The sequence below is a fragment of the Ursus americanus genome, chromosome X (assembly GCF_024610735.1).
Source record: "Ursus americanus isolate L20-20 chromosome X, mUrsAme1.1.p, whole genome shotgun sequence".
Lineage (NCBI taxonomy): Eukaryota > Metazoa > Chordata > Mammalia > Carnivora > Ursidae > Ursus > Ursus americanus.
Genome location: NC_142164.1, coordinates 3,248,682 through 3,392,860, shown reverse-complemented (window position 1 = coordinate 3,392,860; position 144,179 = coordinate 3,248,682). Strand labels below are relative to the sequence as shown.

The window sequence follows — 144,179 nt, the reverse complement described above, 5'->3', positions numbered from 1 at the left end:
TATAAATATATTTTCCTTATTTTCTAAATAATATTTTATTTTCTCTAGCTTACTTCATTGTAACACTAGAATATGTAATACATAGAACACACAAAATATGTATGAATCAGCAGTTTATCAATAAGACTTCTGGTCAACAGGAGGCTATTTGTAGTTAAATTTTGAGGAAGTCAAAAGTTACACACGGATTTTTGACTGCATGGGGTGTCAATGCCCCTAACTCCCATGTTGATCAAAGGTCAACTGTACGTGACATTTTGGAAAAGGCAAAACTATGGAAATAATAAAAGTCATTGGTTGCCAGGAATTGGAAAGGGAGCAATGAATAGATGGGGAGCATGGAGAATTTTTAGGGCAGTGAAAACACTTTGTATGATACAAAAATAGTGATTATACATTTGTCCAAACCTATGGAATGTATAACACAAAGAGTGAACCCTAATGTGAACTGTGGACTTTAGAAGATTATTATGTGTTAATGTAAATTTATCAACTATAAGAAATGTCTTACTGTGGTGGGGAATGTTGATAATGGGGAAGGGTATTCATGTATGAAGGCATGGGGTATATGGGAAATCTCTGTACCCTCCTTTGTTTGCTGTGAACTTTCAACTGCACTAAAAAAATCTTTAAAAATACATGAAATGATACAGCCAAAAATCACATATGTAAATTAAAAAGGAATATTTAAAATATTCAAATAATCAAAAAAAGCTAAAGGAAGAACAAGGAATAAAAACACAGAAGCAACAAACAAAACTGATACAATAGAAGACCTAAATCCAATCATATCAGTAAGTGTATTAAATATAAAAGGTATACACACGTCAATTAAAAGAGCAAAATTGCTAGGGTGCCTGGATGGCTCAGTCAGTTAAGCATCCAATTTTTTGATTTCAGCTCAGGTCATGATCTTGGGGTCCTAGGATCCAGCTCCACATCAGATCCCCACTGAGTGGTGAGTCTGCTTGTCACCCTCTCCCTCTGCCCCTCCCCTCCTTGCTCTCTCTCTCTCAAAATAAATCAATCTTTAAAAAAAGAGAAAAATTGCTAAATTGTATAACAAAAATAAGACCCAACTATATGCATTCTACAACAAGCCCGTTTATTTTTTTCCTGTTCTTTTGTGTGTTATGTCGTTAAACTTTAACTGGATTTTATTTATTTTTTAAATTGAAGCATAGTTGATATACAAAGTTACATTAGCTTTAGGTATACAACATAGTGATCCTATAACAAGCCCACTTTAAATATAATTTACAAGTGTAAGAATTGATGAAGATAAAACAAGTAGACATGAATGAAATTAAGCAAGCATGTGTATATTATCAAGAAGGAGACTTCAGAACAAGGCAATTGCCTGGGTTAAAAGGGACATTGCATAGTGATTAAATAGTATATTTGCTCAAAATATATAACAATCCTAAATGTGTATGTACCTTATAACAGAGTTCCAAAATATATTAAGCAAAAACAGAAGTTAAAGGAAACAAAAATCCACAAATATTCTTGGTGAATCCAACACTCCTCTCCCAGTAATATGTAAAACAAGTAGAGAATCAGAAAGTGTATGTCAGAGCTGAACAACCTATCAGTCAACTTGACCAAATTGACATTTCTAGAGCAGTTTACCCCAAAGAGTAGATTATAAATTCTTCTCATGTACATATGGACTATTTTCTAGAATGTGTAACATCATAGGCCATACAATAAACTTTAACAGATTTAAAAAAACTGAAATGATACAAAGTGTGCTGTGACTATATCAGAATTAAACTACAAATAATTAAGAGAAATATACCTGGGGAGTTCTTTAACATTTGGAAATTAATAACACTTCTACACAATCCATGGGTCAAAGATTATAATTCAAAAGAAAGTAGAAAATATCATTAATTGAGTAAAAATGAAAACAGCATAACCAAAATTTGTGGGATGTAGCTAATGCAGTGCTTTGGGGGAAATTTATAATATTTAATGTTTACATTAGAAAAGAAGAAAAAATCTCAAATTAGTGATATAAGCTCCTGTGTTATAAAGCTACAAGCATAATAGAAGACTGAATTGAGGGGCACCTGGATGGCTCAGTTGTTTAAGTGTCTGCTTTTGGTTCAGGTCAGGATCCCAGGGTCCTGGGATTGAGCCCATGTCAGGCTCTCTGCTCAGTGAGGAGCCTGCTTCTTCCTCTCCTTCTGCCTGCCACTCCACCTGCTTGTGTGCTCTCTCTCTCTCTCACTCTCTGTCAAATAAAAAATAACATATTTTTAAAAAGAAAAGTAAATTCAAAGCAAGAAGAATGCAAAAGTAAGGAAGTAATAAAAATATAAGCAGAAATCAAGGAAATTGAAAACAGAAAATAGGCTAAATCAATGGAACCAAAAGCTTGTTCTTTTTTTTAAGTCTTTATTTAAATTCCAGTTAGTTAACATACGGTGTAATATTAGTTTCAAGTGTAGAATATAGTGATTCAGCAATTCCATACATCACCCGGTGCTCATCACAATTGCACTCCTTAATTCTATCACCTATTTAACCAAGACAAATACCATATGATTTCACTTATTTGTGGAATTTAAGAAAGCTTGTTCATTATAAAAATCAATAAAATTGATAATCCTCTAGCCAGATGGACCAAGCAAAGGAGAGATAAGACACAAATTACCAAAATCTGAAGTGAAAGAAAGGATATCAGTATGGATACTATAGACATTAAAAGGATGATTAATTAATAACATGGACAACTCTATGCCCATGAATTTGACATCTTAGATAAAATGGACAAATTACCTAACAAAAAGTCACGTAAGAAACAGATAACTTGAAAAGTTGTATTTCTATTAAAGAAATTTAATTCGTAGTTAAAAACTTACCGCAAAAGAAAACTTCAAGTCCAGACGGTTTTATTGGTGAATTTTCCTAAATATCTAAAGGAGAAATAATATTCTATTACAAAAACTCTCCAGAAGATAGAAGAGGTGGAAATACTTCCAAATTCATTTTTTGAGGCCAGCATTAACATGATTACCAAAAACCAAAGACATTACAATAAAGGAAAACTACAGAGCAGTATCCCTCATAAACATAAATGTAAAAGTTCTCACCACATTAGCAAATTGAATCCAACAATATATAAAAAGGCTAATGCATCATGACCAAGCGGGGTTTATCCAGGAAATGCTAGGCTGGTTCAACATGCAAAAATCAATCAATATAACATACTAAAAAAGAAAACCACATATCATATCAACTGATGCAGAAAAAGCATTTGACAAAATTCAATATCCATTTATGATTAAAAAAAACCACTCTGCAAACCAGAAATAAAAGATAAACCTGATAAACTTGGTAACCTGATTAATGGTATCTATGAAAATTCTTAAGCTAACATAAATACCTAGTGGTGGAAAATTGAATGCTTTCTCTGTAGGTCAACAACAAGACAAAGATGTCTGCTTTAACCAATCCTATTCAATATCATCCTTGAAATTCTCGCAAGTACAATAGGGGAGGAACAAAGAACTAAAACACACCCATTGGAAAGGAAGAAATAGAACTATATTAGCAGACAGCATCACTGTCTAAGTAGAAAAACCTAATGAAATCTCAAATAGCTCTTAAAACTAGTGAGTTTAGCAAAGTCACACTGTAGAAGTCAATATACAAAAGTTAATTGTATTTCTATATACCAGCAATGAATATTTGGAAATTGAAAATTTTAACAGTTTTACCGAGGTATAATAGATGTACAAAAATCCTGCACATGTTTAATGCATACAATTTGATGCATGGGGACATGTGCATTCACCCATGATTCCATCACTACAGTCAAACTAATAGATACCCCTAACACATCCCAAAGTTTCCTTGTGTCCCTTTGTTTTGGTTTCTGTTTTTGTTTTATTTTGTGATAAGAACATTTAACATGGAATCTACCCTCTTAACAAATTTTTAAGTGTGCAATATTGTTAACTATAGGCACTATATTGTACAGCAAATCTCTGGAATTATTCATCTTACGTAATTGAAACTTGATACCCATTGAACAACTTCCCAGTTGCCCTTCTTCCAACTCCTGGCAACCACCATTCTACTCTCTGCTTCTATGAATTTGACTATTTTAGACACTTCATGTAAGTGGAATCATGCAGTATCTGTCCTACTATGAGTGGCTTATTTTACCTAGCATAATGTAGAAAAGAAGTATTTACAGTAGCCCCCAAAATGGAATATTTATATTTAAATCTAACAAATTATGTGCAGGACCTGCATACTGAAAACTACAAAATACTGGTGAAAAAAATTAAATTAGATGTAAATAAATGGAAAGATATACCGTGTTCATGAATTAGAAGACCCAGTATCATTAAGATGTCAATTCTCTACTAATAGGTCTATGGACATAATCCCCATCAAAATCACAGCAGTTTTTTTGTAGATATCAACAAACTTATTCTAAAATTTATATGGAAAACCGTATGAAATAGAATAGAAAATTTTTTTTTGGAAAAGAACAAAGCTGGAGGACTCACCTTACCTGATTTTAAGACTTAAAAAAAGCTAAAGTAAACAAATCAGTGTGATATTGATGGAGGGATAGACATACTGGTCAATGGGATAAAAGTGAGAACCTCAAGTAGGCCCACACAAATATGGCCAATTGAATTTTGACAAAACTGCTATGGCAATTCAATGAAGAAAGAAGAGCCTTTTCAATTAATGCTGCATGAACAATTTCACATCCATATGCAAAAACAAAATTGAACCTTGACTTTACATATACCTCTAATCTTATACATTAATTAGCTCAGAGTGGATTATAGATGTAAATGGAAAATTTTAAAATATAAAACTTTTAGATGAAAACAGGAAAAATCCGTGTGACCTTGGTTAGAGAAATAGGTTTTAGATTCAATACCAAAAGCATGATCTATAAAAAGAAAGCATAATAAATAGGGCTTCGTATAAATTAAAAAAGTTTCCTCTGTAAAAGACATCATTAAAAGGATAAAAATGCAAGCCATAGACTGGGAGAAAATATTTGCTAATCACATATCTGACAAAAGGACTTGTGTCTAGAAATCTCAAAACCCAAAAATAAGATCAAATAATCCAATTAGAAGAAATCAGAGAGGGAGAAAACCATGAAAGACCCCTGACTCCAGGAAGCAAACAGAGGGTTCTGAAAGGGAGGTGGGTGGGGGGATGGGGTAACTGAGTGATGGGCATTAAGGAGGGCACATGATCTGATGAGCACTGGGTGTTACACTCAATTAATGAATCATTGAACACTATATCAAAAACTAATGATGTACTATATGTTGGCTAATCAAATTTAAATAAAAAAAGAAAAATGGAAAGAAGATTTGAACAGATACTTCACCAAAGAAGATATGTGGATATATCAAAGAAGATACATGGAAGCTTGGTATTTATATAAACAAACATGCACGTGAAACTATGCTCAGCATCGTTAGTTGGTTTGGAAAGGCAATTTAAAACTACAATGAGAACCACTACACGTCTATTAGAATGACTAACATTCAAAAATATATAAAAAAGAAAAAACTGACAAACCAAGCGCTGGTGAGATTGTAAAGCTACTAGAAGCCTCATACAATGCTGGTGGGAATGCAAAACGGTACTGCCACTTTGGAAGACAGTTTGGAAGGGTTTTGTGTGTTTTTTTTAAGTTAAACATACACTTCTCATATAACCTAGCTATCTTACTCCTAGGTATTTACTCAAGTGAAATGAAAACACATGTTCACACAAAAACTTGTGTGTGTATGTTTATGGCAGCTTTATTCATAATGTCAAACAAAAAGTGGAAACAACCCAAACATCCCTCAACTGGGGAATGGATGAATAAAGTGTGACACACCCATCCAACGGAGTACTACTCAGTAATGAAAAGAACAAACCACTGACACACACAGGATGGATGAATCTCAAATGCATTATGCGGAGTGGAAGAAACCTATCTGAAAAGGTTACATACTGCATGATTTCATTCTTATGACATCTTGGAAATGTTATGTGTGTGGGCAGGATGTTTAACTATAAAGGAGTAGCATGTGAACCCTTTTTGGGGGGTTAGTTATAGAATTGTTCTGTGTGTTGCTTATGGTAGTAGTTGTGTGACTCTGTGGTAGTTGTGAAAACTCATCAAACTGTATACCAAAACAGTGATTCTTTCCTGAATATAAATAAAAATAAACTTAAATTTTAAAAACTATATACACGGTGGGGAAAGCCCTCTGGTGGTTTCTGGATAAAAGTTTGTGAGAGAGCAATGGCAGATGTGAATAGACAAGTTAAGGGGTTACCTCAGTTTTGCACACAAAAGACAATGGTGGAAGGGGCCAGGGAAGGAAGAGGATTTGGATCAGAGTGGACAGATATGAGAACCATGAGGAGATAGACTGAACAGTGAATGGTGTGGCGGAGGGAGTGGGATGAGTCTAGAATCACTCCTAGGTTTCTAGTTTGTTCATGAGATTCAGTAATGCCATTTATAAAATAGAGAATAGAAGAAGAGGGCCAAGAGTTGGAAGAAAGACAGTATGTTCATTTGGGGACATGGGACATTGTGGAACAAGTTCTGACTGTATATGGGCTGTCAATGTAGAAATGGCCAGCAATGACTTGAATATTCAGGTTTGGAGCTCAGGGGGAAATTTCTGGGCTAGAGATCAAGATTTGGGAGCCCATGAACTTGGAATTGTTTCGTCAACATATGAAACATGTTCCTGATCTTATTTGGCCCCTCTGTTGCATTCAGCAGTTGACCTCTCCTTCCTTTTGAAGCTTTTTGGTGCCTTAACTGCTGTGACAATACACCATCATGATTCTCCTTGCATTTCTGTGTCTTTTTTCCCAGTCCCTTTTGTGGACTCCTCTTGCTCCATCCGATGAATATTTCTTGAGAACCCTACTATGTGCAGGTTGTCATACCAGGTGTTGAAGTCTCTCCCTTGAAGGAGTGTATAGTCTTGTGAACTCTTCGGTGGCCTGCACTTTAACTAATAACATCTCCAGGTTTCTGCGTAGTGTTCTTCCTGGGCACTGTATTTTGGCCTCTAGGTGGCCCCAGAGCATCTAAGATGAATGGGAAAGGGCCTGAATAATGAATCTGTAAGCACTCGCAGGGTCTTCAGTAGTCTAGGCCTTAGTCAAATGCATTCAAAGCAGGCTCAAAAGGAAGTTGTTCTTGGGCTTTATGATCTGGTCTGTGTTCACTCTCCAGGCTCATCTTTCTCTTATTTCCCCTTCATTCATTCCCCTCTGGCCATATGAATCTTCTCTCTCTTCCTCTAATACACCAAGCTCAGTCCTGTCTCAGGGCCTTCATTCATGCTGTTCCATTTGTGTTTTGCCCCCTCACCTGTGCTACCCGGCCATCCTCAACCAACTCTTTGGGTGACTCCTCCTCCATTCTTTAGGTTTCAATTTGTTAAATATGCTTGCATCAGAGAAGCCTTCTCTGACCTTCGCAAACTGAATGAGGTCCCCTTTTTATTCTATTTCATAACATCCCATACTCTTCTTTCATAACACCTATTACAATTTGTGATTTTCCTTTCAAGAGATCTCTCCTCCACTAGACTATAAATTCTACGAAGTCAGAAACTGTGTTTGGTTTCGTTCTCTTTTGTATTCCCAATGCCTGGAACATAATAGAGGCTCATTATATATTTATTGAATGAATAAATAAGTAAATGGCTACCTGGAAGTTCAGGGGAAAAAATGTCATTCCTGGAGGTAGATAAGCCAAGAGCAACCATTTGGATTTACTCCTACATCACCCATAGACCATAGGTACTCAGGGCTCTTGCAGTTCCATTTCAGCCAGAAGACAGATCACAGAGGTCAGAAACCCTAGATTCTTCTTCCAAATTTTCTACTTACTAGTTTTGTAGTCCTAAACAAGCCCTTTGCGCCCCCCGGACCTCAGTTTCCTCCTCTGGTAAATGGGACTAGTAATTCTTATCCTGCCTACCTCACAGTACTCATGGTGATCATCAAGTGAGACAAGATATCCTATGGCTCTTTATAAACAATGATGCACTGTGCATACATAAACGATGGCTGTCACAATGTCCCACCTCAATTGCACTGTCATTGCCACCCATGATTTCCTCAGGACTCCCCAACATCAATGCTCTGGGACTCTGCAGTGAGTTGGTTGCTTCCCACACAGCTAAAGGAGGTGCTCGTTAGAGAAAACACATGTGACAACCCAACCCAGTTTTCTGGAGTAGATTATACTGTTTTTCTTTCCTGAAAAGCTAGATCGTAGCATTTTTACAGAGAATGGGACAATATGAAGCCATGGCTCATTCTTTCAATGGAGGTATGCCTAGAATGGACCCAGGGATGGCCCAGATGGACTACCAGCTCATTCCTGATGTGCAGAAAGTTTGTAATAGTCAAATTCCAAGGATAGGTCATGTCACAAGGAAAGCGGGTATTCATTTGTTACATAGAACACGGACTCCAGGAACCAACCAATCCAGGAAAGGCTACATTCAATCATCTCACACTGTAAAGAGAGATTGGCAACTCATGTTTAAGGAGACAAAGGTAAGAGAACACCCAGCACTTTTAAATCAAAACTCCCTCACACAGACACAGACCGTTCCCTGGGCCTGAGGAATTTTTAGATGGAATAACAAACACTATTTGTAAAGCAGCACCTGTTTGGCTTGTGGTGGTCATTTAAATATTTGTTGAACAAGAAACAAATTTCTTTGCAGAATTATGAAGAATGAGACTTGAAAGAGGCAAAAGTTACTCTGATTTTTCCATAAACAGAAAGAGGCAAATTCCAGAAAGTGAAGACTGGGTGATTTTAAAGGCTGGTTGCACATCTATTCCCAAAGTGAGCTGATTTTTAAAAATGCTGTCAGACTGGAGAGACATTTTTAATGACATGTGCCATAGGACTATCCCTGACATTATTCTAGTCACTGTTTCTATCAATGCCATAGGAGAAGACATTTGAGCCAGCTGGTCATATTTGAAGGTTTTCTAACTGTCCTCATGGAAATAGGCCTGGACTGTTCTGAGGAGATGTCCACTTCTGCAAAAGGGTCTGGGTAGTCTCAAGAGTTGCCTTGAATGGGGAGAAGGAGCGTTCAAATAAGCAGAGCTGTGGGCAAGAGCACTGCCATTATGAGCAGGTGAGGTGATGCAGGACACTTGAGGATAAGAGAGCAGACCGGCTGGGCTGGAATAGACAGTCCATGTTGGGAAGAAGAATTGAGGGTGATAAGAATGGTAGGACAGAGTGCAGGGACCAGATCAGGAAAGCCCTGAAAGCCTGGCTAAGAAGTTTGAATTTTACAATTTCTGCAAATGTGCAACAATTTATTCACTTATTCATTCACTCATTCAGCATACATTTATAGACTACTTTTTGCTAGAACCTTCACCTTCTTCTCACTAGGCATGCAGATATGAGGAAGACAGGATCCCTGCTTTCAAGATGTTCACTGTCTTACAAGGCAGTCTGACTCATCAATAAACATCTGATTATAAGAATGCGCCAGAGAGGGGCGCCTGGGTGGCTCAGTCGTTAAGCGTCTGCCTTCGGCTCAGGGCGTGATCCCGGCGTTCTGGGATCGAGCCCCACATCAGGCTTCTCAGCTGGGAGCCTGCTTCTTCCTCTCCCACTCCCCCTGCTTGTGTTCCCTCTCTCACTGGCTGTCTCTATCTCTGTCAAATAAATAAATAAAAATCTTTAAAAAAACCCCAACTTTCTTTAATTAAAAAAAAAAAAAGAATGCGCCAGAGAGCAGGAGAGTTAGGAGAGTCACGGTGCAGTCGCTGGGGTAGGGGTGAGAGTGGGGGGAGAGTGCAGTCAGATGTGTTCTTTAGTTGAGCAGTTTCAAATTGCCCTCCCATGGACCAGTACTTGCTGTGTGAATGTGTACCACTGGACAATGTGAAGAGTTTTTCATAAGTAAAATGTATCCAAAATATTTTACCATAAGATTTTTAATTTTTCCTATTTTCTTGATAAGAAATACCCATCCTTTTTTGAAAGAGTGGTGATTAAGTAGGTGGTAACTGGACTTCCTTATTTGGCAAGAAGTTGCACTTCGCATCACTTCCTCCCCAGTTGGCTTGTTATGTCCAGTGGGCACTTTCTGGAGTGTGGTAGATGCCACCTTAGAAAGTACATGGGCAAGAAGAATGGAAGTGAAGGGCAAACAGCTTAGATAAAGATGGAAGGGAAGGAAACCAAATTAGAACAGGGAATCAGGTTGACAGGAACAAGCTTGGGGCTCTCCTGGCACTTGCCTCCATGACACATACAGCCAAAGAGGGTACACAGAGCTAGACAAGCCAGAGATGACTCAGCACAAAAAGGGGGGCTCGTTTAAAATGGAAGGGATTCATCTGGGTATCAAAAGGAATGTCAGGCTGGAGAAGCAATTTGCAGAATGGTGACATGAATACCTGTGTTCCCTCTTTCCAGTGAAACAACCATAAATGGTGAATGTTACTGAAAAACACAACTAATTAAAGTCTCTGGAAATTCAGAAAGTATTCAGCAAATGGGGGAACATTTATTTTTAAAAATCTACTAAATTGGAGTAGGAACAGTGACCCACTCCCTTATCCACCCCCAGGCTCAGCATGTTGGAAGCTCAACTCCTTCCAGCTGCAGCTCAGGACCACTCAGGACTAAGGGATCCCTATACTCCCAGCTACAGGCTAGGGCTGATTTCTCCCCAGGAGAAGCAGGCTGCTGGCATATCTCCTCTGCTCCAGCTCCATGTTACAGAGATTTGGAACTCAGAGAAGAGAGGGGAGGGGAGGGGAAAAACTATTCAAAGAAGCTGGCGTCTTGAAAAGATCAGTAAAATTAACAAACTTTTGGCTAGGTAGACCAAGAAAAATATGAGAAGACTCAAATTACTAAAATCAGGAATGAAAGAGGGAACATCACCACTGCTCTGACAGTAATAAAAAGGATTATAAAGGAATACTATGAACAATTGTATACCAACAAATTAGATAACCAAGATGAGACGGAAAAATTTCTGCAAGGACACAAAATACTGACACTGATTTAAGAAGAAATCTAAATAGACATTTAAAAAGTAAAGAGACTAAATTCAGCAACTCAAATAACCTCCCAATGAATAGACCAGACCCACATGGCTTCATGGCTGAATTCTACCAAATGTCTAAAGAATTAACAGCAATTTTTCTCAAACTTTCAAAAATAGAAGAGGAGGGAACATTTCCCAAAGAATTCTGTGAAGCCAGTGTTATACCCTGATACCAAAAGCAGACAAAGACATTACAAAAAAACTATAGACCAATATTCCTTATGAATATTGGTGCATAAAACCTCAACAAAGTGATAGCAAACTGAATCCACAACATATAAAAAGGATTATGTACCATGACCAAGTGGGATTTCACCCAGGAATGCAATGTTGGTACGTGTGTGTGTGGGGGGGGTATTTTCTATACTACTCTAATTTTTCTCCATAGAGTACTTCACAAACTTTATTATATATAATTAAATATCATGAAACACTGTGATTTAAAGGCCAATAAACCACAACCCACGTGGGACCAAATTCTGCCTCTAGTTGTCTGTTTTTGTAAATAGTTTTAGTGAGATAAATGGAACATAGTGTAGGGAAGGAAACATTTTCCCATCTTTCTTTCTAGGTTCTTTGGCTGATCTAATAATTAAATTGACATAAGAAAGATTATCAGGAGGAAAACAGATTTAATTTTGTACTCACAGGAGCTCATAAAAATATAAGACTCAAAGAAGTGACCAAAGCAGGCAGCTTTTATACCTTTTAGACAGAGAAACAATACATTTGTGAAGAATTGACAGGACAAAGAAGTTTGGGCTTGAGGTGGTAAATTAGTGAGGACGTAACAAGGTTTATTTATACAGGTTTCTCAGCCTTAAATTTCCTATCTCTGGTGATAAGGATGCCTTTCTTCCTCCTGGCACAGGGAACATACCTTTCACATGGGAGATTTATTTCCTGTTTTCTGGGAGACAAAGGATGGTCAGAGTGTCCGTTTTGCACTGGCTGTTTCTTAAGTAACCTTAATTCAAAAGAATCAATATGCCAAAGTGGTATATTTTGAGGTAGCGTATTCTGCTCCCACCCAATGGCTGCATTCATTATTTACATGTGGTTGAGAGAGAGACTATCAGTGGCCCACTAAAGCCTAAAATTTACTGTCTGGCTCTTTACAAAGAATGTTTGCTATCCGGATATGTTCCAGATCTGAAAATTAAATTTCTGAATTCAATAACCTGCCCAACATCACACCACTATGAATGTGATAGAGTTGAAATTTGGGTGCAAGCCACCTGATTCTGGGGCCCATGGTCAGAACACGTACATATCATGCTGCCTCATTGTCTAAGAGTGCTGCTGTTACCCCCTGCTCCCCACAGTGATCTCTAGATTTAGTGTTTCATTTCCAAAATATTAGCCATTTTATTTTTCATTTTTAATAATATTTTTTATATTATGTTAGTCACCATACAGTACATCCCTCATTTTTGATGTAACGTTCCATGATTCATTACTTGCATATAACACCCAGTGCACCATGCAATACGTGCCCTCCTTACTACCCATCACCAGCCTATCCCAGTCCCCCACCCCCCTCCCCTCTGAAGCCCTCAGTTGGTTTCCCAGAGTCCATAGTCTCTCATGCTTCATTCCCCCTTCTCTTTACCCCCCCTTCTTCTTCCCTTCGTTCTCCTACCGATCTTCCTACTTCTTATGTTCCATAAATGAGTGAAACCATATGATAATTGTCTTTCTCTGCTTGATTTATTTTGCTTAGCATTATCTCCTCCAGTCCCATCCATGTTGCAGCAAATGTTGAGAAATTGTTCTTTTTGATGGCTGAGTAATATTCCATTGTATATTGACAAGGCAAGAAACAACAAATGTTGGAGAGGATGTGGAGAAAGGGGATCCCTCTTACATTGTTGGTGGGAATGCAAGCTGGTACAGCCACTTTAGAAAACAGTGTGGAGGTCCCTTAAAAAGTTAAAAATTAAGCTACCTTATTTTCATTTTTTAAAAATATTAAGAGGCATCTATTTACCTCTGAATACTTCTTCTATATATTTCATAGATTTAGTATTAACTGTATTGGTTTTCATTGTTTCATAGTCTATAATTACTCATTTATTGTCTCTTTGATTTAATTTTCATTGGTGAGATCATCTTACTCCTTCAATTTTCAGGTGGATGCAATTATTTTTGAATTAAAATATAAGACATATCACATTTTATTTTCCACGAAGTATATAAACAGTTTTCCATGTATGCAGAGGAGTGAATACTTTTTGTATCATACCTGATTTTTTGAGTTAGAAATTTCTTGCTTCTACATAATGTATGATTTTTTAAAAACTTTTTAATAGTTCTTAAAATTTGAGTATAGTTGACACACAATGTTACATTAGTTTCAGGTGTAAAACATAGTGATTCAACTTCTCTATACATTGTAATACATGGTTTTTGAATGTGTTCAAGTATAACATGCTTAGAGAAAAGGGCACAAACTGTAAGGTACACCTCAAAAAAGGATCAGAAAGTGAACAATCATGTGTATCCATTCCAGATACCTTGTTGTATGAAATCTCTGGTTAATAGTAATAAAAGTATCTGACTTTCTGTATTAAAAAACAGTAGCACTAATGGGCTGACTTGGTCAAGGATTAAAAGAAAATCGTGGGCTTTTTTAATATTAAAAAAAAAAACACCTGCAATGAAAAGAATGGTAGACTGTGACTCAGGAGACTTAAAGCTTAGTCTCAGCTGTGCCGGTTCCCTGTCCCCTGTGTCTTTGCTCCTGAAGTCCCCTCCTATACAAGGAATTAAAGCAAGATGTTCACCAAATGCCTCCAAACTGACTGTTCGGAGTTCTAGAAGTACTTTCATATGTATTAGGTTATTGGTTAGCTGATACCAGAAAGTCCAGAATTAACAGATAAAAACAAAGCTCAATTATGAGTAACACGGCTCCTTTCAAAGTTATTCAAATTCTATTCTATTGAACAGGCCAGAGAAAAATTTAACTGGACAACGTAGTCATTTTGAAAAGTAAGTTTTTAGCCATCTTTAGCTAAACAATTTGGCAATGTGTATCAAGGGCCATAAGACTTTTCTTGATCTTAAGAATTAATTCCATTTCTTTGTACTCTAAGGAAGTACCCTTATGCACACAATTTCTTTGACATTATTCTAAAGCGATGGTCTTATGCACGAAGACAATTATCACATTGTAATAGGGAAAAGTAGAGATGACCTAAATATCCAATAGTATTTAAAACAATAGGGGTGTTTTCTTACTGAAATATAGTTGACACACAATGTTACATTAGTTTCAGGTGCACAACATATGATTGCACAAGTTTGTACAATATGAAGGGTATGTTTGAATAAATTACGGTATCTCCATAAAATATGTTATCATGCAGACATTAAAATCAGGTTGTATAATTTTATTTAATAGCATGAAGAAACCTATTATAATGTTAATTTCTAAAACCAGAGTGTAAAATTAAGTGCACAATATGGTCTTAATTATGTAAAAGAAAATATAAATGAATGAAGTGTACCGAGTCAGTATCATGATTGCTTCTGCCTGATGAGATTATGTGTTTTTAAGCTTGTTCTTCAAGCTTTTTATTTTTTTACAAAGACACACATTGCTTTTATAATCATAAAAAGAGACAAAGATGATGTATGTTCAATTGTTTCAAAATGATTAAAGTAAAGTACTTGACAAATAATAATGAAAAGGGCTATGTTTTCTTCCTGATGCATTATTTATAGGGAAAACAATTCCTATTAGTCCCTGTTTTCAACAAGCACAATGTATACTCTTCACAGTTGCCAATACAATGCGGGGGTAATGTTGGTAAAAAGCGCAAATGATAACCCCAGAGATCTGTCTGTTGATTAAGCGACCCTTTGAAATTACTACATGAAAAGGTCACTTACTTGCCAACAAAAATAACATTTTGTCCATGTCCTCTAATTTCACACAATGAGAGTGTAATTTAAATATATGTATTTTTGAAATTTTCAATTTAGTTTGAAGAGGTATTATGTAAATATTTTGAATATTCAATTTAAAGTTCAACATAATAGACTGGCACCTATTGAACAACCACGCTGTCCCACAAGAGGACAAAGGCAACTTTCACAAGTTCTAATTGGCAGGGACCTTTTTGCACAGAAAGGTCACCTTCATTTGAATACTGTTTGTATTTATGTGGTCCTAGCTGCCTTAATAACTCACGAATCAGCTGATGGATCATCTGTCCCTATTTGATAGCTACATCTCTCAGATGCAGATCAATCTATTTTGAAATGAACAAAGGGGCAAGGGTCTTTTTGAAGATGTTCCACAGGAGATGAGCATGGAAATGAAGGCTCAGAGGACCCTTCACGCAGCAAGGCGTTGCTGACTCATATAGCTGTGCGGATGAATGAGGGTACGTTCAGCCTTGCCTGTTCTCCTCCCAACTTGTTTTCGTGATCAAGGAGATACACTTCCAAAACGGTAGGTCGACCATGTCTGGGTAGCAATAATTAGCAGGGAAATTGTACATGCATTCTCCGTCCTGTACCTCATTCTCTAGAAGGTACCAACTAAACATCAAATTTGATCTGGCCCTGTTCTCAGCCCATCCATACACTTAGATGTTGTTTTAGCATCTCTCTGCTCTCAGCTACCCAGGCCTTAGCTCCCTGCATCATCACCTCCCTCTGTGTTCTATTCCAAACTTATCACCCGCTGTGTGCCATCTTTCTTTCTCAATTCCCAGAACCGGACAGACCCTGGCCTGTCTCTGGTTTGATTCTGCTTTCACTCTTCGGAAGCTGATGCTGATTTACCTATGACCCTGACCTCCAGGCCCTTCCCCTTCATCCTACACAGGGGTCCTGTGTAGAGGCTCCCGGCAGAGCTGGCTTCAAACATCTGCTGAAAATAGCCCTTCACATTTCACCACTGACCATAGCTAAGACTCATTCAAATAAACAAATAATTAGAGTTGAAAAGAGATATGTAATGTCCAACAACAAACCAACATGCGACATTATCCAGAAGGGCCATCTAAATTGGAGCTTATTTTACCACATCGGTAAGGAAGTATACAATCTGAAAACATTCAAAGGGAATCATTTTCCACTCTTTGCCTGACACCAAACACTGTCCAGTCCTCTAGTCCAACATTGCACATTAACCCATTGTCAAGTATTAGGTGTGAGCAAATAGTGAATTCATGTAGGAGCAGGCAAAACTCAGGGTCCTGTAAGGTGGAGCTGACTGAATTCCATGGAATGTAAAGCCATGAGTTTTTAGGAACTCAGTCCTGAAAGAAGACCTGAATACTTTTGTTAAGGCACTGTTTTTAAGGGCCCTATTGTTTGTATGCACTGGGCAGCTTATGGCTTTTGAGATGCTTGTTAATATTGAATGTTCTCTCTCTGTGTGTGTCTGTGTGTGTCTCTCTCTCACAGACTATTAGTGATTTTTTTTACTGGTGGGATCCAGAAGTGCTGAAACAACCTACGCAAGAGCTTCCAGCCTTCATCAGGTACCTGTGGGGCTGGGGAATCAGCTTTAGCAAGTTCATTAACTATTTTCAACTCGCTGCACAAATCCAAGAAACTAATTGCTCATTTGCCAGGCAGGGTGGGCCTTGTTCTCCAGTTCTTGGTGATCGAGATAACTGAAATTTGTTTGTATTTTTCAGCCAGAAGCTATTTCACTTAATGCTTTCAATATGGAAGCACTCTGGTTAAGGCACTGAGCAGAATTTAAAGGAATTGTTGAGTCTTCAAAATTAAACTATAAACAGAGGGCAATTTTAAGAATTTGTAAATCCTTCTTCCTGATCCTGAAGTCTTTCCCTGGGGCTGACGTTAGGCAGGGCTTGGTCATTTTCCTTCAAGGGAGAAACCCTAAATTAAGCTCCCCAGGAGATTACTTTGACTTGATTGGCCATGAGTTTTCTCCACACTCGGACATTACAAATTCTTAATTTTGACATTCTGAATTCACCATAAATCAAGCCAAGAAACACTGAAGTTTCATATTTTGTAGATTTCCAAGATGACATTTACTAATGTGTGTGCGTGCATGCACGCATTTGAGGGGGTGGGTAGGGAAGGGACATAGGTGAACAGAACTAAGGACGGCTCAGTCTTAAAAGTAAATTTGAAATCATTCATTTCCAAATGAGTGGCATCCTGTTTGCATGCCATCCCTATCTCTATCTTGGTACAAGTTCCTGGTAACTGTTTTTGCACCTTTATGTCTGTTGCTGGTAAATGTAGAAATAAGGAAAGTGACTGTCTTCTAACATATTCCTTACGCTCAATTTTTAAATGTTTCAGGACAACTCTCCCATTGTCTGCTAGGATTTTTGAGACCTGACTGAGTTTTTAAATGACGGATTATGGCTTTTCCAAAATTTTAAGGGGTTAATATGTGCATCAGTTGCTTACGGTTTATTTGCAGATTATACTGCAGGGTTATCAAGTAATCAATTCACATTTACTTTTTGTGTTCTTACAGAATGTTGTGTTCTCAACAGTAAAAAAGCATTGAAAGAGTAGGCCTGGTCCCCGTTTCTTGCAAAATTACCCTCTGGCTAGAGAAGTAAGTCTTAGAGAATGTTTATAGTCATAAATAGATAATCCAACACAAAAACATATATATGACAGTAGACTGATGTTAAAGGTAGTTAGAGAAGAGCAAAAATCAATGCTAGACGAAATGGATGGGATTGGTTAATTAAGGAGGTGATGAAAGTGGATTTAAGGATACAAAAAGAACACAGTTATATCAAGCATCCGGAAGATGAAGTTCCCTTCAATTTCAAAGTAGTTTCTTTTGACTAGAAACTAAAAAGCAGGAGGAGGGGGTTGTGGTGAAGACTGATGCATTTCATTTGATTAGTATGTAAATATCAGCATCCCCAATCTCAATGCCATTGTATGTAAAGTAGCAATTCTAATGTTAATAAGCTGTGTATTTCTCTGAGGAAAAAGCTCTGAAATGTTGCAGCTGAAATATTTCTGACGAGATGTTCCTGAAAAAAATATCTTGCTTTGTGTATAGTAGTCAATAATGTGCTTATAGAGTCAAACAGAGTTCAGAACTAAAGCCAGTAGCTGAATTTGTATAGTTTTGAATAAATCAGTGGAGAAGAAAGGGACTCAGCTTCATAAATACTCAGTAAATAATATGAGAGTGTGAATTTATGAAAAAGGTATAGTTTTCTTTTGTGTCAATAATGGATATAGATAATGTATACATATATATTGTTTTTAAATTTGGACTCTTATCTGGCAGGTAAGCTGTGCCCCAGATATACGGTTTGTCTAAAACATAGCAGGATTTAAAAGAATCATCTGTATGCTAGTCTTAAAAATCAAACATTGACAGGGGCGCCTGGGTAGTGCAGTCGTTAAGTGTCTGCCTTCGTTCGGCTCAGGGCGTGATCCCGGCGTTCTGAGCCCCACATCGGGCTCCTCTGCTGGGAGCCTGCTTCTTCCTCTCCCACCCCCCTGCTGTGTTCCCTCTCTCGCTGGCTGTCTCTCTGTCACATAAATAAATAAAATCTTAAAAAAAAAATCAAACATTGACAGATATATTTGGTTCAGTTTCATTCAAAATATTTGAAACTGCATAGTTGAATTAATGCTGATTAGGAAGTTTATTGACCAGAAACAATAGTCACCATAACGAAATTGCCTAAAACATGCCTTGTCTCAAACCAACATGTTAACTTTTGTTCCTCTTATGTCAAAGTAGAAGATTCATAATGAGAAACGACATAAACTTTTAAACTGGTTTTACTGGCTTTCTGAAAACACCCTGAGCATAATATTGAGTGAGGCAGTGTTTTTACTTTGCCTATTTATTAAAATTTTATATCTTGATCTATTTATTTTGCAATATTCACTTTACTATGCTTCATTCATTCCTAGAATCATTCATTTCGTGTGTAAACCTGTAATGAGTAGTTTTATGCCTAGATTTGTTTTCCCTTTGGGGATTATAATTAGGAGAGAGAGGACTGTCTAAGTCTGTGCTCACACTCACCACCATGTTGTTGTCCAAGGATTCCCTGACTTGCTAGCAGAATGAGGCACCCAGTGATTAGCTACAACACACAGAAACGGGATGTTTCATTTCCCCCAACATTGCTTACTTAGGACTTCAAAATCCTTGCTGGAGTTACAAGGTTTGTTTTTGTGTTTTTTTTTTTTTTTTTTTTTTTGTGCGTGTGTGTGTGTGTGTGTGTGTGTGTGTGTGTGTGTGTGTGTGTGTTTGAGCTCTGTTTCCTAACCTAATTTTTGTTTTGGTCTTTCCTCATTTGTGCCCTCAGGATATATAGAACCCTTGGGCATGCATTCATTTACTTCATAGTGCGTTTTTTGTTTTTTACTTTTTGTGAATGTTTTCACATCTTCTCCCATTGGATTATGTCAATCTCACAGAATCTGTTAACTGTGACAATAAACACAGTCCTAAACCCCATCTCGTCTACTCTCGATGGAACATTAATTTGTGTTCTAATTAGATTTTATTCCACATAGTATTCTTCTGCATGTTTTACAAAATCATATTATAACCTTTCACTTAGATGTACTCTTCTTTGAAATTTAGGACAATTTTTTAAATTAAAGAAGATGGAAACTATTTTGAATATAAAACAAGTCCAAAAGTTGCTAAACCTACAATTAGGTAATTGTGAGCACAATTAGCTACCAGCTGTTCGTTCTAAAGTAACAAGAGTTTGCCTGTGTCACTAATTATTTATACATAAAATTTTGCACTTTTGCATTTTGGCAGTTAATTAAATCATGCAGTTAAATTACACATGATAATTGGGCATGAAAGAACAAAATGGAAATAGAGAAAACTTAGTAAAAGTAGACCTCATGAAGAATATATTTTCTAGCCACATAGGAAGATGAATCTATTGAGTAGTCATCTGAAGGGCCTTTTTATTGAACTCACTTTGCAGTTTAGATGAAAGATTTGCTGAGAACTCTTTCCCCCTACAGTATATACCCTGGCTTCCCCCAGGAATTCCTGGAGGTCCCAGGACAGATTTGGGGCTCTCTGAATACTCATCTGTTTCTTTCTGGCTGCCAAAAACTCCCCCTTTCTGCTTCGAATTAGAGCCCTCTCTGGGAAGTGACCTGCCATCTCTTCTAGTACCCTCTTTCCTGATCTAGCTATAGGTGCCAGGCACAGTTCCAGGCACTGGAGCTACAGCAATGAACAAAACAAGGTCCCTGTCTTCATGGAACTGACATTCTCAAGGGAGGAGACAGAACAAATACATGAGTACATTCATGCAGTTTGAGATGGTGATTAAGTAGAGAGAATGGGATAGACTGAGAATTGAGGCCTACTTTAGTGTTTGTTGGGAAAGACCTCTTTGAGGAAGTGATATTTGATCAGAGAATCAAAAGAAGGGAGGTGGTGAGTCTTGCAGATTTGGGGGAGGAGATTTCTAAATGTAAAAAACAAAGGGTGAAACCCTCAGGAGGAAAACATGTTTGATTCAGTGACACACCTACATACACAAATACATACATACAAACATACATATACACAAGCAAAATTGCCTGGCCATTGTGTATACTTAATTTAACTGACTAGTGCTGTACTGTTCTCCAAATGGCTGGCCTTGTCTATGCTCCCACAGCAAAGCATGAGGATTCCTATAATACCTCAGTTCTGTCAATACTTGGTAATCTATAGCTTTCTAATATTTTCTAGGCCAACAGATGTAAGGCGATATCACACAGATGTTTTAATTTGCATTAATTAATGAGTTGAAGCATTTTATATACTTGCTTTTTGGGTTTTCTCTTTATAAATGTTTTGTTCCTTTATCCTTTTCCTATTTTTCTATTAGGCTTCCTATCGTTTTGGTGATGCTTTTAAAATATTAGTTTTTGTTGGCATTAGATATTGCATTTTTTTCTCCCATCTTACCATCTGTCTTTAATTTTATCCATGATGTCCTTCATTAAGCAGAAATCTTTAATTGGAATGTAATCAAATTTATTACTTTTCACCTCACATCTTTGGGTTCAGAAAAAACAAAGATCTTCTTATTTAAAGAATTCTTCCCTACTCCAAGATGAAAAAGTGTTTTTGCAATTTCCTTTTCAATGTTATTTTTTCCTTTCATAATTATTCTTCAAACCATTGGGAATCCACCTTCATACGGATTGTTAGATGGGAACCTAGTTTGATTTTTCCTCCATAATGAGACAATTCTCCCAAAAGCATCCACCAAATAATCTATCCTTTCCTGTAATCTGTGGCACCACTTTTATCATATCATATGATCCCATATATACCTGGGTCTCCGTCTGAACTGTATTTTGTTCCATATTCTGTTTAAATTTAATAGTATCTGTAGCCTGACTTGAGTCGACTCTGTGTGCATTCACCTTGTGTGCATTTTCCTCAGTGCGAGGAAAGTAATAACTCTCCACAAAGCAAAACAAAACAAAATAAAACAAAACAAAGCCAAACTTGCAAGACAAATCTGAGCAGGGGCTCACCTGCTGGATTTGGTATAGGCAGCACTTTTGTTGATAACTAGCTACACTGTGAAGGACATTGACTTCAGTGTTCATGAGCACCAAGGGCTCCTTGCAAGTTGAAGGCTCAGTTCAGTTTCCAACAGTCTTCTCACTTTTCTTCATTCTAAAGGGTTTGTGGCAATTCCTTGCCCCATGGGACAGCCAGGAACTTGTGCCATAAATTGCTATAAATCAACAGCTTTGATGGACTTGTAACAAATCCAGCAGGCAGCAGGTTTTCTCAGATAGCTTAATTAAAAGATGCTTATTCTTAATTTACCCTAGTATCCTGTTAGCTGTCCACAGAGATTTCTATTATCCAACATCAGTAGTGAGAACGAGATAGGACTTACTCAAAACACATGCCATGCGAATATGTAATTACCTTCAGGTTGTATGCAAATACAGTATCAGCATTTGTTCATATTTTAATTATTTCTTTGTATCCTCTAGTGAGCCACTATGACTAGTTATCAACTGAGTTTTATAGTAATTTTGTGTCATATTTAAAATAATCGTAAAGCTATATACATATTTTGCTCAAATATTTGATCTTGTCTTGAGCTGTGGCATATGATTCTCTGCAACCGTGGTACAACGAGCTGTTTGTGGCCAAGCAGGTCGGTGCATTACCTGTGCATGGTTTCTCATAATTATCAATTTCCTCTCCTTCCTCTCCCTTTCATTTGTGCCGTACATACCAGTTCTCACTCCTAGACTCTCATTTTCTCACTTCTAATTTTTAATTGATATATAAGTTACACATCCTAAAATTTACCCTTTAGAGGAGTACAGTTCAGTGGTTTTTCAGTGTATTCAGAAGACTGTGTGACCATCACCTTTATGTAAGTCCAGAACATCTCATCACCCCAAAAGAAACCCTGTCCCCTTTGGCAGGCACTCCTCCTCCCAGTTCCCCCCAGCTCCTGGAACCACTAATTTGCTTTCTGTCTCTATGTATTTGCCTATTCTGGACATTTCATATAAATGGAATCTTCTTTATTATGGTTAAACACATGTAACATAAAACTTTCTATCTTAACCATTTTATTTTTATTTATTTTTTTAAAGATTTTAGTTATTTGAGAGAGAGTGTTCATGCACATGCGCGTGCATGAGAGAGAGAGGGAGAGAGAGAGAGAGAGAGAGAGAGGGAGAGAGAGAGAGAGAAGGAGCAGGGGGAGAGGCAGGAGCAGACTTCCTGCTGAGCAGGGAGCCTGACCTGGGACTCAGTCCTGGGACTTCAGGATCATGACCTGAGCCGAAAGCAGTCCCTTAACTGACTGAGCCACCCAGGAGCCCTATCTTAACCATTTTAAAGTATACAGTTGAATAGTATTAAGTATACTCACATTGTTGTGCAACCAATCTCCAGAACTCTTTTCATCTTGCAAAACTGAAATTCTGTCCCCATAAATGACAACTCTCCATTTCCTCTTTCCTCGAACTCCTGGCAACCAGCCCACTATTCTATTCTACATTTTGTCTCTATGAATCTGACAACTCTGGGTACTCATATAGGTGAAATCCTACAGTGTATGTCTTTTTGTGAGCAGCTTATTTCACTTAGCATAATGTTTTCAAGCTTCACCCACACTGTATCATCAGTCAGTACTCCACTCATTTTTATGGCTGAATAATATGCCATTGTATGGATAGACCCTATTTTGTTTATCCAGTCATCAGTTTATCGACATTTGGGTTATTTCCACTTTTTGGCTATTATGAATAATGCTGTATGAGTTTTGGTGTGAACATAAATTTTCAATTCTCCTGGCATACACCTCGGGGTGAGATTGCTGGGTCCGATGGTAACTCTATATTTAACCTTTGATGAGTTGCCAGACTGGTTTCTAATGTGGCTGTACTACTTTGCATTCTCACCAGCAGTGTGTAAGGGTTCTGATTTCTTCACGTCCTCAAAACTCCTTCATACTATCTGTCATTTTGATAGCCCTCCTAGTGGGTTGCAGCAAGAATTTCCAACCCACTGCCCACCCTCATAATTTCTGATCTGAGCCGGGGCAGCAGGAACCAGGTGAGAGGGAACTATAGCTGTTCCTAGGGTGTACTGACAAGAAGGTCAGTGATTGGATGAGTGGAATGATTTTTTTAAAACAATATCTTTTTCTAATTTTTTTAACAAAAATTCATTCTGAACCCTGGTTTTGGGCCAGGTGACTAGACTGTTTGAATAAACGATGTATGGTGGGCTGGGTGGAGCCAGCCCACTCTGAGTTTGAATCCCAGTTCTGTCTCCCTGGACTAGTTATTTCACTTTCCTGGGTCTGTTTCTCTCTTCTGTAAAATGAGGTACAATCGCAATCAGATGAAATGTACGTAAAAGAATCTACACACTTTTGGTGCAGAATAGGTACATAGTAAATCTTCATTTATTTGTTCATTGCTTCTTACCAACCTTTTTTTTTTTTAAAAAATCAATTTTTACTAAAATTTCCTTTGATTTCAGCCCTCAGGTATTCCTTGAGATATGTTAGCTTTTCATGACAGATAACACAGAGAAAGTGGAGAATACTCAGGTGGCTTTTCTGGGGAGAAGAACATTTGGTTGATTTTTTTTAAGAGGGATATTAAAGCCCTACACACTTCAATGTGTTTGAAGCTTCACAGTCTTGAGACAAACTGCGTACCTTAAGCTGTTACGGTTGTCATGGTAAGTGGTGTTTGCTTTCCGTAGCAACTGAAGCTACAAATAATTATACAAATGCTGAAAAGAATGGCCAGAGAACAAAAACATATCTTGCTCATAGTCTTTAGGTGAAGATATTTTCTCCTATAAAAGCATCTTAAGGTTCTGTGCTGTGGGGGCCAAGGGCGTATTGATTATCGTGAATTGAAGCTACTTGAGAAGCAACTGGTGCAAAGACACTCAGGCCCTCCTCTGTCCCCCTGAAATCAGGAAACAAATCTCCTCTATGAAAAATACCCTTCCTATGCTAAGAAGTAAAAAGACATCCTTATCACCAGGCATAGGGACTTTCTATAGATGCAAAATACATGAGGGCATTATATAGTGGGAGCAGCCAGGCCTTCTCATCTAGGCACAACTGTTCTCTAGCCCTCAGATTCTGGACAATCCTTCCCAAAAGATTCAGTGGGCTTCAGTGTCCTTAATTAGAAAATGAGGGGCTTTGGGGCGCCTGGGTGGCATAGCAGTTAAGCGTCTGCCTTCGGCTCAGGGCGTGATCCCGGCATTCCGGGATCGAGCCCCACATCAGGCTCCTCCGCTATGAGCCTGCTTCTTCCTCTCCCGCTCCCCCTGCTTGTGTTCCCTCTCTCGCTGGCTGTCTCTGTCTCTGTCGAATAAATAAATAAAATCTTAAAAAAAAAAAAAGAAAATGAGGGGCTTGGGCCAAACCATCAACAAGGACCCACTTGGCTATGCCATCATCACTAAGGCAGAACCCCCAGCAAGTTCCATACTTCCACCCCACTCCCATCCTTGTAAGACACCCTCAGTGGTTCGCTCACAGTCTGTAGGTTGGAAAGCATAGGTAATTTGAATGTTCCAAACTTGCTCTTGCTAAGTTGAGAGTATAGGAAGAACACATGGGCATTTAGGCCCTCTGGGAACCTATTTTAACAATTGGTCTTTCTTTTTAGTAAATGATTTTCCTGTCCCTTCCGTAGTTTGTCACATTAAAATATTTAGTAAAAGCTATAGCAAAGTTCTAACTGTTGTGCGGTGAGAGGAAAAGAGCAGCCACTATGATTGGGAGGGTAGAGATGGTGAGAATGGGATGGGGTTTTCCTCAACAGCCAGAAGTGCTTGTGGCGCAGAGCAGACAGTATTTCCACCAGGGGAATGATGTGACATGAACTTTTTTAAAGGCCATGCTGGCTGTTGGGTGGAGACCAGTTTGGAGGGCATAAGAGTGAGAGTAGGAAGGACTCCAGTCAGGGGTGCAGGCCAGAGCTGATGGGGATGTGGACTAAAAGGGTGGATCGTTGCAGAATTCACTGATTGCTTTTCTTTTAAAAATTCAAGATAGAATAAAATAGCACTTCTTAAATTCCTTTCGTGTATTTATTATCGAATTTTCCCATAAGTAAAAAAGATCATGCTTCACTAAAGTACACCACTATTTATTAGTATTATACCAGGAAAAATGGGGGACTTTTAATGGAAACTCAACTCACACATTGATCCATGTATTCCAGATGTACTAGAAATATTACTACATTTTCACAAAATGGCATCTGACTAAACTGGAGATGAATAAGGGTGTGAGCGCTCTTATAAACTAGGAGTGACTTAAAGTTGATTTTGTGCAAGTGTGTTGTCTTTTCCCTCAAGAGATGTAAAAAATGGGGTACTTATTTCCTTTGGGGATGAAGCAAACAACTGGCAGTTTGATGCCCACACGGAGACAGAATGTTACGTCACTTGTTTTTTTGTTTTGTTTTGTTTTTGTCTTCCAGGGAATTCCTTTGGAGATTTCCATGGAATTTTGGGGCTTGCGTAGAGGCTGCTCATGGCTGTCCTTCCTTTGCAGGAGAGTGTTCAGTCTCTGATATTGGCAGGTCCCCTGTGAGAAAGACTGGAGGTAAAGTGGTACCTCCAAGCAAGACCAGAAGAATCTCGGGTGGATGTCCCCCAACACTTGCATGCTGTGTTCAGACGGGATGGACATCTGGAAGCCCTGCCTGCCTTTGGTGAGTATTTTATTGTGCTTCCTAATGGTAATTACAGCCCCACTGACCAGGGCCTCCTTCTTGCTGGGCTCTGTGCCAGGCACTTTGCATGCATCATCCCGTTGAATCCTCCCTACTCTGTGAGCCGGGTACTATTTATTATTGGGTCTGTTGGTGAGAGGATACTGTGGCTTCAGAGAAGTTAATTACATTCTCTAAAACTGGCCAGGATTTATACTTAAGCCCAAGCTCTTCCCGCTCTGCTCTGTTGCCGCTAATCTCTGCTTTTGGGGGCGAGTCATGGTTTGTTTCTGAGGAAGGTTGGTCGGTCATTATTAGGATTAATGCTTTTAATAATCCCTTTGTTTTGAATGTTGTCTTTGACAACTCAGTGGTAGTTGTATAAAGAAAGTTAATTAACGCTGATGATATGCTCTACAAATGACAAGCATTACATACCTACATGATATCTGTCCCTCCTTGCATGTAATCTGGCACTGAAACAATTGATTTGTTTTAGGATGAGAAGAAAGAGAGTTGGGGACAATGGCACCTGACTTTTCTTCTCTCATGCAACACTGTGCTTTAGGATTTAGGGAAGTGTTATGTAAATGCCTGCCTCACTACACAACTTTTTGCTTTATCATTTCCTGGTTATTTTGGATGTCATGCCATGCTGAAGCTTTTAAACTTAATAATTAGAGTTTGTGGTGCCTGAAGGCTGTACTACAGCTACAAATCCAAATGGTCTATTTAAAATGCACTTTGGGAAGCGTCATGCTGTTTTAAAATGAGTCCCTCCTGAAACTGAGCTCAGGAGCTTCTTTCTAAACTCCATAAGAGTTTAGGATTTTAACTTGTTTTTAATGGAAGCATTGTTGACACGCAATGTTATGTTAGTTTCAGGGGTACCAGGATTTTAAGTTTAATTTTAGAATGGGGAAAAGAATATATCCGAAGACCCCCCTCATGATGATGCACCCCCCAGCTTTATTGAGATATGATTGACAAATTAAAAAATACATATTTGAGGTGTACAACATGCTGTTTTGCTGTATTTTTCCATCATACATATACCTATATTTTGTGCAATGATTGAGTGGTACAGTTTTGAAATCAAAAAGTTGTGTTGTACATAGAAAGTTCTGGAGCCCTTTCTGTGGCATGTCCTTGTTTGAGGGACAAAGGGTGTCACTATTTTGAATAAAGTTTAGTATTAATGATGTTGTTAAATTAATATTTACTTTGTTCATCCCATACTGTATGCTGGGTCAGAATTAAAGGTGATTTTCAATCTTTCAACTCAGTGGAGGTCTTTTTAACTTGTCTTTTTAAACAAAATTGGCCAGCTTGAGAAAACAACATGTGGTGTTGAATCTATTCCTCGGTGAGGATTACTCAATTCTGGAATGAGTGGCTGAGGGAAGTGGTGGAATTGTCTTCTCTGAGAGTTTTTAGAAACAGACCTGAGAAGTCCAATCGTGTAGTGCATGCAGGGCAACCCTGCAAAGCTCTGGTGGGATGTCTCCGCAGGAAAAGGCTGGCGAGGTGGGCAGATTGGGAAGGCGAAAGAAAGCTGTCTCGCGGTTGCGATCATCATGCTTAATGAGATGACAAGTCAAGGGGAACAGCTTACAGTTGCTCTCCCTTTGTCCTCTGGGGCTCCAGGCACCACTGGGGCTGCGCCCGAAGAGCGGCATTGGCCCGGCAGGACTTGCTAATCAGCTTGCTACTCAAGCTGCTACTCAACCACGGATGAAATTTTGGTTTTCCTCAGGCTGCAAGGACCCTTTTGGATTAGGAGGAGATCTGAGCCTCTTTAGCTCCACTATGGAGTTCCGATTGGACCCAAAAGACCCCCATCTCCCGGCTCCACAGGCCTCAGCAGGTGCTGCTCTGCGGTGTCCTGTGCCGGAGCGGAACCTTGGGGCTCGGAAACCAGGAGCTGCGCGGAAGGGGCGTCCCGTACCCCAGTTCCGGAGGCGGTCTCCCGTGACCCCAACAGCTCAGGTCAAGGCGGAAGTGGCCCTTGCCCCCTGCTCGGTACCCTGGGAGCGCCGCTGGCTTGGGGGTTTCATTGTCTGAAGAATCGGATACAACGCTTCATTCACGGACCCTCAGGGCTCTCAGCGAGGCCTGGAGGCCAAGGAGGAGTTTCCAGGCCCTCAGCCCGCCCCGGCCCGCCCCTCGGCTCCCCTGGGCCCCGGACACCCCGCTCGCACCGGAGGCCTCCGAGAGGGCAGAGGGCAAGCACAGGCAGGTGAGGGCTCCTGCGAGGTAACAGGTCTTCGGTGGCGCGCTGCCATTTGCCACCACCGGGGGCTCGGAGACACGTCTTCTGGAGCACCCCGGGAGGGTGGCTTGGTTGGGAGGACCATGGGGTGTGCAGGTGGGAAGGCCGGCGTTTTGAGGCCTCCATAGGGATGGCATCGCAGGTGTGGCACTGCAGGAGGTACCCTTTTACTCTTGTTTGGAAATTTCTAGAAAGTTCCCAGCATCAACTTAAACCTCGGAAACAGATTTGCGAGGAAAGTGAGCGAGTAGCAAAGCCAGAGGCTCTCCCAGGCACGTTAGTACAGTTGAGGCAGGAGGGAAAGCAGCAGATTTACCTGGCTTTAGTAGGTAGGCGGAACAGCTGGTGCACTGGGCGACTGCAGACTTTCCAAGTTTGAAGGCCATGTTGCAAGCGTGAATTTTCAAAGGATCCACTTGAGGTTTCCTTTGGTTCTGTTTTCAAAAGATAAGGCGTTTACGTTAGAACTGGTATCTGACCCCATCTAGACTGAGAGCAGAGAGCGCTTAGCTACTCCAGAAAATCTTTTCTTTTAAAATGGAGTAATGCTAACATAAAAGCTGAAGCCCCTGTATGAATCTAAAAACCTGTAGTATATATAACTGAAGCCTAGATAAATATAAACAAATGCCCGTACAACGTTAAGTAGGACCCCCCTAAAGTAAACAAAGAAAACAAAAACAAATTAAGTGAACAACTCAGTTCGTGGAGAAGCTTTTATGGTTAATAGAACAACTTATGTTACAATGGTTTTATTGTGTTTAAATTGATTTTTTGAAACCGTTCTTTCTTTGAAAAATATAGCCAAATTGAGTGTGAGAGGGAAGGAACTCTGGCAATTTTGCATAATTTTTCTATCAATAAAAGGAAGAATAGCATGTTCTGCACTGGATTGGGTGTGGGGGCAGCTGCAAGCTTTTAACTCATATGAGCTAAAGAAATAGGGTTTTTATTTAATAATCAACCAGAGGAACTTGCTAGAGAAATTTGATGAATTATTTTAGCAGGGGTCCCAAATTTTACCTTGTTACCAACAAGCACTTACTACCTTCATTTTATAAAGTCAAACTTTGCGTGTAAGTAGTGGCGTAGTTTATAACTCTGAAAGTAAGACTACAGTGAAGCCATGTACTAGGAGTTTCAAAATGGAAATATCCGGAAGAAAAAAAGAACATGGCCATGAAATGTGGTCAGTTCTTAAATATTTTAAAACATGGAAGTCTAAATGCCATTGCCCTACAGGTGGCAGTGGTGGTGGCGGCAGTGGCGGTGGTGGCAGCAGTAGCAAGGTCAGTGCCTAGCAAGCTAGGGAAGCATAGTTAAAGCACCAAGCGATTCAGAGGTTGTGAGCAAAGCAGAAACTAGTATTTTTAGGATTTCAAGGAATTTTGCTCTTTCCCAGGTGGAAACAAAACCTGTAAATCTGGCAAGTCCAGGAGAAAACAAAAGAGAGAAAAAGGACAGGGCAAGGTTTATAGAGTTTCCCTGCTGTTCTTCTGGGGTGTGTTCATCAACAGATTACTAATTTCTCTGACCCCACACATGAAGAAGGAATTTGAAAGCAAGCATAATTTTTATTAGTGATTAAGGGAATTTTGCATTATTACTTTTTGACCTATTCCTTTAAACAAAAGAAGTGAGAGGATTAACTTCTCATATAGTGACTAACCCCTCGAAGAAGTGTGTTTTTTTCCTTTTCTAATTTTAAAATGGCAGATGAGGAGCCCCAGAGTTCTAATGGCTTGATACTGGGAAAACAGTGAGCAAGCGGGCCAGTGAATCATTCAGGGGCTCTGGCTTGGTCAACTGGGTTATTACATATGTAATGGGATTAAAATGAAGATAGCCCTTTATTTGTGTAGCTCAGCAGCTTGAGGTGTGGTTCCCTGCAACAGGGGACCTTGGGTGGTGGGTGAGGCCACTGGGGCTCATCATGTGATGACCCAGGGAGGAACACTTGGATTTTCTCATGTTGGCTGGTTATTTCACTACAGATGACTCTCTTTTGGGTCCTTGCCTTGTGAATGTTGTTATTTCTCTCAGGACAATACATTTTAAACAATTCTGAGAAAGGTTTTCATGTATGGTATATCTCCATAGAGAAATAAAATAGCACAGTAATAAATTTCTTCTTGTTCTTCTTAATGGAATGAACTCCCACTTTAATCCCCTTATTTTGAGCTTAGTCGCTTGACTCTGAATAGCAGGGCAGGAGAATCTCAGGCTGAAAGTCCATCCCAGACAATGACAGGCCCTCTTAGCAGGGTCCTTCTCTTACCCAGAGCTGAAGTTGTACAAGGGAGAAATGTTCACTTCTAGAGGAATCATAAATTCCTCTTGTTTTATAAAATTAAGCAATTCTGCAGTAAAATAGGTAGCCAGTTTATTTTCATCACTCCAGAAGGCATTCGCGGTGATCACATTCAGAAACAAATACTGCCAATGGAAGTGCTTGCTCTAAGAAGTAATATAGTCCAGTTGTGTCTCAAGTACATAGCTTTGTTTTGCTCATTTATCTCTGTGTTCTAAAAGAAAAGGGAACATAAAAGTGTGACTATGCCAAGGCATCAAAAGAGGATTTTTTACATTAAACTCCAAGGGATCTCTGGAAAGCATTAACTCATGACTTTGAAAGTACGTGGGCCAAAATGGCCAGGTTGGAGAAATGTTTGGGCTTAGTGATGAGAAGGCCTGGGTACTCCCCTGACCCCATCAGTAAGTCATTGCACAGAGAAATCTCTGCCTCCGAACATGGCTGAGCCTGGCCAGGCATTTGTGAGGAGGGGAGGGAACCTGGCCCTTTTTCTAACCACCAGGGGCAAGTATAGGGGCTGTGCTCCTCCCCCACTAAACCAGGACCATTGCGTGCAACTTTGTTTGCAAATCAATTCACAGGTACCCAGATTCTTTAGTGATTAGAATGAATTGGACAAAAAAAATCCTCCTACTCCTCTTAAATTAACTGAAAGCTGTGTAGTAATTTTGGTTGTGGGGAAAGCAGTTGGTTAGTGGTGGTAAAACAAAAAATTGTGATGAAAGTATAGCTTAATTCTTCTGGTTTTGGCCCCAATTCAAATGTCATTCAACACATTCACATTGTGACAGGCACTCTTGGAGCTGGGGACGGGCGAAAAGCTGGTGGAGTAAGATACAGGTACTGCTTTCAGCGAGCCCCACATGCTAGAGGGACATTATGTCACGAAGCGCTTGCGTTATGCTTGGATATGTCACAGCATCCTTGGTAGAGGAGAGGAGGGAGTGACTGATTTCCCCTGGGGGGGGACAGTTGGGCCTTGGCACATCTTCCTCAAGGAGGAAGATTTAGTTTGGGCTTTGAAGGGTGAGCTCCATATCCTTAGAAGGAGAAGCAGAGGGAAATGCATAGATGAACAGAATCAAAGAGGACTGAAGAATCATGGTGTTTTCCAAAGCAGGAGGTGACCAAGTGAGGTTCACTAGTCCTGAGGCCATCGGAGGAGGGTTGGGGAACCATGGTCAGGTGGGTGGGTCAGTTTGAGGAGTTGTCTTTCATTTCTTGGACAGTAGGGAGCCATGGCAGGGTTTTAACAAAGAGCGTGATTCCAGATACTGTGGGGACGACTCGATCGGGTGAGGCCAGAGGCATAGGCAGTAAAAGAATTCGCACAAGACAGAACAACGGAGATAGAAGTTTATTGAGTACGCTGCAAGGGAGCAGTGGACAGGACAGCAAAGGAGACACTGCCAGAAGGCAGTGATCGGGGGCTGTAGGAAACAGGGGAAACTGAGGAGGTATGGTAATGTATGGTATTTTCTTTTTTTGGTACCTGTGCCTGGTTGTACGTAGCCCACTGGTCAGCTAGGGCCTATGGCTATTTTGAGGTGGTCACCAAGTGGGCCTGTTTGCATTTAGCCCGGTGCTCACTGTGGGCCCTTTGACCTTACTCAGGTGTCCATTGCTCAAGCCTGTTCCCTAAAAGCGGCCTTTACAGATATCACATCTGATTCGGAGATAGACCATTGGAACTTGCTGTGATGGATTGGATTTGGGTGAGGGTTATGCAGAGGGAGCTGTTAAGAATGACTCTACAGTTTTCTGTCTTTTTAAAAAAGATTTTATTTATTTATTTGAGAGAGAGATAGAGAGCACAAGCAGACGGAGGGGCAGAGGGAAAGGGAGAAGCAGATTCCCCGCTGAGCAGGGAGCCTGATGCGGGGCTCGATCCCAGAACCCTGGGATCCTGACCTGAGCCAAATGCAGACGCTTCACTGACAGAGCCACCCATGTGCCCCTACAGTTTTCTGTCTTGTATGACTAGTTCTATTTACTGAGATGGGGAACACTGATCCTAGAACATCAGTCTCTTGAAAGACAGGCAAATAATTCTCAGGTTTTTAATAGAGCACATAAACTGCTTTTGAGGTAGGCCTCCCAGTTCATAGTCTGCAAAGAACTTTACCTTTTCGATTGTCCTTTATCAAGAGTGTAAGACCGCTGTAAGGCTTTTCACAAACACTACATAAACATTAAATTGAATTACAAATGCTATTTATGAGGAATAGAATATTATTCTTGTTATTTGTTACGTATTTATGGAGTATGTGTCCTGACTTGAGTCCAGCTAATGGCCCACTAGGGAAGGGTGCTTTGGAGGTTGATGAGTTTTTCTTCTGATTCTGTTTCTAATAATTAAGCACACTGTTTAAGTAACAGGTTGTTCTTTGATTATAGAGTGTTCATGACCACTAATAAATGTACCCCATATTTAAATATACAAGTTGCACCTCTGGGAGGGCCTGGAGCTAAGGGCAGTCAGCCTTTCATATGCTAATACCTGAGATCAAGGCACACTAGATATTACTCAATCAAGCTAATATTTAGCTTTGGAAATTAAAGCATAAATTCATGAATTTGATTAGTGTTCTTCTCTCTGCATTGATATTTAACCATAATATATGTATGCACACAATGTTCCAAGATTTTTCCTTTTATTTTTTGACGATGTATGCTGTACTTGCTGCAGTATTTGTTGAATTCATGAATGCTATTGTTTTTCAGAAGAAAGCCATCCAAGAGGTGTTGTACTCCCAGTGTGTCTTCATGCTGTTTGTCTCCTTGTTTAAGTGAATGAACTTTGACATTCAAGGTTAAAGTGAAGCTTATCGTTTGGGGCACTCACCAGATACATGGGTGTGAGCTTGTCATTTGGGGCACTCACCAGATACATGGGTGTGCAGTGCATCTTAGACTTTTCATGGAACTTGCCTTCCTTTATGGTATCTGATCTTCCTGAGAGGACCTTATGTGGTGGCAAGGTCCAGGCTTAGCACCATTTTACAGGTGCTCAGAGAGGCCAGACGACTTGCCTAAGGTCACATGGCTAGTGCAGAACTGGGACTAGGTCCCAAGCATTCTGACTTCAAGAATATTGTTGATTTCCACTAGTTTTGCAACCTCCCTAGTTAAGCCATTGGATTAATGATTTTTAAAGTGTGAATTTGTAAGTCAGCTGTTTCCTCATAGGAAGTAATAAGTATCTCCCTTAGTATAGGTGAAGAGTTGTGGAAGGTTCGCTCTCCTCCTTGGAGTGTGTCAAACCCCCTTTGAAACATTCATGAGTACTCTGCAGACAGGACTTCATAAGGGCTGTTTACTCTTAGCCTTTTCTAGCATGAGCTCCATTTGTTGATCTTCTCAGGAAACCTAGATGTGAGCTATGCTGTATGGTGTGGACCACACAGTGCTTGAAAATGAGAAAACCTCAAAGTAACAGGCAGGACTTTGGGATATTGAAAGGTCTGCACTAAATGATTGTACTTTGAGGTGAAATTCACAAACAAAGTCAATCAACATGAAAAATCTGGAAACTCTCAGTGAGAGCTGTTTCATCTTTCTTTACGTTCCACAAGAAACAAGTTGGAACCTTTGGTGTGAAGTTCCAACTTATGTAATCACAGAAAGCATTTGAAGTACATCGAGCAGAGACACTATTGTGGCTGTCTGCGAGGGCATTTGCAGAGCCTCACTTTACTGTGGTTGTGTCTTAACCATCAGCATTAAGAAAAGGAATTGGGTGGGAATGGGGGCAGGGAGTGGGGTGGGCAGGAGGGCATGTGGCTTGCACATAGCCAAGAGTCAGCAACAATTAGGGAGATTATTTAAGTGAGGAGGTCCGCAGTCTTTCATTCAGGAAATGGAAGGTTTCTTTGGCCCCTCTTCTAATATGAGAATCATGTGGCTAATAAATTGAGTAACTTTTTACCAAGGTGGTATATATATTTTTGATCATTCATGTGATATTGGCACATAATTCATGTATTGATCTTAAGTTATTTTTGTTGTGTACGGGTTTTCATTCACGGACACGGCCCCTTTTAAAAAATTATTCAACCTATTCTGGGAGACAACTTCCCTGCTTTTTTAGATAAAGCAGCCGAGGGTATATGGAGAGTGGAATAAGGTTGAGGAGAACTGGAGATTGGGCTGGGAAATTACCTTAAGGTCAGGGGGTTAAAATAAATTAGGAGAAGCCACCTAACTTCTGAAAGGCTTGTTCCCTAGTTGATAAATAGGGATCAGTTAGACTTGCCTTGGGAACAAACTGTATTTACAGAGTTCTCACAGCTACATAAAAAGATTGGAAAGAAATCATCTGAAATGGCAGTATTTGCCCCTGGGTGGTAAAATTATGTTTGTATTGTTTCTCTGTTCCATTTTGTAAATTTAAAGCTCTTAAAAATAAGAAAACTAAACTAAATTTCTTTTTGAAAAGGAAATGTCAAAAGAAACAAGAAGGCTGGCTCTTTTTCAGCATTCTAATGGGAAATGATTATAGTGTTCTACAAAGCTATCGAAGGGGCTACATAGTGACGGAAGGTTTTTTGATTTCTTTCGGAAGGATTGTAGGGAAGGGCTTTGCTGGGGCTTCCAGATCCCACTGCTCCTTTCTAATGTGAAGGTGGCCTTGGGACCTTTGTCTTGAGTGGTGAACACCCAGCAAGCAGCCAGGAGCACTAGCAGTGGGCACTCCCTTACAGAGCACCTTTTGGATCTGGGGCTAACAATTGTCCTGCCTCTTATTCGGTAAGCTGTCAGGTTTGTGGGCTGCCAGCTGCCTTAGCTTTACCAAAAGGAGGCGGTTCGTTCATTCTTTTACTGTGTATTGTCAGCTGAATAAAGCAGCTTACCACAGCCTCTGGGACAAAAGCTCTCCATGAGGATTACACTGCCAGGTTGGAGAATGGCCCGTTCAATGCTGTCAAGCCTCACGTAGGGGCTGTGTTCAGCTGACCACCTTTATGCAAATCCCTTTTCTTTGTTGAAAGGCTCCCCCTGAGACAGAGGCCAGCTAAGCCTTTCTGGGCAGATACGCTTTGTGTAGGGCTGGGAGGGAGATCTCCCAGGTTAGGTGCTCCTGGGAAGAAAAGCTGATTGGAATGGTTTTGTAAATGCCATTGCTAATAAATTGAACACTGGCAAAAACTTCTTACAATTAAGATATTATTGACAAAGAAGAAATCATTCCTCAAATGGAACAGATTAAAGTGACATAGTTTGGGAGTGCTGCAATTGTTGATCTTTGACATTATGCAAAATATATTACGTCTGTATCTCTTGTTTCCAGTTCTCTTCATATCCTTCCTGATCCTGGCCTTCCTTGTTTTTGTCTGGAGTGGAGAAGCTGCTTCTTACTCCCTCCATCCTTCTAATGGAATGTTTTCAAGGTTTTATCTTCTCTTTAAGTAACTTCCTTAGGGCGCTCCGAAGATTAGTGAAATTTCAAATATTCTCTGTGCACATGTCTTGTAAAATTGTGAACTCTCCCAAACTGGAAGAGATCTCCAAGTCATCCGTCCAAATATCTCTTGCGTCTGTGTGGTCAAATTGATCATTCATGTCAAATAAAGATGGGTTTTCTTGCATTTTCATTGACACCTAAGGATGCAAAAGAACCCCAAACTGGTGAATTTTCTCTCTAGATTTTTCCATAACCCAGTTCCCTTTAGTAAAAAACGTCTCTGGCCTTATGATTTTCAACCACTCCAGCCTGCACTGCCTCCAGGCCCATTACGACTGACGGTATCTCATCCACCTCTTACCTTCTTCTATTACTCCGCCTCCTTCAGAGCATGTCTGACAGCCACCCTCTCTTGCAACTTTCTTCTCTTCCTTCTGTAACAACTACCTTCTGAACTCAAGCCTTTCCTCAGCCCGTCTGCTTGAGTTCCCTGCATCATCTCTCTTAGAGTTGGTTTGATCTTGGTAGTCACTTTCTCAGAAATTTGCAGTAGTGCCCAGCTATCCTATAAATTAAATAAAAGTGTTAACGTCTTCAGGTAGAGAACCCAGCCTGTCTGACAACATTGATTTTCCCATTTGATTCTTAGGCTCTTCAACGTTCCCACTACTTAATTTATTTTTTATAATAATATTTTTTTATTATATTATGTTAGTCACCATACAGTATTGCATGGTGCACTGGGTGTTATACACAACTAATGAATCATCGAACTTTACATCAAAAACCAAGGATGTACTGTATGGCCACTACTTAATTTTTAGAGAATTCTTTTGACAGTTATGTAGTCCTTCTTTGAAATAATAATTGTTATTTCTGTGTAGTTCTTTTAGTTTTAAGGGCTGATGACAACACTGTAGACACCCTGATATGCCCAGAAACCACAAGTGTAGGACTCAGATTCCTGAAAAAAGAATTCTTGCTTCCTTGGTAGCTTCTTATAGTAGTCAAGAAGAATGAACCTTACTAAATATGGACTAAGAATGACCTAAAATATTCCAGTATAACTTGTAATACTTCCAGGTTCTTGACTCAAATTCAGTATTTCTGTGACTTTATGTATGTTAATCTTCCTGTTCAGGAAGTTCTGCTATTAACAGTTCCAGTATCATTTTCTTTCGTTTATTTCACCAATTGGCTCTTAAAATTTTATTTTATTTTTTTAAAAGATTTTATTTATTTATTTGACAGAGAGAGAGAGACAGCCACCGAGAGGGAACATAGGCAGGGGGAGTGGGAGAGGAAGAAGCAGGCCCATAGCAGAGGAGCCTGATGCGGGGCTTGATCCCACAACGCCGGGATCACACCTGAGCTGAAGGCAGATGCTTAACGACTGAGCCACCCAGGCGTCCCAGCTCTTAAAATTTTAAACTGAACTGAAGGGTGAGAAAAATTACCTATCAGATTCTTAATTAAATGATTCACTAAGACCTCTTTAAATGTTTCCCTTAAAATATACATTTATGTAAAGAGAGGGCTCCACATATGAAGTCACCTCTCCTACATTGTTTCCTACATATTTTTCTATAAACTCAGTCATTCTTTTCCTGAACCCTAGGGTCTCTGGAGAGAAGAGCAAACTCTTGTCACAGTCCTCACCCAACTGAATGTGATTTATTCCTCACAGTTTTACAGGCTATGTTCAGACAATCATGGCTTGTTGAGAGGCACTAACCCTGTTCCTCCACAGAGGGGAGAGACTGGCAACACATGACTTTCATACAGTGCCAACGAGGGCAGGTGCCATCGGGGTCCCAGAGAGAGGATCAGAAAAGCACTCTTGGAGAAAGGGCTTTGGAGAATGTGCCTTTGAAGGATAGATGTGTCTTCAATCAGTAAAGACATGGGGAAGGGCATTCCAGGCCAGGAGACTGTCATTGAGCAAGGGCAATGGGAGGCAATGAAGAGTGTGTGTCTTGGTAATGGCGAGTACCTCCTGGCATTCAGAAGATGTGAGCAGTGGTGTGGCTCATGATCCCTTCAGTGCATGCTTGTTGTGCTTCTACTCTATGTCAGGTGCTATGGTCGGGGAGGAGTGAGACCAGATTCTGGTCTTGTGCTCCTACCCAGTGGAGGTGGTGGACCAGCAAGGGCTGGAATAGTGATCAGGAACCCTAGAAAGTGGCAAGTGACCTGAGACAGTAGTAGACAGTGAGCTCCTTGGAGCTCGTGGAGGAAGAATATGAGGAGAGCATGCACAAGAGAGCATTCTACACAATTCTGGAAAAACTTGAGAAAAATGCTATATTTTGGATCCAAACGTGTATATCCAGATCCTCAGATACCTTCTGCTTCATAAAGGCTGTGGGGTATATTTGCCAAACATCAGAAACAGATTTCTGTTTTGGGACCATATTCTTTGGTTATGCAGAATTGGTACTGCTCAGATGGTACAACGATCATGTGTCCCTCAGAGAAGGTGGGAATACTGCCTGCCTAACACGAAGCAAGTCCATAGCACCTGTTAGGAGAAATTCATGAACATCAACACTTCTGTATCTAGGATTACACATACAAGTTCTTCTTAATGGTACATAAAAGAGAGTTTGTATAGAGGCAAATCTTAACGTCACCTTTAGGGGTTATATCAAGGCCACTCGATAAGACAGCATCGGAGAAAGCTCAGTCCCTTTGGTGAAGCAGGATTGAAGGGGGCTGAAATTAGGAGGAGACTAAGGAAATTTGTCTTCATGTAGAAGCTAGAAGCAGTTTAAGAACCTTCTTGAGTGAGGAGCAAACCTACTTTCTCTACCCCAAAGCATTGCTATGAGAATCATGGCACTGTATGGAAAACTAGGTTCTAACCTGGAAAGTCTTGGTTGTTGAAAAGGATTCTCATTTTTATTTTAAATGTACAGTTACGTGATAACTGACTTCCCTTGTGTTGATAGAAGGTGTATTTTTGATCTAGAAACATTTCTTTCTTTGATGGTCATCTGGATAGACTATCTACTGTCCAGAGACAACATTCATTAGTTTTTTCATCTCTTGTTCTTAGGTAAGAAAACAATATTTATCTTTTAGACTTTTCTTTTATACCTATCTTTTATATTTTACTGAGCACTTATAATCCGATGGAAGTAAGAGTCTTCGGTGCTTCGAAACTGATCAGCAAGTCATAAGTGATTGGGGGAAATCCAAGTAATGACTTGCATTTTAAGTAACACCTGAATTAATAATTCACACAATCAAGACATGCTCCATCAGGCTTAAAGCACAGGTCAAGATGTAACATCAAGTAATCACAGTCAATTCTTTTTTTTTTGTTTTCATATGGAATGCTTCACAGATTTGCATATCATCCTTGTGCAGAGGCCATGCTAATCTTTGTAATTGTTCCAGTTTTAGCATATGTGTTGCTGAAGCAAGCACCACAATCGAATCTTAACAGCAGTGAATTGAATGCATGTGAAATTGTATAGCACAAATAAAAATATCTGTTTACATATGTCCTTGATTTTCACCAGCTACAGATTTAAATTCAAATAATATTTTATCTGAAGAGATTATGGGGCACCTGGGTGGCTCAGTGGGTTAAGCGTCTGCTTTTGGCTGAGATCATGATCCCGGGGTCCTGGAATCAGGCCCCACATGGGGCTCCCTTCTTAGCGGGGAGCCTGCTTCCCCCTCTCCCTCTGCCTGCCACTCTGCCTGGTTGTGTTCTCTGTGTGTGTGTCAAATATCAAATTAAATCTTTAAAAAAAGAAAAAAAAAGGTAGTCTACTTGGTCACTCTAAATGTGGCATTCTACCAATTTCCTGAGAGAATTGTAAAGTGAAGTGAAGAAAAGATGTTTTTGGTTTTGATAAATTGTAGATTTTGGATCGAGGGTGTGTGTGTGTGTGTGTGTGTGTGTGTGTGCATGCGCACACACTCACATGCAAACTCAGCTGGAGAACAAATGCAAACAGAACTGAACTTGAATGTTGATTTTTGCATCTGATTTTATTTTTATATAGGCATGTATATGATCATATTCTTTCATGAATGAAAACTCAACCTGCATATTTGCCTTGAACTGTGATGTATAAAATAAAATGTAGCATACATTTTTTGCAATAAATGTAATTTGGTGTTTAGATTCTCTGAGAACCTTGATACTTCTGTACTGAAAAATGAACAGATGTGGAAAGTCTGTTTATAAATCTTAAGATGTAACCATTATACTCTTTCTCACCCATTTCTTTCAAAAGGTGCATTTTCCCAGGGATGCAGCTGGTCAATTCCACAAATATATTTTCTTTTTTTTTTTTTTAAAGATTTTATTTATTTATTCGACAGAGATAGAGACAGCCAGCGAGAGAGGGAACACAAGCAGGGGGAGTGGGAGAGGAAGAAGCAGGCTCATAGCAGAAGAGCCTGATGTGGGGCTCGATCCCAGATCGCCGGGATCACGCCCTGAGCCGAAGGCAGACGCTTAACCGCTATGCCACTCAGGCGCCCCTCCACAAATATATTTTCAAAGATTGCATGGAACTTACATGTCTCTCATGCCAAATTGCTCATTTTATAAAAATATCTTAATAGAAACACAAATCATCCTTGTGCAGCCTTGAAATTCCATACTGGGAATATTTCCTTAATATAGAAATTCCACTGTGGTGGTTAAACCTGGTGAACAGATTTTACCTTGTTTCTGGCTTCAAAGTTATTTAGATGCTAAGTATTAATTAAGCATATTAATTTGGCTCATATTAAAGTGGCTCATACTATGCATGAATTAGAACATTTTCTTACACAGGTAATTCTGAGTGCATAGGTAATTCTGAGTGAGACACATTTGTACTGCATGATCATTGCAGTTGTTTTTTATGTTAGAAGAAAGTCTTTTCTTCCTTAAAATTTTTAAATTTCAGCTTTACTGAAATATACTTAAAATATGAAAATTATGGAAAGTTACATGAAGTTGGGTGTCATCCTTGCACAGGGGCCATGCCAGTCTTGTCTGTGTCTTCTAATTTTACTGTATGTGTTGCCCAAGCGAGCATTGCTTTCAGTTGTTCTTTAAAAGAAAGATTAGATGTGAACACTTTATCCCTAGAGTTGTGTCCCAGGTGTTTGGGCAGACTTTGTTGGGGACTTCTTGGGGATCATCTTGGACTGAAACCAATGAACCAGTCAAAAATGACCTCTCTACTTACCACATTCATTTTCCCCTGGACCCTTCATAATTTTTCAGGGGATCCCAGACTGGTGTTTGCATCCCAAAGCTCATGAAATATTTGTTGTTAGGTTTCCAAAGCTTCCTTTCTGTCATTCGTAAGCTAAAATGTTTCTTTCATTGAAGGTCCTTGAGGATGGAAGGTAAAGCAAACCAAGGACTCAGTAAAGTCATCTTGAAGATTCCCAGCGTTCCTAAAACCTATGAAAAGCCCTGAGATGTCCTGTAGTCAAAAAAATCTGCTTCACTATATTTAACTCAGGATTTTCCAAATGTACCCAACCAAAGAACACTTCATTTTTATAATTGCTTCAGATCTATTAACATCCTTTAGTGGTATTCCTTGAAAGCAATGACCTTTAGGAAGGTCTAGGTTACTTGTATTAGCCCATTTAATGCATGTAAGCAATGGCATCTGAACCTGGCATTCTCAAACTCCCCAGGAATAAGATTTACCAGTCATCTCTGAGCAAGAAGATTAGCAGCAGTTAATCACAACTTCAGACTTCCTAGGATAACTGGCCATGAATGTTTGCATTGATTTAGGGTCCAGCGGGTTTGAAGGTAGCAAAAACTCCTGTGGTATCTCCAGTAGGTTCAGAAAATGGCCTTCTAGGCTTAGCACTTTCTTTGCTGCAGAGACAATGGAAAACAATGACCAGCCCCCAAAATGAAGAATGAGATTTGTTGGCATAGTCCCCTCTGCTCTTAGATGCTATTGCACAGGGATGATATTCACCAGAGATCTCTCCCCCTCTCCCTCTGTATTGAGTGGCTTTGAGAGGATGGACTGTTGAGCCATTAGGGTCACAGACCAAATCCAATTCCATGTTTCCGAGAACCCATCTTTTTCCACTGCGGAAAATTGAGTTTGCAAGTTTTGACAAAATAACTTTTCTTTGAAGAAATGGTAAAAAGTAATTAACCATTGTGCAAAAAATTTTAAATCCTTGGCATCAAGTTTCAGTGGACTTTATTTTCAATGAATATGATTGGAATTTTATTTAATATATGATTTTGAAAAGTCAGTTTCTGTTTATATAGCACATAAGGTAGATCTAATATGGATGGTTTAATAACAAATGTTTGTTTTATGAACCAGTAGAGACTCATAATTAAAAATCTTGAAAGTTCAACATAAGCCTCTTATTAAGTGTGGTGTATCTTGTCATTTTTATAAAATTTTTGAATTAAGGGAGTGACTAGAGTAACCTTTAGTTTCTGTAAGTTCGAATATAATGTGCGATGAAGCTTTTCCCCTGCATGAGTAATAATAGAAAAGTAAAGTGTTTCATAGATCTATAGAACCCAAGTAAAAGTTGAGTTTTTACTCAGCTTTTGTGAGGAGCTGTAGGAATAACTGTAGGAAGCCTACAAACTTCAGATGTTTTAGGGAAGGAGGCAAACTGAAATGATCATGAGAGTAACATGGGCATAATCTTGATTGAACTCTAATTTTTTACATAATAATTTGCACATTCCACTGTTTTAACCAATATTAAAGCATGGTTACTTCATTTACTAATTTATTTACTCATTCAGTAACAATTTTGGGGCAAAAGTGAGGATGGGAGGTCCAGAGGAGATGTGCAGGCAAGAAAGAACGTCTCAGTTAGCAGCTCAGTCTAAGAGCAAGATTGACCCTGGCAGTGTGGTGTGTCCCCCCAGAAGTGCCTACTGTGGTCCTGGACCCAGTGACAAGCCTGGGGAGCCGGGGTGCTGAGTCATGCAACATCCACTCTTTGCTCCTATGTACCAGCTTTCAGGCATCCAGGACCTCTACACATGTGTGGCCATTTTCCTGGGGTCAGTGGTTTCTTGCAGAGAAAAAGAAGGAAAGGAAGAAGGAAGGAAGAAAAGGAAGGAAGGGAGGGAGGGAGGGAGGGAGGGAGGGAGGGAGGGAGGGAGGGAGGGAGAAAGTGAGCTTATCTTCTAGATAGGGAAGGGAAGGAGTGAGCTTATCTTCTAGAATCTTGGAGGCTATACTTAGTGCTTTGCATTATTTTTATTGTTAGACAAGGTTAAACACATTGATTTCCCAGAATGGATTGAAATTGAAGTTCTCTTGAAATATAATGGATCAAACTAGTTTTTCATTGATAATGGTTTGTTCTTTCCTCCAAAGCAGTTTCAGGTTTACTTTCTCTGTGGCTCTAAGGATGATAGCCCAAGCTTTCTACTAGCTAGGGAACCCTGAGTTTCACTGTGGCAGAGTTCAGGGGGTTACATTTAAGAAAAAGTATGATCACTTTAACCCAGGTGCTCCCCTGCTACCTGTAACATCAGGTCCCAGCTTCTTTGCCTCTGTTCCTGTGTTCCCTCTGTGCCCCTCATCTCTGTTCCTTCTTCTCAGCTTCCAGAACATTTTATGTGAATTTAAATTTTCCAGTTTCAACCTTGTATTCTGGTTAGCTATCTGTTTACAAGTCTGATCTCTCAAAGGGCAATCCATACCAACTTCATCTCTTTATCCCCCAGAGTCTGCCACGGAGTCCTCACTTAGAAAATGTCTATCAAGTGTCTAATAAATAAATGGGATTTAACTTACATACAGCCCTTCAGGAAAGATGTGTTGTCTGATGGAGGGAAGCATTCCTTTACTTCCACAATTGAATGTCTACTTTTTACTAAGAGCTCTCTGGGAAAGAGAACCAGGCTATTGGGATATAGGAGCTTCTCCTTGTTGCTCTTCCCCTTTCACATCTTCCCTGTACCCCTTTCCTTATAGACGAATTATCAATTACACCTTTTGAGTTTCTCATTCTTCATCTTTGGTAAATTCTTGGGTTGATCCTTTTATAGATAAAACAATATTGGAATATGGGGACTAAGTGATGAAAAAAGGGAGAGGAAAAGAGTAAGATAGAGGAAGAAAGTGTCCATTGATTAAGCCTGGAAAGAGAGGCATTGCATAGCCAGTCCTGTTTCCTCAGTTTTGCACAGTACCAGTGAGTAGCTAAAATAAGTAGGACAGAGTTATGATGTATGAAGGATAGACAAGGAAAATTTTCTGTGTAAATAGCTGACTAGGAAAACTTCAGGGACAGTAGTCTCAACAATGTTTTCTTGGGTCTTGAATGAGTCTAAGAGTGTTAGCCTTGGTTTGATGCCATTATCCTTTTGAATAATCACAGCAGCAAACACACAAGGGGGCTTCGATAGAGTTCTTGGGTAGGATAGAGGTGTGACAGGGGGTTGGAACCTATCATCTCCAACCACTGGAGGGAATCAAGGTGGAAAGGAGTGGATGGAATGCACTTCAAGATTCTTGCCCTTTACAAAGCCACGAGTGCTCCTGCACTTCAGCCTTGGTGCTGTCTAGAGTCTTGAAGTACACCAGACTGTCACTCTTTGCTATAGACCAGAGATTCTCAAATACTCAAATCTTGTGTCTCACAAATCACTGTCAAGGGACTGGGCTCTCACCAGGATAGAAACCAAACTCCCCTATGTTTTTCAGCAAAGGACATTGATGTGTTTAGATGGTTTGTCAGCATATTTATGATTTTTGGTGAGTTTCAAGGACATGATCAATTGCAGAAAGGTTATTGGACATAAATGTGATTGCTACAGAACTTCAAAGTAATTTGTCAATAGGCTGGGGAACCAAAAATGGAAGAAACATGAGATGTTTGTGCTTACTTCTAGTCCGCTGGAAGGTCACGGGTGGAGAATGGAGGTGGGGAGGGTGGGAGGAGGGTAGGTGGGAGATGACACGTGACATGTGCAGATGGGCAAGAGTATTGACAGAGGGCCAATATCAAGTCATGGAGAGGCGGTACACTAGTGAGTGAATGCTCAGGCACTGCCACTGACTCTCAGGGTGGCTTTGGGAAAGTTAGCTAACCTCTCTGGACTCTATTTTTCTCCTGTGTAAAATGGGGATGGTAATAACAGAATCCTGGATTTAGTAAGTGTTTAATAAAGGTCACTTAACGTTATTACTGTGTTAAACTTTTTTGAAAAATCTTCTATCTTCCTACTACTATAAAGCTAAATTCAGTAAATGTGGTTGAGTCTGGGCCCTATCCCAACGGGGATTTATTGCTTAAATGTAAAAATAACATTGTAATGAGGTTATTTTCATCTTCACAGAACTCTTAGAGCAAGGGGCCTTAAGACAGATTCTGAGCAAACTCCACCCCAGTTTCTTCATGATTTCAGAGTAGAGATAGAAACATACCCTTAAATTGAAAGTTTGCAATATTTTTCAGTTCTGTGTGGGGGTTTTTTGGAATTTGCAGACTGTTTTAACTTAATGAAATCCTTTTTGTTTATTTAATTTATTTATTTTTAAAAATATTTTATTTATTTATGAGAGAGAGAGCACAAGTAGGGGGAGTGGCAGAGGGAGAGGGAGAGGGAGAAGCAGACTCCCTGCTGAGCAAGGAGTCCAATGCTTGGCTCCATTCTAGGACCCTGGGACCATAACCTGAGCCGAAGGCAGACACTTAATCAACTGAGCCACCTAGGCGCCCCAATGAAATCCTTTTTAATTGAGGGATTATAACTATCGGTTTAAATGCCTCTTCCTTTATTGACTGTCACCTTCACGAACGCAGAGACTATGTCATCCTCGTCCCTGGATTCCCATGCTCAGCATTGCCAAGCATGGCACAGGGTAGGCACTGCATGAATGCAAATAAGTGCAGTGTTTTAGCTTTTCAAGTTAGGTGCTTTCATCTGTCCTAGTTCTAAAAGAATTCAGACTAAGTCTAGGGAAAATCAAAAGAAGATCTAAAAAAGATAGGATAGGGGCGCCTGGGTGGCACAGCGGTTAATCGTCTGCCTTTGGCTCAGGGCGTGATCCCGGCATTACGGGATCGAGTCCCACATCAGGCTCTTCCGCTATGAGCCTGCTTCTTCCTCTCCCACTCCCCCTGCTTGTGTTCCCTCTCTCGCTGGCTGTCTCTCTCAGTCGAATAAATAAATAAAATCTTTAAAAAAATAAATAAAAAATAAAAAAGATAGGATAAAAACCTATTGGTGCTTCCCTATTATTTCTCGCTAGATTTTTTTAAATGTCAATTAGGAGAATATTATACATTTCATGGATTAATAGAAAATCGAGGTTGGTGTAGAGTGGCATAGCTAGAAATGTAGAGATTTTGAGCAATAGCTTTAACAGTACAAACTTTTCAGTTATAAGATGACTAAGTTTGGAGATCTAATGCACAGTAATGTGACTGCAGTTAAGAGTACTGCACTTTATACTTGAAATTTGCTAAGAGTAGATATTGTTTTCACCACAAAAAAAGATAATTATGTGAGGTGATAGATGTGTTAATTAATTTGATCGTGGTAATCATTTCACAGTGTATATGTATATCCAATCATCACATTGTATGTATGTGTGTGTATATATATATATATATATATATATATATATATATATATATACAGTGTTATGTGTCAATTATACCTCAATAAAGCTGGAAAAAATAGAATTCTCCAAATCCCACAGTCACTCTCATTGCTAAGCAAAGACTAGCCCTAGGAATAGAGATTGAAGAAATCAGTCAGGGAAAGATAGCACCAGACAAGACATCCGGAAGAAAACCAGTACTGTCCCCATGAATCTTCCATCATTAAAGCTCCTTTTCTGCATCTCAGGGGTGAAGCTTCTATAGGGATTGATTTCTGTGTTTAGTACTAGGATATGCTTTGGGAATATTGGAAACCATTAAGTTCTACAGGCTGACTGAATTCTACTTAAAATCCTACAAGTCTTGTTTGTCAACTGGATATCTATAGGGTTCATCGGTGAGATTTTGTAGTCTAGCTATCGTGGCTAGCAGAGATAATGTGTACATCGGAGCAGCAGAGACTTAGGGTCAATTCTGCATTTCTAGGAAGTGAAGTCCTTCAGAGAGGACTTGTTCTTTTAGTGGAAATCAAACTAATGTTGAACTTCCCTTTGCCTGTTGTGGGTAGAGCTAGCCCTGGACAGTTAAAGAGAGTGTGAGACAGTACTTTAGCCATCAGGTATGAGAAACTTGGAATCCGTTTATCTTGCTAAATGCTTCCATAGGCCATTACCATCTTGCAACCCTTTGAAACAGCTTAAGCCACAATGGGGTTGGTGAAGCTCACATAAAATTCACTTTGGACATTGAATAGGCTGGATTTCTCTGGAAGCATTTCTTCTCTAAAATCGTAGGACTCTTAAAGACCACATCCCTTTGATTTTTGGCATTCTGAGTTCCCATTTCCTTTCTTCTATCATCTGGGTGTATAGGACCATATTCTGTCACTGTGAACTTAGCAAAGAGAAAGGAGAACTATGAAGGTGAAGTAGTTGGCACCAGCTCTCACAGAAGAGGTAGCTTGAATTCTCTATATCCTCTTTTGTACTTATGCACATTTAATTGGATCAAACAAATATCCAGTAATTTGTACATAGGGAGAACGGTTCTAAATATGCTAGGGTGTAGAAAGCAGAGGAAGACTACTTTGCCCTGAGGAAGCTTACATTCCAATGCACACAGGGCACATTTTATACAGGGTCTTCAAAGAAAAGACTTGGGGGGAAATCTGGGAAGACTTCCTGGAAGCAGTGATGGAAGGCAGTGTAGTAGTTTTTAACTCACAACACCAGACTCCCAGGATTCAAATCTCAGATGGACCACGTACTAGTTGGGTGATCTTGGGCCAACCCTTCTGTGCCTCAGTTTTCTGAGAAACTGAGATGACAACATCAGAGCCTACCTCACAGAGGTAATGTGAGAATCGAGTAAATTACTTATTGGAGAGATCAGGGCCTCTTTGTAAGTCTGGGATGGTGGGATACCCAGGGGAGGACTTTAGGAGTAGATACAAGATTAGCTTTGTGTATTGGATTGTGTTGGCTGCTACATGAGGATAGACTGAAGCAGGGTAAGAGTGGAGACCAATGAGGACAGGGTGGTTGTAGGAATTGAGGTGAAGGGATTGAGCCTGAGGTCTGGCATGGAAGACAGGCAGAAGCAGGGAATCATGAGCCACAGTGCAGAGGTGGGCTCCATAGCTGGGCCATGGATGCTGATCAGATGGGCCCAAACGAGGGCAGAGAAAGAAGAGGAGTATGGAAGGAAACTTGGCAACTTTCATTTGTAGGAGTAGAGTTTTGACACTCACATTTGAGGAGTGTTGACATGTAACTGGGTAAAGATGAAGATTTTGGACTTTCTACTCCTTTTAGAGGATTATTTTACAATATGGTGGAAATTTAATTCTGGAGAACTTCTGTTGTTGCAGCCAAAGGAAGTAAGTGTTGAGTTCTCTTGATAAATGAGGAAAGGAAAGGAACAAACATTAAATGCCTCCCTGTTGCTGATCAGCTGAATTCCTGCATAGCCGTGGGATTCCGGATGGGACAGGCTTGTAGAAGAGACACTCAGTTTGACCACTGACGAGGAAGCACATTGCTCAGGGGCTTCATATACAACTCAGGCAAAGGTGGGAGATAGGATGTAGAAGATTGTAACCAAATGGGTAGCTAGAAAGCTCAAAAGTTTCCCATTTGTTCATATGCTGTCATCTATATCAGGTGGGCTTCCAAAATAGTTTAGAGAGCTGCCAGAGTAATCATCTCAGGGCTTAATAACGGAGATAGTGGGTAGTGGAGTAAGACAGGGCAAGCTCATTTCCCCTGAGGTTTGAAAAGCAGCACAGAAGAGATGATAAAGCCAATGTTTATGGACTGATTCGAATCCCAGTTCTGTCAGGTACTAGCTATGTAACCTCAGACAAGTTACTTCAACTCTAATTGAAAATTTTTTTTCCAGTTTTATTGGCTCATATGGAATTTAAGAAACAAAACAAAGAAAAATAAACAAAAAGCCAAACTCTTAAATACAGAGAACAAACTGGTGGTTGCCAGAAGGGATTGGGGAGAAGGGTGAAATAGATAAAGGGGATCAAGAGTACACTTACCGTGATGAGCACTGAGAAATGTATAGAATTGTTGAGTCACTATATTGAACACCAAATGCCAATATAATACTGTATGTTAATTATACCCCAATAAAAAACAATGGAGAGAAGTTAGTCATTAGTTAAAAAACGTTTTATTGAGATATAATTGACAAATAACATTGTATAAGCTTAAAGTGTACAACATCATGATTTATGTATATGTTGCAAAGTGATTACCACTGTAAGTTAACATCCATCACATTACATAGTCACAATTTTTTAATTGTAATGACAGCTTTTATTATCTACTCTCATGGCAACTTTTAAATATACAATACAGTGTTGTTAACTATAGTCACCACACTGGACAGTACACCTCCAGAGCTTATTTATTTTACAGCTGGAAGTTTGTACCCATATCCTTCACCCCCATCCCCCACCCAGAGCAGCGACCAATCTGCCGTTTCTATGAATTTTTTTTTTTAAGATTCACATGTAAGTGAGATCATACAGTGTTTGTCTTTCTCCATCTTATTTCATTTAGCATAATGCCCTCAGGCTCCATCTGTGTTGTTGCAAATGGCAGGGTTTCCCTCCTATTATGACTGGGGAGTAGGATTCCATGTGAGAAGTGGGAGTAATAGCCCCTATCGCCCCGGGCTGTTGCGAGGTTTAAACGGCTTTGAAAGACACAGAACCCAGCAAGTAAGTGACATTGTAAGCTCCATGGTTGTTAGTGGTTGTGGCCCCATCCGCGCTGCAGCTGTCCCACTCTAAGTCCTCAGCCTCTGTGCACTGAGCTCCTTGGGTCTTCTAACCCCATGCTTCCTGAAGGCTAGTGTGTGTGGGAATGACCAGAAGTCTTGTAGCACGAGGATTCTGATTCAGGAGGTCTGGAACAGCCTGAGAATTTGTTTTCAGGCAAGACCAACACTGCTGGGCTGGGGGCCACACTTTAAATAGCAGAAGTCTAATTGGCACCCCTTCTTTCAGCCTCAGCTTCTTTGTAATCATCTAACCCACCCCCAGGGTGATCTTTATAAAATATCAATATCCATTACATCTCTACAGAAATATCAGTTCGAGTCATAGCACCTCCAAGTGTTCCCATGTGACACTAGAGTACATCAAATTCACAATTCTCCTCAGCCTGATATTCAGAGCTCTTTGCTTCTGGCTCCAACCTACCTTCCTAAGCGTTCCTGATTTCAATCACACTGTGTTGCATGCTGAGCAGGCCTGGCACTTAACTTTTGGTTTTGCTTTGCCTTTCTTATTGTGGTAGTAAAATACACATAACATAAAATTTACCATTTTAACCATGTTCTACGCATGCGACTGAAGGGCACTAAGTACATTCACACTGCTGTGCCCCGTCACCACTCTCCATCTCCACTTTGTCATAGTCCCAAACCGAAACTGTGTACCCATTAAACAGTATCACCCGTTTTTCCTCCCCTCAGCCCCTGGAAATCACCGTTTTACTTTGTTTCTTAGAACACTTTGCTATCTGTTATTTCAGTGGATCAGTGAAGTGGTGCTATTATTATTCCCATTTTACAGGTGAGGAAACTAGGGCCCAGAAAGGTCAGGTGACTTGCCCAGGTTCACATGCTAGGCAGCAGTGAAGACGATTTCATGTCGCCATACCATGATGTTCCACTGTGGTGCCTTTACTCGGGCTTTGTTTTCTGCCTCTGGTGTCCTCTCCTCTCCATCTACTGCCCGAGGTCTTTTGGATCCATTGCACAATTACCTCAGATGCCTGTGAAGCTTCTAGTCCAGTACTGATAATTCCCTTGCCCTGAATCAGTGGATTTATGTAGATGTCAGTCTTTCCCATAAGCTTGTGCGCTGCTAAGGCATAGTGGGCACAGGGATTGAATGAACTGCTGAAATTTCAGAACTGGCAGGACCATGGAAAGACTTTATAGATGATCCAGAGATTTAACTGGAGTATATCTAAGATGAGGAATTTAATGAATTGCTGCTTTCTTTCAGGGACATGTTCAGTTTTTACCGCACCATATAGAAACTGCAAATATCCTGCCAGAATGTTGAAGGATGTAAGAAACCTTTTGCTTCTTAGTATTGCCTCAGACTAAGAGAACATGCCATACAGAATTCCCCAAAGTGCAAAACCAGTAAGAGATGTACTTGTAGATCGAACTTTCTCTATCGATCTGAGTTTGCCTGCTTCTTTATTTCTTTCTCTTTCTTCCTTCCTTTCTTTTCTTTCTTTCTTTCTTTCTTTCTTTCTTTCTTTCTTTCTTTCTTTCTTTCTTTCTTTCTTTCTTTCTTTCTTTCTTTCTCTTTTGCCTGTTTGTCTTTTAGGAACAGAATAAAATTAGCAGGATGAGAGATGTTCAGCAACCTTTGACTGTTCATCAGCATTTTGCCAGGTAGCACTCAGTGCTTTTTCTTTAACTGATTCATCCACCAAACATTTATTCAGCATAGGTTTTCTGCCAGGAACAGTTTGGGGTGCTGGGAATACAACAGTGGACACAAATCGCCTGACCCTGTCCTCAGAAGGGACCGCAGAAGGTGCACAAAATGAACATCAGCTTTGGTCTAGGAAAGAGTGGACATTTTACTCGTGGAGGTATGTGTGCTCTTATGCAGATCGCCTCATTTTCTTCGGTGCCTGGCTTCTCCACCACCTCACCCAGACCAAGGCCCATGCCTGTGCAGTGAGCACTTGCTGAAAGAACTCAGGTTCGAGAAAAGAAAAGCCATTCTCTGGGGATGATGCAAAAGAATCAGAAAGCCTGATCCTGTTTCTGGATGTCTTTTGGGGCATGACTTTGCCTCGCCCTTTCCTGGTTTATGCAACATAGTACTTGGCACACATGTTACCTAATCCAGTCTAGGTTAATTTTCATTCTTAATTTTATCCGTTGGAAAATCATGTTCCCTTAAGATGGGTGAGTAACTGATGAAATAGAGTCTTACAAGATGTAATTTTTGAAGAAAGTTTTGATTGAAAATAAATTGGAAAATTCCGTGGCTTGTTTGATATATTTATGACATACACATTTAACATCATTACTGTCTACATGGGAATTATGAATATTTCATTCTTTCTTACTGTTTGAATATCTTTAATAAACCTTATATGAGTAAGAGATGATGACTTCATTCAAATTGATGAAGGATGCCATCATGCATTTCCCCCTATAAACTTAAAAAAAAATCCCCAGAGTCATACTGAGGTTTGAAAGACCACTTTCCTTTATGTGAGCAATTGTTTATAAAAAAAAAAGTGTGCGTGTGTACATCTCTCTCTCTGTATAAAGGGAGAGTTGGTCTTTGATAACACACAGCAAATTTTATAACTACAAATATAAGGTATGATTATCTTCCACAAAGGCATTTTAAATACTTTGAGGTTTTTATTCTAAAATAAATAAATATTATAACCAGAGTAATAGCCCAAGATGGATTCACTGTTACATTCTGCTTTTCTTCAGACCCTATCTGGTTTTCTTTAGAATTCCATATAAACATTTTAAATGATGTTTACATGAGCCAAACACTTTCTGGCCATTATTGGTCCGTGAAGGCCGCAAGGGTTTCCTTCTCTCTGTCAGTCCAGCCAGGCTGACTGACAGATTGGCTGGGGGTGGGGCGGTGGGCAAACTGATTGGCGGAGCCCAGTGAGGGCTGCCACTGAGCTAGGACTAAATCTGCTGGCTAGCTGTCTAATTGGGCCCCCCAGTGACTGCCTGAGATTAGGCAGCCCTACAGAGAGGGCAGTTGTTTTTTGGTTACAGAGCCCTAACTAGTTAACTTAGGCCTCTTCAGATGTGGCAGGGTGAAGATGTGCTCTCTTTCTTGCTGTATCTTTCTTTTTAAGAAATGTATTTTTCATGATTGCATTTGGTTATCACCAGAAGCTACTGGTGACATTTTCAACTGAAAATGCTAGAACTCCTGATTCGTCTGTTGCTCTTTACGTGGCACTTTTAGGAGCCCTGCTCTTTTACTCTCTTCAGATTTATTTCAACCCCTCGACTGCTGTACTTTTTCTTGGTGAACCTCCCCTATCCCTGCCTCCAACTTGTTAGTCAATCTTTACATTAAGGTCCAACATTCAAGTACTTTTTCTGGCCAATATCCTTAGTGCCTCTTGCCTTCCTTGATGCTCAAGAAAACTCCAGGCAAAGATCAATCTGATCATCTCCCTCGTCTGTTCCTACATGTGGGCTGTTTGCTGCTCTGGGGAAGATCTTGCTTCTCTGCAGCTTAGTACCACTCTAGAGCCATGCTCTTCTACCTCACATTCATGATGAAGACATACATTAGGTGGCATGATAGCCCAACTCAGTCTCTGGCCCGAGATGCCACTTACTTGTGCCATGTTAGATTTATCCAGCTGGTCCACTGCATGGTGATCGATCTCAGGTTTCTCTCATTCTTGTCACAAGTGGCATCAAGAAACCTCTGTATTGGGGCGCCTGGGTGGCACAGTCGTTAAGCGTCTGCCTTGGGCTCAGGGCGTGATCCCGGCGTTCTGGGATCGAGCCCCACATCAGGCTCCTCCTCTATGAGCCTGCTTCTTCCTCTCCCACTCCCCCTGCTTGTGTTCCCTCTCTCGCTGGCTGCTTCTCTCTGTCAAATAAATAAATAAAATCTTGGGGGGAAAAAAAGAAACCTCTGTATCGCCAGTTGTTTGCCTTCAATTCCCTCCCTGAGAAGAATGCTTCTTACTTACAGTCCTTCAGGTTGTATACTGCTGCTAATATTAATATCTCTAATTAAAGCTACAATGTATTGGGTGGCTACTATGTGCCAGACACAGGGCTAACCACTTTTAAGTCCATTAACTTAATTCTCACAGAAACTTTGGCATGTAGGTATTATAAATCAGACTTTACAGTTCAGGTAATTGAGACTCATAAAGATTAAGGAACTCACAAAGACCACACAACTAGGAAGGGATAGACTTGGAATTTGAACCCGGGTCTAGTTGATTTGAAGCCCAAACTCTTCACTGCTCAACCATGGCTTCTGTGTTATTTTTGAGAGGTGTTTCTTAATTTCGAATGTTACACATATAATGAACTTAAGAAAGGCAAAACAATTCTGGAAAACAATAAAATAGTTTAAATTAAAAAAATATGTTTAATCACATATTGTTCCATCAGCCAGAGACACTTTTGAATGTTTTCTTTCCCTAGTCCTGTTTTCTACACAGGATTTTATTTGTTCCTGTGTGTATCATGTTTAACATGATTGGGCTAATATAACATATACAATTTTATGACCTTCTTTTTCACCTATATTATAACAAGTATTTTTCATAATGCAGATTCTTTACAAACATGCTTTTTAGTGGCCTCTGCACTGATTAAAAAACACATGGAAAATCCACTGGGTAATGTCGCAAATGCAGAGACTTTCCATGAAATAAGAAATGTAATCTCAGGAAGAAGGATAAAGGGAGCTCGACTCCTAGTGGTGGACCAATATTACTCTATTTCAAATTGAAGAATGCAACAAGTGTAGACATTTCACATGGAGCTTCATTAAAATTCAACTTTATAAATCCTCCACCAGAGCAAGCAAGGTGGATGAGTCTGAAATTGTGGAAAATTTGTTGGAAAGGTCATCATCAGCCCTGAGATATGTAAGTAAATTCCTTGAATTACAATGCTGTATGTCGGTCGTCTTCATTCTGATGTTTCTACTCCTCTAGGTTTGCATCCAAAGAAAGTCATGATCTTGCTCTTCTGTTGCCCCTCAGCGCTTTTTCTCCCGTCTACAGCTGCAGGGTGCAATAACTATGAGCCTAGCTGAGTCCTGAAATAGTTCTACAGGATGTGTTCGCTTTGATTCTAATTCAGGATTAAGACTTTAGTGTCATTTAGTCCTTATCTGTTTCTACTGGGAGATGATGGCCCATGTTTTCTGTGTGTCACACAGGCCCTAGATGTGGCCCCAGGTAAATGTTTCAAGATTAGGAATTTAATGAATTGACAGAACTATAGCTTTATAATAAGCCTCGGTGTCTAGTAGGACACATTCTTTTACACTGTCGTTCTTCAAGATTATCGTGAATCTTTCTGACTCATTGCTCTCCATAGGAATTTTGTAATTAGCTTCTGAAGTTATATAGAAAAGTAAATCTAGACAAATCTACCAGGTTTTGACCACAATTACATTAATTTGTAGATTAATTGGGGGGATCTGATAGATTTATGATATCAGGATTTCCTGTTCAGGGATATGCCATATTTTTCCATTTATTTAGATCTTCTTTTGTCTGCTTTAATAAAGACGTTATTTTCTATGTAATGTTTTAGCACATTTTTGTTAGATTAACTACTGAGCACTGTATAGTTTCTTTTTTTTTAAGTAGGCTAATAGTTTTTTTTATTATGATATGTTAGTCACCATACAGTATATCCTTAGTTGTTGATGTAGTGTTCCATGATTCATTGTTTGCGTATAACACCCAGTGCACCATGCAGTACGTGCCCTCCTTACTACCCATCACCAGCCTAACCCATCCCCCCACACACCACCCCTCTAAAACCCTCAGTTTGTTTCCCGGAGTCCACAGTCTCTTGTGGTTCATTCCCCCTACTGTTTACCCTTACCTGGCTAGCCCATCCCCCAACCCTCCTCCCCTCTAAAACCCTCAGTTTTAATAGTTTTTAAAATATTTTCATTATTAAAGTATAGTTGATACACAATGTTATATTCACTTCAGGTGCACAACATAGGGATTTGGCATTTATATATATTATGAAATGCTCACCACAATAGGTGTCACCATACAAGGCTATTACAGTATTATTGACTACATTCCGTATGCTGTACTTTTCATCTCCGTGACTTCTTCATTTTGTAACTGGAAGTTTGTACCTCTTCATCCCCTTCACCTACCTTACCCATCCCCTCACCCTCTCCCCTCTGGCTACCACCAATTTCTTTTCCATATGAAGAAATCTATAAATTTATATAAAACATGAATAAGTGATTTGTGTAATTACAGAGAGATAACTTTTTTTGGAAATATATAAGACCAAAAGTATGTATAGTGCAATTTTAATAAATTATAATCTGATGACTGAAGTTTGTAAAATTAAAAATAATTTTCAAAACCATTCAGTTATAGTTGTCTAATTTCCTGTGTTTAAACATTTTTCAAAGGTTTCTTCTTTGACCCACAAATTATTTAGAAGCATGTTATTTAATTTCCAAGTGTTCAGGAGTTTTCCAGATACTTGGTTGCTTATTTATTATTGATTTCTAATTTAATTCTATTTTGATAAGAGAACATAATCTGTATGGTTTTAATACTTTAGATTTACTGAAACTGGTTTTATGGTCCAGCATATTTTGAATCTTTATAAAAATTACACATAGAATGAAAAACATCTATTCTGTAGTTGCTAGGCAGCGTGTTCCGTAAACACATGGGGCCAAGTTTGTTGGCAGTGTAGTAAGTCTTCAGTATCCTTACTTATTTTCTGTTTACTTGCTCTATTGATTACTGGTAGAGAAGTATTGAACTCGCCAAATGTTATTGTGGGTTTGTTTATTTCTTCTTTCAGTTCTTACTCCATTTTGAAGCTTCATAATTAGGTGCATACCTATTTAGGATTGTTATGTTTTCTTGGTTGACTCCTTTATCATTGTGAAACATCCTTCTTTTTCCTTAGTACTATGTCTTACCTGAAGTCTTCTTTGTCTGATATTAATTAGCCATTCAAGCTTTTTGTCATTAGGATTACATAGTATATGTGTTTCTATTCTTTTACTTATAACCTTGCTGTGTCTTTATAATTAAGGTATCTTGTAGACATTTGAATAGTTGACCCTTAAACAACACAGGTTTGAACTGCACAGGTCCACTTATATGTGTTTTTTTTTTTTTATAAATGCAGGACAGTACTGTAAATGTATATTCTCTTCCTTTTGATTTTCTTAACGACATTTTCTTTTCTCTAGCTTACTTTATTGTAAGAATGCAGTATATTATACATATAATATCCAAAATCTGTGTTAATCAACTGTTTATGTTATCAGTAAGGCTTCCACTCAACAGTAGGCTATTACTAGTTAAATTTTAGGGGAGTCAAAAGTTAAATGTGCATTTTCAACTATGTGGGGGCGTCAATGCCCTAACCCTTCACATCATCCAAGGATAGTTTGGCCTTACTTTTCTTTTTCTTTTTTTTTTAAGATTTTATTCATTTATTTGAGAGAGAGAGAACTAGACAGAGAGAGCATGAATGGGGAGGAGAAGGAGAAGCAGGCTTCCCATGAACAGGGAGCCTGACGCAGGGCTAGATCCCAGAACTGCGGGATCACGCTGAAGGCAGATGCTTAACCGACTGAGCCACGCAAGCATCCCCATTTTGTTTTGTTTTGTTTAAGATTTTATTTATTTGTTTGAGAGAGAGAGCATGAGCACAGTGGGGTAGGGGCAGAGGCAGAGGGAGAAGCTGACTCCCTGCTGAGCAGGAAGCCCCACATGGGGCTTGATCCCAGAACCCTGGGATCATGACCTGAGCCAAAGGCAGATGCTTAACCAACTGAGCCACACAAGTGCCCCTAGGCCTTCCTTACTTTTCTATCCAGTTTTAGCAGTTCCAGACTTTACATTTGTGTCCACTGACAGTTAATGTAATTATTAATATGATTAAATTTAAGTCTGCCATCTTGCTACATGTTTTCTGTTTGTCCCATTTGATCTTTGTTATCTTTGCCTTCTTTTTTTCTTTCTTTTGGATTAAATGAGCATTTAATTAGTATGCCACTTTATCTCTTTTGATTTATAATTTGTATCACATTTGTGTTTTATTTGTTGCTCTAGGCAGTTAACTTATTGCTGTGTGCTGTGGACTCCTGTTGTGCCATTTTATGTAAGAGCCTGATGACAGTACATTGTTATTGTCCATCCTCCTGTCATTTGCATTGTTATTGTCATAGGTTTGACTTCTACACCTATTATAAACCCTACAGCCCTTTGTTTTTATTTCAGTTTTCTTGAACATAAAGATGAAAAAAATTATTTTATATTTATCTACACATGTATTATTGGCAGTGCTTTTCATGTCTTTATGTAAATCTGAGTTTCCATCTGGTATCGTTTTCCTTTTACCTGAAGTACTTCCTTTATGGTAGTGCTAGTGTACTGGCCTTGACTTCTTTCAGATTTTGTTCATCTGAAGTTGTCTCTATCCTCAACTTCTTTGAAGGGTGTATTTTTGTGGAATATAGAATTCTAGTTTGATTCCAGCCCCACCCCCTAGCACTTTAAAGATGTTTCATTTTCTTTTGGCTTGGGTTGTTTGATAAGAAGCAGACAGAGGTCATTCTTTTTTCTTTTGCATGAAATGTGTTTTTTTATTTCTGTGTGCTTTTAAGATTTTCTTTTTATAATTGGTTTTCAGCAGGTTGTTTATTATATGCCTTGGTGAGTTTTCTGTTGTGTTTATTTTCTTGGATTCATTGAGCTTCTTGAATAAATGAGTTTATATTTTTCATCCAGTATGGAAAAAGATGGCCATTATTCAAATTATATTGCCTCCCCTTTCTGGGAATCTAGTTACATAGATTTTACATTGCCTGATTTTATCCCACAGTGAGGCTCTGTGCATTTTCCCAGTCTTTTTTCTCCACTCCGCTGGGTGAAACTCAGATCTGTCTTCCAACCATGCATAAGCTGTGATTGTTTAGTTTTGAATTTACTCGATTTGTTCTTTCCCTGGTAGTTGTTCTTTGATTGGTCTTGTAGAGTGTCACCTTGAACAGGCACAGGTTAAGTATTCAGCCAAAGGTTCAAGGGACTCTGTATTCAGATTTCTGGAGTTTGTTTTGCCATAGCTTTTTTTCTTTCTGGTATTCTGCTTCACAAATTCCGTCCACCTTGGCTTTCCTGAACTCTTATTTCTCTCTCCTAATCTCAGTGAGACCACTGTACTCTCCTTGGGATTCTGCTTCATGAACCATGGTTTGAAAGTACCTTTAGGTAGAAAGCTGGGATTATTGTAGGGTTCGTTTCATTTTTGCTCTTATCTCAGGGATCACAGGCATGTGCTGCCTACTGTCCAATGTTTCCAAATAGGTATTTCCTCTAATTTGTCCAGTCTCTTAGTTGTTCATGGCAGGAGGGCTATTCCATGGCCATAAGCAGTAGTCCCTATAAATTTCTGTTTCTATTGTATCTTCAAAAAAATATTTTCTAATTGTGGTTGCTGGTACAAAGGAATAAAATGAACTTTTATATATTAATCTGATATATAGCAATCTTGCTGAACTATTTTATTTTTTTAGTAAATTGCATAATCTCTTGGATTCTCTAGATAGATAATCACAGTGTTCATGAATGAGGACGTTTATTTTTCCTTTCCAAGAGTTACTGATATTATTTCTTTTTCTTATCTTAATGCATTGGTTATAAGTACCTTTAGCACTATATATGAAATGCTTTAGTAGCCAGTCTTATTTTTTTCCTGAATCTAAAAAATTCCTTTAATGTTCTACCTTTAAGTATGATCTTTGTATGCGTTTGTTTGTTTCCCTTTATCAGGTTAGGAAGCTCCTGTCTACCTAGTCTGTTAAAAATATTTTTTAAAAAATTATACATGTGTTTTGAATGATATCAAATGCACTTTCTGCATCTACTGAGATGATCACATTCTTTTTTTTTCTTTTTTTTTAAAAGATTTTATTTATTTATTCGACAGAGATAGAGACAGCCAGCGAGAGAGGGAACACAAGCAGGGGGAGTGGGAGAGGAAGAAGCAGGCTCATAGCGGAGGAGCCTGATGTGGGGCTCCATCCCAGAACGCCGGGATCACGCCCTGAGCCCAAGGGAGACGCTTAACTGCTGTGCCACCCAGGCACCCCTCTTTTTGCCTGATACATTGAATTATATTTTTTCTAATGTGAAATTATCTTAGTATTTCTAGAATTAGCCCACATTTTAAAATACTCTCTTGGTTTGAGTTTGATAATTTTATGTAGGGTTTTGCATCTGGATCATGAATAAAATTAGCTTATAAAATTTTCCCTTGTGATGCTTCCTTTATCTCTTTTGGTATAAAATATATACTAGGATTATAAAATGAGTTGGGTGAGTGACTTCTTTATCTGTTTCCTGGAATAATTTGCATGAAATATGAAATACTATTATTCAAATGTTTGGAAGTGTCAGTCTGTGAATGCCTTGGGATTGTTTTGTTTAGATTAGGTTAGATTGCTTTTTTTTTTAAAAGATTTTATTTATTTGACAGAGAGAGACACAGCCAGCGAGAGAGGGAGCACAAGCAGGGGAGTGAGAGAGGAAGAAGCAGGCTCCCAGCGGAGGAGCCTGATGTGGGGCTCGATCCCAGAACGCCGGGATCACGCCCTGAGCCGAAGGCAGACGCTTAACGACTGAGCCACCCAGGCGCCCCATAGATTGCTTTTTTGTGGATAGATTTTAAATTATTGCATTAATTTCTTTACATTTATATGATTTTTTCCAATTTTCTTTGTATTATTAAATATGTTTAATAGGAAAAATACATTTTTTTTCTAGGTAATACATCATTTCATCTCTGTTTTCAAATTTATGGTCATAGAGCTGATCATACTTTTCACCATCTCAAATTCATATGTATGCACTTTCCATTCCAGAATGTGTCTTCTCCTTTATTTCTTGATTGATCTGGTATAATAATATTTTATTTTATTGTTTTTTTAAGAAACAGATTTTTCGACCTGTTCTATTATATCTTTTTTATCAGGTTGTTTCTCATCCTATCATTATTATTTCCTTGCATCTCCTTTATTTGGCTTTACTTTTATTTTTACGATTTTTTTTGTTGACTGCTTAGCTCATTTATTTTTATTTTTTTCTCAGGAGTATTTAAGGGTCTAAATTCCTTGGTGTTGCTTTAATTGCATTTTATAGGTTTTAATATGTAGTATTTTACAGTCCTTCAGTTCTAAATGTTTTCTGATTTTCAGAGCTATTTAGGAAATTTTGTTTTTGTTGTTGCTGTTGTTTTAAATATTCAGATCTACAGGGTTTCATGTTATCTTTCTGTTCTTGATTTCTAATTAAATGGCATTAGGGCCAGAGCATATGTTTCTTTGGTACTTGTTGATCTGTTTTATGGCCTAGAATGGCCTATCTGTGCTTCATGCTCTGAAATTTCACTATGTTGTTTCTAAGTGTGGTTTTATTTTAATTTATCCAGATTGGGTCACATTTTCTATTCTGGGAAAATTTTAGCCATTATTTTTGTACGCCTTTCTCTAATTCTTGCTATTCTCTTTGTCTGGAATTCCTATTAGAACTATATTAGGCTTTCTCATTCTGTCATGCATGTTTCATAATCTCTTGTTTCATATTTCCCACTTTAGTATCTCTCTGTAAAGGCAATATGGTAAATTTCTTCATATCTATATTCCATTTACTAATTTTCTCATCTGGTTTTTCTTTTTAAAAATTTATTTTATTTTTTTAAAGATTGTATTTATTGGTTTGACACAGAGAGAAAGAGCACAAGCAGGGGGAGCAGCAGGCAGAGGGAGAGGGAGAAGCAGACTCCCCGCTGAGCAGGGAGCCTGACCTCATGAACTTTGAGATCAGGACCTGAGCCAAAAGCAAGTCTTACGTTCAACTGACTAAGCCACCCAGGTGCCCCTCATCTGGTTTTTCTTAATACATGCTTTTTGAAATTAATTCCATTGAATATGTTTTTATTTATCGAATTTCACTTTTGTTCTTTTTCATGTCTACCTGGCTTTTCTCATATTTTCGGTTCCATCTATTTTGTTTTTCATATTTCCAAACACAATTATTTTATAATGGCTTTCAGATCTTCTAATTATTTCAAGTTCTTGAAGGTCTCATACTGCTGGGGGAGGGGCTGGTGTGTGTGTGTCCTAATTCTGGTATATGGTGGATTGTTTCCTTACATATTTTCTAATTTTGGATGGAGAGCTCGTCTTCAGCAATGCCTTATCTGTGGAAATTCTGTGGAACTTGTCTTTAGAGAGTATCTCTCCAGAATGGCTTTGTCTTTGCGTCTCCTAGAACCTTATTCAGTCTAACAGTACCCTTTTTTCCTACCCAGAGAACGCGGTGAGATAGTCAAACTTTGTTTTCTTCCATTGTGTCAGGAGGGCTTTTTAAATGAAACCATAGCCTCTGGGAGACTTGCCTATATGCAGGGAGGAGGTGGTGGGTTTTAGTTTCAGGGCTTTGCTTGCATGCTTTGTCACCGAAAAGGGCCCTAATACCTGAGGTCCTTTGTTGAATAACCATGTTTCCCTGTCCTCACAACAGCACAGGTTGGTGTACTAACCGGCTTTGGTCTTCAGCATCTTCTCAGTGTTGTACCCCTAAGCTTTCCCTTACTTTCTTGAGAGCTTTTAAAGCATGTTTGTTATGTTTTAGCTGCTGCTTCTTATTTAACAGACATGTATTTGAACGTTGTTGACTTCTACCTTGAGGCTATGACCTTGAGGTGATGTGTGAGTCTAATTTTACAATTCAGAGCAGAGGACTTTGTTGATTTTAGGGCCATTTTTAAAATGCCCAGGATTTCTGTGATAGCAGCAATAAATGCAAATTTTGTTTATTGTGGCATGGTATTGTGTGTAGGTATGAAGCTTTTTTTTTTTTAAAGATTTCATTTATTTACTTGACAGAGATAGACAGCCAGCAGAGAGAGGGAACACAAGCAGGGGGAGTGGGAGAGGAAGAAGCAGGCTTCCAACGGAGGAGCCCAATGTGGGGCCCGATCCCATAACGCCAGGATCACGCCCTGAGCCGAAGGCAGATGCCCAACGACTGCACCACCCAGGCGCCCCTAGATATGAAGCTTTTAACTCACATCTGTCTTTTTTCTTTAAGTGTTCTTCAAGTTAGTGGAAGTTAAAGGAATTTTAAGGGTATGGAGTTAAACCTACAGATACTTTTGGATTAAGTTGTGTAACTTCACGGAATGTTTTTGTAACTTTTTCAAATATATTCATTTGTAATGCTGTTGTGACTAACATTCATTGGGGATCAGACAACAAAACAAGTCTTCAACATCTACATAACGTATGAGAGGGTTATTGGTACTTAATGAAATTCTATCTTTAAAAGAAGTAGGCATTCCTTAAGGGAACGGTGCTATGCAATTGAGAATTTTGATTAGTCTTATTGCTTTATTGTGATTCATCATAGACTGATTTCTTAGTAAAATGTTGTTCCACTTTGATTTCAGAATTCTTTGTTACATCACTGAATAATGGATGAGGCTGAGAGAGAAAAAGAGAAGAGGTATGAATTCATAGCTGACTGATATTTCTCTCAAAGCCCTCTCCCCTGTCTTCTGTTCCTGTTTCACGTCTTGCAAAATCCTATTTCCTTGGGGAAGCCTGACTCAGGGAAATTTGGTCTCTCCAGTGAGTTTTTGATAACCCCTAGCCCCAACTCTATTATAATACTTAGTGCATTACCTATGTACCTGAAAGCCTCCCTCATCAAACTGTGTCTTCCATGACTTACACAGTGGCTGCCCAGAGCTGACACTAAATAAGTGCTTTACACTCCCTGATAGGTTTAGAAGCCTGTTTTGGAGCCATGGTTTGCCTAGAGCTTAAATTCATATATGTTTGAAAAGATAAATTATCTTATTTTTCCAATTCAGGCATCTAAAGTACATTCCTGAATGGGAAAAAATCAGAGAGGGAGACCATGAGAAACCATGAGAAACCCTTAACTCTGGGAAACAATCTGAGGATTGCTAGAGGGGAGGTGGGTGGGGGGATGGGGTAACTGGGTGATGGGCATTAAGGAGGCACGTGATGTAATGAGCACTGGGTGTTATGTGCAACTGATGAATCACTAAACTCTACTTTTGAAACTAGTAACACGCTATATTTTAATTAATTGATTTTAAATTTAAAATATATATATATTAGAAAATTGCAAAAAAAAAACCCAACAACAATCAGCTTTGGGTTTCACTGATTTTCTTTATTTTTTCATATGTCGAATTTAAGAAACAAAGCAGATGAACATAGGGGAAGGGAGGGAAAACTGAATGGGAAAAAATCAGAGGGAGACAAACCATGAGAAAACCTTAACTCTGAGAAACAAACTGAAGATTGCTGGGGGAGAGGTGGGTGAGGGGATGGGGTAACTGGGTGATGGGCATTAAGGAGGGCACGTGATGTAATGAGCACTGGGTGTTATATGCAACTGATGAATCACTAAATTCTACCCCTGAAACTAATAACACACTGTATGTTAATTAAATTTAATTTAAATTAAAAAAAGATGTGAGTTGAAAAAAAATTCCAGTGCACTGATCAAAAAGTTTTTGTCCAAATTTTTCAGTATGATCTGTTTTTTAAAGGAAAAAAAAACAATATCTCACTTAGCATTTTATTGTTCAGCCTTCTCTCTGAGATGGAGCAATGGCTTTGCAAGAGCCTCTTGAGTAATTATATATCATTTAAAATGAATTTTATTTAATCAGAAGTACTCTTGTAAAAGCAGGTAAGAATATATGGTGGAACAAAGATCCCCCATTAAATTCAAGTTAATTTGGATTTAATTTATTTTATATAATTCTTAGGTTACTGTGCCAGACACTGTGCTGGGATTTGCTATGGAAGACACTGAGATAGATGTGGTCCCTACCTTCGAGGGCCTCACAGTCTAAGGGAGATGCGATTGGCTTTCATTTACTCATTTTATTTTTTTTTTCATTTCCTCATTTTAATATTGACAGTTATTGTTGTCCTTTGAATGATCAAGGGTCTGGACTTTTGCTCAAATGTTGGCATTAATAACTCCCTTTCTCTCTTCTTATTTCTTCTCCATCCATTGTTTCATCGTCTGAATTCCTAGACTTACCCTTACCATTAACAACCCTTATTGTTTTTTGTCACTTAGGGATGTACCTAACGTATCTGAAAATATTAAGAAGGACCGGTTCAATGCCTTCTTCACAGAACTTCGTTCCATGCTTCAAACTCATGGTTATCCTGTAAAAGGAGACAGATCTAAAACATCGCAGGGCACTACTGCCCCTTCACAGAAGAAGGAAGGTTTGATCTGGGCACCCCAACCCATCCTTATAGCTTTTTGATTAGTCATATTGAAAATTGGTTGTGGGTGGGACAGCTGGGTCTTTCCCTTTACTTCAAACATCTTTGGGCGGGATTAATGAATAGAGGATCTCCTGAAGCACGTTCTAATTCACAGATACTTAGTTTCTGTCTATTCATAAGTTTGTTTATAGCCAATGCTGAAAATATTGTTAAGGTTCATGCAAAAATGGAACAAGGAAATGAGAATTAATGGAAGTATACTGGCCAATAATAATACAGATTTCTGTATCTTAGGCACTTGAAGCATATGGTATACGTTGTTAAGGGAAACATGGCTCTGAGGGTGTAAAATAGTACCTATAATACTTAAGTAAGCTTAATTCAAAACATCTGAACAGGTTATACCCATATGCATATAATCATGCTGTAAAAATCTGTTACTTAAAAAAATATTTTCTTGACCCTGTGATACTTCTATTTCTCTGTTTCTGTGCCCTCTTCACAGCACAACTTCTCTCTTTTTTTAAAGATTTTATTTATTTATTTGACAGAGAGAGAGACAGCCAGCAAGAGAGGGAACACAAGCAGGGGCAGTGGAAGAGAAAGAAGCAGGCTCCCAGTGGAGGAGCTTGATGTGGGGCTCGATCTTAGGACTCTGGGATCACGCCCTGAGCCGAAGGCAGACGCTTAACAACTGAGCCACCCAGGCGCCCCCACAGCACAACTTCTTGAAATGATTGTATAGACCCTGTCCCCACATCCTCATCGCTCACTTTCCTCAATCCACTTCGCTGAGGCTGCAGCTCTCACTGCTCCAGTACAACTACTTTTGTCAGGAATAACAGTGACCTCCACATTGTTGAATTATTTGGTCCTTAACTCTCCACATCTTTCTTGGCCTTTTAAAATACATTGGACAGGTGACAACTCCTTTCTTCTTGAAGTATTTTTCTCTTGGCTTCCAGAATAACCCACTCACCTAGTTTCTCTCTTAGCTCATTGGCTGCCCCTTCCCTTTTTTTCTACTTTCTACCTTTCTACTTTCCCTTTCAACTTCTGAACACTTGTGTGCCCCAGAGCTCAGTCCTTGGACCTTTTTTCTTCTCTAGCTACACTCATTTCCTGGGTACTCTCATCCAGTCTCTTAACTTGAAGTGCTCCCTGGATGTCAGTGACCCCTGCTTGTTAAGTCTGTCTCTAGCCCTGACTTACCTGAGCTCCATACTTGAGCACTGTACTCATTATTAAATCAGCAAAGAGTTTCCTATGTGACTTCTTCATTTGGATATCTAATAGAAAAGTTAACATGTCCATAAAGGAACTCTTGGTCCCTCTCCACTCCATTGACTCTCACTGCCCCCCCAGTTTTCCTTATTCCAGTAACTGATACCACTAGTCATTCTTCCAGCTGCCCAAACTAAAAATGTAAAAATCATTCTTGTGTCCCCCATTTCTTCCACGTCCTCAGCCAATTCATCAGCAAGTCCTTTTGGTTTTGCCTCTAAAATATATCTCAAATCCATTCACTTCTCCCCATTTCCATAGGTTTGGTATACCAACGAAATCCAGGCCACGAGCATTTGTTACTTTTGCAGAAGCCTCCTAGCTATACTCTGCTTCCACTCTTGCTCCCCAATTTGATCTGTTTTGCACAAATAGCCATAGTGGTCTTTTATTTTTTTAAAGATTTTGAGAGCACAAGCAGGGGGAGCAGCAGGCAGAGGGAGAGGGAGAACCAAGCTCTCTGCTGAGTGGGGACCCCAATGCAGGGCTCAATTCCAGGACCCAGAGATCATGACCTGAGCTGAAGGCAGATGCTTAACCTACTGAGCCACCCATAGTGTGCCCCTATAGTGGTCTTTTAAAAACATGTCACTCTAGGGACACATGGGTGGCTCAGTTGGTTAAGCATCTGACTCTTGATTTCGGCTCAGGTCATGATCTCAGGATTGTGAGATCAAGCTCCACGCTGGGTGTGGAGCCTGCTTAAGGTTCTCTCTCTCTCTCCCTTTCCCTATGCCCCTCTCCCCAAAACACATATCACTCTCCTGCTTAAAAGTATCTCATATTCCACTTAGAATAATGCCAACTCCTTAACATATACCCTACATGATCTGGCCGTGCCTGTCTTTCAGACTTCATTTCCTACTACTCTATCCCTTGGTCACCCTACTGTAGCCACTCTGGCCTCTTGTTTGTATTTAAATAGGCCAAATTCTTTTCTGCTTTACTTTGTACTTACTGCTTCTTCTGCTCAAGATGCTTTGCTCCCAGGTTTTCCTGTGGCTGTCTTCCTGTCATTCCCGTCCATGTGTTCATTATCTCTCTACCCACACCCCACCATTCTGTAAGATACAAAAGGATAGTCATGTTGCTTGTCTTGTTTGTACTGTTTTGAGCCTCTAGAACAGAATAGGATATATAGTTGGAGCTCAGTAAATATTAGTTAAATAATGGGGCACCTGGGTTGTGCAGTTGGTTAAGCATCTGACTCTTGGTTTTGGCTCAGGTTATGATCTCAGAGTCCTAAGATCGAGCCCTGTGTCAGGCTCCATGCTCAGCGCAATCTGCTTGAGTTTCTTTCTCCCTCTCCCTCTGCCCCTCCACTCATGCTCTCTCTCTCAAATAAATAAATCTTTAAAAAACATTAGTTAAATAAATGAATGAATGAGGTTTAGTTTAATAAGAATTACCAAGTCCCTATTATGAGTTAAGTACTATGCTAGATACTGGAATTTTAATGAAGAATTGGCTATGGTGACCATCCTACAAGCAAAACAAGAATAAATTTATGGATAATAGTAATGTAAAAAGCCCTTTGTGGTTGATTGATAAAATACACTGGTTTTATTTTCTTGGAAATATGTAGACTCTCTTCAGTCTTATTTATTTCTTTGGAGGGAGTGTAGGAGATGACAATCACTAAGTAGAGCTGAAAGTCAATGGTGAAATAACTTCAGCAATCAGGTATGGGAGAGTGTCATGGGTTGTTTCCTGAGCTTGAAGAATTGTGACCAGAATTGAGTTTCCAGGCTGGGACAGTGGTCAGAAATACTGATCTTGAGGCATTTGTGCAATTGGTGTGGTTTATTTTTATATTCTGTCATTTCCCATGCAGTTACACACCCTTCTTTCATTCCATCTTTAGTGAGGGTTCTGGAACTTTTTTGCTCATGCTTGGTCTCCTTGTCCAAATCTACTGATAGAAAAGGATCTGAGACTCATACCCACTTAGAAAATAAGCTGTGCTATCAGAATTATCCTCGTCGGGGGATTTAACATTTTTAAAAGGGGTCAAAGTTGTATGCCATGGGTCTCTAACTAACTGTTCTGTGAGGAGAAGAAACTAATAGTTATTGACATGCATTAAAATAACTGGAGATTAGAGGGCTGTGTTAGGGAAATCCCTGTGTTAGTGAAGTTAGTGGAGTAGGGAGGATTGGGGCAGGTGGTGGGGGCAGATGTTGATAGCAAAGGCTCTGAGTGAGCACAGCAGCAGAAACAGTTCTCATTGGGAAAACCAGAAAACCTTGAAGAATGAAGAAGGATGGATGGGAGATACAACATTGTTAACAGCTTTGAAGAGATATGAGAGGGCTTAAAGATATTCTAGATAGGTGTCTGGATCTGCCTAAAGCCCTTGACACAGCCTGTAACTTCTCTGGCATATTATAATTACTGGGTATCAGTGGAATGCAGAAGACTTAAAGAAGTCAAGAAAAGGAAAGAACTAGAGGTTGAAAATCATAAAGTTTTTGGAGAGGTGTGTACAGTGGAAATTGAGTTGGATGATCTTAAGGTCTTTTTCAATTCGAAACACTTTTCTGTTTATGATAATTTACAAGCAATTAGTTAGTCTACATCAGCTCCTTCATTAGCACTCAACATTTTCTCATGGGAGTCTTTTCTATAAAATTAATTATAACTTTGAAAAATCTAATACCCATAGCTAATCATTTTAATGTGACAGTTTTCTATCCTTTCTTTGTTTTTCTAAAAAGGCAAAGTCAATCCAGAAACCTCCAGAGAGCAATCTAATTGGATTCCATCATTTCATAGCTATGAAGACTTCAAGTGTAAGACACTACAAGTAAGAGGGGGTTTGTTCTTGGATTACCACATATGTGAGAATATGTCCAATAGAAGATAAAGAATAGTGTTTTTCACAGTGTGGTTAAGAGACCATGCATATCAGGATTACCTACGGAGCTTGGTAAATAATATAGATTCCCAGGACCACCTTAAACTGTCTGAATCAGAGTCTCAATTCTGGTAGGGCCAGGAGCCTGCATTTCTAACAGGATCTCCAGATACTTCTTATGCCAACTGAGTTTTGAAAACCACTCATCTTGAGTGATGACAAATATGAAAAAGTCTTTGTTAGCGGCAAGTTAAATAATATCTGGTAGACCCTTCAGCATAGATTGTTGGCCTCTAAAAAACAGGCCTTCAAGTCTTACTTTTCCTCCTCACGGACATGAGGTTATAGTTTCTATCTCCAAGGAAACTGGTTGGTTTCACTAAGTTCAAAGTCCACAAACTAAAGCCTGAATGACTGTGGTCTTTGAGTCAGACAGATAGGGCTATGAATTGTGCCTTTGTCATTTACTTGCTCTGTGTCCTTGAGAGAGTTATTGTCTCTGAGCCTTGATTTCCTTCTCTGTAAAATGGGTATTGAAAAATCTCTTTCACTGAGTTGTGAGAATAAAGTGGATAAGTATAAAATGTCTAGCGCACTTCCTCACTCCCTTCTCCATGTCGTTCAGTTTCCCGTATTTTCCATTCCCGTGTCTCTCTGTGTTGCGATCTGAGTCATTTCTTCAGCTCTGTTTTCTTTCCAGCTATGTTCTAGCATGCTATTTAACTATACAGTGAGTTTTTATTTTTGATGATAATATTGTTTCTAGACATTTTGCTTATTTTTCATGTCTGCCTGGTCAGTTTTGAGTCTCTTGTTCCTTCATCATATTTTCAATACGCTTTGTTATTTATTTAAGCCATTTAAGCAAACTTATTTTATATTCTATCTTCAATAATTCTGGTATCTGCTGTTTTTGAATCTGATTCTGCATTTATTATTTGTACTGCCCCTTGTTCATGATGTTTAATTATCTTCCTGTGTTAATTTATTATAAGCTCATGTTATTTGGAACTTTATCCACATGAATTCTTTGAGCCCTGGTTTTAGAATGATTCTCTAGAGATGATTTCAGTTTCTTTTTACCAGATGTCTGGGGTCAGGAACAACTTAAACAATGAAAAATGACCTTGGGCTGTAGAAATCCACGCAGGTAGTTCATGAATTCCAGCTCCAAATCTTTGTGAGTGTGGGCTTCTCTTTAGCAATTCTCAGATGAGACTAGTTTTAGTATTCCCTCTCTAGCCAGAGCCGAGGCTGAGGCAGGCATGTGCATTCACTGTCTCCCTTTGTTGGATAAGATCTGTTTTGCCTGCTGAGAGTGTTACCTTTTAGGAAACCTGATTTTATGCAGAAGTCTCTGATTTTACTTCCCACCTTGTGTAGGCCTGGGTTTGCTTTCTCTCCCCGATCCCTATGCCATCAGTGTTATGCAGGTATTTCCAAGGCAAATACAGGCTCCAATATCCCCTTACCTTTCAATTCCCATCTTCTAGTCATTTCTGATACCAGATTGTTTGTTTTACTTTACAATAAGCTTGGTTTCTTTTTGAAATATAAGTTTTTATATACTTTGTCATTTGGGGGTTCTCTACCAGGAGGTGTTTGTCTGGATATCAAATCCATTATACAGCAGGAAAGTAATGGCAATATCCATACTTATAAGTAGATGACTAAACTAACCACAAATAAAAACGCTCCGCAAAATATTCTTAGCATTTTTGAAATTAATTTTGAATTAAATGTGAAACAACCTACATACGGAAATGAATCTTCCTAGCTTGTGTTGGAGAGTTTGTGTTAATTGAGTATACGTTAAAATTTGTTTGTCTAAGTGACACATCATTTGATAAACATCTCATGCTTAATGTTAAGTAGATTCTGTGTAGAAGGAAGAATAATGGAATTTTAATTAAGTCTGTGCCTCCTTTATTGATATTTAAGGACCACAGTACATTTTCAGTGTGCTATTATAATTATTTATGCATTTTGAAATAAAGCTATCATTTTATTATTGTTCCACTATTTAATTACATTATTATTCTCTCTTCATTAGTCATTAGATGGCTTTATGATAATACTGAGCACAGATGGAGTTATAATTTTTGTCGCTGGAAACATCACTTGTCTCCTTGGCCATTTACCAGTAAGTTTTTCCAGTTTGGGGGAAAGGATCATTCTGATTTATTATTTAGGGGTTCATCATTTGTTTTCAGGAGCATATAACTCATCACAGAAGATATTCTCTCAATGTTGTCAAAATGTGCACCTGTTTTATTGTCATCTTCATTGGTTTCAGTTTTAAATCTATAATAAAAAAATTCCGATTTGATGTAATGCAATACTGTGTGTGTGTGTGTGTGTGTGTGTGTGTGTGTGATTTCTAAACTGCCCCTGAAGGCAATCTCCAAAGAAGAATGTGGTTTTTGAAATGGCAATCTCCTCAGAAGCAGTGGATGGATGTGTTTGATTTTGTACATTTCTTCAGAGTCCACTATATACTGATTAAACAATGAAGGTCATGATTCGTTTATGCGGGCTCATGGCATCCATTCCCAGATCTGATTTGCTTTTGTTTCTTTATATTGAACAACAAATTATGATCTCATTTAGAAAAAAAATATAGAAGTGATGACATTGTTTAGCTGGAGACATCTACCCATGAGCTGTGGTCAGGGTCTGTGGTGTCCAAAAAGGTCACCGAGTCCTGAGCTCTTTGGTGTCACTATGCCTTTCATCAGGAAAGCTTTCTCTCTCCTCATAGGACCATTGACTTAGAATATGTGATTTCTGAAAAATTTTTCTGGACCTTCACGCTGCATATCTAACAAATATACCACTTAAATATGAAAGTACTACATACCTTCCTATTCCACTAATGCATGTGTGTGAAGAGAAGATATTTAGAATACATCCTCCTCCACTCCTGAAATCTCTGTCATTTGGCTAGCTTTGTGAATCATATTTGGATTGTTGCTTTCATTGTATATTCCTTACTCCACAGAGTTATCTAAAGAACTTGAAAACCCTGACCCAGAGATCTATAGTACTCAAGGTAGAAACATGTAAATTAATAGAAGTTTTGTTACATTATTCTTTAGTTAAGTTAGAAGTGGATTAGAAGCTTATTCAACCAGTTATGCTATTCCAGCCGACATGTTGCATGACCTGGTTAGAAGCCTAGAGACTTTTCTACTCTTTTCTCTTTATTTACAGATAGTATGATACATATCTTTATTTCTCATTCTCTTTCCTTTGCATAGAAAACAGTTTACATTTTCAAATTCAGCTTATATTTGTAGGATATCAAAACAGCTGAATAAAATACAAATATTAGAGGGGCGCCTGGGTGGCTCAGTTGTTAACTGTCTGCCGTCGGCTCAGGGCGTGATCCCGGTGTTCTGGGATCGAGCCCCATAACCGGCTCCTCCGCTGGGAGCCTGCTTCTTCCTCTCCCACTCCTCCTGCTTGTGTTCCCTCTCTCACTGGCTGTCTCTCTCTCTCTGTCAAATAAATAAATAAAATCTTTAAAAAATAAAAAAAAATACAAATATTAGAGATTTTTGTTGAACTGGACTTTAGAGTACTTATATCATGGAAGAAGAATGGTCTTATTAAATCTATATTAAAAGAAAGAATATGTTAGTATGATCCATGACAGGTTAAGTTTTGTTATAGTGAAGACCAGAAAGCTTCCCAGATTCTCGTATTAGATATTACTTAAACCAAACTGGTCATTGAGTGAGACTGGTGAATTTTTCCTATTACATAAGGATTTTACACAGTGATGGTCTTAGTTGTATTATCCTTGTTTCTTTATGGAGTTTGGTTCAAAGTTTTCACTCTCAAGAGAATCTTTTACCTTTCAGCATTTTAGGTAATATACACACGCACGGACTCATCCTAAGGTAGAGGTGTCTGGGACATGGGTTTGAATGACTAATCTTAAACCATGGACTTGATTACCTGAGATGGGTATACTTAAAAATAAAGCTATGACTATTAGGTCTGTACATAAACATTAAATGGGAATGAAGTTATATAGCCTTGCTGAAAAAGACTAGCTGAGGCATAATTTCATACTTTTCCTCGTTAAATCCTAAGTCTTCTTAATTTGTAACAACATGCAATTTTTTTCCAGGCTTTGATTAAAATTTTCATTTTATAAGTCATTCATCATATATTAATGTAGAGACAAAACGATTTCTAGAATATCTTCCTGGCTCCAGGAATCTACAATTTCATTAAATATCAAGATACCTCTGTCTCTTGGGCAACTCTAAACCGATAGCATGGGATGGAAAGAACTTTGTCTTTGAAGTCAGATAATCTGGAGATAAAAATTTAGCTCAATCACTCACTAGCTACAGGAACTTTGGTTTCTCTTTTGTAAATGTGGAAAAAAATACTACTTAGAGAGTGCCTGGAGGTGGGCTATTACAAATGTGGGGTTAGTGAAGACCTGCCTTATCAGGTGATGTTTGAACAGAGGCCTGAATGGAGTGAGTATGTGAGTCATGCAGATAACTGGAGCAAGCGTGTTCCAGGCAGGAGCAAAAGCAAGTGAGAAGGCATTAAAACACAAATGTCCTTGGTGTGGAAAATGTATGGTAGAGGGGACATTGTGATTGGAGCTCTGTGAGCAAAAGGAAAAATACTAGGAGGTGATGAGGTCAGAGCAGTGACAAAGGTTCACCTTGTTTAGGGCCATTGTAATGACTGTGCCTTTTCCTCTGAGATGGGAGAAAGCCATTGTGGGGGTTAGAGCAGATGAGGGAAGTTATGTGAACTTAAGTTTTTGGGGATCACTCTGGCTTTTGTGTTAAGAATAGGCAATGGGTCGTTTGTTTTGTTTCTTTTTTTTAAATAATATTTTGTTATATTAGTCACCATACAGTACATCCCCAGTTTTGATGCAATGTTCCATGATTCATTACTTGCATATAACACCCAGTGCACAATGCAATATGTGCCCTCCTTACTACCCATCACTGGCCTATCCCAATCCCCCACGCCCCTCCCCTCTGGAAGCCCTCAGTTTGTTTCCCAGAGTCCACAGTCTCTCATGGTTCATTCCCCCTTCTGTTTACCCCCCCTTCATTCTTCCCTTCCTTCTCCTACTGATCTCCCTGCTATTCCTTATGTTCCACAAATGAGTGAAACCATCCCACATATGAGCAAAGGGGGAAAAAAAGAGAGACAAACCAAGAAACAGACTCTTAACTCTGTAGAACACATTGATGGTTACCAGAGGGGAGGTGGGGGTGGGTAGGTGGGTAAAACAGGTGATGGGGATTAAGGACGGCACTTGTGATGAGCACCAAGTGTTGTATGGAAGTGGTGAATCATTATATCATACACCTGAAACTAATATAACACTGGATGTTAACTCTACTGGAACTAAAAAAAAAAAAAAAACAAAAGAGTAGGCTATGGGGGCAGGCATGAAAGGTAGAGAGCCAACTTGTAAAGCTATTGCAATAGTCCAGGCAATTAGATGGTGATGGGTATCAAGGTGGACGTGGAAGTCATCAGTGTTTTGTAGGTAAAATAAGTTTTGTTGATGGATTAGATGGGGGTGTGACAAAAAGATGTGAGGAGTCCAAGGTATGGCATTGTAACACATACAATCATGACTAGAACGATGGCTTTATATCATCATCATGGTATTAAATTTATATCTAAAATCTGCCATCATATTTTCCCAATCATTTATTTTCTTTGACAGTCTTTTCCTGTGGCAAAACTGGCAGTCACTCGTAGTACTAACTTGTAGTTCTGAACAGCTTGCCCTCCTACTCACCCCACTTCATCACACCCCCCACAAAAAAATTAAAACTGGGAATTTACATGTATTTGTTCTCTTACAATTTTTAAGCAAATGAAAATTTTCAAACACGTATTTCCTCATGGAAGGAGTTTCTCAGCATTGAGTTTTTAAGAAACTTTAGCAGGTTTTGAACACAGGTATATGGTTAGTTCATGATAATTGTGATGAGATTTGCTCTATTCTCCCTGCGAAGCTTACAGTGTAGTAGAGAGTTACTAGTGATGAGTCTTGTTTGATTCAAAGTGCAGTCTGAATTTTGTGCAGAGGCTCTTATCCTTCCCTGTGCCCTATACAGTTGAACAGTTTTCTAAAGCACGTTTAATGTGAATGTCTATGCCAACAAAAAGATATTTCTTGCCTGGATTTTCAGTAAATGTCATGGAGTGGAGTAAATTCCTTTACTTTTTTTTGACACGACTGAGGCTCACCATACTAATATTCGTGGGACAACTAATAGGTATTTGCAAACTTGGCTTTTGAGAAACCTCCTTAACTTTTCACTGGTATTTATCCTTGCTTCATTAAGCTTTGAGTGCCTTGATCTTTCTGCCTTGTGTAATAAGAAGAGCAAATGCCAAAGATTTACAAAAATAGCATGGTGTTGATAATGTTTTCACATCTCTGCCCTTTATCTAACTATGGAGCAGGATCGCTGGAATGATTGTTGCATTCACTTTTTTTAGTTGGTGGTCAATTATAGGGCATTAATTGTCACTATCACGTTCCTTAAAGAATGTAGTTAATTAATAAGAAACTAATTGCCAGTATTTCCATCCAAGGGAATGTATACTATCAAAAGACTGCTCACTTTGAATTCTTTTATGTGTCAGTGCTATCCTTTATTCTTCTACTAATGAAAGAACTGGTGAACCATGGCACTTTGTACCTCCTGTTACGGTCTTATTGTATACATGGCATCATCATTTTGTGTCTGTCTCATCTGCCTTATTGAACTATGTATTCGTTAAAATTAGAATTCATGTCAGGATCATCATTTTTAACCCTCATAAGTACTCAGTAAAGAAAGAAATTGATAATTTTCTCATGAACAAAATAGGGCATAGTTCTTCTTCTTACAGGGCATTATGTAAGCTAGTTTGTGTGAATGTACCTAGCACAGTATCTGGCATAGAGCAGTTGTTAATCATGTGTTAGACAAACGAATGAATGAGTGGTCTCCACTGACCAGGGGTAACTTGGTTTGGTACCTAAAGTTTATTTTATAACTAAACCAATAAAATAATTCTTGTTGAAAAAGTTAAGTTTAATGAAGAATATCTATATTTCTTTTGGGAAGTAAATTTCTTATTGAGTGACTTTCATTGTCAGAAATTTATTGCCTGTTAATTTCATAATGTTTTGTTTGCTAAATTAGGGTAATATTTCTGCCCTGAATCGAGACATGCTTTTTCTTGATTGAGACAGGATCCATCTGCTAATTTGAGCATTGGCTAACTCATAAGCTGGCTACTACGAATGGGCCACAAAAATATATTTCTGAATTTTGACTGTACATTATTAATATTAATCAGCAAAAAATTATTTGAACTTGTGGTTCATCACCCAAAATCATTATTCAGCTACAAAGAATACTTTATTACTTTGTTCCTCTCACATTAAAAACTCATTACTTAACTTAATGCCTGATATTCAATTTATCCATGTGTCACCATATTTCAGCTACCTGGTACAGCATTATTCATTCATTTAACCAACATTTATTGAGTGCTCACATGTGCCAAGCTGTGCTCTAGGTGTTGAGGATGCACAGTGAATAAGACAGCCAAGGTCTCTGTTCTAATGTGATTTACATTTTACTGAGGGAAACAGATAATCAACAGGTAAACATACTATAATGTCAGGTAGTGATGAGTATGCTATGGGAAAAAATTTAAAATACTTTTGAGTAGAGAGTTGAATGAAGTAAGGGAGAGCTTCATTATAAATATCTGGGAAACAATGTTTCACACTGAATGAAGAGCAAGTTTAAGGGCCCCAAGGTGACTATTTGCTTGGTGTATTTGGAAATGAACAAGTACTTTGGCTTTTACTTTGAATAACTTAGGTAGCTGGTGGAAAATGTTAGAGAAATAACTTGATCTGACATAATGTTTTAAATGAAACACTGTAGCTGCTCTGTGAAGAATGGAGTGGGAGCTGGGGTGTGGTAAAAATAGATGCAGAGAGACCAGTTAAAGCTGTTTGTGGTACTCCAATCTAGGGATAATGGTTTAGCCCATGTGGTGAAAAGTGGACTGATTCTGCCTGTATTTTGACTGTATTACCCAACAGAGTTTGCTGATGGACTGGGTTTGGGGTTTAAGAGGAAAAAGGCAAGTCAAGCACAAGCATGTGGGTAAATGGTGGTGCCTTTTACTGAAATGCAGAAGACTGAGGGAGGAGCATGTTTTGTGAGGGAAAAGATCCAAGTAGGGTTTTGGATATCTTAAAACTGGTAGACATCTAAGTTATCTAGAAGAGTTCAGAGAGAAGTCTGGACCGAAGGTGGGAAGATGGATGGTATTTAATGAGCTAGAACTGGAAGAGACCAGCCAGGGAGCAGTACAGTAAAAGCGGCCCAATGACTAGTAGTCAGAGAGAGGAGAAAGGTCCAGCAAAGAAAACTGAAGGCATAGCCTTTGAAGCAGAAGGATATCATATTTGTATGGTATCCTGGAAGCCAAGTAAACAAAGTGTTTCAAGAAGTAGGAGGGATTCGTTGTGTCGAATGCTACGATGTCAGGTAAGATTAGAGTTGAGAATTGACCATTGGATTTGGCAATGTGAAGGTCATTGGTGACCCTGACAAAAGTGGAGTGGTTAGGGTAAAAATCTGATTAGTATGGTTTCAAGGGAGAGTGAGAGCTAAAGAAATGAGAGGCAGCAAGTATAGTTCCTTTCAAAGATTTTTGTTCTGAAGTAGACTAGAGAAGACCTGGGGGAGAGAGTGTAGGGTCAAAGAAGGTTTTGGATTTTGGGAATTTTGTGTTGTTTTTCTTTTTAAGATGACTGATATTATAGCATCTCTGATAAAGCATTTGCATGCTATGGGAAAGACCTGGTAGAGAGGGAAAGCTCAATGCTGTGGGGAACAGGGGGAAATTTCTGGAATGATGTCCTTGACTAGTTGCAAGAGGATGAGAGGCAGTGCACTAGTCTTCGTTGAAAGCTTATTCATTGGAATAGGAGAAAAAGTAGGTCTCTAGCCACAGGAACAGATAGGTTGGTAGATTTGATGGCAGGAAGATACTGACGTTTCTTTTACCCTTTGCTTTTAATAGCAATAAGAAACAAGATCCCCAGCTGAATATGAGGAGGATGAGGGAGGGTTGGAGGTTTGAAGAAGGAGGAAAAGGAAAGTCATGGTCACACTGAAGAGTAGGAGAGTGAATTGTCTAGGGAAATGTAGAACGATTTCCAGACAGATCTGAGTGCCCATTTAAAATAATATACAGCATGGTTGTGGGTTTTTTTGCCATAAGCATGCAGTTGCTTGGGTGACAGTATAAGGTAGATGAAGAATTGAAATTAACCAGAGTTGGGATTTTCCCAGGCAGATATGTCAGAGAGAAAGAGAACATGGGAGTGATTAAAATGATCCACCAAGGAATCTGAGCTGGGTAAGGAGGGCTGTGACAATTTGCAGGAGATACAATGCCCAGTGAAAATGGACTGGAGGTCTCAGTGTGTGAAATAACTATTGGGGAGGTGGGGTACTTGCATGAGTGTACTGGAAAGTAGGAGGTAATGGGAACAGAGTGGGATAATGTAAACTGGGACTTGTAGAGGTATAATAGTATGACCACGAGATGGCTAAGAGGGAGCAGATGATAAGCTTCCTGGAGGGAAGGAGGTAGAGGAAGTGAGCATTAGTAGCACATGTAACAAAAAATATTTTCTCTCTTTCTCAAGGATGAGATCGTGGGTAAAAAGTTATTAAGTCTTCTGCCTGATCATGAGAAAAACGAAGTTTACCGAAAGATTGCTCTCAAACTTCCTTTGTCAAACTCAGGTACAGATTGTTTTTTCTCAATTGTAAGTTCTTAGATTTTAAAAGACAGGTAACAGTCACTCAGAGGAGTAATAAAAATAAAAACATTAGGGCCAATATAGCTGCTGATTATATATTAATATAATTCACAAATTATATTTCCAGTATTAAAAAATTTCTCCTCCATTAAATCTTGCTCTTTATCCTGAATCCTGATTATTTCAGCTTTTGTATAATTGCATAAATGTTATTTAAATAATGTGCTAGCTGGTACTCCACTCTACAGATACAACATAGATAGTTAGGCAAGTGCTAATATTCCTGGAAAGAAAATATTTTTGTAAAATCTGTTCTAAATAAGAAAATAGTCCTATGAAATAATCCTGCAGAATATGGTAACGTACAATTGTAAACTAGTTTTGTATCTGTTTTTTTTTCTTAGTGGGAAAACATATTGATTTTTGCTGTCATTTAAGGAGAGGAAATGTTGAACATGATAGCAGACCTACTTATGAATATGTGAAATTCATCCTGACAGTAAAAGATATTTCAACTGGTAAGCAGTTAAGTTTTTAATCTGATTTAGATGAAGTTAATGCGAAACCTAGCCCTTCATTGCTAACATAAACGCCCTTCTACTGTTGGTTCTCTCACATTCTCTGATATCCCTATGAGCACAGGTTTTGGTTATAGACATTAATCAAACTTTTAAAAAAGAATCCCTTGAAAAAAAAAGGCAAAGTAGACAATAAGGGTGCAGACATTAATGGATTACCAACAAAAGGACCAAAGGAAATCTCTGATAAAAAGAAAGAGTAAAGTGATTGTTCCAAAGGATTTCATTGTTTTAAAAATGAACCTGATAATATGAAGCACCTTGCTTGTAATTGTCTCTATCCTTTTTCTCTGAAACCAGAATTTGGGATAGATAGCTTAGATACTTACCTGACACTAATCGGAAAATACATGATACCATATTTAAAATGCATTTAGTTATATTCAATGATCTCATTCCTCAGTTCCTTGTTCATGAAAGTAGCTTTCATTTCTGTTCTTGAAGTTATGAATAAATAGAAAGTTTGTGCTAGTAGACACTGCTACTAAATCGGTATCCCCAAATCCTTGGGCCTCTAGCTTTTTTGTTCAGGCTCTTTGAATTTGAGCAGAGTGCAATGTTACTGTGAAACAGTGCAGCGAGACTGTGCAGTGAAAGGAAAAGAGGTGTTTGGAGATGATGAGGACTTGAAACATAAAGATATAATTACTGTCCAGTACGATGGAGCAGCTTACTTATGAGAGTTGTAATTACTGTTTATTGCTTTGAGGAAGGTAGAAAAGAGAGGGAAATAGGGGAAACTCCTTTGAAAAATGGAATACTTTTTACAGAAATATCTAATGTAAGTTATAAAATTCTAATCCTTGTTGCATTTCTTCTATTCTTAAAAAGTGTATTACATATTCAGTTTAAAAATACAGTGCAACTTACAAGGTAGGGCCACACGGTAACATGGTGGATTGAGCTAATAAGAATGGCTCTTTTACAAGAAATCAAACCCCAAATCTGTGTTGCGTGGCTATGGGGTCCAAATTTATAAATTTAAAGGTTTCAGGAACTATAGGCTGAGAAATTAACATAAACATCGATTTGGGCCATTAAGACATCTAGGGCTTGAACCAGAGGTAAATGGCCCAACAAATGTGTAAAAGGATGCTTAAACTCACTAGCAAGCAAAGAATGAAAAATTTAAAAACCAGTGAGATAACACTGTACATCCATCAGAATGACAGCAATCAGGAAGTGTGAATAATAAGCAAATATTGGTGAAGAAGTGAGAATTAAAACACTAATACAGTATTGAGAGGAATGTAAACTCATGAAACATTCCTGAAAAACAGAGTGAACTTAAATTATGTTAATTATTCTATGACTCAGCAATCCCATCACTGGGTAGAAATATACCAGAGGCAAACTTGCAGAGAGATCTGTGTCTAAGGGGACATGTACTATGTATGTCATAGTGTTGTTTGTGGTAGGAGGGAGTTGGAGATAGCCTAAGTGTGCATCGTTAGGGAAATGGATAAGTAAAATGTGGGAAATATACAATATGGAAAACATTGAAAGCAGTGACCTCTAGATATACATACTATAACATGATTAAATCATATGTTGATTAAAAATACAGTACGTTAAAAAAACGTAAGAAACAGAATGAGATCTATAGCGCAATGCCACCTTTGTAAATGGTAAACACATAGATAAAACCAGACTACATATTTGACAAGTTTATATATTAAAGGTCATAGATGGTAATGGGTGCCCGTGGGTGGAGAAGAGGCAGAAAGAAAAACAAGAGTGAGGACTTTATCTGTGTTCATTATATGCCATGAACAAGAGTGTAATTAACTCAGTTCTTTGCCACTGAGGTCTGAAAATATACCGAATGAATGAATGAACGAATGAGTAAATAAATAATGAAAATTAGCTCACACAATAGTCTTCTGATATGTTTGTCATATGTCTTGGAGATTAAAGGTCAGATACTTTTAAAAAACTTACTTGACTACATACACACACAAATTACACACATATTTAATACTAACCATGTGAACTGTATAAAAGAGGGGAGCTAAATTTCTTTTGGAGACTATAACATCCATCCACAGAGTAAGACCACAAGGCTGAGTATCACCCTGAAATCACAACAGCTACTTCTCAGTAATGACTTCTTCATATTTTGTTGGAGACCTAGGTGAGGAGGGTAGCCGGTATAGAAGGGCGGCAGGAAATATCTATGGCTTGGAATTCTGAAAATTGTCAGTGGGCTGACAAACAGCCCACTGATGTGGCAGGTGTATCTTGTGTAGCCAGCCTGCCTTTCCGTTTGATTGTCACATGTGTGTTTCTGTTTTCCTTAGAGCCTTTGGTGCTCTTCAGTAGCTTCTTCCCCAGCCACTCCTATGCTGAATCGTCTCCTACATATCTTCCTCTGGAGGATCGGTTTTATATGGTGGGGTCCATTTGTGTCCTTAGGGATCAGACCCTACGGGTGAGTATGTTGTGTGTGTGCTTTCCCTACTGTGGCATTGTGTGTTTCCTTTGAAAGGCTATGTCCCCTTTGGTCCCTCAGCTACTGGACAGCATTGCTGAGGAACCCGATGTGGGCAGGGGGTTGTGCTAAGTAAGATATGTGAATAAGGAAAGATCAGCTCCTGCGTTTCAGAAGGTGAGCATGTCAGTGGAGATTTCAGCACACCCCAAAGAGATGTACAACCATTTACAATTGGTTTTGGTGTGGTATGAAAGAGGTATACGGGGGCTGGGGGTGGGACATATTAAGGAGAAGTGATCATTTTGGCAGGTGGATAAAGGAAGGTTTCTGTTACGAGGTGAGTTTTGAGGCAGCTCTCCCCCACACCCTCCACCATTGCTCACTTAGTGTTCTACTAATACAGCACTCCCACATTCTGTCTCTAAAAAGAAAAGTCAGTCTTTAGAATTCATTGGATAGATTCAAGTTCAATGAATTTATTCACTAAGTGACATATTAAGTAAGCACCTATGATGTGCCAGGTGCTCTGCTAGGTCCTGGGGTAATATTATGGGAAATAGACAATAGACAGGTAATACTGAAAAGTGCCACAGGGATGATGAAACAATCATATGCTAATGACTGGGAAAAGGGAGTTCAGACAGAGTGGTCACAGAAGGTCTTCCTCTGATGACCTGTCTTTTGAACCTGCAATGGTGTTGTCGACCCAGCCAAGAAAGGAAGACAATCCATGTAGAGGGTTCAGCAGCTGTAATAGTCCTGAGGTAGTAACTAGCTTGGAGGGTTCCAAGGAACAAATACTGTTGTTATGTGACTATAAGAAGGTGGAAGAGGGAAGGAGTAGGAGAAAATAAGGTATAAGAGGTAGACAGAGACCAGGTTATGGAGAAATTTGAAAACCATGATCATGAGTTTGAGTTTTACTCAAGTGGAGTGGAAAGCAAGATGACGTGATCTGACTTCACTGTTTTTGTTTTTAAAAGATTAAGCTGGCTGCTGAGTGGGAAATGGAATCGGGGGGAATAAGAGCAGAGACAAGAGCAGTGCTATGAGGGGTGATGGGGCTTGGCTAGGATTGGAATGATGGAGATAGAAGTACACAGATTTGGGTTATTACTGGGAGACAGGGCACAAAGTCCTTGCTGTTGTGATGAAAGTGGGTGGGAGAAGAGAGAAAAACAACTCCTAGCTTTTAGGCCTGAGCAGCTCAGTGAATGGAGGTGCCACTAACTGACTTGCACAAGACAGGGACACTATGGATTGGGCAATATGGGAGTGGAGGGGACAAATCAAGAGCCACGGTAACATGATGGAGTGTGACATACAACACATCCAGCTGCCCTGTGAGAGAGGCCTCTGGATCCAGACCGGCTGCAGGACCTCATCCTAGTCACTTCTGTCTTGTAGCTTCAGTTTCTTTTTCTATAAATGGTGAGACTAGAACCTCCTTTTAGGATTGTTGTGAAGAGTGAATAGGATGGCACCTTATGCATGGTAAATACTTGGGAAGGAAGAAAAAGTAAATAATCATCATTATCATTATTATTGTGATCATTAGGATCCAGAGAGGGCAAAAGACCTGCTTTACTTTTCCTCTCTGGTTTAGAATGCGGACTTTGACCACATTTCGGAAACTGTGAAGGACCCCTTTACATTCAGTTGTAGAGCAGTGATGTATATCATCATTTTTTCAGAATTAAAACCGTGAGAAAAGTGGCAGAGAGAAAAGCAATTGAAGGAAATTGCTTGGTCTGACTGCCCCAATCATTATGTCTCTCTGGCAGCTCTCTGGGATTTGAACTCTCATATTTGCCAAGAGAAGGCAGACATCCCATTTTGGGGGGTCACCCCCAAATCTACTCCTCCTGCAAAAAAAAAAAATCTCATTTGGCACACTTCCCTCACCCTAGGCCCCCTCATGGCACAAGGATCCTTATTTGTGATCTACTGCAGTTTTTCTCTGGGTTTCTAGGATATTTGTTCCATATTAGTAGTCACTTTGGAGAACAAATCTTGTGAGCACAGAGGGCTTTTTGAAGGAAGATGTTTTCACAGTTTCACTGTGTAGCACAGTGGGCAGAGCAGTGAACTCAGAATACAACTGGGAGATGGATCTACTTTGATCTTGAATCTACTAGCTGTGCATCTTGGGCCAGATCGTTACATCTCTATAATTCTCAGTTTTCACATCTGTAAAATCACGTGCCTTTCTCACATTGCTATGCAGACTAGCTGTGATACTGGATATGAGATTGCTTCCAAATTTACTACATGCTATACAAATGTGTTGGGTATTTTTACTATATAAGTACATTTTAAGTATCTAAAATGCCAGTTTTTCTGCAGGAACTTTTCACTGTAAAGAAAGCCGGGGAAGAGGTTCTGCTGATACAAGACTCAGATGAGGAACATGCATCTCCAGAGCGCAGGTGAGAGGCTAATGTTGAAGTAAGTGATGGAGACCTAGGGCTCCATTTTGTTTCATTGGACAAAACTGAAATGAGAGAAATAATATCTACAAATATTTTTCCTATTAAAATGAAAAAAACAAACACTTGAATCCAGAAGAGCAATCAACTAGGCTGAATTCCTTTGCCCAGCTAATATAAATCTTACTTCTCCAGGTGAGTATACATACGAATAATTGGCTTTTTATTTTTTTAAAAAGGCAGTAGAGCACGCTTAACTGACACAAACATTTAATGACTTTCAAATTAAAACAATGCATTTAAAAGTAGTACTTGATTACTTCTTTTTCTTGAAATACTTTTAAATGGTAAAACAGCAAGTACGCTGGGTGGCGCAGTCGTTAAGCGTCTGCCTTCGGCTCAGGGTGTGATCCCGGTGTTCTGGGATCGAGCCCCACATCAGGTTCCTTCGCTAGGATCCTGCTTCTTCCTCTCCCACTCCCCCTGCCTGTGTTCCCTCTCTCGTTGGCTGTCTCTATCTCTGTCAAATAAATAAATAAAATCTTAAAAAAAAAACAGCAAGTACGCATTGTGGCAACTGCTATTAGGTGTCCCTCTTTTTGTGAATATAATCTGTTTCTTAGCATTTGTTAACCAAGTTTCAAAGAATGGAGGCAGTATTCCATGATTTTGAGTGAGAACAATAAAAATGCATTCCTAACCCACAGGAAAATGCCAGTTGACCAGATATCACTAAAACCCCTTCTTACCTCTATTTAACAATCCACCAAGGATTTCTGCAAAATAAAAATGGTTTGTGATACTATCTAGTTATTTAATAGTTGATAAACTCATTAGTAGGTTTGGCTGTGTGTAGAAAACCATAATACTAGACCCTGTGCAGTGTCGAGTACCAAGAGTGGATTACCTTCTGCATCACAGTGTATATGGATATGTAAATAAATAGGAAAATAATATATTAAAGATGTGCACCACATGCCAATAATACTTAGCAAAATAAAATAAACAAGACAATTTTTCAAGAGGTTTCTTATGATTAAAGACATGTTTGTGTGAGGTCTGGTGGTAAGAGGAAGGAGCTGGAGGCTGTGGTCGCTGTTGCTATTTGGTGGTGGGAGGTGGTAAGGAAGAAAGAGCTGGTGAAGAAATGAGTTAAACAGGAAATGTCTGATATTCATCTGTGTCTGGATCTAAGCAGTGGGGGGAGAAACATCCCTTCCTGGCAGGAGAGTTCAGAGGTGTTTGGCTGTGAACCATTGTCTGAAGCTACACACACAGCATTGGGATGGAAAGCAGAGCTCCCCATGGCAGTCTGTTTGCATTCCATGTGCTTGGTGTCCTACAAGTCTCGCTAACATAAGACTGCATTTGTAATTGTGTGAATGTGACAAGTCTGCTCATGCCAGGATCGCTTGCACCAGCAAAAAAAAATTTTTTTTGTGTGTGGAATCTCAAATTTCTTGTGAATATTCAGCATTGTATTTGTGGTTTGTAGGTGTTGGGGACCGGACCAGTGCATGGCCAAGCTTAAGACTAATAGTCATTTTCTCTCAATGTGCGTTATCACTCCCGGTTTTTCTTGTAATGCTTGTGCTTTTTTAGGCTTTTTAGGCTTGACCGTTTCCTTCATTAGTTTCTCTACTTTATTAGGACACCTTATACTGAATAATCTGGGGAAGAGGATATTTATAAAACACAACATGTTTAAACAACATGAACTCAAGACACTCTTCTATCAGGAGAATATCTGAGATACAGTAACAGCAAAACACATGGGTAATGAATTTTCTATCAATCAGCAGATCATTATAGCAAATATTCAAACAGTGAGAGTTCAGAGAGTGAGGAAACCTACATTTTACTTTTAAGTAGAGTTTAATTGGATGAAAAATATTCTGATGCAGAAGCGAGCCAGCTACCACATCAATGCCACTGATCTAAATAGAATATAAAATAAGTGTTTTCTTAGGCTTAAAACCATTTCTAATACTGTAAGAAATTATCATTCCAGTGTGTATGAATGCACTAATAGTTTTATATGTTCTCTACTTACATAAAATATTACTAAAGTTCCTTCAAAAATTATGCAATGGATTATTTATCATGTAGACAGTAAGATGGAAAAATGACACTTAGGACAGAGCTGATGGATCTGACGAAAAAATTCTGTTTAATTCCAGCCCCCCCATCCCTTTCATATCCCTCCCCTCTCCTCCAGCACCATGGTCACTGCTCTGCTCTCAGCCACCTCAGCTCTCACATGATGGATTGTTGGTGGACCTGGTTCGTCCACTATATTGAGGTCTGTAAGGGAGGACCTGTCAGCCTTGTCCCTGTCTGGCACAGAGCCTCACATTGAGTAAGCAGAAAACAAACATCTACTCAGGGACCGGCTGATTGATTGATCCTATCAAAATGATAATCCATTCCATGCCATGAGACCTCTCAAACATAATGCAATATTGTTATAAATCGGTGCAAACTAGTATTCCTTTATTTTTGTCATAGACTTGTTCCTTGTCCTCAGATATTTTTAAATAATAAGAAGGAGAAGAGATTGTGGCATGTCAGGGTCATAGTTTGCAGTCATTCGTAATCTGGCTCCCATTTTATAGACTGAGGGATGGTTAGAAAAGTAATCAGGTGCAGAAGTCATAAGGACCATAGGGACAAAAGTGCTTCTGGATTTTTTTTTTTTTTTTGGTAATTCTACATGTTCTTTGAAAGGTAAGAAGCATTTTGCTAAGAGGCTTGAAAGCTTTTGTCTGTACTTATGAAAGAAACACAAAGAGGGGAATTTGAGATGTTTAGAATAAAGAGTCTGTTTCCATGGAGGATATCTTGTCCTTGCATGTTTCAGATTTGAGGCTAAACAACCTTTCATTTCAGGAGGGGACTCAAGGATTCGGTTATTTTCCATTAAAGCTACAGATGCACTGGAGTGGAAGGTCTTGTTTGCTTGGACCACTGAAGATAGAAAGAAGTAAGAGGTACTCAGAAGTTAGTGAGGTGCAGACCCAAACTGGAATACTGGTTAGCCCTCTCCTATCTGTCTCCTGCTAGAGTCAGAAGGATGTACCTAGCTACTCGTTTAGTTTGGCCAGTGGTATGTAGAGGTAAGGCTCAAATTCCCATCATAGCATCATCTCAGTACAAATGCATTCTGTACCTTATCTTTCACGATAGGATTTCATGTTTATTAACTTATAAACAAATCTATAAGGTAGATTTTAGACCTGTCGGACTACAGTCATAGAGGATATACAATTTGCCCAAACTCACACAGATAGTTGCACAGTAGAGCTGGAATTGGGACCCAGATTTTCTTTGGGCTCATTCCTGTCAGGACATGAGTTTCAGGAGCTGTGGCTAGTATGGGATTCCAAGGAGAAAACTCAAAAGAGTAGGAAGTCCTTGACTGGGGACGTTATTGAGAGAAAGCCTATTTTTTCCTTCAGTTTCACCTGAAATGTAGAGGAGAGAAAAATTAATAGGAGACTACGACGATTAACCCTAACACTGTTGATGAAGATAGCATCTTCTCATCCTCAGGTAGAGTAAAGAACACAGGAAAATCAAATGGCAAGCATTTCTAAGGGTTCTGGTAGCTCTTATATTTGCTTGCAGTCCTCAAAAACTGCTACAGTGCTGGAATTGGTCCCTGGGGAGACTCCACCTGTCAGCACTAAAGAAACTGTGTCAGTGAGGAGTTATGTTGTACAAAGGTGGGAAAAGAATTTTATAAAAATGTGTGATGATTCTAATTAGCACACTTTTGTTGTTTGGAGCCTTGGTACTATTCTATACTGACTTCATTCCTCGTGCCCACCCCATCTTGAGCAGGGGAAGAGCCCTGTGCACCATTGTATCACAGGCCGTTAATCGGGTTTCTCTACCACTAAGGAGCTAGCTTGCCAGTCTCATCATTCCAGTCCCAGTGAAACTTATTCATACAGCAAATATTTAGCACCTGCTCAGTGGGAAGTTCTGTTCTAGGCTTTGAGGACACAGCAGTGAATGAAAATCCTTAACTGCCTGGAGCTTACATTCTAGTGAAAGAGAAAGATAATACATAAATCAATAGAACATAGTAGGTTAGATGGTAAGGAGGGCCAAGGGAAAATGTTAAGCAATGAAGAGGATAGGGAAGGTTGTCGGGGGAGGTTACATTCGATTTAGGTTTTGCCATATGCAGTTGACGTTTTTGTCAATAAAAGATGGTGTAATGTTGGCAGTTCCCAGTGGTGTCATGTAATAGGTAGGGTGTCCAGTTCGGCTCTCTACAAGAGACCTTTTCACAGTCAGTCAAGGCTCTCTGCTCTCCCTGTGTAAGTTACTTGGCTGATTCTACTCCATACTGCCTGCCGTCATCTTTGGCAAATAGTGTGGAGGTCTTGTGGTATAGTACTGGTTAAAAAAAAAACAACACATAGGATTGGGATTTTTAAACTACAGTATTTAGGTTTTATTTCTCAGCTTGACCTTTTACAAGTTGTGTGATGTTGGAGAAGCCTCCTTGAGTCTCAGGTTCTTTATCTATAAATAGTAAGGATAATTAGAGCAGAATGTACGTCATAATCAAATCATAAATGAGATCTATCTGCTTTTTTTTCCTTTTTTTTTTGATGTAAAGTTCAATGATTCATTGGTTGCGTATAACACCCAGTGCACCATGCAATACGTGCCCTCCTTACTACCCATCACCAGCCTAACCCATTCCCCCACCCCTCTCCCCTCTGAAGCCCTCAGTTTGTTTCTCAGAGTCCATAGTCTCTCATGCTTCATTCCCCCTTCTGATTACCCCCCTTTCTTTATCCCTTTCTTCTCCTACCGATCTTCCCAGTTCTTATGTTCCATAGATGAGTGAAACAATATAATTGTCTTTCTCTGCTTGACTTATTTCACTCAGCATTATCTCCTCCAGTGCCGTCCATGTTGCAGCAAATGTTGATAAATCATTCTTTTTGATAGCTGAGTAATATTCCATTGTATATATGGACCACATCTTCTTAATCCAGTCATCTGTTGAAGGGCATCTCGGCTCCTTCCACGATTTAGCTATTGTGGACAATGCTGCTATGAACATTGGGGTGCATGTGGCCCTTCTCTTCACTATGTCTGTATCTTTGGGGTAAACACCCTACAGCAAATATCATTCTCAGTGGGGAAAAGCTGGAAGCCTTTCCCTTAAGATCAGGAACACAAGAAGGATGCCCACTCTCACCATTATTATTCAACATAGTACTAGAAGTCCTTGCAACAGCAATCAGACAACAAAAAGGGATAAAAGGTATCCAAATCGGCAAAGAAGAAGTCAAACTGTCTCTCTTTGCAGATGACATGATACTCTATATGGAAAACCCAAAAGAATCCACCCCCAAACTACTAGAAGTTATAGAGCAATTCAGTAATGTGGAGGGATACAAAATCAATGCTCAGAAATCAGTTGCATTTCTATACACGAACAATGAGACTGAAGAAAGAGAAATTAGGGAATCCATTCCATTTACAATAGCACCAAAAATCATACGTTATCTATCTGCTTTGATAAGTAAATGAGATCTGTATGCTTTGTAAAATACTATACAAAGCCAAGTTATTATCAGTTAAGAAGTATTTCCAAAAGTAGAGTAATTATAATTTAAATCTATACTAAATTCTTAACTGAGCTATAATCACATTATTAAGTGCAAAGGGTTACATGTAAACTTGGCTTATGGTCATGATCTGAAGTCTGTGTCTGGTGATTTCCTCAATACTCTTATTTTTCTATTAATTAAAGGTTATTCTCTTTTTCTGTTTAAAGCCAGCACATTTAAACCTCTATTCTTAAGAGATGGTTTTATATCCATTAACATCCAAATTGTTCTCTGCAAAGTGTCCACCTCACCTTGCTGGGTGTGCGTGTGTTGGGGTGGGGGGGTGTTGTGGCCAAGTCTGAACATGATAGAATTCCCAGCTTGGAGGCCACATCTGCTCCAATAACTGCATGCTCTCACACCTGCCTGAGGGACACTCACATGATGACTCCTGGTGCTAACAGATAAGGAAAGGAGTTGGGGCCCATTCCCATGCAGCTGTGTAGTTGTTAGATCTGGAGCCAGCCTCTTGGTTTCATTTAACTTGTCCTGTTGGTATGTACAGGACCTGGTTCTTGAGCACGGCAGCCATTTAAAAAAAAATGAAGAAGAAGAAGCGAGAAGAAGGGGCAGCAGGCTCAGGATTCTGGGTTTTATGTTTCATTGTGTTTATATGACCCCTAGCCCAACCATATTCCATCTTTAGCTACATGACAAATTATTTTGATCATCTCAAAGCATAAAGTCATTAGACTGCCTTATTAGATTTACAACTGATAAGAGCAATTTCATTGTTAATATTTTTTAAAAAGCTCAGAGTAAGGGTCTGTACTCAAACCTCATTGAAGCAACTCTGAAATCACTGAGGGCTTAGATAGTAATGATAAGAAGTCTAATAATAAATATTAAAGTTTAGAAAAACTGGGAACAAATTATCTGAGTATTAGCCTATTTTATGAAAAGTAGTTTTGGGGAATATACTGGCAGCTGCTTGTTCTGCTCAGACAGTTAACAATGTAATATTTTCTCTCTTCATGGTGTTCATTTGTCATCCTGTAATGAAGATGTCAGGCTGGGTATTAGGATCTGAGGTAGTGGACAGGATCTGGCTCTCTTTCAACCTAATGCTTTTTGCTCTACCTTTTTGTATCCCAGAATATTCTTTTGCTTTAGCTCTGTTAAACTTTTCTGTTAACTTTTGAACTTTTATTTGAATATTGGCAGGAACTACTGTATGTGTCCTCCTCTACCTGTACTCACAACTATTGAAATTTTGCTGTGTTTGCTTTATCATTATTTTCTCTCCTTCTCCTCTGCCACACTCATTATTTATTTATTCACTTGTTTATTCACTGGATTATAGTATTTTTCTACTATTATTTATTTCAATGTTCAGATTGTCCCAGAATCGACCCATGGCGGCCCCTTTAACCTGGCTCTTGTGTCTTTTGGACGCTCCTCAACATTCTTGGAGCATTCCTTACTTTCTGGCACTAATGATGTTCCAGGTTAATTTTGTTTTTTTCTCTGCCTTAGCCATGAAATCAGCTGTTTCTCTAAGCCTTAGTCAAAAGAACCCTGGCTTCTTAAGTGCAGATATTTAGAAGCCAAGATCTGGGTGCTAGTTGTGCTCCTTGTTACTGGCTTGTGACTACTTATAGTGCTTTCAGAACTAGGAAACAAATCCACACACACATAGGCATAAAGATCTATATCTCTATTTATTTCCTTGTCTACACATCTCTGTGTATGTGTACCGTGGTATATATGTGTATATAAAATAATACAAACCATGAATTCATATGGATGCCTCCAATTCTAAACCAACACCACAAGGTTCATTCTGGTCCTCCCGTTTCCATTTATCAACACTAATGCAATAGTCAGATAGGCCTGACCTCATTATCCACAATATATTTGCTTATTAGCTCAAGTCTAGAATACACAGAAAGGAGTTTGAGGGTTGCCAACTCACAGCATTGAGCAACTTCCTCATTCAAGTTCATATTGTTTTTGTTTTTAAGGTAAAATTTATATATAATAAAATGCACAGATCTTAATTCTGTTATTCCATGAGATTGGACAAATGCATAAACACATGTGACCCATATTCCTGTCAAGACATACAATATTTTCAACACACAGTGCCATTTCCCTGTTATCCCCCCACCTAGAGGCAACCACTATTTTGATGTTTTTCAGTATAGATTTTTTTCCTTTACGAGAACTTCATAAAAATGAAGCCATTTAATATATACTCTGTTGAGTCTACTCTCTTAAAACTCAGTATAATGTTCCTGAGATTCATCCTGTCATATGTATCAGTCATTCATTCCTTTTTGCTGTCGAGGAGTATTCTAGTCTGTGGATATGCCACAATTTGTCAGGCATTTTCCTTTGATGGACATTTATTTCTAACTTTTGGTTAATACAAATAGAGCTGCAGTGAACATTCTTTTACAAGTCTTTTTGTGGACTTATGTTTTCATTTTTAAATTGTTAAACAATTTATTTATTAAATTGTACAGTGAAATTGATTTATTTTTTCTTGGTGTACAGTTCTATCATTTTAATACAGGCATAGATTCGTGTAACCATGACCATAGTCAGCATAAAGAACAGTTCTGCCACCCCAAAAAACTTCCTGGTGCTGTCCATTTATAGTCACCCGTACTTCACCTCACCCTCAACCCGTCAACCGCTGATTTATTCTGCATCCGTATAGTTTTGTCTTTTTGAGAATGTTCTATAAATAGAGTCATACAATATACAATCTTTAGAAATGGGCTTTTTTCCCCTTGGCATAATTCCTTTGCTGTTGCATGCATCAATAACTTTTTTTTGCTCAGTTGCATTTCACTGTATGGATGTACCATGGCTTATTCATTCACCTGTTGAAGCACATATGGGTTGTTGCCATTTTGGGGGAAACCTGCTATAAACATTCGTATACAAGTTTTTGGTGGACATCAGTTTTCATTTCATTGCTCTAGGGTATACAATTACGGCATTAATTAGCATTCCCCTAATGACTAAAGATGTTGAGCACTTTTTTATCGTTTGAATATTCAGATGCTTTGCTTATTTTTAAAACAATGTTGCTTACTTTCATACTATTGAGTTTTGAAAATATTTGTATATTCCACATACAAGTCTTTTGTCAGATATTCGATGTGTAGGTACTTTCTCTAGTTTGTAGCTTCTTTTTTCATTCTCTTAACAGTGTCTTTTGCAGAACAAAAGTTTTTAATTTTATTAATTTTTTAAAAAGATTATTTATGTATTTATTTTTGTGAGAGAGAGAGAGCGCGCGCACACGCAAGCATGTGCGTGGGAGAGGGGCAGAGGGAGAAGCAAGACTCCCTGCTGAGCAGGGAACCCCCCCCAACCATGCGGGGCTGTATCCCAGGACCCCGGGACCATGACTTGAGCTGAAGGCAGACGCTTAAACAACTGAGCCACCCAGGCGCCCCACGAGTTTTTAATTTTAAAGAAAGATAGTTTTACCATTTTTTTTTCTTTGATGGATTGTGGCTTTGGTGACTTGTCCAAGAATTTATCACCAAATCACAGATCACAAAACTGAAAGTTTTATAGTTCTGGGTTTAAGGGTTGTATCTATGATCCATTCTGAATTAATATTTTTATAACACATGGGGTTTAGGTTTAGGTCGAAGTTCATATTCTTTGGCATATGGATGTCCGATTGTTCCAAAACCATTTGTTAAAATACGATCTTGTGCCTCTCCTGCTCAAAACCACACAGAGCTGGTCTTAGTATAGTCTCTTGTCTGATTTATGAATTTCTCCCGAAATGAATTTTCCCCAAATACATGATGGAGAACTGTGTAGCTTTGACACTCGGTCTGCCTGTGAATGTTAGCAGTGTTAGCAGCTGGCACCGAGGCTGAGGTCTAGGCAAGTTCCAGTGGCTCACTAACCGACACTATATGTCGCCTTTTCTATGTTTGAAAACGGGGCAGACTGCAGAACACTAATTAGATTCTAAAGGTGCTTTCTTGTTTACTTAATGTTTTCACGCTGGTCAGAAGAGGCCAATAACAGCAGTGTTCTTTTCAAGATGATAAACCCTTGAATTTTTTTTCTTTTGGTTATTGATGACTGACCATGTTTTCATAGCAATAGGGCTTTTGTTTACTTGGTGTTTGCTTTCTTTTCATTCTTTGACAGCAGGGCATTGCTTATTGTAAGTTACTTGCCCTTCGAGGTACAGGGGACATCAGGCTATGGCTTTTACCATGTTGAAGATTTGTATGTACTTTCTAAATGTTATGAATGTTCTGCATTTCTTGTTTTTCTCTTCTGGTGAGGAAATACCACTGAGTGGTGTTAGATGTTTTTCCTCTTTTGATGTGTTTGTGGAAAACTGGTGTAGCCAAGAAAGCACATTACAGAAGTTCAGACTGGCCCTTTAGAGAGTGATGTTTTCTATGAAATGGATAAAAAAATCCTTTGATGGAAATTTTCCCATTTGGACTCCATCCTTAGTAAAACACTAAAATATAGGATGGTCAGAGCATTTGACTTTTGTTCCTTTTTAGTTATGTATCAGCAGTGATAGGAAACAAGTCTGTTAACATATCACTAAAACAATGGTTGAGTTTTCTTAGCTATGTGATAAAAGTAATTACGTCCCAGATAATTTTTATAGGGACCCCGTATTTTAAACATTTGAAACTCAACATTTTGTTCTAAATCTTCATATTCTAATATGTAAAATCATCTGAACTTCCTGTATGATGTAGGTTTGGTAACACAGCAGCTTAGATATATTAACTTCATATGTCAGCTGTTTATCAAATATATATCAGCCCACACAAAGAATATGATTTTAAAAGCCACAAGAATCTACGTCCATGGCTCCAGCAGGAAGAAAGGAAGATACCATTGGTACATATGGCTTAGAGACCCTAAGTCATCCTCTCAGGAGCACCATTACTCTTGGCACTTTGGTCAAGGAGCAGTGAGGAGTGCAGGGCTCGGTGTAGGGAATCTGAGAGGAGAAGAACCAAGTATTTCCCAAGCCATCTTATTTCATTTTCTGCCTACCTCCCCTCACACACACTCACATACAAACACACACACCCCAGACATTTCCCTGCTCTATCCTTTTTGGCCCTGGAGTTATGGGTCAGGAAATACATACTTTTTTTTTTTTTTTGCCAGAATTTGCGCTTAAGAACAGCCAGGGTCTTCAATATAAGATAGTCAATAATATAAATTATTCTACTGGAGAAGACTGGATATTCAAACAGCACACTACTTTCATTCAGAGTATCTGAAATATCATACTTTGCCCCTCCCATAAAAAAAAGAAAGAAACATTTTTGAGACTAAAATTGATCATTTAACCCAAAAACCTTTTTCGGAAGCAGAGTATTACTCAGCCATCAGAAAGGATGAATACCCACCATTTGCATCAACATGGATGGAACTGGAGGGCATTATGCTAAGCGAAATAAGTCAAGCAGAGAAAGACAATTATCATATGATTTCTCTCATCTATGGAACATAAGAACTGGGAAGATTGGTAGGAGAAGAAAGGGATAAAGAAAGGGGGGTAATCAGAAGGGGGAATGAAGCATGAGAGACTATGGACTCTGAGAAACAAACTGAGGGCTTCAGAGGGGAGGGGGGTGGGGGAATGGGATAGGCTGGTGATGGGTAGTAGGGAGGGCACGTATTGCATGGTGCACTGGGTGTTATACGCAACTAATGAATCATCGAACTTTACATCAAAAACCAGGGATGTACTGTATGGTGACTAACATAATATAATAAAAAGAAAAAAAAGAAATATTTCAACTGCTTATTTTTTCAAATTTTGATATGTCAAAATTCCATAGTCTTTCATTGAGAAAAGTCATGATAAGCTCCAGGTGAATTCACCAGAAACAAATTCTTGGAAAGCTTTCTGCCAAATGATCAATTTGTTCAGTGGCCAAATTGTCAAAAATGAATTCATTCAAAACCTATTCATCGAATGTCCAGTTTACAAAATTTACCCATATTGATTGATCAGAAAGCATGGCTTAAGAAATGAGCTTTTTGAATATATTCCAAGGGTTGATGATAAACAGTTCTCTGAAAAGGACCAGATGGTAAATATTTTAGGCTTTACGGGCTATATAAGGTCTCTATAGCATATTCTTTGCTTGTTTTACAAGTTTTTAAAATAGTAAAAATCATCCCTACCTCATATGAAAATGGGCAGCTTCCAATTTTGGCTCACAGGCTGTAGTTTGACATATATATATATATATATATATATATATATATATATATATATATCTTTAAGTTATTTTTAAGTAATCTCCACACCCAGTGTGGGGCTCAAACTTACAACCCCAAGATCAAGAGTCACGTGTTCCACTGGCTGAGCCAGCCAGATGCGCATGAACCCCTTATATATTAAAATAATTTATATCTTTTCATATGAATGTATTATTCTTGATTATATACAGTGGTTACATTCTTAAATATAGTCAGTGGATATATTCTTACTATCAGCATTTTAAGGGGTGTTTCATTTGTTAGAAGTTGAAAGTCACAGAAAGTTTACCATTCTATGAATAAACAACAGTATTTATTCTAGGATTTCATATGAAAGAATTTTAGGTTATTTTAGTGTAGTATTAATCCTGTCAAGAATTCGTTTTCTGTTTTTTTCTGTTTTTTTTTAATGATCTAGAATGTTTTCAGATTTTATAACCATAGACTCATTTACCAAGTTTACCAATTTTCCCAGAACTTTTATCTTTTAAGCGTCAAAGTTCAGTGATTTAGAGTAGATTGAAAGGTTTCAACAGTTTTTGAAGGTACCTGGAATATTTTCCTTGGTCAATTTTTCTATTAGCATTTTAAGGACAGTTCCATGTGTCTGTATCCCATGTGTCTGCAACTGAATGGAGCACGCAACAAGAGAGGAAAATTTGTGTTGGGAAAAAGAAATGAAGGAGAGCCAACAATCCAACACAGCCTTATGTTGGATTGAGAGGGAACTTATGTCCATGAGAGAAGGGGATCAGAAGTCAAGTTGGTGCCTGAAGGTCCCAGAACTCAGAAATCCTTACTTCCTACTCCAGTCTTGAGCTCTGCCAATCCATTGCACTGTAAATTTTTGAATAGTTTTAAGAAACATGTTTTTGGTAAATCCATATATTTGACCAGTTTGGCAAATAGATCCTTTGATTTATTGGTCATTTAGCCAAATGGTCTATTGGCAAGTTGGCTTTTGGCAAATTTGATGTTAATAAATTGACTTGGTGAATCAGTCTGCTTCCATCCTAGAAAGCAGAGGCTTTCCAAAAGTGAAGCTAAGAAGGAGCCAGAAGTGGGGCAAGTTTATATCCTTTTTGGAAAGAATGGAGAGTGTAGTAGTGTGTACAGACTATTTGGCAGAGTTGGTAAAAGCACATACTCATTTGTGGTTCATTCTGTGAAGGATGTGCTTAGGTTAGCTTATGGTGTGACTTATTAAGAAATGGAATTTATTTTAACATGTGGTTGATTAATTTAAAGGACATACATGCTATAATAATAAAAACAAAGTCATACCAAACATGTGGCATGGCAAAATCAAGACATTTCCAGCTTGAATTGAGCAAAACTAAACATTGTCTAATTTCTACTACTCCCTTGTAGAGAAGGAAAAGTAAGTTTTACTCCCTTTCCAGGTTCTTGGCTGAGATGTCCTATTATAAAAGACAGATTGACAGGAGGGAAAAAGAAGTTTAATAGCATATATACCTCCTGTATAGGCACATGGGAGAGACCCAGGAAAACTGAGTAACTCCCTGAAATGGCCCAAGCCACTACCTTAAAAGTCATTTCCAGCTAAAAACAAAAGATGTTGGGTGTGGGGAGAAGGCCAGTTATGGAGGCTGTCAGGAAAAGCACAGTAAACAAGGGTATGGTGGTTGTGTGGATTTAAGTCATTGCATTCTCCATTGAGTTTCTAGAGAGGGAGATACACTTATAAATGGAAATTGTCCTTGAAAATGTAAATTTCTCTTACAAAAAGGTAACTTCTACTCAGTTTTCAGAGCTCGACCCGTGTCTCTTAAGAAAAACCAACCAGGTCACTGCTGATAGAGCTTGAGAGGTGAAAGATAGATTTAGGAAAACTCACCACAGCTCCCCCGAAGCCCAGTCTAAGCAGGCAGGCAGAGTATTGGAGCCACCACTGCCTTCCGGATTAGTGTTTTTCCAATGGCAACTCCAAGTCTATGCATCCTGCCCTGTAGAGACCCAGCTGAGCCACAGGTTCCTGTGAGAACAATGTCATACTCCTCTGTTCTGTCCTGTTGGGATTCTCCACTGCAAGGCAGTGGGCAGCAAAATAGCCAAGCAGGTGAAAGAGACTCCACCAGCAGTATTGAGCCCAGGCTGCTATGGGAGACAGTGTAGAAGCTGGTGCCCCGGCCTGGTAGTGGCAGTTCCTTGGGGTCAAGCAACTCAGGATCCCAGTCTGTGTCCTACGCTGGGTCTCAGAATGACTCGGGGGAGTGCTTCAGAGTGAGATCATCATCCAAATCTGAAGGATCTCCACCTCAGTGCCTCAAAAATGCAGTGAAAAAAAAAAGGCGAAGATAAGAAATAAGTTTTTAGATCTCTCAAGCCTGCTGATTTGACTGCATTGGCCATAGAGCTTCAAACAGTGGAAGATATGTGACCCCCACACAAAGTTCCAGACGACTACTCATCCAGTGAGGAGTCAGGGACAGCAGATGAGGAAGATGATGATATAGAACAAGAAGGAGCTGAGGAACCCACCTCTGGACCTGAGGACACCAGAGCAGCAGCATCTCTGAATTTGAGCAATGGTGAAACAGAATCCGTGAAAACCATGATTGTCCATGATGATGTAGAAAGTGAAACAGTCATGACCTCATCCAAGGAGGGCACTTATCATCCACCAGACTCAGTCTGCTAGTAACACACTCCAGAAACACAAATCTTCCTCCTCCCTTACATCTTTTATAGACCCCAGATTACTATAGATTTCTCCATCTAATGGGACAACAGTGACTTCTGTGGTGGGATTTTCCTGTGATGGAGTAAGACCAGAAGCCATAAGGCAAGATCCTATCTGGAAGGGCTCAGCGGTCAGTGTGAATCCCATGAACACTAGACCACAGAGTGACACCCCAGAGATTCAGAAATATAAGATGAGATTTAACCCTGAGATTCTGTGTGCTGCCTTAAGGAGAGTGAATTTGTTAATGGGTACAGAGAGTGGCCTGATGCTGCTCGACAGAAGTGGCCAAGGGAAGATATATCCTCTGATTAACTAAAGATGATTTCAGCACATGGATGTCCTTGAAGGTTTGAATGTCTTGCCGCCAATGTCTGGCAAAAAGGATAAGTTATGTGTCTACTATTGGTCCTGGTTAAGAAATAAAATACTTCACAATGATCCAGAGGTTGAGAAGAAGCAGGGATGGACAACTGTGGGGGACTTGGGAGGATGTGTACACTATAAAGTTGTTAAATAGGAAAGAATCAAATTTCTGGAAATTGCAGAGTTCTGTGAAGGTCTATGCATGGGCACCCAAGCTATATCACAAATTTATGGGCTTTAAGTCATTTGGAGAATTGGTACATAAGTGATTACTGGTGGATCTCACTGTTGAGGAAGGCCAGAGGTTGAAAGTGATCTATGGATTCTGTGCTGGATTCCATGCCGTTGATGTGGATTCAGGATTGGTCTATGACATTTATCTACCAACACACATAAGAAAGAACCTGCACTCTTTGATCCAATGTAGCATCAAACCCCATGCAATCACCATGCTCCTCAACACAGATGGCATGGAGCTTCTGGTGTGCTATGATGATGAAAAGGTTTATGTGAACACTTATGGAAGAATCCCCAAGGATGTGGTTCTGAAGTGGGGAGAGATGCCAACATCTGTAGTATATATTTAATCCAGTCAGATGTTGGGCTGGGGAGAAAAGGCCATAGAGCTCTGTTCTGTGAAAACTGATCACTTGGATGGCATGTTTATGCACAAAAGGGCTCAAATACTAAAATTCTTACGTAAACGCAAGGACAAGGTCTTCTTTGCCTCTGTTGCATCTGGTAGAAGCAGTCAGGTTTATTTCATGATGTTAGGCAGGGCTTCTCTTCTGAGCTGGTAGAAGCAGTGTAATGAGGATTATTGGCCCCCAGATTTGTTAAGATCCTGAGAATTGGAATTCCTTGCATCTTGGAGGTCAGAGCTGCACTGGTGTAGTCCAGGACAGCTGTGTGTGTGTGTGTGTGTGTGTGTGTGTGTGTGTGTGTGTGTGTGTGTGTGCAGGCGCCACATGTGGGGTGTTTTGTTTTCATTTCCTTTATGTACCTCTTAACAGTTTATCCCTTCTCTTCTTTTCCCTACTCAAAAATAAATCAAGGCTGCAATGCAGCTGGTGCTGTTCACATTCTTAAAAAAAAGAATAACCAGCTCAAGATAATCTTTGTGACAAAGAGGCATATTTTGAGATGGCAAATTGCTCCTTTCCACACTAATGATGATGTTGTAACTATTGCCCACACTGGTATAGGAAGTTGGCAGACTAGGTTTATATTCAGACTTTGTCATTTATTATGACCTTATGTATTATTCACCTTGTGAAGCCTTATCTTCCTCATCTGTAAAGTGGGGATCATAATAGAACACATGCCATTGAGTTATTTTAGGACCCAAAGAGTTAATATGTGTAAGATACCTACTGCAGGGTAGGAACTCAGTAAATAATCGTGTCTCCCCTGCCAGTCAGAGGTGAGATTGGTGGTGGGTATGGAGTAAGGTTAGTAAGCAGTTGCCTTAGAACTGAGGGTGGTGATGGGGCAGTCACTTCAAATTACTGATTTCCTGAACTGATTGAAATCATCCCCTTCACCTATCTGCCTTTCAGTAAGTTTCCCCCAAATAAACTAATTCCATCTTCAAATAATGTAAGTCTATTAAGATGACATTCTCCAATAATTTATTTACTAAAAGGTGTTATAGTGAAAGAGAAGAAATATTTAAAAGGCAGGGTAGTTATTTTTTTTAGTAGGGATCAATTTGTACATTGATCCACAGGCTCTTTACAAGTGTGCATTGTATGCACAGCCACACAGCCATACAACACCCCTCTTCCTCCCCCAATCCTTGCCCAAATGAGGAACCATCTAGGTGATCTACAGCAATAGCACCTCTTAATCCCCAGTGTGCTTATCTTAACACTGGAGAGTCTGCTTGTTGGCTCTGAAGGGATAGAGCAATGGTAGCATATGCAGAACTCATCTTTGTGGAACACATTTTCTAGGAGAGAGAATTAAAATCACAAAAGAACCATTTTAGAGCAAATTACAGTCTTATACATCCCAAATCTTATATTTAAGTGGAGAAGAACTTAGAGGAATGGAGCAATCAAAGAGAGAACGAGTAATGAGGGCATTTGAGATGATCACATTGGACTGTACAGATTACAAAGCACTTTGTCCAAACATTATTTCTTCTTTCAAGAATGCTGCAAGGTACATATTATGAGTCTCACTTTAAACATTCAGAAGCTGGGATTCAGGGAAGCTAAAGGACTTGCTCTAAGGCTCGCAGCTAGGAACTGTCAGGGCTGAGGTTTGAGCCCAAGTCTGTGTGACCTCAAATTCTGTCCACTTTTCTTTGGCAGTTCTTGAATGCTGGACACAATGGTGAAAATAGGGGAGTGGGAAAAATAGGAGATGTTTCAGGCATTATCCCTAGGGGACCACTTAAGGGAATAGTGACTTGGGAAGAGATAGGCTCTGGAGATGCTAGTACTAATCCAGTTGTCAAGGATTGCTGAGATGCAATTGGGCCTGGAGGAAATGATGCAGTGGGGCCTTGACCTAAGATTTCCCGTTTCAGACAGGGAGTTGGTAGTGGGTTTCTCCTTTGAGCCTATGGACTAGCTTTGGTTAGAGTAATCTTGAAATATAGTTTCTTAAACTTTGGTCACAACTTGTGACCAAGAAGGGAAACCTGGTTTTCCTTTCTGCCATCACTTCAGATTAGATCATCTCAGCTGTTAACTTAAACAAGGAGAGACAAATTTTAAGATGATATTTTTCTGCCGCAACTGTTCAAAACAACACCTTAGTTTATACTGCATTGATGTATGAAAGGGCAGTATTCATTGGGCATCCTTTTCATATTTACAGTTTTATTTACATAGCAAGTTGAAGTAGATGGTTTTTGGTTTTTTCTTTTCTTTTCTTTTTTTTTTTTGAGCCAAGAACAACCTTCCATTAAAATAATTCAGCAGCATTGAGTGCTTTACCATTGAATATCAAACCTCGGCAAAGATGTAAAATAGAAAGAAACTTAAGGGCTCAATTTAAGAGTAACATTTTGAGGTTTTACATAATGAGACAGGTACTTTTCTTCGTAAAATTGGAAGGTGTTCTTTCCATGTAAATATAGCTAGTGAAGTGTTCTTTGATCATTTTCATTCTTTTTGAAAATCAGCTGATGTGATTTAGAAAAGGAAAGTCCTGTTTCTCTCTGTTCCTAACCAAAGGGCAGCAACGTTTTATGGTCGCAAACCCTCCATTACACCTCCTGTCCTGAGCCTGAATTCATTATTTACACGTACAGACTAGTTAGGTATGAAATACTCTTTAATGATTTTTTTTAGCAATGTATGTGCTTATTTGTTACTTTTACATTCTGATTACAAGTCAGAAATTTGCCATCTATACTGATGATGTATAGAGAGGCATGAAATATAAAGTCATGGAAGAATCTGGAAAACTACTATGTTCTTGATATCCAAGCAGTGGATTTAAAGCAAATCATCATCACCTCATAGTGTTTTGTTGTCAACGTCAGTGTCATGTCCGGTAAAACTCACTGCATCCTTTGATACAGAACTGTCCAATAGAGCCTTTTGTGAAGACAGTGATGCTCTTTAATCTGCTCTATTACCATAGCCACTAGCCACACGTAGCTACAGCACACTTGAAATGTGGCTGCTGTGACCGAAAAAAATAAATTTTAAATTTTCTTTAATTTTGGTTTCAGTTTAGCCACATGTGGTAAATGTATTCGTTCCATGCAATTTATCTCAGGTATAAAGATATTTGCTGTTTAGAAACCAATATAGTGACATTTAATTGCTTTTAAGGAACAGATAGAGGCCTCAGTTTGTTCTTGAAAATAATTGTGTCAAGCCAAGCAGACCTGGGGTAAGGGAGGAATGTGCAAATATTTCAATTGAGCTGGCTGGTCAGATTGTCTATTCATTTATTCACTCAGCAAATATTCATGAAGCACCTAGTATGTGCTCTGCATTATGCTAGGTGCTGGGGATACAGGAGGTTCAGTGCATGTGCACTGTCTTCAAGAAACTCACCAAGTAGAAAAGGTGGACAGAAAGTTAAGAACAAACTTTCATACAGAAGAGAGTAGTGTAAGAGTGAAGAGTCAAAGATAACTTGGAGGTTTGAGTCTTGAGTGATTGTGTGGAGGGTGGCACTTGTCACCAATACAGGAGACACTGGAGGAGAAGGAAGAGGAAGAGGAAGTGGAGGAGGAGAGGTCTAATTGGACCATCTGGAGTTAAGGTGTCTAGTGTTAGACATCCAGACTGCGTGTTCTGAAGGCAGTTGGATATTTGGGTCTATAGCCCAGGGAGAGGTCTTCAGATAGAGATGTCAGAGTTGCCCCTAGTTGAAGCCAAGGGACAAAATGCAGTCTGCAAGGAGATAATACAGAGAAAGAACAGAAAAGTGAAGAACAACTTTGAAGAAGTACCAACACTTACTAAGTAAGAAAACATTCTGTTAGACTAAACTGGCTTATAAATTGAGTCAAAGACTGAGAAAAATAAAATTATAGATGATAATCTTTTAAGAATTTTATTTTTAAATGATGTGAGGGCAAATTTGTAAATGACTCTGTTTATGTTACTTGATGCTGAAAGTTGAACCATTAAGAAATACATAGTAGACATTGTATAGCCCCATCATATAACAAATGACTGAATTTACTCATTAAGTAGTTGCTTTATGTAATTTAAATCACTACTTCCTAAATGGTACATATTTTGATATCCAAAATATGTATTTTTTCAAACTCTTCTTAGTTTTCTACCATTAAAAATAAAGGGATGTAGGGGGCACCTGGGTGGCTCAGTCTCATGATTTTGGCTTGGTTAATGATCTTGGCGTCCTGCGACTGACCCCTACATCAGGCTCTGAGGTCAGTGGGGAGTCTGCTTGAAATTCTCTCCTTCTCCCTCTGTCCCTCCTCTTGCTCACTCTCTCTCTCTCTCAAATACATAAATCTTTAAAAAATGATGTAAGTAAAATTGATTTTTTGACTGGGTCCTGTGAAATATCGAATGGAAAATTTCTCATTATGTCAGTTTTGACGTTTTGAAACCTCACAGAATAATCCTGTTATTCTGTTAATTTTGTGTTTTCTGAATGAATTGGGAAGGTTTCACAGATAACATTTTGTCACTGTGTTGCTGCTCTAAGGACTTGCTTTTCATCCTATCTGTTATCAGACTCCAGTTTCTCATTTTGTGGAGTGATGGGGCTTTTCACTCTTTGGCCTTGGCCTAAAAAAGAAAAACTCTTGAAAACAAAATACATTTCCATAACAGATCTTTGGGAAATTTTTAAGGCTTAAAAAGTAATTTCAGTATTAAAACCAAGATTCTCATTCTTTCATATTCTCTCTCCCCCCCCCCCATCCGTCTCTCTCCCCCCAAGTTCTCTCTCACCTTCCACTTATTTGGTGAAAAATAAGCTGTACTTAGACTCCAGTGCCAGGAAGCTGCGTTCTCACCTTGGGCACCACAATTCTAATTTTGATAGACATGAATTGTTAGTGAGCCAAAGAATAGTGAGTTTTTCTAATTACAGGAAACAAAATTAAATTTGCCCTGAAGGCATATTTTTGTAATTGCAGCTTGTTTAAAAATTACGAAGATTCACTCATACGCCTTGCCTTTTCCTTTTTTTTTTTTTCTTAAGCTTGCTTTGCTCACCACTGTTAACCAAAGGCATTGAGACCTGAGGCAAACCTCATTCTAATGAGGGTCCAGATGATTTATTTTATAGATATAGTGCAGAACAACTTTCTCTGTAAGATTAGCAGCACCTCAAAGATTGATGTGATGTATTAAGAAAAATAAATATTTGTTCTTTTTTTTAAGATCTTATTTATTTGACAGAGAGAGTACAAGGAGGGGAAGTGGCAGGGAGAGGGAGAGGGAGAAGCAGGCTCCCCACGGAGCAAGGAACCTGATGCGGGGCTCTGTATCAGGACCCTGGGATCATGACCTGAGCCGAAGGCAGACGCTTAACTGACTGAGCCACCGAGTTGCCCCTAAATATTTGTTCTTATTTGAACCTTATTTTTACTGTACAACAGAAAGTTTAGATTTAATGGCAAGTGAGGTGTGCTTACCGTTTCTCTTTTCATTTCTTTATAGAAGCCAGGGCCAAAAACGAAGTTTTAGAATGGAATCGCTGCCTGCTGAATCTGCTGCTGCTGCTTCTGCTGCCTCAGACGTATGTACATAAGAGAGTCATAGGGTAAATGGATGGATCCTTCTCCCTGTAATGTTGATTCTTTAGTTAATGTGTGTTGCCAACAGAAAAAGGTTTTAATTTTGAGAAATATCCCATGTGGGCAGAGCACTTGAGCAGTGTTCCACAGCTGCCATTTTATAACCATTTCTTACTGGGAGCTGGCAACCGCCATGCTTGTGTTGGGGGGCAGGAATGTCCTGTCCCCTTCGAGGTCCTTCTAGCTGGATTAAGAATCAAATTGACATGAGACAGATTAATGGGAGAAAATCAAATTTAATAGCGTACACGGAGGGCACCCACACAGGCATGGAAATTTCAAAGTCAAGCAGAAGGAGGTTTATATGTCATTCTGAACTGAGGAAAAGGGGATATCAAAGGGAAGGAATGCAATCCTCAGAAAGAATGAGAAAAAGTAAATGTTTGGTAAACAAATGTTTGCTGGGTACTCAGAAACAATGGGACACAGAGAGGACTTTGATCAAACAGCTTTGCTAGGTTCCTCCCTGTGCACCATCCCTAGTTCATGGTATAATGGTATATGGTGATAGCTCTCTTCCTGGAGCAGGGCTTCTTCTTCTTTTTTATTTTTTTTTTAAATTTTATTTATTTATTTGACAGAGAGAGAGAGAGAGAGAGAGAGACAGCCAGCGAGAGAGGAACACAAGCAGGGGGAGTGGGACAGGGAGAGGCAGGCTCCCAGCAGAGGAGCCTGATGTGGGGCTCTATCCCAGAACGCTGGGATCACGCCCTGAGCTGAAGGCAGACGCTTAACCACTGAGACACCCAGGCGCCCCCTGGAGCAGGGCTTCTATCTAAATTCTTTTAGGCAGTTGTTGGGCAGGTAAAGAGTTTTTCCTGAATCTGCTGGGTTTTGATTGCTTTTTTAACTCAAAATAATCTTCATGCCAAAGTAGTCCATCTTGGGGCAGCCTGCTCTTGGCCCCCAACACTTGGAAAGGGCCCTACAGTACTTTTTAAAAATTAACCTAAGCTCTATGCCATTGTTTAAGATCTTTTTGACTTGTGAGTACATTTCAAAAAGGAAGTTTACTGACGTATCTGCTGCAGTAGCCTAATGTGGGGTAGACTCATGAGCCAGCATCATTCCTTCATGGGCAGAACCCAGCCCCTAATTAGCCTAGATAATCCCCATCCTCTTTCTAAGCCACTGAATGTATCATCCATTTATCCATTCGCCAGACGTCACTAGAGAGAATCTTACAGGGATGCACATTAATAGAAATTTGAAACCTGGATCTGTTCTAACTGATCTGAAATCTCATCTGACAGAGAAGATCAAACTGCAAGAAAAGAGGCATCGAACAGAAAAAGCCTCTCAGAAAGCCTTCCCTGTGAATGGTGTTTCACCTTACCTGCCACTCCCTGGGTGCCTGTGACACGGCTGCCATGGTGGTGCTGCAGAAAGATGGCTCTAGACTTCAAAAGATAAGGGTCAATTCCTGATTTGGCCATTTACCAGTTTTGTGACCTGGGGAAAGTTATTTGCTGGTGGAGAGCCTCTGTTTCCTGTCAGTAAAAGAGGAGTGGTCGTCTCCCAGGCTATCTCATCTGGATGTAACCTCATTTATCAGTATATTCTCTGTATTCCTGCAGTAGAACGAAGCTTCTGTGAGGACAGGGGCTGTCTTGTTCATCAGCCTATCCCCAAATATCTTGAACAAGGTTTGCCACACGTAGTAGGTGTTCATAAATATTAGATGCACAGATGAATATAGTATGTTACAGCTCTGTGTAATTTCTATAGCACTCTTCAAATGTAAGGTAAAGGGAACCCCCTAGCAGTATAGATAGGCTAGGTGGGTGGACTCTCACTTTGGTTTTCAGGCCTGCATGCGATTTTGTGTGAAAGGATTTGTGTGTTTCTGGGACTGTGCAGACAGCAGTGTTTTTACTATTTAAGCCCTTCTCTGACATAGGAGATACACTTCTGTTTTAAATACAAAGTGCTGTAAAGTTCCATGATTCATTACTTACGTATAACACCCAGTGCACCGTGCAGTACGTGCCCTCCTTATTACCCATCACCAGCCTATCCCATTCCCCCACCCCCTTCCCCTCTGAAGCCATCAGTTTGTTTCTCAGAGCCCATAATCTCTCATGCTTCATTCCCCCTTCTGATTACCCCCTTTCTTTATCCCTTTCTTCTCCTACCCATCTTCCTAGTTCTTATGTTCCATAAATGAGTGAAACCATATGATAATTGTCTTTCTCTGCTTGACTGCTCCAGTGCCATCCATGTTGCAGCAAATGTTGAGAAATCGTTCTTTCTGATGGCTGAGTAATATTCCATTGTGTATATGGACCACATCTTCTTAATCCAGTCATCTGTTGAAGGGCATCTTGGTTCCTTCCACGATTTAGCTGTTGTGGACAATGCTGCTATGAACATTGGAGTGCATATGGCCCTTCCCTTTCTTCTCCTACCTATCTTCCTAGTTCTTAAAAACTACGGATGTACTGTATGGTGACTAACATAATATAATAAAAAGCTATTATTATAAAAAAAGGAGTATATTTGTCATGATGAGCACTGGGTGATGTATGGAATTGTTGAATCATATTATACACTGAAACTAATATAACACTATGTTAACTACACTGGAATTAAAATTTTTAAAACTCAATAAAATTTTTTAAAAAAGAAAAAAAATAAATACAAAGTGCTGATTTTGTATTCCATTTTCCAACTATTGCTCACTGTAGGGGAGCAGAATTCACCACCCCAAAATATGTCTCTGGAATAAAGATTATCTTAAGGTGAATATTTTTAAGAAAGTGCAAACACAGGAGAAGCTCAAAAGACTGAGTAGAAGTTAACCTTTTGTAAGAGACATTTACGTTTATAAGGAAAATCTCCCTTTGTTAAGGATGTCTCCCTCTCTGTATCAGGAAGAGGCGGAAGACTCTGAATCACTAGGAACTCATCAATGGAGAAGATAATGATTTAGGTCTGCATAACAATCTTACCCTTATTACTTTGCTTCTCCTGGCCACCTCCCATAACTGACTCCTCCAGTCCCAGCGTCTTCTTTTGTCTTAAGCTGGAGATGGTATCCAAGATGATGGCTTCCGCCACCTTGGGAGTCACTCCGTTTTCCTGGGTCTCTCCCATGATACCAGAGGTTGTGCAGTTTTCTGAAGTTCAAATGCTGGGAATTGATCTGGGCCAGTGTGTTCGAACAGACAGGTTCCTTGTGGAAAAATTGGCATGGGTCTGTGTTTTAATCCAGTCTGAAAACAAAACAAAACAAAACAGAACAATTACCCAACATTTGCTGCAACATGGACGTGACTGGAGGAGATAATGCTAAGCGAAATAAGTCAAGCAGAGAAAGACAATTATCATATGGTTTCACTCACTTATGGAACATAAGAAGTAGCAGGAAGATCGGTAGGAGAAGGAAGGGAAAAATAAAGGGGGGTAAACAGAAGGGGGATGAACCATGAGAGACTGTGGACTCTGGGAAACAAACTGAGGGCTTCGGGGGGGTGGGTAATGGGATAAGCCGGTGATGGGTATTAAGGAGGGCACATATTGCATGGTGCACTGGGTGTTATACGCAACTAATGAATCATGGAACACTACCTTAAAAACTAAGGATGTACTGTATGGTGACTAACATAACATAATAAAAAATTATTTAAAAAATAAATAAAAACCAAAAAAACCAGTGGAACAAGCAAAAACTGATGAATGGTAAATAAATCATTGATGCAAGTTTTTCCTTAAAAACAAAACAAAACAAAAAACAGCCCAAGTACTAAAATTTTCAGCAGAGATGAAAAGATTCCAGGGCTAGACCAGGTACTTACATTTCATCTGAGCGGTGAGCTGCAGACTGTTCAAAAAGGATCTAGTCATTAAGGAAGTGGAAGTGGATCAGTAAACTTGGAATATGATGGGTACAATTTAAAGCAGGAAATGGCTTCAATTTAGACACCAGGGTTAGGGAAGAGAGCACTGGGTTTGAAGTCCTTGGACTCTGGCTCTGCTCCTGCCCTGCTGTGTGACCTTGTTGTCTTTGACACTATCAGAGGGGGAGGTTGCACTAGAAGCTCTCCATGGCCATTTCCGTCTCCGTGCTACTATAGTAAAGATGTTTTTGGTAATAATACTTCCAACTTTAACCTGCATTGAAGACGTGAAGTGGCCATTAAACAGCCTCCATCTGGCCTTCCCTTGCTCTCAGTGAGGGCTGCACGTGCAGGCCCTCTGGTACTGGTGCCCTTCTCCCTCGGCAGGGTCAGAATCCTACCAAGACCTGAGAAAGGCATTGTGGTTTTTGTTTGTTTGTTTGTTTGTTTGTCTTGTTTTTGTTTGTGCCGCGGCTTCTGAGTGGTACACAATTTTCTTATGCTTGTGCTTTCAGCGCATCTGCACTGTGTTTATTTTCTCAGTTTTGCCAGAGTATAGCATGTGGCACCCATAATCTCTGCTTGTTATTACCTTCCAGTAATATTTTTCAAGGACATGTTTCATGATGGTTTTGTTTAGGTATTCGACTGATAGAAGCAGCGTGGGAAACTGTGATGTGAAATGTATCCAAGTTTGTGTTCTGCCCATGTTTCCTGTTGTTTATATATCTATCCCCAAATTGAAATGTCATCTTCTCCTCTTTTGGAAATTCCCAGGATCAAGCTGATATTGTAGCTGTCGAGCAGTATGATCCCCAAGAGTCTGTTCATGTAATTAGTGCAGAGTCTGATACGTATGATTCCAGCACATCGTCCCTGGAAAGCATACTGGCATCACCAGGTAGGTACATTTGGACATGTGGACAGGGATTATCAGAAGAAAAATAGTGGCCAACCCGGTAGTTCTTGTTTTTTTCAAGGGATGAGAATGTTCTGTTCCTAATGGTGTGAAATCACAAGAGTGAACTTTCCCCATCTTCTAAAAGTTTTTTGAGATGATGATTTGAGAGCGATGAAAGTGAATATCTCATCAGTTGTTCAAGTGCTTGGGAATGGTATTATTCTGTCCCATTAAAATTTAATCTTCTAAAGATTGGTGCTAGATCTCAGCCCTTGGAGGAGTAGCCTCTTATCTCTTTGTCCTCATGCAGTCTTCACTGCTGTTCCATAGCGGCTGCAGTCCAAAGAAACCTCTTGTTTAAAAAAAAAGTACTATAAGAAGAATTTTTAGAAAAGGACAAAAAGGGTAGTCACTCAGAAACAGAGGTGTTTATTACATAAGTTTCAATATTAAAGGTATTTCATAAATATAATTGTATAAAAAATACAAAACTTGAAGCGGTGCCAGATACATAATGCAAGTCCTGTCCTCTAATTTGCCGACCTTAGCATAGAGTCTTTGTATTGTGGAATCTTCATATATAGAACTAATACCTCTATTTTAAAAATATTCTAGCTAGCAACACTTACATTATTGCTGTCAATCTGAAACTTCGTTTAAAAATTCTTCTCAAAATAATTGATTTTCGGAGGGGAAGTCCATGAAGCCATGATTGTGATTTCTGAAACGTGTAAGAACAAATTTAGTTTTGAATTTGCACACAGTAAACTTCACTCCTTGGGAATGTATGCTTCTGTGGGTTTGAAAAGGCAAAAGGTCCTGTATCTGCCACCACAGTACCAGTCAAAACAGTTCTCTCATCCCCGGATTCCTTTGTGTTGTCTCTTTGAACTCCAGCTCCGTCTCTCAACCTCTGGTTGCCTTTTTCCAGAATGTCACGTAAATGGAATCATGCAGTTTCCCACTTTTTGGTCTGACTTTGTTAACAAAATGCATTCAAGATTCATCCATGTTGTGTGAATCCATGACGCATTCATCTTGCCCACACCTACGCATGCACCACAGTTATTTGTTTAAAACTCCATTCATCAGTTTACCCCCCCTTTCTTCTTCCCTTTCTTCTCCTACTGATCTTCTTACTTCTTATGTTCCATTATACGCAAGTAATGAATCATGGAACTTCACATCAAAAACTAGGGATGTACTGTATGGTGACTAACATAATATAATAAAAATTATTATTAAAAATAATTTTAAAAAAGTGTAAAAGAAAACCTCCATTCATCTGCAGAAGGACATCTGGGTTGTTTCCATGTTTTTCAGTGATTATATGTAAAGCTACTATAATCATTTGCATAGAGGGTTTTTTTGTGTGAATACAAATGTTTAATTGACGTGGTTAAATTCGTGGGAGGGGGACAGCTGGGTCAAACGGGAAGCGTGTGTGAAAGAAACTGCCAAACTATTTTCCAAATTGACTCTGCCCTTTTGCGTTCTTCAAGTAATGTTCTCCACCTTGCATTTTTGAAGGACGGTCGTTTCTCAACACCTCCACCAGCACTTTAAGCACTCCTGAGAGCCCCACATTCTGGGAAACCTATTTTTTTGGAAGCAATTTTATGGTTAGGTTTGATTTGGTATTATCAGATGGAAGATACCAAATTTCCAGAAGCACAGCCAGAAGAATTTTATAATGAAAAGACACTCAACACACATGGTTTGGGAACCTACCCACTTATTCTTGGGTAGGTGGAGGTAAAATCAGACACTCCCTCCTTTTTCCTTATTTTCAAATATGAACAGATTTTTAAGGAATGTTCTGAATTATTGTTGGTACCTGGCACATCTAATCCTTAACATGGAATAAAACTGGACTCTCCTGTTTTTATGACTTAAAAAGGAAATAGAAACCTGTCAATCTCTTCGATAATGTTGGCACTTCGGTTGTCTTGATTATGCATTCCACTGTGCTTTCTTCTTCAGCTCCGTCATCTTCGCAGAGCTTTGAATGCGAACCGGAGGTGGAAAAGGTGTATGATATGGATGAGGTGCCGCAGGGGGACGAGGTGGAAGAGGTGGAGCAAGTAGCTGCCGAGAAAGAGGTGGAGCAGCTGGGCCAGGGGGAGCAGGAGGCCCGCTCAGCCTCCAGTGCTGCTGCCGGCATCTGCGATGAGGTACCTCTGGGGCAGACATGCTCCACGTATTTGTCTGGATCACTAACCCTGTGAAGCCCCTCATTTCCACTTTTGTGTTCAGGTTCACTTTGCAGAAAGCATCCTATTTTTTACCACTATTTCTGTCATAGTGGATTTCCAGATGCAGCTGAGAATCCAGTGAACCCTAGCAAACAGGGATGTTAGAGGTTCTTTGAGATGAAATCTCTGTTCTCCTCTTAATGTGAAATATGCAAAGACACTTTGGGTTTGAGAGAAAGTCTGGGCCAAATAGGAAGCTTATCTACTAAGAAAAGGCAGTATTTTTAAGAGCTCTGTTCCTTATCACCTGGGGGGGGGATGCTAACCCTCTCAGGAGAAGGTGACTTCCCTGCCTGCCATGCCAACACCTTCCCACCACAAGCTAGGTTTCTCCAATGGGGTTTTTATTGGGTTAGAAGCACGCCTTTCAGAATGTTAGTTGTATCCAGCCTTCAAATGTCAGCACCAGTGTGTGGTCTGAGGCCAGAGCAGTGTAGTTGGATTTACTCCTCTGCTGCTCTTCTACCCTCAAATTTGTGTATATAATCACAGATTTGGGCAATCGTCTGTTATAATAGCAGGATTATTAAAATCAGGATTGGCAGGCAAGATAATGAGTTTATGGTCTGTTACATAGAATCATGTGCATTAATTATGAAGCCTAAGATGAGTCACTCGCTCTTCTATAAGAACGAGAAGAACTAAGGGCTAGAAGAGTTATTTGAGTTTGGCCCCAGCATTGACCTTGGCACAGCCCTGAGTCTCATTTTTTCCATCTTGAAATGGTCTGCTTGCCTTGTGGGGATTTCTGGACTGCTGTGAAAATTTTTTGAACAATTAAACAAAATTCCTGTAGAAATCCATGTTGTCCTTATTTATGTCTTTATCATGCCAAAAAGCTGCGGTTCCCCTTTAACGTTGACAAGTTTCTCTTCTGCTTTGAATGAATTCATAACTAAACTTTAAATATAACTTTTGTTTAAAGTAGTCAGAATAACCAGCAATGAGTGTGGGTAGTACAGCTCTACATGTGGTAGCATATTGGGCTTATTTTTCGGTGCCATGGATTGACAGACTGGAGTGTATCCAGAAGCTGGAGACCACGATGGAGAGAGGCTGGAAAATGTCATGTTGTCAGTAGTTGAAGGTAGTCACAGTGGAAGGCACTGGAGAAGGAAGACTGGCAGGGGACAGGACAGCCTGACCAAGTAGCTGCACAGCCGTCATGCTCCCGAAGTGGAAGACGAGTTTCCAGAGGATCAAACTAGGGTGGAGACCTAGCAGCCCGGGGCAAACAGCTTTCCACTCCCCTCCAGAAAGTCTCTCAGATGGCTTAGGTCTCTTCCCCAGGTGGTGGGCTTCCTCCCCTTCAACGGAAAGGGCTGAGACAGGCTTTGTTGCTCATCTGCCAGGGACAGCAGAGAAAAGATTCCTGCTTGGAGAATGGGGATGTGGATGCGATAACCTGTATGATTTGTGGCTTCCAATCCCGAGTTTAGAGTTTTTACATTTTTTTGGCTTAATGAATGCCTACTTTCTTATGTGAACATCTATATACTCTATAGCAAAAGAAGGACAATTTTCAGTGACTTAAAAAATATATATATAATTTTTTATTCCAAGTGTTAAAAACAGCTCGCGTGTTATTTGCTCTGTCTCTTTTTAATAACTCAGCTGTGCGCTTCCATTAGCCATAACGGGTTGAAGGCCACAGTATATGATAGAATAGACTCTTGTTTTTGTTTTTCTTGCAGTCGCATGTATATGTGCCTTCTCATCATTGATATTGGGACTGTGATTCTCTCATCTTGTTTATACACACCGTGCCAACCCTGATCAAGGCAAATAATAGCTTTCACAGATAGTTCTTTTCCAAGAACCCTGCCTCTTTCCTCTGCCCTCAGCTGGTCAGTTGAGAAGCCGTGTCCACTTTCTTAATTTCTCTCAAATGTGTCCCTTCCTTTCTATATCTCCTGCCTCTGCTTAATGACTGAGCCACCCAGGCGCCCCCCATGACCCATTTCTGATCTTGAATTCCTGGATTCTCTAGCCACTTCTTCAGACTTTCTAGTGATGAATGAAATTGGGAGTGGAGTGCCATCATTCTCATTCTCAGTCTTTCCAAACTTGGCAATAAAACAATCTGGTAGGATTTGGAGAACTTGGTTTCCCTATCTGTGAACCACAAGCAATTCCTCCCCGCAGCCATTACAACCACCGCCATCAATTACATCATATATCAACAAGCGGGAGTTGGAGCTGATGAAAAAGTTTAAGGAGCAGCTGGACGAGACGACACAGATGCTGCAGGCTGATATCAGAAGCCAGCAGGACGCACTGGAAATGATGAAGGAACAGCTTCAGAGAATGCGGGATTCCAGCTTTCAGGTCAGAAGCCCATTCTACATAAGTAAGTGGCAGAAGGGAGAGGAGAAGATGGACCTTGACGGTTTTCAAGCAGTTAGTCACCAGGGCCTGCTAGTAGGGATAGCAGCTCTCCAGGGTGGCACGGGACATTTGGAGCTGTCTTCAGCAGGGACTTATGGCTGTGCTCTTTGTCTCTTGGCTGTAGTGGCTGAGATGGGCCCAGCTAGTCTTTGGTGGTGGCAGACAGGGCTCCTATATAGCCAGGGTTTCCCAGGGGACCTGTCCTGCTCTATGCCCAGTATGTCCTGTGCCCTGAGGAAAGGTGCAGCCTCTGAATAAGACCTCCGTGATACTGTGTCCTTACAGATGCAGCCGACCGTCTCACACCACCTTGACCGTCCCGAGCCCCAGTCTTTAGAGCCAGTGCCCAAGAAACAACGCACTGAGCAAATGGAGTCCCTCCCGGATCTCAAGGAGATCAGCCTTTCCCATGGTTCACGTTCATCCCACTCTTTCATATGCCCTGAGGAGCTTGAGGAGCCTTGTGATGTCTCCAGCCAGGTATGGAAAGCCTGTTTCAGCTGTGAAGCCGAAAGATGTCATTTTCATAAACACTGGGGCTCACCTGGTTCTACTGAGGGGGTGGTGGCTATTCAGTTGGCTGCAATTCACTTGCCTGAGATAAAAATTCTTGGTGAGCTAGACCCGGACACTCATGCCCAGGTATGTGTACATGTGTTCCGGATTGCAGTGGGTTGCAGCCAGCAGCGTGGCTGCAACTTGTGCCCAGATAAGCACGTAGACATCACCCAGACCATGCCCGGAGGCACAGGGCCACTGTCATCTTCTGCTCTGGGAGAATGGAGCAGGGGTGTTCAGTCTGTTTCTGGGGGACTCTGGCGGGCCCTGAGGTCCTTTCGTCTCTCCTTCTGAAGCTGCCGCTGCAGGGGCAGGACCCGTTTCTGCAGCAGCAGTTGCAGCAGGTGCAGGACCAGCACACGGGGCAGCAGCTGCTGCCGGAGCAGCAGATGCAGGAGCGGCCACAGCAGCCTAGTGCCACAGTGGGAAACCAGATGCTGCAGATATGCCTGCCGGGCCAGGCCAGCGTAGCTGTGCCCCTCTGTGAGGACCCCACGACGTTCATGCAGACCCAGCCCATCGTTGTTCCTGTCCAGTTAGTAGCTGGACAACAGCCCTCTGGCTACTATCAAGACGAAACCCTGGGGGACGACGAAGATGACAGTCATAGGTAAGAAGTGCATGGAACAGTGATAAAAGCTAAAGTCCCTGCTTTCCTCTCATGGCCAGATACTGTGCCTGAGACCATGAGTGACTTGCCCACAGGACACCAAAACCCCCTCATCAAAAGCGATGTGCTCCCACTCATCTTGCTCTGTGGTTTCCGGCCCCCTGCCTCTGCATGCAAGTGCGTGGCCAAGTAAGTGTTGATGGAATGCAGGAGACTCTGTGAAGATAGGAGGCCTAGATAAGGAAGTTCCCAAGCTAGGGAATTGGCACGCAGATCTTAAAATCACTTGGCTTCATCCACCCAAGCCCAGTCTCATGGCACGGGGCGTCTATAGCAAAGTCTTAAGTGCCCATAGCTGAATGACTCCTGGGCTCCCAGCTTGCTTCTCCCACTCCACCGTGATCTGATGATCACAGCAGACCAGATGAAGGGGCTCCGTAGCATCGACAGTCTCTGTGAGGGAAGTGGGTATGAAACAGTCGCTAGATGGTCGCTGGATACCAAAGAGCTAAGCTCACAGGAGGACTAAGTTCTGGGAAGCAGTACGAGGACATAAACACATTTTCTGCTTGGTGATAAAGTCTGTGGTCCCAAATGCCAGAAAGAGAAGGCTCTGTTCAGCAATGAAAGGGTTGTAGAGCACAAGCTTGGTGCCCAATAAATATTTTTGAATGACTGCCAGCTCTCTGAGTGGACCTCCCAGGGCTCTCCAGATTTCCTCTGGGCCTCCCTGTAGGATCAGTGACCCTGATACGTCTGGTTGGTGGGTGAGTGCCATGCTTCCCACCAGCCTGATAATCAGAATCCACTTGAGGCGGTTGTGGAAAGTACAGATTCAGAAGTCCCTATTTATCCCAAGAGCCCCAGCATAAATGGGGCTCTTGTAGAGAGAGCACTGGATTTTCAGGGAGGAACTGGCCCAGCAGCCCCACTCAGCTGTTAGCTCCTTCAGCAACAAAGGACATGTCCCTGACTTTGGGTAAGTAAAGTGACTGGCCCAAGGCCACAGAGATCACCATTGTGGCAGATTCAGGACCGTCCAAGTAATACAAATAAAACCGTTTGAGACAAAAGACTAATTTGCCTCAATCTTTACATTCACTTGACTCTGGAAAATGGAATCTTCTTTGGGCAAAGTGAGGGTACAAACCAGTGCATCCTGATTTAGCCACCAAAACCAATTGTGCTCTAAACACCTACTGATGAGCAAGGCGATGGCTCCATATCACTGTAACATCTTTCTTTCAGTTTTCTTTCTGAGGAGCAGCAGGGGGTGTCCATGGATCCACTGCCACTGGTGTATAGCCCGGGCTCTGACACAGTAGCTTCTACCAGCTTTCCTCAGTCTCCCATAAATTCTGACTCCAGCTTAGTCACCCTGGAGACCCCGCAGGATTACATCCAACTTTGGCAACAGCCACCAGATCCACAGCATCACCTTTACCTCCACGTGAATACTTGGCCTTCCAGTGAGCAGACCGCCCTGCAGGACCAAGCCACCTGGCCCCAGGTATAACCATTCCTTTCTCCTCTGCTCCCCAGCCCAGGTCAGGGCGTTCTGCATGGAGGCTGGGCCCCTTCCCCAAAAGGCACACAACACAGGAGTATGCTCTGGGTATGAAATCTGACTTCAAGCCTCAGTAAATGTGAGGGTGGTGGTTTGCACGGTGGTGGCACACACTGCTGAGTAAAAAGATTCACGTTTCCATGAATAAGCGAGCTGTCCTCATGGACATTAATGCAATCTGATGTGAAAACTTCTCAAGCATATGTTACCTGGACAAAGTGAGTCATGCCATATGCTGGGCTCATTGCCCAAGCCCAGACCCCTTTCTGAACTTGCAGATCATTCATTCTGCTACAAAATCCAGGGCCTAGTGTGGGTGTGTTTCCTTGTACTGAAAAACAAACCAAGGCTCCTTCTATGGAATGTGCTTGGTATTCATCCACAGGGTACTCTGTATTTGCCAGGGCAGACCCCAGCGCAGGGACCATCTGTAATGGTCATGTTTCTAGGGCAGTGTTGGCAGCTGGTCCAGATGGCAGTCACATATTGGGTTTTGCTTCCAGATACACTCCCAGCAAGCCCCTTGGGACCACACACTCTCAATCTGACTAACAATCTGACTAAAACTTATAAAGGGTGTTTTGATTCTGGCTTTATAAAGGGTGTTTTGACTAAAACTTATAAAGGGTGTTTTAATGGAGCCTAACGTCTGATTTTTAAAACTAACAATACCAACAAGGAAAAAAATAACCCAGTAAGCTAAGGCAGAATGAGCAAGTTTGGATATTTTAAATGGTAAAGGTGTGATTATTTTCACATACACACCTTGACCAGCTGGACTGCAAATCCTCCGAAAGGTTGATCCACGAGAGGGACTGCCCACACAAAGAGACCACATAGATGCTCAGTGGACCCTGTGGTTCAGTTCCCAAGGCAGACTCTGGTGAAACCCTTCATTATGTCTGCTCTCAAGGCGCTACCATCTGGATAGGCCCTTAGAAGCAGAGCGAAGACCAAGCTGAGCAGATAGCCCAAGGAAGTAGAGAAGGGAGGATGCCTGGAAGGTTGTTAGGAGAGTGCAGTGGAGCAACCAAGTGCAGGACCATGTGGGAGCTTCCTTGTCCACAAGACTTCGGGGGCTCTACACACCCTGCCCTGACTCATTTCCACTGGTCCCTGGGCCTCCCGCTCCCCAGGTCCCCAGACACATCTGGGGGGGATGTGTCTTCCCATAGCTCAGCCCTGCTCCTTCTGTTCCTCTGTCTTCTCTTCTGTCCCTCGGGTTCCACTTGTTGAATTCTTTTTTTTTTAATAGTAATATTTTTTTATTATATTATGTTAGTCACCATACAGTACATCCCTGGTTTTTGATGTAAAGTTCGATGATTCATTAGTTGCATATAATACCCAGTGCACCATGCAATACGTGTCCTCCTTACTACCTATCACCGGTCTATCCCATTCCCCCACCCCCCTCCCCTCTGAAGCCCTCAGTTTGTTTCCCAGAGTCCATAGTCTCTCGTGGTTCATTCCCCCTTCTGATTACTCCCCCTTTCTTCTTCCCTTTCTTCTCCTACTGATCTTCCTAGTTCTTATGTTCCATAGATGAGAGAAATCATATGATAATTGTCTTTCTTTGCTTGACTTATTTAGCTTAGCATTTGTTGAATTCTTGCATCACCTTCAGAACACAGCCGAAGGGGTCCTTTTCTCTCAAACAGGAAAGACTCCCCCAGCCTAGCCTTCGTAATACCACCTTTGCATCTGACCCTCCTCCCCACTCTGCAGTTCGGAGTGGGTTGTTGTTACCTTTCCCATCACATTGTTCAAGTAGGCCAGGTAGCTGTCGATCAGGCTCAGCATGGAAGTTACTTCGTTTCAGCAGAGTAATAGCAAGGTCCAAGGATAGGGGCAGGGAGAGACCTTCCCAAGCCTTTGCCTAGCCATGGCTGGCAGAAAAGCTGGGCTAGGGAGGGCGAGACACAGAACCCAGTAGCCTTAGGCATGAAGAAAACTTTGGGAGAGCCCAGGGCTCCTCTTGCCGGTCTTTAAGGCAAGATGCTGTTGGAAGACGAAAGCGGAGAGGAACCCCATTGTCCCCAGATGCACCTTCTACCAGCACCTCGTAAGTCTGTATTCCAAAGAGGTATTTCTCAGCACCTTGCTGACTTGAACTCCAGGGAGTGTCTCACCTTGTCCTGCTTTTTTTTAGCAGATGCCAGCTCCTGAGGCAAGTCCGGAGGCTTTCGAGGACCCTGATGAATATTCACCAGGCCGTATCGGCTATTTTATGTCTGCAGAGCTGTCTGACTTGGATGAGCACCAGCACCAGCAGTACTTTCGTACCAAACCTTGAGAGAAGAGGGTCAGACAGGCCAATGAGGCCTGCATGGCCAGGGGACCTCCAAGGCTCACAGAGTCCCCTGGAGTAGGGGTTGGGGGGGTGGTGGGTATTTTCTTTTCTTTCCTGATAAGTTCTGTTTGGGATTGTTGAGCACAACCCGTTTCTTGAAAGTTATGTTGCAGAGGCAGCCTGTGATCCCAAGTGTGCTAATGTGTGACAGCAGCCAGGCCACAGCAGGAGACTGCTGTCCCCCACCTACCTGCCTGGCCTTGCATATACCTGTTCTACCATGGGCCGGCAGGCTGCAGAGTCTGCTCTAGTTAGAATACTCTTTTTTATGCCGAGAAACATTTTCCAGCATGGTTTGCAATCTAGTAAGAAGCTGTTCTGTCTTAAGCCACAAGAGTTCCAAAGCCTTGGCCTTGATGGCCAAACCCTGTATCTCCTCCACAGTCATGCTGGGGAAACCACAGGGAACAGCCTTCCAATGGTGAGAAGCTGAAATCAGATGAACATAGGTGCTTTGTACTGAAATAATCACAGCTCCAGTGCTTAATAAAAATTGTCTTTCATTGCAACTCTCTGTGAACTTATGGCAGACTTTTGGAATCTGGAAATGGTTACTGACCCAGTCGACTGGTACCAGGATCCTGAGCACAGGGCTCATTTCCTGGGCTTGGGCCCCTCACGGACACCTTTGCTCCCTGCCACATTTGCAGAGGCTAATGGCTCCTGCCTTCCTGAGTGGCCATGTGCACAGGCCCTCTGTGTAGCTGAAGCCTGCTGGCTCCTTCACTGATGCCAAGGGCAGCCGCAGGACCTAGAGGCTAGGTAAACCATGGTCTGCCTCATATATCACCTCTGAGGTGAGCCTGGATGCTTTGCATGCATGCTCCTTCTCTCTTGCCTGTAGCTTTTCCTCCAGGATGTACTCCCTGCAGGGAAAGTGATTCGTTCTCTGGCCAGACACAAAGTAGAGCATCTTCCTAGCTGTCTGCACAGGGGACAAGAGGAGAGGGAGGGGGCACTTGGATAACCTTATTAGAAGTCATCCCGAGCATTCAATGTCCATCTTAAGATAATGAATCATTGCTGGAATAAGGCAAAGGAAGCCCCCAGTCTCCAGTGACAAGTTAAAGGGGGCACATGAGGCCTCACACCCACGGGAAGATTTTGGCATTCCTCAGTAAATCTGATCTGTACCAGGGTAGTATGGACTGAATGTGTCCCTCTCACATTCGTATATTGAAGCCCTACCCTACAGTGTGATGGTTTTTGAAGGTGGGGCCTTTGGGAAGTGATTGGGTTTAGACGATGTCATAATTGTTGGACTCCCACAGTGGAATTAATGCCCCTATAAGAAGAGGCACAGACAGATTGCTCCCTCTCTCACCTTGTGAGCACAAAGAAGAGGTCATGTCAGCCCAAAGCAAGATGGTGCCTACTCACAAGTCAAGAGAAGAGGTATCAGAATAAAACCTACCTTGCTGGAACCTTCATTTTGGACTTCCATCCTCCAGTGTGAAACATAAAGGCCTGTTGTTGAAGCCCCCCATCTATGGTATTTCATTATGGCAGCCTGAGCTGACCAAAACACAGAGGCTGTTTGCTTCTTGGCATGGCCCTTTGTAGCCATTGGGAAGGAGCAGCTGAAGGCTCACTTGCTAGAGTCACTCCTTGGCCCATTGTGTTCAGCAGAGGCAGAACATTTCCAAGAACCAGTTCTCTCGGGCTGCCCAGTAGAGATGGCAACAGAGAAGGCAGGGACATTCTTGATACCTGCCTTGACTGTGGATGAGCAGAGTTGGAAGTGACGGGCATTCTGGGATGTTGGCAGGGACTCTGTGGCCTCCTGCACTGGCAGCTGCCTCTCTTGGTCAGGCAGCCGCCTTCACCCTCCTGCCAGACAGTACAGGAAGGACTGCATGTGTACAAACCATGCTGCGCTTGTTAGAGTGAGGAGAGCTTGCTTGGGAGTGAGAGGCACTGCTCCTTGGGTGTGCAGAGTGGCCCAGGCTCAGAGGTCCAGTGCTGCCTTGTGGACCGTGTGTGGATAGGTGGTGGCATTTGGCTCTGCAGGCTCCTTCAGGCTACTCAGTCACTGGTAGCATTCTCACCACGGGGGAGGCTCAGAGGCTTACTGTGTAGTAGCAATAATTCCCATAGCTGGGCCTGCTGTTTCCAATAGGAAAACGATTTGGTCTTGCCTCCTTTCTCCCTTTACGTGGTCAAGCAGGCCCTAAGAATGGCGCACTCCCATCAGATGCAGCTGAGGCCCTCTTCTGCCTTGGATAAGTCACTTAAGCTCTCTGAGCCTCAGTTTCTCCATCTGAAAAAAGGAGGGAGGAGGAGACGATGCTTTTCTTACCTAGCTCTCAGAGCAGGTAAGGATAAATGGAACAGTAGAGCTGGAAGAGGCTTTGGGAAAGGCACCATAAAAGCTGACTAGGCTGGAGGCATTTGGTTGGGATTATTGTTTGAATTCACTGTCTAGAGTATGTCCAGCTGGGCCAGGACTTGTCTAAATCAGCCCAGTTTATTCAGGCTTCACCACCCCCTGGATTTCAGACAAGGATCCTGAACTGAGAAGGTCTATGGTCACCTCAGGCTGTGCCTCAGTCAGCCGCTTAGCTCCTGGCTCAGTCCTGGGATGAGGTTGCCAGAGGGTCAGAGGGGAGGCTGCCTGGGCCTGCTCTTTCCCAGAGATCCCCACAGGAATAGCTGTAAGGACACCCCATTTTAAGGTGGTGCAAGGGCCCAAAATCCTGGAATCAGTGCTCACATACAAGATGGGCCAGTTGTGAGTTTGTTCTGTGTATTACTAAAGGCAAACCATGGTGAGTGATTTCTCTGCAACCTCTCTGGCAGCTCCAGGCCCAGTACCTGCTCCAAGGCATTCATGCTTCTCCTGGCCCAGACCTTGGACTTGGCTTTAACTGGGGTCGGCTGGCACTTACCTTTTGGCTCATTTTCCAAGGCATGAGAGCTAATTCCCCCAGCTCCAGAGGGTCTCCTGATGATTGTAGCCAGGGAGAAAGCTGTGTGCTCACAGGCTTTGGAGGGGGCAGGGTTGACCAGGGCAGAGGAGGGTAGGACAGCACAAGGGTGAGGGGTGACTGGTGTTCTTTAGGAACAATGGAATTGGAAACAGGCTTGAACTGAAGGGTGGGGCCTATGCCACCTTGCCCAAGGCAGGACAGAAGTTTGGGCAAGACTTGAGTCAAGAAGAGTGGTCATAGAAGAAGCTTCTAAGGCCACGACTCAAACTGGAAAAAGTTATGGCTGTCCTTGTGGTCTGTGCTAAACTGCTCCAGGAGGCTCCGGGGACTTTACAGCCCACAGCACAAAGTTTCATCAGAGAAGTCTTTGGATGCTACACCTGGAGCTGCTCCATCACCCTCCCTCCCATCCCCACATGCTGTACATGCAGTGCATGACGCACCTGAGCCACCTTGTCTTCTCTCTCAGGCTCTTCTTGGGTGTGGGAGAGAGAGCAGGGGGAGACGAGCTGTTTCTCTGGCAGCCCAAGGGCACGCAGATCTCAGTGAATGGGTTGGAAAGGGGACTCCAAAGACAAAGCAAGTCTTGCTCCCAGGATACCCACCCCCAGCACCCGAGGCTTAGCTGCCTGGCTCTCCCGCCTGGGTGGCCCCCAAGAGGCAGCGGCATTCTGCCTTGGCCCCTGAGCACCGTGGCCCACACTCTACTCACTGGCTGGGATACAAGGGTTGCCTGTTCCCCAAATTTCCCAGCCTTGCCATGCACCTGTGCTGGGACAGCTGTGGCCTCTTCCTTCACCCCAGCTGCCTGCACAGGAGATCCAGGAGCCCTGGGCCCTGGCCATCCTTCCTACAACAGAGCCACCAGCAGTCCCAATATTCAGAGAGGGCAGCCCTCATCAACGCGGTCAGGAAGGTGGCCCCTGGTTGAGACCATCGTCACCTTACCATGACCCCACAAGACTTGATGGTGGTGTAGTGTGGGTTTGCTTACCTCTCCAGCATGCAGCCACATTTGCTTCCCTTGTCTGGGAAAGCACAGGAGCTGCATTTCTCTGTGGGTTGGTGGGGCAGGGAAAGCTGGAAGCACATGACTGAAGTACCCCAGCTGCCACACATGGCAGAACTTCCAGACACAGCTGTCACAACTCCCACATCAACTCCTTCCCAGGTGGGCCACACAGCCTCCTCACTGAGCAAGACTCAATCTGGACATAATAGAGTACTCCACACACAGCCTTAACAGCTCAATTTTCATGTGTTTTCTGCAGCATCAAAAATTTATAAATGCCCCTGTTCCTGAATGCCTTTGATGAAGAAAGAAGACCATTCCCATGGACAGAGAAGCACCAGATGATAACCTCTGCAGCGTCTCCAGTGTTCCAAGTACTTTGAAGACAATGAGAGGGAAGGTAGTGAGTGAGAGCGAGGGGACTTTCTGAGGTGTGAATATTGTTTGGCCAAAATCACCTGGAAAGAAAGGGTGAGGGAGAAGGACTGTGCAGAGGGGAAGAGGGCAAGGTGGGCATAGGAGCTTAGAACTGCCATTTCTCTCACCAGGGTGAGACCAGAACTTGTCTCCAGCTTCAGGAAAGAGCACACCAAATCCCATCACCAGCTCTCAAAATGGGCTACCACAATCGTAATGAAAATCCCCTGCTTTATAACTATGACCCAAATACATGTTTCATAGGGGATATTAAACAATTGAGATGTGTTGTTTTTATTGTAAGCAAGATGATGTTGAATGGTTCTCCATTGCTTATCAAATAAAATCCAAGTCCTCAGCCTGGTGTGGTCTGGTCTCTCCCTTTCTCCACAGCTGCATGTCCCTCCTGCCTTCATAGACTCTGCCACCAGCCTCGCTGAACCACTGGGTTTGACACAAGCCCTGGTCTCTCTGCCCTCGTGGATTTGTCCCTGTTCTGTACACCTGCATGTCCTTCCCTCCCGTCTCTGCATTTTCAACCCTTGCGTATGATGTAGAGCTCAGCCGGGAAGCCCTGGTCTCTTCCATGTCCCCTCCACCCCTGCCTGTGCCTCACGCAGAGCATTTGTGTCTCTGTTCTGCTCCTGCTGCACATGTGGCATTGCCCCTTCTAGACTGAGCTACAGCGGACAGAGATCAGGGCAGGTCTTAGAAGCCCCCAGAATACTATGCCTTGCAGACTAAGCCTTTCATCTACAAATGTTCCAGCGAACGCCTTTGTAACTGAAGTCCTTAGCAGTCACCTGGCAAGTTTCATAAAGAAAAACCCAGCTCCTTAAGGCAGGATCATCAGGTGGGAAGTCAAGCTGGTGAGGCCCTCTTCTTGGGCAGCTTCCCAGAAGCTGGGAGGGTCCAGGCAGTGCCAAGGGCCAAGAAGCAGCCCACTCCTCTGGCCCTGAGCCCTGCAAAGCCTTCCTTCTCTGTTCACCTAATATTTAGCTTAGGTGTATATGCCCATAAGCTTCTCAGTGTTGGCCAGTAAACTTGTAGCCCTTCCTTAGGCTTCTTCTTCAGGGAAAGACTCGGAGAGGAGGGTGTGCAGAACCTGCTGGAGTGCCCTGCAGTGGAGGTACAGTCCTGACCCCTGAATTGCCACTTTCCTATGGAAGCAGGGTTGGAGGGGAGGAGGGTGCTTAGTGGAGGAGAGAACTGAGTGGAGGTTGAGTTGGCAAGTGTCCTTGGTGGTGGCTCCAATAAACCTCTGCAAGTGGCGGAAACCCTGCAGGAAGGTGGGGGGGTAAGGAGAGCAGGGGGCATTGACAGTGACAACTAAACGCCAAGAGGCCCTAAACTTCCAGAGCCATGGATGTTTCCTGCCCAGATGGAGGCCTTGGCCCTGAAGGTCAAAGGGTAATTAACCACATGGTCACCTTGTTGATGAAACAAAACCCACAACCCCGCAGAATCAAAACATGTCAAAGGCACGGAGGCAAAGGTCAACAGACAGGACAGACAAATTGCAGTATTTAGAATGGTGCATTCAAGCATTTGTGTAATCCGTGTAGAGCTCTAGCCCACCAGCTTGTGGGGAAGGTAGGTGGAAGGGGCTGAAAGTTCAGCTGAGGTGGGGTGTGACTTCAGCTGAGAACCAGGCAAAGGGGGGGTTTACACTCACAACCGTGGAGCACATGATCTGCTCGGAAAGGTGGACTGCACGGATCGGGGGGTGTCTGTGGACAGCAAGGGACCCAGGAAGGAGGTGGGGCCACACGCTTTAGTGCTGCTCCTGTATTCTTTCCCCTCAGCCGCCTGTGGGCAATGCCTACCAGTTTCCATCTGGGATGTGATGCTGAGGAAAACAAGACGTTTGGAACTTCTATTTGAGATTTCTACCTGCTATCTACCCACTTGCTCTGAAACTTTGGGCAAATCACTTGACCTCCCTGTGCCTGTGCTGACCCTCTAGAACATGGAAGCAAAGATAAGAGACCTGCTCCAAAAAGGAGGCTAGAGTCAAGAACCCTCCTGGTTGAAGGAACAAATGAATGAATGAGCAAACAAACGTCGGTCTGGCCCCTGCCTGTCTGGCTCCTCCTCAGGGCTAGTGAAGACACGGAAGGGTGCCTGGGCCCTGAGAGGATCAACCTACTGTGGATAGGTTGCTGCATTCACAACCCCACTCTTGGTCCATTCAGGTTCCCTTTCCTGGTCCTTTCTGCTCAACTTACAAGCATGCCCAGGACAGAGTTCCCTCCAAGCCCCCCTTCAGACCCACTTCTTCCTTTAATGGCTGTACTTTTCCCCTCCTCGGCCCTCTGACCCCTACCTGGGAAATGATCCATGACTCCCAAACCTCAATAGCCCACCCCTGCTCTCCCTGCTGGCCTCCAGTCCTGTAGATGCCACTGCACACTGGACATCTCCCCATGGGTGTCCCCCGGTCACCTCAAGTCAACACAGCCAAAAACAGGCTCTTCACCAGCTCCCCTCTCAGGGACTGGCACCTGCATCCTCTCAGTCACCCAAGCTAGTAGTCAGACATTGTCTTTAACTCCTGCCTCTCCTTAGTCTATCCTCTTGGGCATAATTGTCTGTTTCCTCCACTGACACACAGTAGGATCAGAGAAACTGAATGAATAAGGGAGTGAATGAATAAACAGATGGCAAGACTGTTTATATGGTCTTGTGAGCCCAGCACGGGCTGGGCATGTAGGTATCAGGGAAGATCTGTTGGGCAATGGGCTCTCTCCTTTCCACCAGAGCCTTCCCAGGCCCCCGCTTGCACACAAACACACCTCCAGGCTCTGGACACTTAGTTCTAGCGGCCCTCGAGGTTGGGGCCAGCCTGTGAAGCTATATACCATGGTACCAGCCTTAAGAAGGAGGTTTGATGGCTCTTCAGGGCCAGGACATAGCCTGAGCTTCTCGGTGCCAGCTTCCCATACCTCAGGGTGCCCAGGAGAACACTCAGAGTTTCTTCCTGTGGTTTCTCAAGGCTGGGGCATTGGACAGAGCCCAGACATGGACCAGGAGCACAGGACTGGTACCAGTGAAGGATGTTTCCCTTATCTGTGTCTTGGGACTCGTGGTTCCTTCTGTTCCTGCCTTACACACCCCACCACCAGCCATCTGGAGGTACCACCAGCAGGCTCCACCTGGTAGGCAGCATCACTCAATCCCATGACTTAGGGAAGCTTAAAGCAGTCAGAAGGGTCATTGGAGCTCTGGCCACAGGCCCCCAAACTTTAGGCGGGGCTTGATCAGACTCATTTCTTGTCGTCTCTTGCCCCCTGGCGTACAGTTGCAGTATTGCAGCCCTCCAGTGGCCTCCCTTGGACCAAATCAACTAACATTTTCTGAGCACCTCAAGGCCAGATCCTATGCCAAGCAAAATTCTATTCTCAAGACTTTGGTCCAGTCCTTGGTCAGCTCCCTGTTATCTCCCACTTCTCTACTCTCCAAGTGCCTTCAGGGTCACCGTCCATCATGTAGTCACTTCTGTCCCTTCTTTCCTTTGTCACAATTGCTGGCAAATCCCCAACTTTGCATGAACCCAAATGCTTGTCCTCTGTGTGCCTGCACTTAAGTGTCTCTGTGCTGCTAGGGAGAATTACACAAGCTGGCAGATTGTGCGCCACCATAGATTTACGATCTCTAGCCTCATCCAGGTACGCCTCAATGCTCAGAAGGCTTTCTATGTTTTGTGTTTGCCAGTCCCATTCTCAGAATGGTGACTTGATCTCCAAAGTCCTCATGTCTTCCCACTTCCCTCTTGCTTGCCTCATCTGTGTTTGACTTAGAAATTGGAAGATGTGGAACGGAAATTCCCTCATCATCCTATCACCAAGCCTCTCAGCCTGTCTTCCTCTGTACTCAACCCCTCCTCCTTTCCTCAAGCTAAAATGGCGGAAGTATCCTTCTCCTTTCTAGGCCCATGCCTTTTCTGCATTCTAAATGCCATCCCTTCCCACAAGCCTCTCTCTCTAGCATCACCCAATTGATTCCCCCTCTCTACTTGACCAGCTTCATCACCGTGCAGACATGCTGTAATATGTCCTGTCTTGAACAAAACTCCCCCCTTGACTCCCACATCCCTCTCCAGAAAGCACCACATTTCTCTGCTCCCATTCTAAGCACCTCTCTGCAGGTACTGTCTCCATTTCCTCTCTCTCCCCAGTGTGGTCATCAACATGCTCAGATCCAGCCTCAGCTCCTACCACTGAAATAGCTCTTACCAGGGTTGCCAGTGAACTCCATGTGGTCAGCTTCACTCTTCACTTCTCTGCCCGTGTGTTGTTACTCTGGCCTCAGCAGTATTGATCTACTGGACAGTCCCTTCTGTCTGTTAACACTCCCTGCTCTAAGATGCTATGGCATCTATCTTCTGTTGCCCCCATGTCCTACCTCACTGGCTGTTCCTTCTCATTCTCCTTTGCTGGTTCTTCCTCCTGACTTCTAAATCCTGGAGGGCACAGAACTTGCATCTTGGGCTTTTCTCTACCTCTAGTCCCATAGCTTTAAGTCACACACGAGCGCACGCGCGCACACACACACACACGCACGCCACCTTCCTTTCTGAACCAGACTCATAAGCAACTGCCCACTTTATACCTCAAAACTTAGATAGTTTATTGGCATTTCAAGTTTAATATGCCCCAAAGAAAACCTTTGAGACCCCACAAGCCTGCCTCATAGTCTTTCTTCTTTCAGTAGATGGGAACCTCATTCATCTAACTCTTTAAGCTAGAAATCAGGGGTATGGATTGAATTGTGTCCCCCAAACATTCATATCATGAAACCCTAACCCCCCAGTACTTCAGAATGTGACCTTATTTGGAAATAGGGTTATTGCACATGTTATTAGTCAAGATGAGGTCATACTGGAGTAGGGAAGGCCCCAGTAAAACTGGTATCCTTAAAAAATGGGGAAATTTGAACATAGATGTGCACACAAGGATAGTCCCATGCAAACATAAAGGCAGAGGTTGAGGGGGATACTTCTATACTTCAAGGCATGCCAAATGTTTTTCATCAAACTACCAGAACCTGGGGGAGAACATTATCTCTCACAGCCTCAGAAGAAAACAATCATGCCAACATCTTGATCTCGTACTTCCAGCTTCCAGAACTGTGAGACAATACATTTCTCTTGTATAAGCCACTGTTGTGGACTGAATTACATCCCCCCAAAATTCATGTGTTGAAAGCCTAAACTCCAATGTGACTATTTCCAGAGAGGGCTTTTAGGGAAGTAATTAAGGTTAAATGAAGTCAGAAGGTGGGGACCTAGTCCAATAGGACTGGTGTCTTTATAAGCAGAGGAACATCAGAGACTCCTCTCTTGCTGTGCACACACAGAGGAATGGCCATGTGAGGAAACAGTGAAAAGGCAGCCATCTGCAAGTCAGGAAGAGGGCCCTCGTGAAGAACCACATTGGAAGCACCTTGATCTGGGACTGTGAGAAAATAGATGTCTTTTGTTGAAGCCCTGCCCCATTCTGTGCTATTTTGTTATGGCGACCCCAGGTGACTCTACAGCCACCCAGTTTGTGGCACTCTAGCCAACCAATGCACTCAGGGTCACTCTGAACCACTTCTTTCTCCTAAACCCTCTGCATCCACCCAACATGCATATCTTGTTGGCTCTACCTCCAAAACTGATCTGGAATCCATCTACTGCTCTCCACCCCTGAAGTTCCCACCATCATTTCCCACACTACATAACACTTTAGCTTTCTAAGCAGGCAGTTACAGAACTTGCAAATGATACATTTTTGCAATGTCTCTTTTCCAATATGTATGCCTCTTGTTTCTTGTCCTAATCTTAGTACATTGTTTTAACTAAAATGTCCCCCCTTGTTAGAAACTCTCATAACAACACAAATCATCTCAACTTCTACTCATATATGATTTTGTTGAATAAATAAGTAAATAGACTTACCCATATTGAATAAATAACAATTTAGTTTCTGCCCCCACCTCTGAACTATATTGCAAAGTGGGGCAAAGATTGATTCCCCACTCTCTCCAAGTCCAGGGCACAGGGTGGGCAATTGTTAGATGTATGTTGAAAACAAGAAGAAAGAAATAGAGATGCTCAAAGGGAAGCAAGCGGTGGTTTGTCAGGACTTCTACCGGGTCTCAACTGCAAATGAATGTCGCCAGTTACAGAAGGTTAGGGGTGGGTAGGGTGAGCATTATAGGGAGAGGAAACAGCCACAACAAAGGCCTGGGAGCTGCGAAAGTGTTATAATCCCACCTCACTCCATGAGCTTCCACCCTTTCTAGGTTTCTGGATTTATATTTTGCTCTAACGGCAGAGCCATTGAAAAAAAAAGAAAAAACTGTATGAAATATCTTTTTGATCTGTGCACGGATGGAGCTTTCTATGTTTAAAAAAGGTGGAAAGAATTACAAGGGAGAAACAAAATAATATACTTATCTACATTAAAATAATAAATGTTCGTATGCCAAGAAGATGAGCAACAGTAAAAGCAAGCAAGAGCATAAATACCTAATGTGCATAGAGCATATGTGCATCAATAAGAGAAACGCTAAGATTGCAGCAGAGAAATACGAGCATGAACAATTCACAGAAATGGAAAATAGTGAATGTGTGAAAAAATAAACGTGATAAAAATATAATCCAAAACTATGAAATATTTGAATAATTTTTACCAAAAAATCGAGTTACAAAACAAGTTCTTGCTGGGAAGGGCGAGCTGAAAACACCTTTCTGCACTGGGATTTGTTACAATCTTGTATAGTAACTCAGCTCTTCAGGGTCAAATCCTTTCAAGGTTCATATTCTTTAACAAGGAATTTTATTGTTAGGGAACCACAGTTCTTTTAAGAAGTTCTCACTCACACGAGGACATGGTGAACTCAGAGGCTGGGTAGACTGTCTGTAATCCATATCACCCTGGTTTACAAGAAGGATACAGTGGTTATTTTTTGAGCTGAATTAAGCTGAAAAATGATTAGAACTCTAAAAGGACTAGATTACTCTGTATTAGCTACCTCCTACTCACTCTAAACTTCACCCAAACATAACTGCTGGAGATGCCCCCCAACTAATTCAAGCACAGGTGAACCAGAAAGGCCAGCACACTTGAAAGCCCAGCCCCAATCCCATATACATAAGTGCTGCTTGGTAATCGTGGTCAGTTGCTTGTCTTCCTGTTTATGTAAAGAAGGAGAAGGAGGAGAAGATGAGAGAAGAAGACGAAGAAGGAGGAGGAGGAGGAGGAGGGGAAAAAGAAGACGACGACGGCGGCGGTGGCAGCGGCCACAGCAGCATATTTATTCAATTTTTTTTTCATCCACAGCATCATTTACAATACTGAGACCAGAAACCTAAGTCTCCAATCACCTGAGGAATTTTTAGGTATATTTGGAAACCTCCATGCAATGAAATTGTCTCTGTTAAAAAAAATACTGCAAATAAACAAAAGTTATTTAATCACATTCAACTCTATCCCTGATTAAAATAACAAGTTGTAGTAAACTGGGAGTAAAGGAGCTCTTCATCAACATGATACATTAAATGTATCTGAACCAATGGTAGATGAAACGTTGTTATGCATCCTGAGTTGCTGGAGGCATTGCCATGAAAGCCAAGGACAGGATATTGTAGTAGGAGCAGAGCAAGAAACAAAAAGGCATGCATATTGGAAAGGAAAAGAGGCATTTATCATTATTTGCAAATTCTATGATTGCCTACTTAAAAAACTAAGAAATGTTTGTAGCAAGGCAGATGTAGAAGATAATCTTAAAAAACTCAGTACCTTTCTGATAAACCAACAATAACGAGACAGAAAAAAAAAGACCCCACTTGCAACTGCAAGAAATATATGTATGTTACATAATATGTTAGTATATAATATATGCCACATATAATAGAATACTTAAAATATATAACATATTATATATATATTACACACAAAATATTTAAAAATATGCAGAACCTATAAGAAGAAATAAGAAGAAAAATAAACAACCTTACTGAGGGACATCACACAAGATTTAGGAAAATAAAGAGAAATACCAAGACCTTGGGTTTTTTGTTTGTTTGTTTGTTTTTCAGTAATCCCTACCCCCAACGTGGGGCTTGAACTCCTGATTCTGAGATCACGAGTTGCATGCTCTACTGGCAGAGCCAGCCAGGGGCCCTGAGAAATATCAAGAGCTTGATTGAAAAAATTGCATTGTAAAGATACCCATTTCCCCCAAATTTAATCCATAAATGCAAAGCAATTACAAGCAAGATAACAATGGTGTTATTTTTCTTTTGTAACTTGATGAAACTATTCCTGAGTTTAGATAGTGGAGTAAATAAGCAATAATGAAATTTGGGGGAAAAGAAATAGAAATGCCTGGTGTAAGGGGCGAGAGAGTACTTGATCCATCACATATTGCCAGTGCATAGAGCTATCCTGGTCTTCCCAGTGAGTGACTGGCATAGGAAGACAAATGGACTAGACCAGAAACAGAGCCAAGTAATACAAACGAAGGGCGTGGTAGGATTGGTGCTTCCCTGTGTCATAGCTGAGGCTCCAGAGTTGCTTTAGAGGTGAATCTTTGGCAGGAGCATCTCAGGGGAGGACTCTCGAAGGCTCAGGAATGGTTCATATGAAAGAAATGCAGGGCAGGGGACAGTTAGTGGATAGTATAGAGGCCCTAGCCTCCTACGCCTTGTCTTCTCTCTGACGCTGCTGGAGAAATGGTGGTGTTCCACAAATATTAAACAAAAAAATAAAACTAGTTTAAGTCTTAAACCAAATTCAATTCTGGACAGATTAAAAATTTACATGTTGGGGCGCCTGGTGTCTCAGTCATTAAGTGTCTGCCTTCAGCTCACATCATGACCTCAGGATCCTGGGATTGAGCCCCACCTCAGGCCCCCTGCTCAGCAGGGATGCTGCTTCTCCCTCTCCCACTCCCCCTGTTTGGGCTCTCTCTCTGTCTCTCTCAAATAAAGAAATAAAATCTTTAAAAAACTTACGTCAAGTAATGAAAACATAAAAATGTACAGTGAAAATAGTAAATGTTTTAAATGTTGGGGTCTGAGAAGGCCTTTTCAAGCATGAGACAGCAAAGGGAGAAAATGGTCAAATGCCACAGATTTGTGTACCAGCGAGGCCATGACAGCATTGTTCACAATGAAAAAGAGAGCACTAGAAATAGGAAGCAGGAGAGAAGTCGGAAATGAGGAGGTGTTGGTTCAGTCATACTCTGTGTTGCCGTGACAGGGAGAGCGGCCCATGAGATCACGAGACCTTGTTGAGAGGGAAAAAGCTCACAATTCCTTTGTGTGTGTGAAAAAATATGTATGTAAAAGAAAATATCAGAAGAATGGACCCCAAATACTAACTTGATTCTCACCAGGTGGTAGGATTAGGGGTGATTTTAACTTTCTATTTTATGTATGTATGTTTTGTCTTAATATTTTAATAATGTGCATGCTATGACTTTCATAATCAGATAAAAACAAAGGAAATAAAAAAGTCTTTATATCGTGTGAACTAAATGATGTAAAATCAGATTTGTGGAGTGAAAAACAGGAAGGCAATATATACAAATTTTAATAATGGCTTTAATGGCTGGTGGGATTTCTAAAATTGCCACGACGGGAGCATATTAGTTTTTTTATGATCAGAGTTGAAAAAAAAAAAAAAACCAACAAACAAACAATTCCTGGGCCGTGTGGTAGGAAAGGAGATAGAAAAGGAGGAAGGTGGGGGAGGCAAGCAGGCTACAAGGAAACATGAATGAATCAGAAAAATGGGAGGGAGTGGCAGGTGCTCTGAAAGAAAGCACCCCAGGACTGGGAAGTAACTGGAAGTGGGGAGCAGTGGGAAGTGGTCTGTTCTGATCTTCTCTTCTGCCACTCCACACAGAGGTCCCTGCCTCAGGTCCCGAGTTCCACAAGGATCGGGTGACAGGCAATACATGAGCCTAGCGCTCTGGCACCAAGGAGCCAATTCCATGCTTTGGCAAGGTGCTGGTATAGTTGGCACTCTCCCTGAAAGGTGGGGAAGGCCATGGTGGAAAGTCCCAGCCCTCACCGGAACCAGGCAAATGGATGGGAAACTGCCTCATGGCGGCCTTGCACTGGATAGAAAGGCAGGTGAAGAAGGGTCTTGTGACAGCTCATAAGACCTTCCATCTTTCAATGCTCCTGGGAGGATCATGGGACATTCCACCGAGACCCGAGTCAGGCTGCAGTTGAGTCTTGCCTCTCCAGCCTGTGTGGAGATGGGCAAAGTCACTGGAGTGCCTTGGCAGAGCCCTTCCCTGGCACTCCCTGTTCCTCAGGATGTGCCAAACACACTCCTGCCTTGTGGCCTTTGCATTTGCTGTTCCAGGTTTCCAGAATACTCTCCTACCTGTACAGCTATGTCTATTACCTGCTTTAAATACTGCTCAAATCTTACTTCTCAGTGAGTTCTTCCTTAACCAGCTAATTGAAAATTGCAGTCCCTCACCCCCTTAGCCTTTCCCATCCCCCCTTTCTGCTTCATTTTTCTCCATAGGCTTTATCACCATCTGGCATGATAAGAGGAACGTCTTTTTTCCATTTCGATCCCATTTCAGCCTCTCATTTACAATGCTGCCAGGCAACATCAAAACTTGCAGGATGAGTGTCAGTGTTTGAGAAGAAATCCCCAAGACAATAGGGAATTACTTCTTTAACTTCTAGGAACCAATGGTTATTGGCGAAGGGTGGAGAAGGGTGCCGAGGTGGTAGATCAAATGTGATCATCTTCATGCCCTAAGCAGGAGTCTGAAGTGAGCAAACCTCTGGGAATTCCAAAGCCTGATTTAGGGCCTGCAGGCTTAAAAAAAAATTCTTTAAAGAAAGGCCTCCTCCGCGACATTCCTGATGGCACAGAGGATGATGCTCCCATCGACAAGCCTTGGTCAGAAAATGATTCAGGAACAAGTTTACTTTAACCAATTTAGTTTGCTTCATATTTTCCTTTTTTATGCAAGCACCAGAGAGATCTATGATAAATATCACTGTCGATGAAGTCTAAAGAGCTCTTTCAATAAGTATAAAATAAAAATTACATGTGGTAAGAAAGTGTTGTATCATGGCTTAATGGGAAGCATGGCTTAATTGCTAGGTCATGCAATTGGTGCCATCTCAGATTTGATGAAACTGGATATACATTGTGCTTATTTATTAATGTGTCATCTGTCTTCCCTCATGTCACTGTCCAAGCAGACGAGGCCTTCGGTTGACTTGGATGCTGTGCCCCCAGCCTCTAGAACATACCTGTGCATGGTGAGTGCTCAATAAACATTTGTTATACACTTTCAACAAAGAGAACTCCAGGCAGAGTGAACAAGTGCAAACATCCTGAGGTGGGGATGTGTTTATGGTGCTCCTGGAATAGTAAGGAGGCCGCTGTGGCTTGAGCAGGCTGACAGAAGCAGCTCTGTGCATTCTGACCACCACAGTTGTCATTGGGCTTCTCATAGCTTTCATCAGCATCCTCCTCCTTAAGTGTTTGCTTTCGAAGACCAGAGGCTGGTGGCTGGTACCTCTGCTGCTTAGTGAGCATTCCAGTCAGACAGTGGCTCCGGGAGGCTCAGTCCCCTTCTGAAAACTGGCATGATTCTGGCTCCCCACCCCCAAACATAAGAGCCAGGGGCAGGGGATGTATTTTGAATTCAGTTGGGAGCCCTGTAGCATCGCTGTTAGAACTTGTGTGATAATGGGATCCAGAGAAGACTGGCACAGGAAAGGAACGCACCTGCAGTGGCGGTGTGTGTGTGTGTGTGTGTGTGTGTGTGTGTGTGTGTGTGTGTCCTGGTGGTGGCTACAGTGTCTATTGTGTCCAGGAGGTGGCAGTAGGGAAAATGAAATGCACCAGGGCTGAGGTTGCTGGTCTGCTTAAGCATCTTTTTCCGGAGGAGGGTGTGCGTGTATGTACGTTGGGACAGAAGGGATGTGTGGTTGTGATGGGCCAGATGATGGCCACCCAGACCTGTATTTGGTTCTCCAGTCCTGTACAGCAAAATATTTGAGAAATACTGGTCTAGAGGTTCTTCCACCCTCCCGTCAGGGCAGGTGGCCAAAGGGACGATGACTGCCCAGGGAAAGGGAGAGAATTCCACTGCCGGGGCAGTGGTGCCAGGGACACTAAAGGAAATTTTTCTTCCTCTTTAGGGAAAGACTAGCCTCCAATCTTGGGCACTTCCTCAACTGTCCTCAAACTCCCGGGACCCTGTACCCTCAGACCCTATCTCCCGAAGGACACGCTGGGCCACATGAAAAGGGATTCTGAGCACTTGCGCCAGCCGGGAAGGCAGAAGCTGCTCTGACATAGTTAGAGCCAGAATAGGAGCTGGAATAGGAGTAAGGGAGGGGAAAAGGTACTGGGGCTCAGGAAAAGACCTAGGACCAGATGGGGCCTGGGTCCAAGAGGGGGTGGGGCTGAGAGACGGAGTGGGGAAAGACTCTGTGTAAGAGAGATGGTCGGGGCTGGGGGAGTTTTATGGAGAAAGTAAGCCTCTGGGCAACACGAAGCTGAGGGAACAGACAGAGGAAGCTTGATGAAGTGCAGCTGAGGGCTGAGGAATAGATAAGAATCAGGAATGTCATTGGGGCTGATCTGGAGGTCAAGCCCAAGGAGGAGGTGAGGTGAGGGTCAGTGCTGGTGTTGGAGTAGGGAGACTCTGGGGACATGGATGAAGCTACACACCGTCACCATGATCTGGCCTGGGGTGAATAGCCCATGCACTGGGAGGCTCCACGCACGGGTTAGAATCAGGATGACCTGGTGCCCCCTGTCCCCCTTCCCAGCTTTGGTTTCCTCTGTCGTACCTCTACCAACTGCCGTCTTAGGTATCCTCCATGTTTGCTAGTTTATTGTCTCTTTTCACCAGCCAGAATGAAAGCAGGGTAGACATTGGTCTGTTTGATTCACCAACACCAGACATAGCACCTGACACATGGTAGGTGCTCAATTAAATGTTCAGGGGCAAGACTCAGGGAAGGCATAGTGGATTGGGACATGGGGTGTGGCAGTTGCTAGGGTGTAAGCTCAGTGGTGGGGTGACCTTCAGGACAAGTGAAGTTGAGAGAGGCGGGAGACTCTAGGAACAGGTGAGGCTCAGGAGTGGGATGCCCCTCAGGTTCATGATGAAGCTGAGGAATGGAATAAGGGATTGGGAAAGAGATAAGGGGTCTGGTATAAGAGGTGGTTAAGTATGTACATTCTTGGTGATGTTAATATCAACAGAAATGGTTCAAATCCCTGGTCTCTCAGTCTCTTGACCTGCTCTCCCCCAATATTCCTTCCCTCCTCCTTACTCCTGTGGGCATATCCTAAGATCTTGCCATTATCTGTCATCACCACATTTCCACAATCTCCATTATATCCCGACCTTTGAAAGCCAGCCACTTCCTTTTAGAATATAAGAACTCCAGCAATCCTTTGACTGCCACCAGGACCCTTCAACCAACAATCCTATTGTTTTTTTTTCACCTCCCTTCACCGAACGCTGACTCTATCCTTACTTCTCCCCTTACCAATCATCATCATTTCTCTCTATGAACCACACAAAACTCCTGTGTCCCTCTGTCATTTCTTTGTATTCATGTAGGAAAATTCAACCCTGATAAAATCCAACTTTCTACCTACTCTGGGTCTGCACCCCTGAGATTAAACGTGTCTGGCAAAAACCAGGGAGACATGGTGAGTAATTTCACTTTAAATTAATGGCCATTAAACCTCAAGTGGGCCCTTAAAGCAGCCTAGCAATCATGCTACATTTCTGTAGAGCATACAGCCTTCCCATCTCCCAGAACACTGTTTTATGCCTTTTCTCCTTAAACCACCAGTACTCCTCTCCCACCCTCACTCCCAGCTAGTGGCCTGGCTTCCTGTTTTGCTGAGAAAAGAAAAGCCACCAGAAGACACCTGCTCCAAGCTCCAGCATCACCTCTCCCACCTCCCTGCATCTGTTCATCTGTCTCCTGCATCATCAACTTTTTCCTTCTTAACTGGCTCATTGGCACATAAACATGTTACCATGCTCTAATTTCTCCCACATTAAAACAATACTTTTATCTTGTTCCCTCATATTCCTACAACCACCACTCTCCTATGTCTCTGCTCTCCTTTATAGCTGAACTCTTTACTTTTTTAACTTTTTTAATAATAATTTTCTTATGTTATGTTAGTTACCATACAGTACATCCCTAGTTTTTGATGTAGTGTTCCATGATTCATTGTTTGCGTATAACACCCAGTGCTCCATGCAATACGTGCCCTCCTTAATACCCATCACCGGCCTATCCCAGTCCCCCACCCCTCTCCCCTCTGAAGCCCTCAGTTTGTTTCCCAGAGTCCATAGTCTCTCATGGTTCATTACCCCCTCTGTTTACCCCCTTCCTTCTTCCCTTCCTTCTCCTACTGATCTTCCTGCTATTTCTTATGTTCCATAAATGAGTGAAACCATATGATAATTGTCTTTCTCTGCTTGACTTATTTCACTTAGCATAATCTCCTCCAGTCCCGTCCATGTTGCTGCAAATGTTGGGTAATTGTTCTTTCTGATGGCTGAGTAATATTCCATTGTGTATATGGACCACATCTTCTTAATCCAGTCATCTGTTGAAGGGCATCTCGCCTTCTTCCACAATTTAGCTATTGTGGACAATGTACAGCTGAACTCTTTAAAAGAGTCGTCTGTCAGTGCTCACTGCTTCCAATTTCTCTTTTCTTTTTTTTTTAAGATTTTATTTATTTATTCGACAGCGATAGAGACAGCCAGCGAGAGAGGGAACACAAGCAGGGGGAGTGGGAGAGGAAGAAGCAGGCTCATAGCGGAGGAGCCTGATGTGGGGCTCGATCCCAGAATGCCGGGATCACGCCCTGAGCCGAAGGCAGACACTTAACCACTGTGCCACCCAGGCGCCCCCCAATTTCTCTTTTCTGACTCTTGATTGGATGCACTCTGGTCCACCTTTAGGCCCCTACGTCTCCATGGAAATTGCTGTGGAAGGCCACCAATGACCTCCACATTGTTAAACACACTGGTCAATTATTTGTCATTTTACTAGTCCAGTCGGTAGGATTTGAAGAATTGGTCAATCGCTCCTTCTCAATCCACTTTATTCAGTGTTTTCCCACACCTTGCTGCTCATTCTTTTCCAGTCTCATTTGCTGGTTCCTTTTCATCTGTCCCACCTCTAAATGTTGGGCTACCCAGGGTTCAGTTCATGTGTTGCTTTGCTTTTTCTATACTCACTCCTAATTGACCTCATCCAGTCTCGTGACTTTTAATACTGCCTCATTGCTACTCATTCTCCAATTACATCTCCAGCCCTGATAGTGCCCCTGAACTCCAGATTCCTCTATATAACTGACTCCATCACTGTCTTCCTCAATTCAGTTAATGTACCTCCATCCTCCTGTTCCTCTGGCTAAAACCCTGAGAGCTGTCCTTGACTCCTGTCTTTCCACCGTAGCCTGATACCAATCTGTCATCAAAACCTACCCAGAATCTGCCTACCTCTCACTGCTTCACTGCATCATCTGGTGTAAACCACCATTGTCTCTCACCTGGATTATTTCAAGAGTCCCGAAATTGTTTCCCTGCTTCCACTCTTTTCTCTCTTTAATCTGTTGTCAGGAAGCAGCCCCATTGATCACTTGTATGAGAATAGACATCAGATCACAGTGCCCCTCAATGTCTCTCCACATCTTTTTGTCAGCCAAAGTCCTCGCAAGGCCCTGCATGATCTCTTACCACCCTCTGTTGTGGCCTTCCCGGCCTCATCCCCACTATCCTCCTCCACTTCACCACACCAGCCTCCTGGGTGCCCCCAGGCTATGCCAGACATGCCTCTGATTCCAGAGTTCTGGCATGTGTGGATCCCACAGCTTGGAACAGTATGGCCTCTCAAATCCTTTGGATCTTGGCTCAAATGTCATCTCCTCACTGGGTCCTTTCCTGACTACTGTATCTAAATACTCTACACCCCAAAGACCCTTCTCTGTTTCATTCTTCTCCATAGTGGGGTTGTTGTTGTTGTTGTTGTTTTTGTCTAAACTTCATGAGGGTAGGAGCTTTTGTTTGTTTTATTGTCTCCTGTAATCCCAAGTCCTAGAATACTGCCTGGTACATAATAGAACTGAGTACATACTTGATGTCTTAGTTTGCTCAGCCTGCCCTGACGAAGTACCACAGACTGGCTTAAGCAACAGAAATTTACTTTCTCACAATTCTGGAGGCCGGAAGTCTGGGACCAAAGTGTCATCAGAATTGGTTTATTTAGAGGCCCCCCTCCTTGGCTTGTAGATAGCTGCCTTCTACCTGTGTCTTCACATGCTTCACGTGACTTTTCCTGTGTGCCTGTGTCCTAATCTCCTTTTCTCACATGGGCATCAGACAGATTGGAGTAGGACCCACCTTAATAACCTCATTTTAACTTAATGACCTCTGTAAAGACCCTATCTCCAAATACAGTCACATTCTGAAGTAAGGGGGTTAGGACTTCAACATGTAAACTGGGGAGGTGTAATTCAGCCCATGTACTTGAGTGATTGGTTAATCCGTGTGCAAAGATGCATTGAGGCTCTTATGGGGTGAAGATCAGTGTTTAGGCTCAGGTAAGGAATGAGGTGCCAAAAGTGAATGAGGCACCAAGAGTGAATGAGGCTGGAAGAGGGTACTTGTCTCAGCCAAAGGATGAGACACAAGGATGGGGTTAGGGAGAGGCCATGTGGCAGAAGATGATGGAATCAGTGCAGTTGAGAGGTGAAGAAAGGAGAGACTGGCCAAAGCTTGCAGAGGGGATGAGGGGAGGAATCAGAAGAGCAGTGGGGTGGTTGAGATGCTGGGATGGGATTGAGGATGTTGAGAATGTCACCAATGGGTGAGATTGCCTGCATACTTTGTAGGTCCTGGTGCAAAATAAAAATACAGGTCTCTTGTTCAAAAAGTATTAAGAATTAAGAATTTCCAGCTGGAGACAGCAGAGCCTTAAACCAAGTGTAGGGAACACACCCATGAAACTGGTCCTGCCAGATGGGATATGGATCAGGAATGGAGATAGGTTAGAAGTTAGGACAAGGTTGGGTAAAAATGTCTTTTCTCTTGCAACATATGGGGAATTTTTATTGAAATGTAGTCTGCCTTTTGCCATCTTTTATTATTATTAGCAAATGTACTGTACACTCTTTTGGAGGTGGGTCCTCCCACAATCCTTAGTGCCCTATATATGCAATTTTGATGTGTGCCAAGGTGTGTTTGTTGAGATCACCAACACCACTTGGTAGCAAGTAAGAGAAGTGTGCACATTGGGTGTGGAGATGGAGAAGAGTGGAGATTCACAGGGAGACCAGAGCATCTCACTGGGATTTAGATAATGAGGGTCTGCACCAGTAGTCTGGGGGAGGTGCAATTTGGTTGGAAAATAAAGCCCTTGAGAGCTCACCAACCTGCAGGGTGCCTAGCCAAGGTGGATAAGCCAGTGGCCAAACCTTTCCCATCCTGGTGCAGACCAAGGGCTGTTCAGATCAAGATCTCAAAGCAGTTTTTGGGGAGAGGGAGGCCTTCAGCCCTCCCAAGCTGGTCCCTGGAAGTGCCTGGAGCCCTCCCGAAGGGAATTAGAAAGACTTCTGAGGAAGCTAAGGTCTGGAGGAAGCCCAGACTCAGGATCCCCATGGGGAGGAAACAGGGCGCAGAGCTTCTGGTGATGTTGGGGACAACATTGTGGTGGTAAGTTGAAGATAGACCTTCACTCCAGCTCCTCACCTCAACTGGGCCTCTCCTACCTCAGCTCTGCAAGCATCTGGTGGGCGTGCTGTGGATGAGACTGTTGGATGCAAGGGACACATGAAGAGACAAGGTCCCTTGGCCCCAAGATAAAGGAGGTGAGTGTGCAGCTCAAATGAGCAACCAAGGTACATAATGCAGCTGGATGCCGGCACCCTTGGTGTGACTATCCATTTGCTCTCTTCACCGCCTTTGAGGGAGCTACTATTATCATTCTCCTTTGACAGATGAGGAAATTGAGATGAGATGTGGAGAGGTTAAGTCACTTGCTCAGGATCACAGCTGATGTGTGGTCTTGTCAGGAATTGAAGCAGTAGCACGCTGCAGAGGGGCCGCTTTTCACCCTTCCCACCCTTAGCATCTGCAGACAGAGTGCCCGAGAATGGAACAGTCAACATGGGCAGGGGAGGAGAATCCTGCAAGATCTGAGGACAGATGTCATCTGAGCTATGTGGGAAGAATGAATGCGAGTGCACAGAGGCTGACAGTGGGAGGAAAGGCATTCTGGGTAGGGAGGGAACTAGAAGCTTAGGTGGGGGTGCTGAGAGGAGTGCAAAAGCCATAGACCGGGGCCTCACACACTGAAAGTTGTGTGAAGTTGCCTGTGGACATGGTTAAGATCAGGATGGGAACCTGGTGGTGGACTAGGAGACCCAGGAAGTAAATTTCTGAAGAGATCCAAACCACTTCTACCACCAACCAGGGCCCACGCTCTCTCCCCCTGAAGTGAGGGGGGCTCTAAAGCATACACAGCCCTTTGGGCTCCAAAGGACCCCCGTTCTTATCCCCAGGGGATCTTGATTTCTTTCTGTGAAAGCCTGCCCCACAGGCAAGGGGATGCAGCCCTCCTGCCTTCATCCAGGAGGGCACAAAGGGGCTGTCCTGGGCAAAGCGGGTTCCTGCAGCCCTGCAAGAGTAAGCAAGCCAGGGGAAGACCCTCTGAACAGGCTACAGGGGTGGAGAGCAAAGCCCCGGCAGCGGGGCAAGGGGGAGGAGAAAAGGGCAGGGACAGGGAGGGGCAGAGGGGCTGCTCAGCTCCTGGAGCTGGACTGAAAGAGGCCCGAGGTGATGGAGGCCTTTCCTCCCTATTTTCCACGACCCTGGAGGCAGGGCGGTTGGTGTTCCTCTGCCCGGAATTGGGGTGGGGGTAGTTCCAGGTAAGCCTTCTCAGGATCATCCTGCCCAAAACATCAAAATGGGGAAAGGGGTGGGAGAGGCGCCCACTTCAGCTGCAAGGTGGGTTCCAGAGGTGCAGAGAACAAAAAGAACCCCAAAAACCCAGCAGGGTGCACTGGACCCCTCCTCGGAAGCTTTGGCAGACCCAGATCCTGAGCTCCCCCAGAACGGTCCTGCCTTCCCTTAGCAGTCCACGTCGTCGCGTGGTTCTTCTTGGACTAGTCATCTACCAGCGTCTGGTCCT

The 144,179-nt window shown here is 41.1% G+C and overlaps 1 protein-coding gene, 2 non-coding genes and 1 pseudogene across 3 annotated transcripts; 2 read left to right on the top strand and 2 right to left on the bottom strand.

Annotated features, from left to right (window-relative positions):
- Nucleotides 1–39,644: 39,644 nt before the first annotated feature.
- On the bottom strand, nucleotides 39,645–39,749 carry LOC123787688 (U6 spliceosomal RNA). Its single transcript, XR_006778306.1, has one exon. It is a non-coding gene; the product is annotated as a U6 spliceosomal RNA (small nuclear RNA).
- Nucleotides 39,750–41,259: 1,510 nt separating this feature from the next.
- Nucleotides 41,260–41,365, bottom strand: LOC123787689 (U6 spliceosomal RNA). Its single transcript, XR_006778307.1, has one exon. It is a non-coding gene; the product is annotated as a U6 spliceosomal RNA (small nuclear RNA).
- A 22,321-nt stretch (nucleotides 41,366–63,686) lies between these two features.
- Nucleotides 63,687–121,065, top strand: PASD1 (PAS domain containing repressor 1). The gene is made up of 16 exons (XM_087860311.1): nucleotides 63,687–63,718; nucleotides 65,342–65,496; nucleotides 69,501–69,589; nucleotides 71,694–71,783; nucleotides 79,380–79,479; nucleotides 79,901–80,014; nucleotides 82,375–82,505; nucleotides 84,855–84,937; nucleotides 105,994–106,072; nucleotides 110,747–110,870; nucleotides 112,854–113,044; nucleotides 115,271–115,453; nucleotides 115,799–115,993; nucleotides 116,368–116,681; nucleotides 117,930–118,191; nucleotides 120,401–121,065. Exons 1-16 carry the CDS (start codon nucleotides 63,687–63,689, stop codon nucleotides 120,542–120,544), a joined length of 2,286 nt encoding a protein of 761 aa, XP_087716437.1. The 3' UTR covers nucleotides 120,545–121,065.
- Nucleotides 98,519–100,680, top strand: LOC148106797 (mitogen-activated protein kinase kinase kinase kinase 4 pseudogene; annotated as a pseudogene).
- Nucleotides 121,066–144,179: the final 23,114 nt, after the last annotated feature.

Coding starts and splice junctions, on each gene's coding strand:
- PASD1 (XM_087860311.1), top strand. CDS start 63,687: ATGGATGAGGCTGAGAGAGAAAAAGAGAAGAG. Junction 79,480..79,900: donor ACTTCCTTTGTCAAACTCAG/GTACAGATTGTT, acceptor TTTTTTTCTTAG/TGGGAAAACATATTGATTTT. Junction 115,454..115,798: donor TGCGGGATTCCAGCTTTCAG/GTCAGAAGCCCA, acceptor GTGTCCTTACAG/ATGCAGCCGACCGTCTCACA.